The 120,112-nt window shown below is 42.2% G+C and overlaps 2 protein-coding genes across 10 annotated transcripts; one reads left to right on the top strand and one right to left on the bottom strand.

Annotated features, from left to right (window-relative positions):
• Positions 1 to 11,141: 11,141 nt before the first annotated feature.
• Rbm18 (RNA binding motif protein 18) lies at positions 11,142 to 32,268 on the bottom strand. 3 transcript variants are annotated; one of them, XM_047523970.1, is made up of 6 exons: positions 32,113 to 32,268; positions 29,159 to 29,287; positions 21,483 to 21,609; positions 18,356 to 18,442; positions 16,577 to 16,662; positions 11,142 to 13,117 (listed from the first exon to the last, which is right to left on the bottom strand). In XM_047523970.1, exons 2-6 carry the CDS (start codon positions 29,269 to 29,271, stop codon positions 12,958 to 12,960), a joined length of 573 nt encoding a protein of 190 aa, XP_047379926.1. In that variant the 5' UTR covers positions 29,272 to 29,287; positions 32,113 to 32,268; the 3' UTR covers positions 11,142 to 12,957. The 3 variants fall into 3 exon arrangements, with proteins under 3 accessions (XP_047379926.1, XP_047379928.1, XP_047379927.1); XM_047523972.1 differs by having other exon boundaries at positions 29,159 to 29,277; positions 32,113 to 32,249; XM_047523971.1 differs by having other exon boundaries at positions 29,159 to 29,327; positions 32,113 to 32,204.
• On the top strand, positions 32,232 to 103,844 carry Mrrf (mitochondrial ribosome recycling factor). 7 transcript variants are annotated; one of them, XR_007104887.1, is made up of 9 exons: positions 32,232 to 32,335; positions 37,002 to 37,213; positions 43,551 to 43,706; positions 48,638 to 48,756; positions 54,735 to 54,826; positions 75,632 to 75,791; positions 82,262 to 82,458; positions 89,629 to 89,786; positions 102,646 to 103,844. XR_007104887.1 is itself a non-coding variant. In XM_047523966.1 (7 exons), exons 2-7 carry the CDS (start codon positions 37,030 to 37,032, stop codon positions 82,337 to 82,339), a joined length of 789 nt encoding a protein of 262 aa, XP_047379922.1. In that variant the 5' UTR covers positions 32,232 to 32,335; positions 37,002 to 37,029; the 3' UTR covers positions 82,340 to 89,565. The 7 variants fall into 7 exon arrangements, 4 of the variants coding, with proteins under 4 accessions (XP_047379922.1, XP_047379924.1, XP_047379923.1 ...); XR_007104885.1 differs by having other exon boundaries at positions 82,262 to 82,688; XR_007104886.1 differs by lacking the exon at positions 89,629 to 89,786 and having other exon boundaries at positions 82,262 to 82,688.
• Positions 103,845 to 120,112: the final 16,268 nt, after the last annotated feature.

The raw sequence follows: 120,112 nt of genomic DNA, 5'->3' as shown, positions 1-120,112 counted from the left end.
GGCAGTGGTGGGCACACATCTACACAGCTCTCACTACCGCCCTCAGGCATAGCCCCATTCACAGGTACCCGAGGGTCATGCCATCTGCGGAGATGGACTCCATATGAAGCCACGTTATACTCTGTTGATGCAATGCTGTGCTTGGTACATTTGTGTACATAGTGATGCAAATTATTACCTGCACGCATCATTTAAACGGGCACTAGTCATCCACCCATACCTCACATGCCTGCACAGATACCTCTACCCGGTGACAACCAGGGAGCACGCCAGCTGGAAGGCACAGAGTGGGACTGCGAAGGGGCTTTAGTAGCAAGGGAGAGTAGTTCCCTTGAATTCTTTTGAGAGGAATTGCTTCCCTTTAGGATTTATTTAGCTTCACAGTCCAATGCCCATCTCACCTTCTCTAGGGTTCTACTGGTAATGAGAGAAGTGGGGAAGGCAGAGAAGCATAAGCTAGGAGACAGCCCCCAACTGCACAGACAAAACTCTCAAACTCAAAGACAGCCTTAACTGCACAAACATCCTATAGCATACAGATACACATGGTCATTTACAGTCTCATCCCCCTTCTCCACACACCACTGAGCCTACAGACACACATGCAAACATATGTCCTCTTCTAAAAACAAACACTAACACACTCAGGCTTAGACCCAGCACTATGGACATCATGACAGCCCACCGGCACCCTACCGCACATACCATTACCTCAGTAATTGCCCTCATTTACAGATGTAAACACCTCACACACACAATTGTCCTTACACTTGTACACACATCCATTCTCAAGAGAGCAAAGGCTCTCACAGAGCTCCAACTTCTGTATCATCTTATATCTTCTACTCAGACATCCCTAAATACACACACATCCTCACAGATGGCGAGATAACCATTTATAGGCAGAAATGGCACACGCACACCTCTCCAGGCATGGGGTTCCCAATAGACAGTCTGCACATGCAGAGGCACTTCCAAACAGATGCAGGCAGACAAGGATGTCTACACCAACACAACACTGAAGACCCATGCCCATATCCCCCAAAGATTAAATACCTGTTTCTACGCACAGAAACCACCCAGCCCCTGCATTCCAGTTCTTTACTGCTCTCATACGTAGAATTTCAGAGAGCAAATATTCTCTCTGAAGCATTATCTTTTATACTATGAGAACAGATCACAATGTGGAAGTGGGTGAGGTGTTTGCATATACAGGTGTGTACACATGTACACATGCACCCTCCAATATGACTACAGAGGAGCAATTATCTCCCCCCCCCAAATAAACCTTTTACACACAATAATCTTAGCTACCATTCCTGGGTACTTTCATCTCTTCCAATACTAAGCATTTTACAATTGTGATCTTATTTCTTTTCTCAATAACCATGTGAGGCAGCTACTCTTATGGTGCCCATTTTATTGATGAAGAAACAGGTTCAGAGAGAGCATGTGGTATGTCCAAACTAGAGCCACAGTGGTTGATACCTGTGAGAGTCAAGAAATCAAGACCAGACTTGTCTGATATCAGAGCTCATACTCTTGATTTTTAGGTTACACACATGACCCTGTCCACTCTGCATGTGTGTATATGCATACAAACACAAGTACACACATTAGCTTTCTGTATTCTATCAAAGAGCCTGGGTATGACTCCAGGTCTTATCACTCACGAGCTAAGCCTCTTTTACCATCTGCAAAATGGGAATAATAACAGGACCTCTGAGCGGCTAGGGGAATCGGGAAGACAATGAACATTATACAGTGCTGTACCCATGCGAGTACAGAAGGGTTCCGGGAAAGAAGATAGCTACGAAGGTTGCACTGGATTTGCAGAACTTCATAGGGGCAAAAGAGGCTTGAGATGAAGCTAAAGGGCAGGTGAAATTTGGATAGATTCAGAGGACAGAAGAAAATATTCCAGGTAGAGAGATGAGTGCAAAGGTTGAGGCTGAACGAACAAGCTGTTGCGCTCCTATGAAGAGGAAGGGGGAGCTTGTATTCCCTGGGTGATAATAATTCTTAATAATAATAAAACACCATTTATTAAGTCTTTAGATGTCAATCACCATTTTATGTGCATTATTCACTTTAATTCTCACAGTTAACCTTTGCAGAGGTTATACTGATAGTTGAGGAAGCAAGCTTACAGGAGCCCCCATTCCAAGCTTTGGCACTCAGACTCTAAGCCCAAACTCTTAGCCATTATGCAGTTCTTCACCTGAATCCTGATGAAGTGCTCAGAAACTCAAAATAGGAGTAAGAGGTGCTAAACTCATTAGTGAAGCACAAAGATTCTGGGAGCAGACTGGGTACCAGTCCTGTCACTTCCCTTTATTTCTCTGGACAAGTTAGTTATTCAGTCACTTGCTCAGTCTCAGTTTCCTCACCTGTGGGAGTGAGGCTGATGAAGAGTCCAGCTCCTATCTGTCACTGTGAAACATGTACGAACGATCCATGTACAAGGTCTCAGGACTATATCTGGAACACAGTAAGCAAACAAAAAATATTAGCCATCATCATAGCATGGCTATTTTCTAGTTGTCATTCTACTGAATGCCACCTCAAATTCTTTATGGAGAAAGACATAAAGTCAGGACATAAGTCAACCAAATAATAAAACATTCTCCTAAATAACTTACCTAATGAAGTTGCATATCCACTATTCCAGCCCAGGGCCTTCCTGACTTCAAAAAGTGCAGAAATGAAATCACTTTGAGAACAAGAAATCTCTCTTCCAAGAACGCCTACAGAAGAAAGAATCCAGACAGGAGTGACCTTGGCAAAATTAGGATTGGTAACTTTGGTATGTTCCAGTAGGATACTCAATTTTTTCCTGCAGGTGACTGGGGGCTTTTCTGAGTCTTGGTTTTCCTTCCTTGCATTTTTGGGGATAACAATGCATCTCAGGGTTGGGGTGACAGCTAACTATACATTAAAACTAATATATTGTTAAAGTGTTGACTCCATATCTGGAGCTGTATTTAGCATTCAATATATACAATGTCATTTAGTTCTCACTTCAATTCTTCTCTTGGTCACTTGACAGGATGTGGTCATCTGGTCCTTTGGGATGGATTTTACCATCCTCCCCCACCTGAGTCTCCATTAGGGTTGGGGTTGGAAAAAAAGGCTTCATTAGTAACTGGATAATTCTGTGGGAGGCCCCCAGCAGTGGTTCCACCCGCCGGGGAGTAATTCTAGGAAGGTAATGTGAGCTGGGAGAGGCTGGAGACCTGGCTTCACATTTATTTACTCTGACAGCTAAATTGGTGAGCAAGGGGGAAATCAGATGAAAGCCATTTCAGAGTAAATACTAAATACAAAATTTAAACATTTGGGTTGTGACAAATAGGGAGGGAGCAAATGGGAAGAGACAAAGGCTGCTCCTTCCTCCCCAGTCTAAGACCCTATTCTCACCTTCTCACCTTCCTGGGCATTTCTTGTGTGAGGAAAGAGCACAGAATGGGGTATGAACTGCATGAGCCTAGGCCAGAAATTCACCTCTCCTGGCCACAATGTCCTTGGTAGTAAAATGGGTGTGTCGTTTGAATTAGATGATCTGGGAAGTGATAGACCTGAGAAAGACCTAAGGTCAAATCCCAACCCAGTCACTTCCTGGCTGGATGAACTTGAAAAAGTCACTTAACTTATTGAACCTCAGTTTCCTCCACTTTGGGAACACTATCAACCTTGGAGGAGTAAATAAGATAATCAGTGTGAAAGGGCTTTTTAGACCTCAAAGCACATGACGGATGTATACAATTATAGTCATCCCAAATCCCCTTCCAGTTTGGATGTCCACTGAAGTACTTATTCCATCCCAGCTTCCATGCTAGATAGAGGAAGCCGTCCGGGTCCCTGCCGATGAGAAGCCCACAGTCTATTGAGAGGAAAGAGCCAGCAACACAGTGTGACATGATAGGGTCTCTGAGGGGTGCTGTGGAAGCACGGAGAAGCAGCATTTCACCTGGCTCACAGGTGGGTGCCAGGAAAGGCATCCTAGAGGAGGTGACCCCTCAGAGAAGTCCTGGAGGATAGTTAGGTAAGGCAGGCAAAGAGTGAGGGGAGTTGGAGCAGGATGGAGTAGTGCCTAGTTAGTGTTTGCTAGGGCAATGCTGGGCTGGGACGGTAGAGGGGAGTCAGTGTTGAGGAGTTTGGGTTTATACTGAGAGCTTGGCAGTCCACAGAAGGTGGTACCCTGCCTCTACAATTAGAAGCATGGTGTTAAGGATCCTAGCAGCCTGAATTGAGAGGACTCTGTTACACGCTGGTCGTGGGCTCTAAGGCAAGTGACTAACTCTAGGAGCCTTAGTTTCCCACCATAAAGTGGGCATTAACACGGAACTCATTTACAGGGGCCGGGAGGATTCTGGGCGGCCAACATATGCACCTTCCAGTTAAGAGACTGGCACTGGCCCAGTAACCAGTAGGTACTTAGTCACCCAGAGTCATCATCCTCACTTAAGAAGAGGATGTAATGGGACACAGAAGGCACTAGCTAAGCAGGGAAACCAGAGGGATTAGAAGTCCCCTCTTCAGAAAATACTGTGTTGACTACACTATTCAAAGTAAATCTCGCTTATTGACCTTTTTCCAGCCTAGGGAAGATTTAAAAATAACTCAACTGGGGTAAGCCTTGAATAGCATGCTAAGGAATTTCGCCTTCAAAATATAAACTGTGAGGGGTCATCAAAGGCCTTTAACATGATGAAATGGGTTTTGGAAACATGACTTAGGCAATTTGCTTTAGGACAGATTTGAAGATGGTGAGTCCTTCATTGATTCCTGAAGGTATTGTAGCAATCTAAGGGAGATGCAATAAAGCAATTGTGGGGACTAGGAGGATGGGGAGAAGAAAAGGAATTATGTTAATTATGTCAATTTATTAAGTTATATATAATCGTGTACAGTGTATAATTGTGATTATATATACCAGATATCACATCTGGTCTCCTATAGAATTGACTTTCCATATTAAAGTTATATACCATGCTATACAGAATCACATACTATACTTATATTTATATATGTTATGTATACTTTGATCCTACAGAATCTTATACTTATATACATTAATATCTTTTTAATATATCTTTTATATGACATCATACATAACTTAAATATGTAAAGTTGATTATTTAAGAGACTAGGTGTGGGGAGTGGGGGACTAGAAAAAGTCACACATAACTCCATTTTTTTTTTTTTTTTTTTTTTTTTTTTGGTACTGGGGATTGAACACAGGGGTGCTTGACCACTGAGTCACATCCCCAGTCCTTTTTAGATTTTTAAAATTTGAGACAGGGTCTCATTAAGTTGTTAAGACTGGCCACAAACTTGCGATCCTCCTGCCTCAGTCTCAGCCTCCAGACTCGCTGGGATCATAGGAGTGCCCACCACACCTAGCTAATATAACTCTCAATTAAAACAAATATTTTTCTTCACTTTAAAACACAAGGAGCAATTGGGAAAGGCAGGGGTGGGGATTAATGGGCTCAGTTTTGGTTCAACATACTAGGAAGTATTCAGGTGGGGGTGCCCAGGAGTGAATTGGGTGTATGGGTCTGTAGCTCACAAGAGGGGCTGGAACTGGGAGAGGGAATCCAGAGGTGTCAGCATAGGGTGGCAGTGGAAGCCAAAGGGCTTGATGAGATTTCACAGCACCAGGATTTACCTGAACCTACGAGAAGTTGACTTGTCTCCTTTCTGAGAGGCAACTTGCCCCTGAGGCTTGTCTCATTTTTAGTGAGAATTATTTTTTAAATGATAAAGCACATTATATGTAGTGACAAGTGCTGAAACAGAACGAGGTATCTAAGGATCAGAAAGATAATTAAATGCCTCGGGTTAACCCTTGAGTATGGGCAGGAAAGTATCTGTTAGACAGATGGTGGGACAGGGTGGGCAAAAGAGACTTCTAGGTAGAAGCAGCATCTTGACAAGCACAGGGGAACTGGAGAGTGTTTGGAAGGTCTGAGCAGCTTACTCTGCTTAAGGGAATGCGAAACCGGGCAGGTTGCAGAAGGGCTCTCAGATTTGGCTTATCCTGTGGGTACAGGTATTTGAAAGTGTTTTAACTCCTCAAGCTCTTCCACTTTGGGGCTTTGTCTTGCTCCAGTGCTCTTCTTAACCCCCTGGCCTGGCTTATGTTTGGACATCCATCAGTGCCCAGCTTAGGTGGTACTCCTCCAGGAGATCATCTCTCCCTCATCTCCTGTCCCAAGCAGGCTTAGGTGCCTCTGATCTCCTATGGCTTCTGAGTCTTCCCTTTATCATGGCATGTGACACTGCACAGGGACCATGCTTTACTGTCTTTGTACCCTCCCTGCCTGGCATGTGGCAGATGCCTCATGTATGTCTGAGGAGGGAGAAAGTTTCCTTCTGATGAGGTCACCCACCAAACCACTGTCAAATGGGAGAGACCTGTTTTCAGGAGAGGAAGGCTGAATTTTAAATTATATTTCTAGCTTAGGAAGGTTTCAGAGCATTTCAAAATAAGCCATTCTGTGTGATCCTTACTTCTAGCCAAGCAAGACTGAATGTGGAGGAAAGAAGGTACCGACTGGTTCCAGGGATAGATTCTGACAGCTCTGTTTTTTTTAACCTGGGATTCAAATCTCTCTCCAGAGACGACAGAGACAGCCTGACTGAGAATAAAACCAACCCAGAGGAAAACACAATCAAGACAAGACTCCTGACCGTATCATTTGAACACCTGGACTTTTCAGTTACATGAGCCAATAAGAGTTCTACCATAAGGTAGTTGGAATAGGCTTTTTGTCACTGCTCACTACTGGGGCTAGGCTAGGGCACATGTGAGGCCAAAGCTCTTAGAGCTTCAGCTTCCTCACGTGGACAAAGGGGATTTACAATTTTCTGCTTTAGTGATCCTATTGGGGTTGGGGTAGCCAATTTCCTATCCCAAAAGATGTTTAAGGGATCAGAGGTGTGAATACAGAACCAATAATACTCAGTGCACAGCATTCTGTCACCTCTCTGCTGCTTTTTATTTTCTGTAGTACCACCAGAATTTTGACACCACAAAGATATTTCCAGAAATGTTCTGTAAAGGAACAGATAGTATATATTTTAGACTTTATGGGCCACACAGTTTTTAATTACTCAAATATACTATTATGGTAGGAAAGCAGCCATAGACAATATATAAATGCATAGACATGATTGTGTTCTAATAAAATTCCTTTATGGACACTGAAATTTGAATTTCACATTTTCTTGTGTCAAAAAATTGTATTCTTCTGACTTTTTTTTCAACCACTTAAAAATGTAAAAACCATTCTTAGCTTGTGGGCTGTATAAAGAGGTGACACAGACCAGTTTGACAAAGCAATGTACACTGGGATGGGCATTTGTAGGCCTGGGTTCTATTAAAGCTGTCCCATTGTGTTAGTTCATTTTGTATTACTATAATGGAATGGCTGTGGTAGTTTATAAAGAAAAGAGGTTTACTTTGGCTCATGGTTCTGGAGGTCCATCCAAGGTTGAGTGTCACATAGCCTTCTTGCTGGCTGAGTTTCAAGAAAATAGAGGGCATCACATGGCAAGATGGGGAATATATATGTGTGTGTCCTCTGGTCTTTCTTCCTTTCACTGGGTCACCAGTATTTAGAGTGCACCACCTTGATGATCCATGTAATCCTAATCACCTCCCAAAGTCCCCACTGTTAAACATGATGGTGTTTACTTAAATTTCCATTCTCTTAATACTTCATAATGGGGATTAAATTTCAACACATGAACCTTTGAGGGACACACTCAAACCACATCCAAATACTGCACCCATTAACTATGTGATCTTAGTCAAATCACTTTGTCTTTCTGGGTTTCCATTTTTTCCACCTGGACACTGAAGGGGCAACATGGGATGGTCTCACAAGACCTTTCAATTCTCAAATACGAAGATTCTGATATTTCATTCGATATATATTTATTGAGCACGTATTACAGGCTGGGACTTAGTTTAAATTCTGGCGATATAGCAGAGATGAGAGTTCTTGCTTACATTCAACTGACAAAAAGACACAAACTGATTTGGATATAATGTTGCGTAGTGATAAGTTCAGTAGAAAATGAAAAATCAAGGATTGAGAAGTGACAGGATTGTAGTTTCAGAGGGAGCCTCTTAATCACTGACATTTGAGCAGAGACATGAGTCAAATGTGACCTTGTGGCAAAAGACTCCAGGTCATCAGGGAACTGCTGATGTCAAAGAACTGAGGTACATGCGCCCTTGTATTCAAAGAACAGCAAGGAGGCCAGTGTGACTGAAGCAGTGAGCAACAGAAGAGGAGGCAGTAGGGTCAGACGTGTAGTCAAGAATAAGTCATTTCTTTCTTAATTGGCCACCTAAAGCTCAGGAAATAATGCCAAGAGTTAATAAATGGGACAGCATCAAATTAAAAAGCTGCACAGCAAAGGAAACAATCAGGAATGTGAAGAGAGAACTCACAGAATGGGAGAAAATCTATGCTAGCTACTCTTCTGACAGGATTAATATCAAGAATATATGGAGCTCAAAAAACTCTACACTAAAAAAATCAAATAATCAATAAATGAGCAAATGAATTAAACACTTCTCAAATATATGAAAAAATGTTCAACATCCTTAGCAATTAGGGAAGTGCAAATCAAACCTACACTGAGGACTGAAGATATAACTCAGTTGGTAGAATGCTTGTCTCACATGCACAAGGACCTGGGTTCAATTGCCAGCACCACCAAAAACCAAAATCAAACAAACAAAAACAACCTACACTGAGATTTCATCTTATATACCAGCCAGAATGGCAGTCATCAGAATAAAAACAATAAAAAATGCTGGAGAGGATATGGAGAAAAAGGACACTGTTGGCAGGGCTGTAAATTAGTACAATCACTATGGAAATCAATGTGGAGTTTTAGGTATGGAACCACCATATGACCCAGCTATACCACTTCTGGGTATTTATCCTGAAGAATTAAGTCCTCTTACTACACTGATACACACTTACCCATGTTTATAACAGCACAATTCACAATAGCCAAACTATGGAACCAGCATAGGTGTCCATCAATGGATGAATGGATAAGGAAAATGTGGTATATATACACACAAGAGTTTTTTATTCAGCCATAAAGAAAAATGAAATTATGTCATTTGCATGAAAATGGATGGAACTAGAGACCATCATGTTAAGAAAAATAAGTCAAACTCAGGTTAAGGGTTGTGCATTTTCTCATATGCAGAAGGTAGAGAGGAAAAAGGAAAACCAAGGCAGGGGAGGATCTCCTAAACATCAAAGGGAGATCAGTACAGGAAAGGGACCAAGGGGTGGGAGGTGGGGAAGTGCCAAATTAATCAAATTATATTGTTATATTATGTATTGTGTACATGTACGTATATTTAACAACAAATTCCATCAATATGTACAACTATAATGCACCTATAAAAAATGTGGGGGAAAAAGTAATTTAAAAACGTATAGGCCTAAAAACAAAAACAAAACAAAAAAAACGTATAGGCCTTTAGATTTTATTCTAGGTATGATGGAAAGTCATTAAGAAGAGAATGCTTGGGACTGGGGTTGTGGCTCAGTGGTGGAGCGCTTGCCTAGCATGTGTGAGGCACTGGGTTCGATTCTCAGCACCACATATAAATAAATGAATAAAATAAAGGTCTATCAACATTTAAAAATTAAAAAAAAAAGAAGAGAATGCTTTTTTAGTTTATATTTTACTTTTAAAGAGATGGGATCTTGCTATTGCCCAGGTTGGTCACGAACTCCTGGAATTAAATCTCTTGCCTCAGTTTCTTGAGTAGTTGAGACTGCAGACATGTACTACCAAGTAACGGCTTGAGAAATTAAAAAAGAATTGCTCTAGGTACTGTGTGGAAAACTGGCAACAGTGAAGGCAGGGAGATAATTAGGCAGGTATTACAATAGTCCAGAAAAGAAATGATAGTGGCTTGAACTAAAATGGTAGTGGACTTGGTGAGACGTAGTTGGACTCAAGATGTATTTTGAAGATAATTGACAGAACTTATTCAACGACTGGACAGAAGCAGGAGAGCAAAAGAGAAATCAAGGACAAATACGATGGGATCAAATTGTATTTTAGGAACATAATATGATTACATGCAGGAAATGGTTAACACTTAAGTTTTGGTACCAGGGATTGAATCCAGGGGCACTGTGCCACTGAGGCACATTCCCAGCTCTTTTTTATATTTTATTTGGAGACAGAGTTATTCAGGGTCTCGCTAAATTTCTAAGGCTGGTTTTGAACTTGGGAGCCTCTTGCCTCACCTTCCTGAGCTGCTGGGATTTCAGGCATGTGCCATCACACCTGGCTAACATTTAACTTATGAGGCAAGAAGAGATCTTGTTCTTTTATACAGTAGTAAAAACACCACAGATATATTGCCTGATTTGGGAATTAACTGCACATCTTAATAAACAAGGGACTGGGTTGCAGAATACCTAGATTCATAAAACTGGGGCTACTGATTCATGACATGCTTTAAAAAAAAAAGTCTCTATTCATTTGATCCTTTCTCCAGATACTGAGATGCCAACTATAGAAAACCAAATGATTAAGGTCACATTTTGCATTTGATAAGATATGAGCTGAAATTAAGGCAGTTCATAACTCTTTCCTGAATATTTTTTTCAGTTCTTCACTCTTGTATAAATAAAATAAGTGATATGATTTTAGCAAAAGAGTAAACCAAAGAATATTTTTACTTAAAGTATAGATTACCTCTTAATTGTGGATCAGATTAACTTTCGTATTTTACAAGTCTTTCATCAGAATTTTTTCTGATGAAAATATTTATAATACACATACTTCTTTCGAAACTTCTGTTTTGAGAGGGAGACTCACCATGGTATGAACCGCAGGTTAAAGAGTCACATTTGCAATGAGACTAGCTAGTCCCTTTTCTTATCTCTAACAATAGAGGAAGGTAGGCAAAAGGGTGAGGAAAACAGCCTCTCAGGTAAACTCTCCAACTGGAGGCCCCTACAGAGAAGACACCTGGAAGCAGAACTCCACCTGGACCCACTGAGTGGAAACCAGCCCACCAGAGAGCTGCACTCTTCATCCCAGTGAATGGACCAGAGAAGATACACACACACAGACACTGTCTAGCATTTATTCACACGCAAGGGTAAGAATCGGTACAAATAATAAACAGTGCTTTAAATACAAATAAATAGTTCTGGTTTCTAAAGAAAACAATTCTATATAATTCTAAGTTAAGTATTTTCTAAATTCCTATTAAAAATAGAAGGCTATTTGCATTAAGTTCTACTCCACCATAACCCTTTGAGGACACAAGAATAAAATGGTGAATTCTATACTCCAAGAAGTCACCAGAAAAATGGGAGATAGTCCACCCACCTCCCTGAACTATATTCCCCAAGTGGAAAAAGAATTACTTGCATCATAGATAACATAGCTAATAAATGCAGAGATTATTTGCTATCTAAAGATATCTAAAAACACTGACCTTGGGAAAAAGTGATAAGAATTTCTGTGAACCAGTTCTGTGGATTCTGAAACTTCGCTGTGCTGAAGTTTTGATTCCAATGTCTTAAGTTCATTTAAACTCATAGGTAGACTTAAGTTCCCATAATGAAAGCTTCCTCTTGCTAGGAGTGATGGTGTAAACAGACTGTAATCACCATGAATGGCACCTGGAGTAAGTAACAAGTGATTCACCTAGTAAAGAAGCAACAGTGCTGCCCAATAAAACAGTGGCCAAGCCTGGTATCAAAATGACCACAACTGTGAAGGAACAAACCCCAGATCTGTCAGTTTATATCTCTCTCTAAGTTGTTATATTTTGCAGGTTCAAAGTGACAAAAATATCTAGGGTAAAGTATGTTCCATGAATGAAGGATTATTTTCAAGTCATGCAGTTTTTAAAAACTACATAAAACATGAGGTGATTGCAATCTTGGTGCCAGAATGGTGCCGGCTCCACTGACATTCTGCCCAAGATCATCTGACCTCTTCTACTCAGACCTCTACATGATTATTAGAAAACAACATATTTGATAATGACCAACATAGCAATGTTTAGGTTTTCCAAAAAAATTTTGCTTTTCTATTTAGATTGATCATGATACAATTCCAAATAGAACAATCTCATGCTATAAAAACAATCTCATGCAGTAAGTGCAATTTTAAAAGTCCTGTGTTAATAACAACATTTGGTATTATAGAAGGCAAGATTATTTGGATTAAAAAAAATGATCACTATAGAATAAGTTAGATTTCCTAACAAAACTTCTGTTGTGGTATAAAATGCTAAATTTGATTCTATAGTCTGTTGATGCAAACAATTTTAAGAACTACATATTTTCCTTATTGTGATTTTGAATAAGCATAATTCTTAAGCAGATACTACAATGTTTGCTCAAAGGACAAGCTCCCTTTTACTAAGAACTCTCTTTTTTAGTTTAGTTGGAGGAATTTCCATTATAAATTCTCAAACAGCAGTTCTAACCATGATTTAAAATGTCTTACTTTCCTCCCTCTTAACTTTTTCTTTATGTTGTAAAGACATGTGCACAGAAAGATGTTCTTTTGATGGAGGTTAATAAATTTTGTTTCCTGATTAAATAATAACATTTTGTATGTTTGACTTTTTTCTCTGGCATACTGTCTAATGTTTTTGTAGTTACGAATCCAAACAAACCAGCCAACTAGAGCATCCCAGTGTTCAAATCAAAATTTTGGACACAATCCTATTTATTCTGGATGATGCTCAATTCTACACATAGTTCAGGGAAGACACATCCATAAGAACATCCAAAAATGTTATGTTACCAAACTCTAACATGTGATTGTGCTCTGTTGGATAGTACCATCCACATCTACAAAGTACCAAGGCAGAGGAGTCAGGTGTGGAGACCAATTTGCTTTTGCTGCCACAGTAATTCACAACCATCATCTTCGAGACTTCCAAGCTGTTCTAGAATAAGGAGTAGTCCTTTTTTTATCTGGTGGTTTAAAGTAAGAATAAACTGGTGCTGCCGGATACTCTGCATCAGGATTTTCTGCCATCATTTTCAGCTTTGCTTCGATGGCTTTAATCTTTGCAGTGACACTGGAAAACAGATAGTGAAAGATCAGAGTGGGCCTATGTTCTTTCGGAACATACTTGTATATTTCATCTCCTTGTACCTCTTTAGAAGCAAAGAGATATTAAATTATAAACACTTAAAACATTTCATATAAGAGAGAAAAAGAGGTAACGAAAGCTGTCATTTTAAGAAAGATCAAGTCTGAAGCAGTATTAAGTTTTTAATATAGGCCTAGGCATTCTGATTTCATATGTTGTTATATTTAACAACAGATGCTGTTCTGCACCTTGGTAATTAGCAGAGTAGGTACTCAAAGAGGATTAAAACATGACATCAGTTTATAGTTCTTATTTTAAAGAAGAAAGTGAAACAGAGAAAGGTTAATTTGGCCAATGTTAAATAGTAAATGATTGAGCTGAGATTTGAATACAAATTAATTTCACAGCCTATGCTATTAACCATCACACTGCACCAACACCTTCTGAATCACTGAATAATAATGGAAAAAAAACACATTCTGGAAATCCTATAAAGCCTCCCTTTATTGACAGATATGTGTTATTTACAATGAGCCAGGCATAGTACCGAGCATTTTACTTATACTGTTTCTAATCCTTATAAGACTGTGAGGTTTATCATCCACAATTTATGGGTGAAGAAGCAACAGCACAAGCAGAAATACGTTCAAGGTTCACACAGCCTACAAACTATAGAGCTACAATTCAACCCAGTTCATCACCAATGTCTTCACTCTTTCCTCTCCAAAGTGGGAACCCAGCAACTCTGTATTACACAAAAAGGGTGAGGAGAGGCTGTGAAGTTGTGAGGAATTTGTTTCTGAACTGAGGTCACTACTATCTCCACACCAGAATGTAAAGCACTCAGATGATGGGAATTTTTTAGCCCATAGATTCCTTTATTTTCCATTCTTGATGCTGACAATATTCTATTGTAGCAAGAGAAATTTGGAAGGAGTGTACATGGTCTTCTAGGGATCTTCAAAAGGTACACATGTGCTATACATATCCACAGATTTTTAGAGGCTAGAAAACTTAAACTAAGTTCCCATACAGAAATGATTAAATGTTTGAAAGATATGTTTACCCTGATTTGAATATTACATACTATATACGTGTTGAACATCACATAGCACCCCATAAACGTGCAATTTTATGTGTCAATTAGAAAATTAAAAAGAAACCCCAAGTTACAATAAAAATAATATTGAGGTATTACCAGGATGCATTTTGGTATGATTTCTCTCAATGTGATAGTCAGCCCTTTATTCTGTTTGAGTCACAAGAAAACAACCCTCTCAAATTAGGCATAGATGTTAGCAGAAAAATGTAAGCTGAGATTCTCTGGATTACAACAGAGAGGGACAACACTAGGTTATCTGCTAAACAAGTGGCGAATACTGGGCATAAGAAGTTAAACGCATGTTCTTTGTAACATGGAGACATTCAAGAATGAATCCAGTCACTCACGCACTTAGATTTATGAAAACCTCCAAGGAGATTGACCTGTAATTGAGGAGGTTCAGATCTTTTGGGGAAAACAGCATAGTGGATATAAGTTCCCAGTGAATCTAGAGAAATTCATTAAGGTTTAAAAAAAAAAAAATTTTTTTTTAATTTCCAGAAGCACAGAACAGTAACAGCAATATGAAATAAAGAAAAATCATGACAATAAACATATAAATAAGTATAAAATTAATTTCAATTTACCAGTTTATCATTCCTGAAAATATTTCAGGATCAACCCTGATTCAGTTTAGTGAGATGTTTTAAAAACTGTTTAGTTTGGTGGATATTATGTATGAAAAAGGCATTTCCCCCTCCGTTTGGTCTTTCACCCAAACAGACATCACTTTCTTAACTTTATGACTACTGACTTAGGATCCTTATGAATCATTGACGTTCCTTCAAACATCTTCTTCCTCTGCCCTGGATTCAGTTTAGTGAGATGTTTTAAAAACTGTTTAGTTTGGTGGATATTATGTATGAAAAAGGCATTTCCCCCTCCGTTTGGTCTTTCACCCAAACAGACATCACTTTCTTAACTTTATGACTACTGACTTAGGATCCTTATGAATCATTGACGTTCCTTCAAACATCTTCTTCCTCTGCCCTGGAAAAAATCTTTAGATCTGTATTCCTACATTTACAGCCTGGAGTGACCTTAAAGTACTAACTAAAGGACTGTTTTTTTTTTTTTTTTTTTTTTTTTTTTTTTTGCTTTTTTGGTACTAGGGATTGAACCCAGGAATGCTTTACCACTGAGTTACATCCTTGGTCCTTTTTATTTTATTTTGAGACAGGGTCTGGTTTAGTTGCTGAGGCTGGTCTTAAACTTGTGATCCTCCTACCTCAGCCTGCCAACTTGCTGGAATTACAGACATGTGCCACCACATCCAGTATAAGAACTAAATTTTGAAGTCTGTTAGACTTCACTTTGAATTCCGACTCTGCTATTTGCTACTTACATAATAGTCAAGATATTTCACATCTCTAAACTTCAGTTTTTTCATATATTAAATGATTTTTATGATAATTAAATGACATATTGCATAAAAATGTTTAGAACAGTGCTTGCTACTAGTAAGATTGATAAATCCCGGGTTTTGTTATTACTGTTAAAAATTTCTCTTAGGCTACAATGCAATAAAAAGAGAGAGAGGAAGAAAGAAAACAACAAAAAGCCCAACTTCTACTTCTGTTCTACCACCCACTTAACTTCCCCTTTCTCTACCCAACCCTTAGTGCCCCTGTTTTGAATTAACTACAAAGAAGTAACTGACAATTCATATACGCAATTAGAGTTGATGCAATGTACATAGACTTAAATATCTGAAAATGAAAATTCATATAAGGGAACTCAGGGGTAGGGAGGAATCAGTGTATAATGGCAAATGCCAAAGGGACCCAAGGATTTATTAAAATGCTTGTTTTTAAGGTGAGCGCTGTGTCTGATGTATCTTTGTATTCCCAGTGCTAAGCACAAGGCTTGGTGTGTGGTAATTTTTTTTGGTACTGGGGATTGAACCCAGGGCGCTTAACTACTGAGCCACATCCCCAGCACTTTACATTTTGAGACAGGGTCTCGCTAAGTTGTTCAGGACTTTGCTAAGTTGCTACAGCTGGCTTTGAAATCTCAATTCCCTTGGCTTAGCCTCTCAAGTCCCTGGGATTAAAAGTGTGTGCCGCACTGTCAGGCTGGTGTGTAGTAACTAAACCTGTCCTTTTTAAGTGAGTGAATTCTATAAATGGGGTTGTATATGATTATGGGGTGTACATGATTTTGGGGGGATGTAAGGAGAGAAAATGTATACATTCTGGAGGTTAACTAAACACAGCAAGTTAGTAGATTCTATTCTAAATTAAGGTCTGAAGATCCACTATGTTACATGTAATGAAGGTGTGGAAGAAAGAACAAGCTTGGGCTCTTGAATAACTGTGTCCTTCAATGGTACACTGTCTTACCTTAGGTTAGACTGAGTAGGTTCAGTGCTTGAGGAAGGTTCAAGACTGATTGGAAGAATCTTGTCATTCTTGTTATGATCGTATCTCTGAAAGAAAAAGGGGGAATTACTTTACCTGGGCAAAAATCAGTCCTTTATTTCAGTGCATGGGTTCAGAAATGCTAATCCCATCTAGTTTATCATCAACATTTTCCAGATAATTTTAGGACTGCTTTACATTTAGAATTAATGCAAAACTCTAAACAGTGTGGTCTAAAAGCTGTAAGCTTAGAAAAAAGTCAAGAAGCTTCCATCTAGTCATTAGTCCTCCTTATTTGGTAGGAAAAGAATTTCAATGTTTGAATTCAGAGATGGTGCAAACACGCAGCAGGGTTGCCCTCTACATTCTTATTTTAACTGTCACATTTCACCTCTTTGTTTTATTTAAAACACTTTAAAATTCTGCTAGATTTTGCAAAGTACCAAGCAAAATATTCAACTCAACAGGACTGAGTGGAGGAAAAAAATATTAACAGCTTTCAGTTACTGATACAGAAAATATATAGTAAAGGAGTTTAATTTGACGTCGGATAATTACATATTTCTTGTAAAAAGTAATAAAATATTAAGAGAGCAATCAGGAGCCTCTGGTCAAAGATTTATAGGAGAAGAGAACCACGAGGTACGGATTTTCAAATGAAAGACAGGAATGAAGGATGATTTCTCTTGCATGCCTTTTCAATAAGCCGCAGAGCAAGAAAACGACAGCCAGTTTGGCAAATGAGACTTGATTTTCGTTTGAGTAAAAAAGCATTTGGTAATTCTCCTTGTTTCTATTTTTAAGGCAACGTGTCCTAGAAATTGAGAAGACTCTGTGATTACCTGAAATGCTCATAAGGATTCAGTGTCTGAGCTTTTGTTTTTCAGTTTGACTCAGTGCTTGAAAGTCTGTTTAGTTTCTGTGATTCTTTACTGGGAAGCTTGTTAGGTAGGGGGTGGTGTCTCTGATTGAAAACCATGCTGATATAGTGAACAGCCGAAGTCCAGCTCTGACTGTCACAAATCTTTTTGCAGGCAGGTCTGTCAAGACCCACTGCAGAAGGAGAACTGACTCTTGGGACTGCTCCAGTCCACACACTTCACCAGCTCTGTGCAGCTGGAACAGAATACCATTCTTCTTTTTCTTTTTTTTAAATGGTCACAGCTTTTCTAGTGCCTTCTCCCAAGAGACCAACTACAGGATGAACAGGGCAGTTTGCCACTTCTCAGGGTTGTAGACAATACAGGCACAGAAAAGTTCCACAAACCCACACTCTAATAATTCTCAAGATCTCTGGAGTAAGGACATGCCAGTGCTATAAGCACTCAGAGAAACTACCCATTTCTCAAGCATTTAGAATAATAAACAAATTCAAACTCTCCATAGAGACAAGAGGCTGGGAAGAGTCTAATAATGCCTAAAGCAACTAATTTTAAAAATAAATACATTTTTTCCTCTGGAGAACAACCCCCACTGAAAAAATGATAGAGGTCTGAGTATACACATCAACCACATGGAAAAATCAATCAAAAACAGGATCTGTGGGCATGTGGAGAGAAACAACGAAGGAACTTAATCCCTCCTGAGATGCTTCTCAAAAGAAAAATCTGGCAACACACACGGTAAATACAAGTAGGAGACCAAAGTATGGCTGTTGCAGATGCAAAGAGGCTGGGATGCAAATGGAGACACGGGCAACTGTCTTTCAGAGACTCACTCAGGATGAAGCACAAAACTGTTTTTCTAGCCTCATAGCCATACCTTTACTTGAGCATGTGCCCATCGTACCACCAGCTTCTTAGATAGTGCCAGCTTGCCATTGAGACACTGGATGGCTTGTTCTGCTTCCTGTCCAGAAGAGAGACGAAAGTTGGTCATAAATTCAAATGCTAATTAGCATTTTGTATTCACATAGGGCCTCACTAGCTTTGACGGCTGAGTTTCTAATCAAATTGCTTTTGGCAAATGCTTGGCCAAGGGTTTATGATTTTAAAAGGCAGAGTTAAAAAAAAAAAAGGTATGAGTTTTTTAAAGTCAGTAAGACAAAATTCAAATTCTGGCCATTACTTGTTGGCAGTATGATGTCTGGTAGGTCCCTTAATGTCTCTAGTTTTGTCACCTGTAAAATATGGTATACTACTACTTGCTTCTCAGTGGTGGCTGTGAGGATTCAGAGTAGATGGAAAGTGTGGAGCATATGGTAAGCAATTAAATGTTAGCCAACAGCGTGGTCCTTATTCAGTGATACCTTTCTATACACCTCCAGAAAATTTACTCCCTGCAGGGACAATAGAACTCTATCTTGGACTAGGACTTACTCCCTGGATCCAAAGTGAAAAACAGCAATGGCTTCAAAAGATATGGGAGTGAAGGAAACTAGGCTGGAAATGAGTCAAAGAGACCGTGAATAAGGTATCTGTGAGTCAAGCTACGCACCTGGTTTTAAGAGCCACAAGTTCCCTGACCCTTTCCCCATCAGATACTTGAGCAACAAGACTGAGAGGAATTCCTGAAGGTGGATATCAGTCACTCTAGGTCACTCCCAGGAAACCTGGCTGTACTTTCCCGTCCTGATAAATCTGTTTTGCCGTATTTGTGTCCAAGAGGCATTGAATCAAGTGTAACCCAAATTTAGTGGAGGCAAAGAAGACCTTAAGGAACAGAAGAGGAATAGGAAGTCCTAGAGGGCAGGGAGAGTCTAAGACTGAGGGTAAGACAAATAAGCACTCTAGTCTGTTTTTACTGGTGATTATTGTGTCCCTCCAGAGTTCATCAGCCTGACATTCAACAAAATTTTTTGGTACCCACTGTGTGTTAGGCATTGGATATTCATTGGCCATCCCTGTTCCTCTATAACATAAAAAGTTAGATTGCTAGATAAGAGACATGTTATTCTTTTAGGTTTCATTTGGTGAACTGGAACTTATATGGTATTCTATTAGTTCTGAGGTCTCAGCAACAGTAAGATGTCAGCAGAGGATAAGTGTTTCAAAAAACAATTTCCTATCTGAAACATTATTTCAAAGTTTACATATTCAATGATATTTATAAAATGTCAACTGTTTTTGTTTATTCGTCTTGTAACATAATCCTCCCCATTATAATGCACGTTCTTTGACAAAAATTAAGGCCAAAAGAAGTTGAGAGATGTGCTCAAAGTCAGTAAAAGAGTTAAAAATACAAGGTATGTTTTGTAATTTTTAATCCAGTGTTTTTAAACCAAAATTTGTCCCCACCATGACCTCTGATTTTAGGAGTCTGTACCTCATCACACTCTTATCATTATGGAAGAATAAAGTATTTAAAAATACTAACCATATGGGTATTCTTTCATTTCTCTCAAAAAACTCGAATAATTAGAACAACATATTACTTATTACTACTGCTACTGACAAAATTAGAGAAAATAAAAAATACCCAGGACTGATAGGAACAAATAACACCTTCAAACAGTCTCAGTACAAACTGATACAACATTCTATAAGACATTTTGACAATTGTGTAAAAAAACACAACAACCCATATGCATGGTCTTGAAGGTGCCATTTCCAGAAATGTAATAAACATATTTATATATGTAATTACATACACGTAATATATAATTACATATATACACACATATATAGTTTTAGCTATATTTATTCATTATTGTGATGTTTACATTAGTCAACATTGGAGATAACTTAAACAGTTAAGAATCTATACATACATATATTCATATGTGAAATATAAAATCATAAATATGTCAATTAGTTTTTAATTGCACAGTCATATGACAAAAATTTTAGTATGTTTTGAGGGATGAACATAATAATATGATCCAATTTGTAAATTATAAACTGTATATATGTTTATGTGTGTGTGAATGTGAAGAAAGAATGAGACTGGAAAGACACATGACTTGACTAAACATTAAATCATTTCTGTGTAGTGGGCTCAGGGATTGAAAAATTTTTTGGTTTCCTATATTCATCCAAAATAAGCACATGTTACTTTTATAATAAGGCAAACATCCATGTAAGTTATTATTATTATTACTTTTCGATACTGGGGATTGAACCCAGGAGTGCTTGACCACTAAGTCACATCCCAAGACCTTTTTTTAATTTTATTTCAGAGACAGGATCTTGCTAAATTGCTTACAGCCTCCCTAAGTTGCTGAGGCTGGCTTTGAACTAACGATACTCCTGCCTCAGCCTCCCAGGTCACTGGGATTACAGGCGTGCAACAACGTACCTGGCTGGAAGTTATTATTAATATAACAGTAACCAAGCAATTTTCTTAACATATAACAAAGTTACAGAGAGTACTAGGCAGCATCTTTATATTTAATAGCACCCCAATTCTACCTTTTATCAATGCATTTCTACTCCAAGAACTAAATTTTAATATAAAAAGATATATGTATGAATAAAGTTGAATGTTTTCTTCTTCTTCTTTGTCTACCTATATTAAAATTTGTATTCATTTGTCCTGAGACATTGAGAAGGGTACATTTATAAGAAATCAAAGTAAAGTGGAGTTTGTGGGTGGCTCACCACAGTTTCTGTACTACAGGGTAAAACTACTGAAAGAAAAGGTGGTTTTGTTGGCCAACCACTAAAGAAGCGAAGCAGGATAGGAAGGGGAACACCCACATGCTCAGTGTGGGCATCCCACATCATTTGGTTAGTAAAGTAGGTTGGTCGCCTTACAGCTTGAGCCTGGGGAGAGGAGATCTTGCAAGTTGTTCTTGTTTACTGCGCATCTTTCTTAGTATTTGGTATAAGGCACACAGAGTACAATCAGAGATGGCTCCTTCCCAAAAGTAACTGCTGGTCTAGTCCTCAAGAGATAATGATTACGGAGTGTGGCAAGTACAAGGAAAGGGGGAGGAAATCAAAATTACCTGCTTAGTTTCAAAGTTAACAAAACAGTATCCTCGAGGCTGTCCCTCCAAAGCACCTGACTTGTGGAAGAGGAAGTCAAATTGCTTCACCTTACCAAACTTCTGGAGGAGCTTGAGGAGGTGGTATCTGTGGAGAAAGAAGAGCCTATAAAGACATTGAGAATTCTGATGGCCTCTCAGCCTCAAGTGTGAGATAAGAGTGGGAAATATTTTGTCTTAGGGATAAATCTCTTGCCCTTGCCCCTGCCTTCCTCCAAACTGCTGTTAGTTTACTTGGCAAACAGAGTTGTTTGCCTCTCTTTGGAATGGGAACTAGGAACTGTCATGCCCATGTGTCTGTCCAACATAAAAATACCAAACAAAAAAAACCACACGTAACAAACAGCTGTCTGGCCCACAAGCACCGTTTGTTTTTAGAGAAAAGCTCAAAAATAGTGTCAATTTATTTATTTTTAACTTCTTGGCAATGAAATTGCATTTGTGAATAAATGTTACTCCATCAGAACTATATGCCCACCCTCCAAAAGTAAAAGCCTATCCTATCTCAAAGATAAACAAAGTAACAAACATATACACATTCATACAAGCAAGCAAGTAAACAATAACAGTCCTGGAAGACTTCCCTATTAGATTTTGTAGTTAATCATTAGACCCAAATTGCACTTGGGAGAAACTGCCAAAATTTAAACCATAGCTAGTGGCACTTATGTTCAGTGCTTGAGAGTTTCAATTCCTGATGTCTTGGACGTTAGAACAATGTGGAACTCTAGGACCAGGACTGATCTCGCACAAGGCAGGGGAATCAGACTAGACCTGCGAATCAACCAGCCATAGGTAATTAACCAACCTCAGTTGCCTTAATGCTGTTTATATTGTGGGTTATGATCAAGTAAAGAATGTAGATTGTCAAGCAAGAAATTTATTCCTGGCAGGATGTTCACTCCAAGCTATTGCTTGTCACTCTGCTCTTCATCCTTTTCTTGGATTCCTTACTCTAAAACTTACTTGGTTTTTCTATAGGGCTTTTAAGTTATTCAAACAGATGTGGCCTTAACAGGTTGCTGTGGCCAATCTCAATCCTGACTTCCTGTCATCTGATGTAAGGGTGAGACAAACCAACAGCTCTCCCGTTTCCTTTTCCTTTGGCCTTCCTCCTGGCATCCTCCGAGCTATTGAAATGGAGTCAAGGCTTTCTCTAAACAATACTGTCCCTGTGATACTAAAAAGGTATCAGCCCACATGCTAAATCTGTTATTACTGGGAATTCTACCCCACAGGGAGTCAGTCAAGATGTTGTTATAACCACATTTATATTTACATTGTTTTCTAGGAGAAACTCAAGATTTTATTCTTGAGCAACAATCTCCTTTGGGAGGCAGAAAGATATGAAGTAGATCATAAGTTATACTAAATTTGATACTAATGCACATCAATAAGCAAGTCCATTATCCAGGATCAAGTATTTGACACTGGAGCAAAGAAGACATAATACAGGACTAGTACTGGGGCAGGATGGAAGGATCCCAAGGCATATTGTGGATAGTAATCCAGTCTTGGGACCTGTTTTGAAGGGAAAACAACCATGATCCCCTACCTTCTTAATTTCCAACTCCCATCAGAAGACCTCAACTGAGAGTGAGAATATAGAAGGTGACTCTTCAGGGGAAAGGGAGACACCTTGAGTGCAAATTTCTGTCTTGACTTGATTATCTAAAAGGCTTACAGCAAGGGCTGAGTCTTTCAGACAACAGACAGGCTAGAAAGAGTCTCCCCAGGGTCTTTCATTTGCAGCTGCACCTTCCATTTATACAGTGCTATGGAATGGTGGGTGAAATCCATTAAAAAAAAAAAAACAAACTAAGGCTACTGTGGGCTGGCCATCTTTTCATTAGCTTCATTCTGCTTAATAGCAGGAAGGTAATGTGATTGGCATTTCCTAGGAAATGAATTTTAATTTACTCAGAAAAAAAAAAAAGAAAACGCCAACAGATTATTCATTGTAAAGCTAACAAACACATTCTGCCTGAGAAGTTTGACCTTAAGATTCCAGGAACATCTGCTTAGGTCTGTGTCTTTCAACTTCTCCAGGATTTCTTTTCTTGTTTGATAATTTCTTGAAATTATCGGAACACCGAAACAAAAGGAATGAAATGTTTACTATTTTGCTTCCTGGAGATGGGGACTGCAAGCTCTGATAGTGAAGAAAGCCTGAAGATCTTGCTCTCACATCTGCAAGCACTTTTATCTGCTGAGGGAGCACGGGAGAGCTGCTACTCAACAGAGGCTTGCTGCACTTAACGACACGTGTGCCCCACTGCCCTCCGGAGTGAGAATAAGCACCCCGGTCCTGTGCACATTTCTGCAGCTTAAATCAATGTTTCCTGTAATGAGGTCCTAAAAGTCTCCCCGCCTGATGGCACAGAATCTACACAAATATTAAAACAGACACCTACAATGTGTCAAGAACCAGTCTGGCACTTGGACTATCCAGATGAATAAAACTGTTTTCAAGGACTTCACATTCTGGCAGTGATTCATAATCAACTGTAAAATGGTGTGATGCTTACATGCACAGATGAAGAAAGTTCAACTGTGTGGGGAAGGTGGTAATTAAGGAAAGCTTTGTGAAAGGGGTGGCATCTGAGTGGGGTGTGTCATTGTGAATGAACCACATGTAAAGATAACAAAGATGAAAAAATAGTCTGATCCACTGGAGGAGAGTAGAGGTAGACCACAAGAAATGAGGTTGAACAACAGGCAGGGGATAGGGAATGAAGGATGTTGTGTGCTTAGGGAATTTAAATTTGATGTTGTATGCATTAGGAAGTCAATAAAATGACATTTATGATTATCTGTAAGAGCTGGGGATGTAGTTCACTGATAGAGTGTTTGCCTAGCAGGCACAAGGTCCTGGGTTCAACCCCCAGCACAACAAACACACCTGTACAACCCCCAACTCCCCTCAAAATAGATTTTTTTTTTTTTTTGAGATGGGGTCTCACTGTATTGCCCAGGCTAACCTTGATATCTTGCAATCCTCCTGCCTCAGCCTCTGAAATAGCTAGGATTACATATATGCACCACTGTGCATGGCAAAAAAAAAAAAAAAAAAAAAAAAAAAAAAAAAAAAATTTGTGAATGATCTCTTAGAGAACTTCTTTAAAAGCATACAGAAGTTACTGAGGTCTTTATATTCTATGCTACATACCTTATTAAACTGTTTTATTGTGGTTCAGATTTAAGTAATCCAACAGTAAAGGTTATTTCACACAAACCAGGACATGAAAAGAAGCATGGACAGAAGGAAAAATAAGGAATGGGTTGAGAAAGAAACAGGTTTCTCAGGGGTAAAGACAATGCTCTCACATGCTCGTGTATTTAGTTTCTCTTGCATTCTAGTTTTTCTAGTGCATCCCTGAAAGTTTCCATCAGAAGGACACTTTCCCTTAGCTGGTTCTCCACTGATTTTTAGTTTACTAAATGTACTCCAAATTGACCTCCTCCCCACTACAAACTGAAGGTCCTTTTCAGTCATCCCATGGTCAGTGAGGACATGAGTTATTTATATTCCTCAGGCAAGACCCCTCAGGTGCTTGAGGCCCTGAATTCTACCCTCAGTCCCATAAAACAAAAACGAAAATTAAAAAACCTCTCAGGAACTTCTCCAATACTCTTCTTCAATCACCTCTCAGGAACTTCTCCAATACTCTTCTTCAATCATGTTCTTCACGTCTCAGACTTACTCACTGTCTGGAAGTTCACTGTCTCTACCTAGGTGACAGTGATGGCTGGCCTGGTTTATGGTAGCCTCTCCGAACTAACCTTGAGCTTCAGTCTTTAACCTTCTAATTCTTCTTACATAGTTGAGGTCTAACTTCTCAATTAAAACATCACTTTCATGAGGTCAGTCTCCTGCCAAATATCCCCCCCCACACAAAAAAGCCCCACAGTAAGTCTCTTCTATATGAAATTCAAATGCATCTACACAAATTTTAAAGACCTTATCTTAAACTAATGGTATTCTATTCAACCAACTATTCTCTACATTACTATTTACTACTCAACCTCTCCTTCAACCAGAACATTCTGATATTCTGCTCACACATAACCATCTTATTTCTACTTATATACTTTTATTTATGATTTTACCTTCTCTTAGAATGCTTTTTCTATTAAATTACTACTGGCTTTGTTCTCTCTCACACTTCGCCTTCTTATGTATAATGTAGTGGCTATTAATTTGGCTTTCTACACAGCACATTCAATATTGGAAAAAGCCAGTATTAATCCTTTTAGAGAAAAACCACAGTGTAAAAAATAGCTGTCTAAGGATACTAGAGTTTTTGGCTTCTCTGTTAAAGGTACTGGTAGTGATATGTAAAGATAATGTCTAACCTTACTGTTCAATTGGGTCCCACAACAACTTAAAAGAAATCCTTAGGTTTCATTTTAAAACAGAATACTTGAGGTCATGACTGTTTAATTACTCAGACTATTACAGTATTTGTATAAAGTGCACTAAATTAGGCAGTGGTAAATTAGTTCTATCATTAATTACTTCAGTAAATTAAGCCAACTCATTTATCTCTCTTTTCCTATAAAACAAGGAAAATAATATCTGTTCCACTTACCTCTCAAATTTGTTGTGAGTTTAAATAAGAGGACATCATAAAATATTAGAGTTAGAAGAAGAAATGTTCCTATCATTTAGGTGAACATTCTCATTTTACAGGTAAAAAATATGAGGTAAAATATAATTGAGGAATTATAGTTGAAAGAACATGGGTTTGGACTCTGCCACCTCCATAAATAAGTGTTCATTATTACTCCCTCAAATCCAGGTCTCTTAAGATCTACTTAGTCATACCTATATTTCTGGTGTGCAGCACAGGCTAAATAGGTCAATACTGCAATCACAAAGTGAACATAAATAACAAGAAGCCTAATTAATTAGGCAGGTGGTAAGGAATGCACATTCTGTTGAGACCGAGGACATTCTAGTATAACTAGAGCAGAACTCAGATTAATAAGCAAGAGGCAGGCATGTACACACACATATAGAATGACTAGAACTAATCACAAAATAAACTCAGAAAAACTGAATGGGAAAGTGCTGTTTTTTTTTTTTTTAATTTTTAACTTATTTATTTATCTATTTTTTTTGAGGTGCTGGGGACTGAACCCAGGGCCTTGTGCTTGACGGGCAAGCACTCTATGAACTAAGCTATATTCCTAGCCCAAAATGCTGTTTTTAAAAATTGTCTGTTTTCCATATCCTTGTAAATATTAATGATAGTAATTATATACCATAATTTGTTTTCTAAAAGAGGGAAGAAACCATTTTTATAGGAGGGACTTTCAGATCAGTTTATGAAAGTAATCAAGAAGAGAGGTGGTAAAGAGTAGGAATACATCCATAGGAAAGAGAGATAAGAAGGGTCTACTGAAGGAGAAACAGCAGAAACTGGCAGCAATTTGTGGGTGGGAAATAAATTTAATTGGGAAAACTGGAGGATGCTCTGCAAACCTCTGTCAAGAGTCATTACAAGTTTAGAGATTTAGATTCAACTAATACTGTCTGAGAATGGACTATAAATATCAGAGATTCACATAGGTTATATCTTGTAAATCCTTCAGTGTTGGGAATGACGGTTAATTATACATCTAGGCTCCCTATTATTTACCTTGAGAGGAGAGGGATCCAAAAGTTTATATATTTCAACAACCTTGGAAGGAAATCATATGTCTCCACAAGTTAAGACTTACTTTACTGAAATGTTAGGATTTTTTGTTTATAATTAAATAAATTAAACAAGGAAATACTAAACACTTCACATTAACCATAGGTATGGTTGATAATTATGTCTTTAAAAATAAATAAATTACTATTAATAAATCAGTTTAATAGTTGAAATGTTTTAAGGTAAGGAACCCCTAGAAGAAAAACAGCAAAAATGGTCCTTGGTGATACAGAAACGGGAATACCATAGGTAGAATGCAAGCACTTCTGGCCAGAGAGGCTGTGATCTACAGTTTGGTACTTGATGTCTACCTTTGGCCTGATGTAAAAAGGACAAAGGTATCAGTGGGAAAGTTTTCACTCAATGTTCTTGTTAAAGCTCTAACTGAAAAAAAAAATTCTTAATACTACAACTTATGATACAGATGGAGGTGTCCAATGCCCGTCTGCACCTTCCTGACAAGCAGCAGGACACAATTAGCACAAGAATATCATTAAATGGAATTGTAGCCAACACAACCAACACTGTTTCCAGGCTTTAGATTTCCATTCAGACAAGCAGAGGTGGGAATAGAAACCATCTTGGAAGCAGCATCCCCTCAGCTTGGGTTTTAGATGATGGAAAAAATTTCTCTGATCAACAGACATTGAAGGTTGAGCAGATTCATACATTCATCCTAAAAGTCAGGGACCATAAAAGAGAATTGAAATAAATGCTACATCCCAGAGTCCCTGTGACCAACCTAACAAAATATGGGGGCAATATATCTTAAATACCATCAAAATTTCTAAAGGGACCCACACTTACCTACATTTAGCTGATTTGAGCTTCACCAGGCTTAAGGAGCTAAACTTTCTATCATGACCCAGACCTACAAATTTACATACCTTTTCTTCTCTCCTCAGCTCAATCCTGAAATATACCTCCTCTCATGCTGAGCAGCTCCCTCCTCTCCTCTTCCCTTTGACACTATTCCAAAGAGAGTAACTTTCTAGGGCCAATGAAATACTCCACACCTGCTTTATTCATTGACTCAGCTCAGTTCCCTCACTCATTACTACTCTGCTACCAACTCCCAAACAACTGGGAGAAGAGGAAAAACCTCTTAATTCTCTGTGACCTTGTGACTTTTAGGACCCACATTCCTCTATTTTTGAGAGCTGAATTGTAGCAGAGGTTTTCAAGTGTGCTCCATGGAGCCCTGCAAGTTCCACAGAGTTTCATCTGGGATTGCCAAAGAAAGAATGGCAGTTGACAAAAGGCTTTGGGTATATATCTTCTCTTTTGACATCAGAGCAGCTGTGAGCTCTGCTTTATATATATATATATATATATATATATATATATATATATCTTCTGATTACTTTCACTTTATAACAGCATCCCTCAGATTTAAAAAGCCTGCAAACTGTTTAGCATGGCATACAACTGGCATTGAAATCATTTGATGAACAACAACAAAAAAAAAACCAAAGGGTCTGGGATGATCTCTAAGATCCCTTCCCATTTTCACCTTCTATGATTCTGCAGCTGCTTACAGTAACTAGAGTTAAGTGGTACCCCTCTGTCTATCTGCAAAGGTACTGAGACTTTCATACTGGGAGACAAAATATGCCCAAGGCTGATTCTTAAAAACAATTTCCTGTAGTCACTGGATACAAGAATTCAAATAGTTGGAAATGGGAGGATATCTTTGGCAAGGAAAAAGAGGTCTATGTTTTCAAGAATTCCCAAGTCTGTGTCCTTACAGAGTGTAAATATAAGAAAAGTGACAAAATAACAGGCAAATGACATCATCGTTTTCCATTCAAAGACAAATTAAAACATAAATAACAAGGTCCAAATATATTCTATATCCTTTTGCAATTCTTCTGAGCACCATCACCATGAACATACCAACTTTGTAGGTAATAAATTAAAGTGACTTAGACTTACTCTGTGATTTTGGGGTCCAGGTTGCCAATCCATAATCTGTGCCCTTCCTGTAGAGAGCCCTCTGAGAGGATGGATGCGTTCTCCAAGGGAAGAGTTTTGGTTTCTGCTTCCATCAATCTCTATGAAATACTAAAGGCAATGTGAACATTCAGGCAGGACAGGAGCAATCCTGTGTGAACATGAGTTTTCAAATTTAACCCAGCAAACATTTACCCAAGGAGGGCACGTCCTCTGGGCAGACTTTCAGAGGCCTCAGTTATTTCACAACCAGGGCCTCAGAACCAGTTCCTTTGAGACAGCTCCTCCAGTAGCCAGAGTACAGAGGCTGCCATTTAAGGTGAAAGAGTGGCTTTGTGGAGAAATTCAAGCTTTCCTCCTCTGGAGGCAGAGGCTGATAGGGCAGGGGCCAAAGTCTCTATTACTACGTGAAACTTGAGTTTAATGACTATCACCGAAATAAGACTTGGAAACTACTAGGAAGAGCATTAACACCACTAAAGGGGATGGGGAGAGGAGACCAATGTTATATCCCTTTTCCTCATGGAAGCTGTACTGCCAAACAAAGGGGAAAATCTAGAGATTTTGGAGTTAGGACTGGTCTGAAAGATTCTGTGACTGGTGAATTATCTGAACTTCCTAAATTTTCTCAAATATACAAATAGAGATAATAATCCTTATATTATAGAATTGTGAAGATTAAAGACAGTACATGAAAAAAGCCACTAAATGCTGAATCTACCAATACTAAGGTATCAACATAAATCAGTTATTATGTTCAATACCTGGGGAGAAACTGAGTTGAAGAGACTAATTTACCCCTTGTTATGCCAGATCCACTATTTGCTAGTTGAGTAACTGGGCAAGTTACTTAACCACCTTTTTGCCTTGGTTTCCTCATCTGTAAAATGGAGACAATAACTCATTGGGTTGTGCAGATTCACTAAGTTAATAGGCCTAAAGCATTCAGAACAGTGCATGGCACCTAGGAAGCATTCAAGACTGGTAAATCATCCCTAGTCTTAGTTCCTCATCTTACTGCCAAGGAGAACGAGGGTTACGATGGGGACAGTAATGCAAAGAGCAGAAAGCTTGGTGTCAGAACATCTAGTTTTGAACTGTGCCATTTCCACTGGAAGATGCTTTTCTCTAAGCTTGTCTCCTCATCTTTAAATAATAAACTTTGCCTGGCTTGTAAGTTAAGGTTGTTGAGAGAACCAAAAATGAAATGATAAAAGAGAAAAAAATTTTAAATGTATAATGTGGTAGAGAAAAAAGAGATAAGGGGGTTAGGAATATGGCAGACTGTGCCAGACTTCAGAACTCCCTGCTAGAAAAAACATGTCCTATATATCCAAAAGTGCCTCACAGCTCAGCACTGTAGAAACTGTCTTAACAACAGCTGACATATACTGACACTGCCATTACCTTTTATTCTTCTCAGTACACCCACAAAATCTAGCACACAGCAGTCCCTGGTTTAGCTCTTTGTTGAGCATGCTTATCTATTCCCTGCACATGAGGGTATTTTTCTTGCTTTCCCACTCACCATCTTTAATCTGTTTAGTAACATGTGACAAGCAATTCAGAGATACTAAGCCCTGGGCCATGCATTGAAAACAGAGAAATGAATAAGCCACAGCTCTTGCCCTTACCTCCTGAGAGGTGAAACAGACATGTACAAAATCCCAGGATTGGAAATGGGAGAAACATTTGTCTAATTTTTGCTTTCTTTCCCCCATTTTCTTGCAGTTCATTCTTTCAGGGGGAAAAAAAATACTGACTTTCTATTTTCTAGGTAATGTCTAGATAATTACTGGGAAGTGAAGAACCAAGGTCCCTGGGCCCTCAGGATTCTTGTATTTGGAAGGGAATAAGATATAATTAGTGATAAATGCTGCAAACACAATCTGGGTGATCTGACATGGGGTTGGACTACCTTAGATTGAGTGGAGAGGGAGGTCTCTCTGAAGATGATGACATTTGAAGTTGAGCTGACATTTGAATGATAGGAACTTCTAAATTTTTTCATGTCTAAAAATACCAACAAAATCGAAAGCTACTTAATACTGCAAAAAGGTATCACATTTTGATGGGAAGAATGCAAAATACAGGGCTAGAGAGACATGCATTCAAATTCTGATATTTGCACCTAGTTACCCTGTGACTGTAACAAGTTACATCATCTCTCCCTAATAGAGTAAGTCCCCATTATTCTCTATCAGTCACTTTTTGTATTCCCAAATAAGAATTCAACGAGTAGGTTAGGGCTTATTTTTTGTTTCCCTCCCTAGTAGTTAGGCTTGGAGAGAACAGGGCCTTGCCAATCTTGACTATGCTCTATTCCTGCACTTACACCGTCTGGCATTATGGCTGGTGCTCAATATTTAGTAAGTGAATGAATGAAACAAGGCACTTCTCCACTTGGATTACTCTGTTTCTTCTTCCTTCCTAGAATGGATACAAATGTTACTATCTCGTGAGGTCGTTTTGGGTCTTAAGTAAGCCTATACTGGCGACAGCTCAGCACAGGGTTTTTCGAGGAACGATAAAGTGTGATAAAAGATCAAGACGGCACAGAATTATCAAAAATTCTTTGGATCTGCAATGGCGATAAACCCTTAGATTAACAGAGTTCACCGTCTACACCTGCCTACCCAGCTGAGCAGCAACAATCCTGGTAAGCCAATAACAGTCATTAGGGGAAACTGAAGTCCAAAGAAGCAAAAGGACTCGCTACCCCAAACTAACCACGGCGTCAAGCCTGGAACCCCGGCTTCCCAATTCTTGGCTGCGAATTCCCAGAGGCGAGGGGTTATTACTCGGATTGTTATTTCCGGGCCAGCAGCAGGACAATCCGGGGCGGGGCCTGCGAGCCGTCCTGCCAGGCGGCCTCTTCTAAGACCTCCTTGCGGGGCCGCCTCTGAGGTGCAGGGACACGTCGCGGCCGGACTCACCTGGTGGCCTCGGCGTTGTGCCCTCAGCTCATGCCCCGAAAGCAGATCCTAACTCCGGGTCCGACAGACGTACAGCTGCGTCCGCTTCAACACCGCCCGCTGCCAGGCCGCCAGTGACGCGCTACGCCTGCGCCGCCGCGCCGCCCCGTGACGTCACGACGCCCGCGCCGCCGCCGTCGCCGCCGTCGCACGAGGCTTACCCTAGTAACCTGGGCGATAGCTGGTGAGTGGCCTCGGTGGGTCTCGAGGCTCGCGCGGGGTCCAGGTGCCAGAGACCCATCTTCAAGGAGCTTTAGAGGCCCTTATGGGACTAGACTGCCGCTCCCGCAGGGTTCGAGTCCCGCCTGACCTTAAGGCTGGGGGCGGGACTTGTGGCTTCAGAGCGAATCTCACGGGTGGGGGTGGGGCTCGTCTCACCAGCTAGGAATTTCAGGGATGTCGAGGGACTTAGGAAATAAGTAGTACACAACCTGACGGGCATTTTATTTTTAGAACAGCCCCATGGGAGAAGGTATTATTACTCTCCGTGATGAAGAAATGGAATCTCGATAACTTTACCAGGGTCAGGCGGTGGTTAAGTGATGGAGCATAAATTCAAACCTAGGTCTGACTCTAAACCTGAACTTTTAACCACTACTTTCTGCAGTTCAGTGGGAAAAGCAGTTGTCATTTACATAACCCTGACACATTTTACAGATGCGCTTGAGGTGCAGAGAGTTTGACCAATCCAAGGTCACGTATTTAGGAAGTGCTGGAAATGACTCTATTAGGTGTTGTCCAAATTTGGTGGCTTTTTCTTTAACCACACTCCATTGTATTTTCTAGAATTTAGGAGAGCTTTATAGTTGAGAAGGATGAAAACCTGACCTGACCCCCTTCATTTTGTAGTCGAGGAAATAAAACCTAGATAGAAGAAATAATTTGGTTCAAGTCACAAATCAGTGATAGAGCTGCCACAGATACAGGTTTTTGAATACAGGTTGTTGTGGATCTAAAGGAGATGGATGGCAGGGAGTGATGAGGTAGGAATATTGGAATCCACATCTCATAGTTCTTAGGCAAAAGTTCTCCACTTCTTAAAATTTCTTAATGCCTTTTCTGGCTGTGCCAAGGACATAATGATTCTATATAAAGTCAGATATTACAAATACCTTTCTTTACATGACACCAAATTTAAAGAAGAGCATGCTCTACTCTCTCTAAGCAAAAACCTGGCAAACTAAAGCATAATGTATGGAGTTCTTGGAAGTAGAGCCCAGGACCTACAATCAGAGGTAATTCCAACTCTGGTGCCCGTGTTTTGACCCTGAATAAAGATTTACTCTTTCTGGACTTTAATTCATATTTACATTACATAGTGTCTTCTGTGTTCAGACACTGCTAGGCATGGAGAAGGATACAGAGGCAAACAAGATTGCCATAAGTTAGTCTTTGTAGTACATATGGCCATCTGGAGAGATTTAGACAATAATCAGGTAATTGCACAAATATTAACTTGTATCATTAAAAGTTATGTGCTTTGGTGAAGTATAGGGTGTCACGAAATTCAGATACAGGACGTGTGACCTAGTTGGGTTGGTGGCCAAGGAAGATTTTTTTTTTTTTTTTTTTTGAGAATTTAACCCAGGGCTGCTTTACCATTGAGTCACATCCCCATCCCTTTTTATTTTTTATTTTATTTTTAAAATTATCTCACTAAGTTGCTTCAGGCCTAAGTTGCTGAGATTGATTTTGAACTTGTGATCTTCCTGCCTTTGCCTCCCAAGCCACTGGGATAACAGGCATGTACCATCACACCCAGCAGGAACATATACTTTGAGGAACTGACAGTGAAACTGAAATCTGAAAGAAAAATGGAAGGTAAAAAGTTGAAGGAAGATCATTCCAAATAGATTCACTGGCGTATTTGAAGATGCTGGAGCATGAGGAACCCTTAAAGAAAGGAAAGATCAGTCTATTTGGTAAAATGTGATTTGTAATTAAATATTATAACATGAAAGTATTTTATATACAAGGGTCTGTTTGTACACATATTTATAAAAATGTGCATACTGTAAGTTAAGACACAGATAGATTAGAAGGGATTGCTGGGACAGTGAATAAGCCAGGACTTGAGTTCATTATCTAGTTCTTTCTGAAATTAAAATGTGACTTCTCCAGAGAACAGGGAAATCCAAGTTTTGAAACCCCCTCCCAACTTTGGGGAAAGAACATATTTTTCAAGTAATTTAAAAAATATGTCAGCAGTTGAAGTAATGTAATACCTACTCCTTATTGTACTCTCACTGGAAACCAGTTATTATACTGAGTTTTTTATGTATACAATATAGTATAATTGTTAAGAGCACAGTCTGCAGTTATATTGCCTGAGTTCAAAGATGGGGCAATTTATTTGTGCTTCTTTTCTCATCTGTAAAATGGTAATAATCACTGATTACATCTTGAGGTACTATATTTTGAGATTCAAAAGAATTTATGTCAGCTACTTAGAATGATATCTGGTCATTATAATAAATGGTTATTTGTTGTTATTAATATTATAATTATGTTAAAAGGTCATTAATATCTTAATGATGTGGTAGACTCTGTAACTGAAAAAAGTTAAATATCTAATAAGAGGAAAAAAACCAGAGATTCCAGTTCCAGACTATGTCTGAAGCTTAGACACTTTAGTCACATTCCTTCTGTGTATGAGTTAATTTTGTTGAATAATATTTGGACTCTAATAAAAAGCTTCTTTCTTAACTTTAATTCTACATTTATGCTGAACTGAATGTTAATGTGCATGTCCATAAGATGGCAGATCCAAGGGACTGCCTTTTTTGAATCCACTTCCAAATTTCCTGACTTCTGTGCAATTAAGGTCTACGCCTTAAGCATTTCAGCAATGTGGTTTATTTATAGAATTGTCTTCCGGTTCACGTGTACTGGGTCTGCTTTTGGGTGCTGCATTTTCTGTCAAAGGTTGTTTATTTCTAACCCATTTTGATTTCCTGTTGCTTTGTGGATTGGTATTATGACCTGCAACAGGAACACCAGGAAACCAGTCATAAATGGAGCAGCCAGATTGAGACCCTGTAGATTTAAAAAAACTTGACAAGTTATTATACAGCCATATTTGGATGTAAGTATGAGTTAGGCATTGGCTATATTAGGCAAAAACCTAGATATAGAAACCTTACTCCTAGCCAGATTTTTGTGAACAGTTCTTCAATAGAACTGGGCTAATAGCTCCCTGTTCTTAGATAGCAACAATCTCTCTGAGCCTCGGTTTCAACATCTGTAAAATGGGGATTGTTATACTTCATTTGTAGCATTATTGTCAGGTTGAATGAAATGATATGGATAAAATAAACAACCTAGGTCCAGCCACAATGAATAGAAGCTATTGATTACAAGAGGAAAAATGCTCCTTCATTTTTCATCGTGATCTGTTTGTACAGACTTCATACACTGATTGCTGATGTCTGTAACTTGCTATTAAAAATTCCACCAGGAGAAATTTTTTGCTTTTGAACTAATTTGCTTTTTCTAAAAAATGATAGTAATGACAGCCACATTTATTAAGCAGCTACCATATTCTAAGCATTACCTAGGTGTTTTATATGCATTCATTATTTCATGTTAAGATCATAGTTATTTTTCTCATTGATGAGGAAAGTGATGTTCTCCCCACCAAAGAAAAAAGAATGAGTTACCCAAAGTAGAAATTTTCATCCAAGTCTGACTCAAGACCTCCTTACATATAGTAATGACTTGTATAAAATTTCTTTACTGTGTCTGACCTTGGAATAAATGTCTTTGAAAGGAAAGGTGATATCTATTAATAGATACCATTTCTGGGCTCCTTTATCTACTAGGTCCCTGTCCAGTATTCTACCTGACTAACCTCATTATTCTCAATTCTAAGAAATAAGTATGATTATCCCTATTTTACAGTAGAGGAAGTCAAGGTGCAGAGATACTTAGGAGCATTTAGTCATTGGTGGAGCTAGGATTGGATTTTGGGTCTTCCTCACTACAAAGTCCTTGCTTTTATTCACTCTCATTATTATATTGCATCAAAATTTGAGCATATGTGGAACTGATTTTCAAAGATAGCAGCTTCCAGATATTTGATGGTAATTTTTTAGCCAAGTGATAGCCAGATTCCTGGCAGAAGCTATTAGTGCTACATTTGTTGACTAGGACTGTGTTGTATTTCAGAGGTAGTTGAGGGAATAGCATCTTTCCAAGGTCAAAAACCTCAGCAGTACATTGTATAACTTTTTGTAACCCAGTGGAGGATGGCATTTTCCAGAGCTTTAGTTCTATACCATGGAAGATCTCAAACCTCAATCATGCTTCAGACTCACATTAAAGTAAAGTGCATTCTAATTGGTAATCAGTGCATAAGGAACCAAAGAAAATTTTAATTAGATGCTGTTGTGTAAATTTTCCAGTCATTTTATGCCTGTTGAAATGGTTTTCTTATTTAAAGTCCTCTTCTAGTACTCTTCCTCCCCTTCAACTTTATCAAGATTTTGTGCTTTTTCTCATATAAGGATTTAATTAGTAGCTTCATTAAAGATTCAGTCTGCTGCACATTTGCTTAATAGAGGCATTTGGGTCAAAAGAATCTGGGGTTCAGAGTCCTACAAACTTACTTACTTAACAAGTAACTTAAGCCTCAGGACAAGTTATTTAAGCCTCAGTTTCTTAATCCTGTAAAAGGAAGCTAATATTTCCTTGTATGGCTGTTGGAAGGAAGGTTAGAAATAATGTGTTTAATTTGCCTAATCTGTAGCTGAATTTTATAGCTTGATAATTGTTATGAATTATTTTCTGAAGTTGCAGTAGGATCATTTTTACTTAGATCTTCTTTATGTCTTTATTTATTTATTTTTTAGTTGATATTCACAAGAATTGTCTTCAGTCATGGCTTTGGGATTAAAGTACTTCCGCTTCATCCATCCTGCCTTTTGCAATTACCTTGCAGCCTTGACCAGACCTGTTTCAGATATTACACTGAAGACAGTGAGTGGAAGACAACACGATCATAGGCGATACATGGCCTATTCAACTACAGCAGTTCGCCACTTTGCAACCAAGAAAGCCAAAGGTAGAGATATACGACTTCCTCTCTCTCCTGGTCCTTTTCTTATATTTGACCCTTGCCTTATCATGACTGGCAAGGATCTCAGACATGTACTGAATTTCTCCCCTTATCCACATGAAGCAATGGTATCTCAGACAGTTCAGATGATTAGCTTAAAAGGTCACAGTGAGAGAGTGTGTTAGAACCCAGGGTCTGTTTTCTTATTATTCTGCTTCATTTATTTTCTTGGTGACTCAAAAAATGCCCAATTTATTTCTTTCAGATTTAGAATTAGAGGTGTAAGTGCCCAGCAAACTAGAATGCTTGTGACAGGGATCAATGAATTTTCTCTCCTTATGGGAAGATGCATGTTGGAAGTATAATTAAAACCAGAAGGTTTTTGGTCAAGAGGGTATTAGAGCCATGGATTTAGATGGATGATCTTAATGGCTTGTGTCATCTAAGAATGAGATTTTGATGTACCGCAGGTCTCAGCTTAAATGCCACTTCCTCAGGGAAGCCTTCCCTGACCTCTTAGATTAGGTCAGGTCCCATTACATGTACTTGGGCACACAGTTATTTTACCTCTGATGCACTTAGAACAGCAGTGATTAATTAATTGCTCAATCATAAGATTGATTTTTGTTTGTTACCTGCCTTCCACATTGGATCCAATGAAGATAGTCTCTTTCTTTGTTATTTAACACCTAACAAGGCCTGACACATAGTATATATTAAAAAATTTTGTTGAATGAGTGAAATGAGTGACAGAAAATTGTCAAGCAGACCAGCTGTTTGCAGTGGTGGTGGTGGTGGCGGGGGGATCAGGCAATCCACTCCCTAGGATGGTGCTAGAAATATGCCCAGTGTTTTCCCACTGACTTTCGTCTTCTGGTTTCATGTAGACCTTCTCTTTTTTTTTTAAATAGGAACGTTAACAAATGCTGAAAGAGCTTTGATTCTTAAAAGACTTACATTCTGTTAAGAGTGATAATAGTCACAATATTTGATTTATATTTATTATATTGTATATTTTTTAAAGTTATCATACATTTACTCATTCAATCCTTATCCAGTAAAGGAATTTTAATTTTCTAGTGAATTGAGAGTACACCATTTTACAAATGAGAAGACCAAGGTACATTTGCCTGTGGTCATATCTAGCTAGTGGGTGAACTGCAAACCTGGGCCTCCTGATACCTATAGCATTGCAGCTTTGAGACACTACCACAGTCTGTCAGCAGCATCTTTTTATAGCTGCTCAGTTTCATCTCCTTTGATTGCCTTCTTATGAAGTTGGTTGTTTGACTTTTTCTTTTAGATTTATTGGAGTTTTTCTATATTAGGGATACTAATCCTTTGTTGATTGAATGTGTTACAAGTATCTTCTTTGCTTTTTACTTTGTTTCTAGTGTCTTTTTTGAACATACATTTCAGTGTCATAATTTTCAATCCTTTCCTTTATTATTTGTGCCTTTTGTGTCTTCCTCAAGAAATTTGTCCTATCCTAAGGTGATTTGTTTCTGAATATGGAGTGCATCAAGAAATCTAACTTTAAGTTTCTTTTCCATAGGGGTCACAGATTGTGTCACCATCGCTTGTTGTAGCCCATTCTTTTCTCCAGATTTGTATTGTCTCCTCTATTGTATGTGATTTTTTTTTTTTTTTTTCCCTGAGCTGTTGTATTGTTGAACTGCCTTTCTCTCCCTGCTCTAAATTCCTTACTGCCTGAATCACTGTCAGAAAGTTTTGTTCTAGTGGTACAGATCTTTCCATCAAACATGTACTTTTTCTTCTTGGCCTTTTGCCCTTCTATATGAAATTTATAATCATATTGTCAACTTTTCACCAGAAATATTTGCACAATTTTTATATCAGATTTATTTCTGTGGTAGCATATCATTTTTGTTACTTTTATGTATGAAACCTTTAAAAATTTTTTTGAGTGACAACATATATCCAGAAAAGTACATGCCTAAATTGTGAATTGTATAGTTCAGTGAATTTATATAAAGTGCACACAACCATGTAACCATCACCTAGATTAAGAAATAGAATGCATCGGGTGCGGTGGTGCATGCCTGTAATCCCAGTGGCCCAGGAAGCTGAGGTAGGAGGATCTCAAGTTTAAAGCCAGCCTCTGCAAAAGTGAGACACTAAGCAACTCAGTGAGACCCTGTCTCTAAATAAAATACAAAATAGGGCTGGGGTTGTGGCTCAGTGGCTCAGTGCCTCTGAGAGCAATTCCTGGTACCAAAAAAAAAAAAAAAAAAAAAAGGTAGAAATAGAATGCCACTTGTATTCTGGAAGCTTCCCTCATGTCCCTTTCAGTTGTTACCCTCTGAAAGATAGCCTACTATATTAATTTTAACAGTATAGATAGTTTCATCCTTTTCAGACTCCATGGATTCTTTTTTGTTTGGCTTCTGATAATAGTCTATTTGTGGAATTTCTGTAACAGTTGTTTGTGCATTTTCCTTTCTTTATTGTCTTCTACTGAATGCATATACCACAAATTATGATGGGCATTTGGGTTGCTTTTAGTTTTTTTTTTTTTTTTTGCAGTGCTGGATATTGAACTCAGGGCCTGTTTTCAAGGCAAACACTCTACCGACTGAGCTATAGCCCCAGCCTTGCTTTTAGTTTTGAGCTAAAATAAATAAGGCTGTTGGGGAACATTCTTGTACATGAGATACATATGGTCCCTTCCTCCTTTCCCTTTCCTCTTTGTCCTCTTGCCTTCACTAGATTGGTTGGGAACAGAGGAGGCTTTACAAATCTGGAGGAAAGAATAGGCTGTAACAGGATATGATGGCACAACTTGTAACCCAGTGGAAAAGAAACAATTAGATTTGTTAATATGCATCATATGATCAATGTGATTAGTGATAATAGGCATTGTTATTTTATTCCTGACTTTAGAGGGAACTCTTGTTATATGTTCACGTGTAAGAACATATATGATGGACCTTTATTTTATTGATTTATTTATATGTGGTGCTGAGAATCCAACACAGTGCCTCACACATGCTAGGCAAGCTCTCTACCACTGAGCCACATCCCAGCCCCTTAGTAGTCTCTTTTAATCAAACATTTTTGTCCCTATTTTGCCAAAATTTTTCATTTTGAGTAGGTATTTAATTTAATCAAATGGTGTTACCATTTTTATTATGGTGTTACCACATTTATTAGTTTGATTTCCCCACTTCCTCCATCATTTTGTTTTTGGTGGTGCTGAGGATTGAATTTAGGACCTCATACATGCTACACAAGCACTCTGCCACTGTGCTGCATCTCCAACCCTTCCCCTCTTTTTTTTTTTTTTTTTTTTTTTTGGTACCAGGATTGAGCCCAGGGGTGCTTAACCACTGAACTACATCCCAGCCCTATTAATTAATTAATTTATTATTGAGACAGAGTCTCACTGAGTTGCTTAGGGCCTCACTAAGTTGTTGAGGCTGGCTTTGAACTTAGGATCCTCCTACCTCAGTCTCCTGAGCTGCTGGGATTACAGGTGTGCGCCACCGTGCCTGGCCTTTCTCCTCTTTTAATCTATTAATGTGATAATTGAATGTCAGTAGCTTTTCTGATGTTAAGCCACTATTACATTCTTGGTATGAACCTTACTTGCTTTTGATATATAATTCGCAAATGTATTCCTTGAAACATAATTGAGTCTGTATTTAGGGTTAAGTATTAGGATATTTTAGTTTATATTTGAATGTGAGATTAACCTTAATGTAACTTTTCTAATACTGATGTGCATAAATTTCCACTATTACTGTTGTCTATTTCTGATGTTAAGAGTATATTAGCCTCGTGACGTGAATTGGGGAGTACATCTCTCTTTTATTTATTTATTTTTTATTTATTTATTTTGCTACTGGGGATTTAGCTCAGGAATGCTTTACCACTGAATCACATCCCCAGTCCTTTTTATTTTTAATTTTGAGACAGGATCTTGCTAATTTGCTTAAAGTCTTGCTTAGTTGCCCAGATTGGCCTCAAACTTGTGCTCTTCCTGCCTTAGCCTCCCAAATCACTGGGATTAAAGGCTGGGCTGTTCTTACACGAACTCAGTCCTGTAAATTTCTGTTTAAATACAGCTTTGAGTACTTCCAACAAGTGTTTGATAGACTATTTTTCTTATGGTCATTTCTGTGCATTTAAAAATTTTCATTATACATTTCTCGTTTGATAATTTTCATACAATGAAATCACATGTATAACCAGCACCCAGATTAAAGAACAGATCATTCCTAGCACACCAAAGACCCCTCTGTGTTCCCATCTAGTAAGTACCACCTTTACCCCTTGCAGATAATTATTTATTTATTTATTTTTTTGCAGTGCTGGGGATCGAACCCAGGGCCTGTGCTTATAAGGCAAGCACTTTACCAACTGAGCTATCTCCCCAGCCCGCAAATAATAATTATTTTGACTTCTGATGGCATCGGTTTGTTTTGTACTGTTCAGCATATATTTCGTATATGACTTTTGTACTGTCGGTCTGTATTTTTTTTAATCTGGTCTCTTTGTTCAACATTGTTTGTGAGATTCAATTAAATTCTCTGAAGTTGTAGAGCATTCTTTCTCATGGTTGCATAGCATTTCATTCCTAAATACCACTCTTTATCCATTTTAATATTGATGGACATATCTTTAAATTTTTAACTGGATACTTGGTTTAAAAAGGCTTACGTTGTGATTAGAGGGTGTGGCTCAGCCGTAGAGTACTTGCCTGGAATGTGTGAGACCTTGAGTTTGATTGCCAGCACCATAAAAAAAAAACACAGAAGTTGTGCACAGGACCGTAGGCTTGAACCCAAGCACCAAAAAAAAAAAAGTCTAAAATTGAAGATATTATTTCTATTGTATCTGACTTCTGCTATTATTCTTAGAAAGTATTCTAAATTTTGATCTCTTATGGATTATTTGTCTTTTCTCTTGCTTTTTTCAATATTTCTGTCCTTGGTTTTCTTCATTCCCAAGATGTCTAGATACAAATTTACTTTTATTATCCTTTTTGGAACTTTCATTTCTGAATTGAGAGATCAACATCTTTCAGCAGTTGTGAAAAATCTTAGCCATTAGCCTATTAACTCAAGAGTGATAGTGTTACAAGCACAATGGTGACTTACTAGTAAATGTTTTCGAAAAATCACTTTGCTGCTTAATGATTACTTTGGGAAAGAGATTTAAATGACTTTTGCCTCAGATTTCTCATCTGTACACTGGGCACAATAATCATCTGTGTTCTTCCTATCTCAGAGAGCTATTTTGAATATCAAATAGAAGAAGTACTTAAAATTGCATTGCAAATTAGAATATACAAGTAGCACAGGATTGAGCACACTGTAGTATTCAATAAAATTTGTTGAGTGAATCTATTAAGTTTATCAGATATTTAATGATAGTGTAATATTCATGACACAAAGGTATTATTTAAATATTTTTGCTGTTTCTCCTTTCTTAGGCCCATAAAAAATAGAAGAATATTTGTATTACATAACAGTATAAAATATATATGAAAAAATCACTATGATGATTTAGACACGAAATAAAATTTGCTCAGCTTCCAGAGCAGTTGATTTCTAAAATATTAGCCATTGTCACTCTCATCGGTAATTTTTAATGTCTCTAAACTATTGTTCTTTGTATCAGCCAGCCAATATTCTGTATAACCTTGTCTTAGTATTCATTTTTAAGTGAGTTAACATATTTCCTCTCTCTCCAAATAGATTTTGTAGAGATGGTCTAATGGAAAGTTGATGGATTTAAAATTAGGCAGATTTGGGACCAAATCTTGACTTTTATCATTTCCTGACCTGTGACATTAGGCAAGTCATTTTACCTTTCTCATCTTCTTTTATTTTTCTGAGAAATAAGGAATGGGTTACTTATGGATTTCATGCACTGTGGGTAGTACTCTTTTAGGTATTTGAATGACTTAATTTATATTCTTGTAGCAATTTGACAACACAGGTATTATTTATCTTTTTTACAAGTAGGGAACCTGATACTGAGAAAGATTGAATAACTTGCCCAAGGTCCAAAAGCTAGTACTAGAATTTTTTGACAAGGTCGAGCACATTCAGGTTGGTATGGCCATGGATTATAGCCAGGGTTTTAACCTGGACTTTCTATAAAGCCTGTGCCCTACGTCTGCAAAAATGTTTAGCATAATGCTGGGTACCTAGTGATACTTGGTAAATAGAGGCTCTTTTTTAGGGCCAAGGTAATATTTTATGATTTTCTAGCACTTGGCATTTTGCCTTCACACAGTAGGCACTTTTTAAATCAATTGCTTATTGTTTGTTTATGCTGCTGTTCTGTTTTTCACTGAATGTTGACTTTCTAGCTAAAGGAAAAGGACAGTCTCAAACCAGAGTGAATATTAACATTGCCTTGGTTGAGGATATAATCAACTTGGAAGAGGTGGATGAAGAAATGAAGTCTGTGATAGAAGCACTGAAGGATAATTTCAATAAGACTCTCAATATAAGGACCTCACCAGGTTGGTATCTCAGCCATTGCTTTGTGTATGTGAGGGGTGGGGGTGGGGGAGGTGTAGTGGAAAGAGCATGACTTCAGCAGAGCTGAGTTTTAGTCCTAGCTTTGGCACTTACTACTCACCATGGGCGATTACTTTACTCATTAGACCCTCAGTTTCCTTGTCTGATTCCTACCTTTTAGTGCTGAGATGGGTATTAAAATAAATACAGTGCTGACACATAGTTAACACTGCATTTATTTATCCATTGGGCAAATACTTTTCTCCTGTAAACTAGGCTTTGTGCTCATGCACAGTAGTGAACAAATAGTCATAGTCATTGCTCTGATGGAATTATACTCTCAAAAAAAAAAAAAAAAGTGTTTCATCATGACTACACTATGAACACATCTAGGTATTTAGACTCACTGTTCTGATACCTGTGGACTGATTTTTCCACTTTATCCTATTTGGCAGTTCTTGTCCCTTACTGGGAACTAAATGACTGCAAACCTGCCCATCTGAGTGAGGCTTTTCTTTACCCCTGAGCTTGACCAGGAAGAGTCCGTTTGGGTTAATAACTTCCTGAAAATGGCTTTTCTAAGTGGGAAATGTCAGAACTGTCTAGGGGAACTGTTTGCAGATGTGATGGAGAGGTGCGTTGTCAGCTAATGGTACAAGCAGGCAGGAAAAATTCAATTGCTATTAAATTGGGCTTTTGCAAATTGTCATCATCCTATAGTTAGCCTGGGACCCCCTCTAAAGGTATCTGTTGAGCTGGGGTTGCTCCCACTCACATCTCAATTGGAGAAGTTCATAAGGAAGCTAGGAAGTATTTCATGAACTCATTCTTAAGAAAGCCAAGTGAAAAATACACAGCTCCATTTATAAACACTATCAGAAACATACAGAGTTCAGAGATGAGATCCATTGTGAAAGTAGAAAGCCATTCCCGTCATTTGTCAACCTTTGGAATGGAGCATTTCTGCCTCTGCTGACAGTAGAGCGTGCCGTTCACTCTCTCCCAACTGTTTATTTTAAACTTGCTTATTATTTTAGGTATGAAGCTGATAAAGTGCTGTGTCTCCCCTGTGCTTTCTGGCCTGTTAACATTCTGCAGCCGAAACCAGAGAGCAGTTTGAGAGGAGCTCAGGGAGAAATGTGATACTTAAAATTAGCCAGCAAGCTCCACTCTTGTTGAACTTAAAAAGATGATGGGCCTGGAAAGAGGTTGGAAGTGTAATTTGTTAAATGTTAACCTCTGAGAAAATGAGGGGCAGGAATGAGGCTAAGGGAGATGCTCACTGGGGACGGATTGAGGGAAAAGGATTTGATGCATTATGTCGATACAGATTTAGGGAATGGGAACCACCACAATTGCATGCCTAAATACCCATGTTGGGACTTCTGTGGCAGAGGATCTTATGGCAAATCAGGAAGACTGAGTTAAGATCCATTTTCAAAAGGCCTCCCATTGGTATTTCCTCTTTGCTTCTTTTCTTTAGGGTTATGTTTGTGTAATAGTCTGGGTAAACTTGGAGCCGAAAAGAGACTGAGTGAAACAGGTTAAAACCTAGCCAGTCTTTTTGCCAGATTCTTGTGTGTCATCTTTCATTACTATCTGGACCAGCAGGCTCTTTTCTTCTTATACTTTCATATGTCTAAATTTCTATCTTCCATATAGTTGACACCTTTTAACAGTTGTCTGAGATATGGTTGTTTTGTTTGTCCTTTTCCTTTTTTCTTTTTGTCTGCCCATCCATCCATTCATGGTAACATTATTGACTACTTATTCTCTGCTGCTAATTTAAAAAAAAAATTGGGGGGGGGAAGGGTACTAGGGATTGAATCACAGAGGCACTTTGACACTTAGCCACATCCCTAGCTGTTTTTATTTTTTGTTTTGAGACAGGGTCTCACTGAATTGCGGAGGACCTTGCTAAGTTGCTGAGGCTGACCTTGAACTTGTGATCCTTCTGCATTAACCTGAGTCACTGGGCTCAGTCACTGGGTGCATGGGTGAGGCATGCACCACCACACCTGCCTCTTTGCTGATTATTTTAATAGGTGCTTTCGATACAAAGATAAAAAAAATACTGTTCCCACCTTTCAGAAACCTAATGTGAAGGGACAGATAAGTTAAGCAAAATGTTTAAAACCATACAGCAGATATATACAGAGCAGCGAGGATTATGACCTTGGAGATGGTCCTACTTGAGTTGAATTTAGGCTCCATTACTAAGAGCTGTCACGACCTTGAGAGAGTTGCTTTCTATGTCTTATGTTTCTTCATCTGCAAAATGGTGGAAGTAATAGTACCTACATTACAGCGTTATTGTTAAAATGAAAGCAGATAAATTATACAAGCATTTAGCATGATATGTTTGCTCATGGGAGTGTTCAGTAAGTTCAGGTTGTTGTTATTATTTATAGAAATGTATGCAGGATTCTTCGGGTCTCTTTAGAGGGGTTTGTAACCTAGCCAAGGAATTCAGAAAAGATTTGTTATTAGCTGCTACTGTAGCTTACTGTTGAAGAATGATTAGGAGTTATCTGATCAGAGAGGAAAGAAAGGTGTTTGAACAGTAGAAGAAAAATATGCAAGGGTCCTGAGTCAATAAGTGTTTTAGAGAAATTGTAAGTAGGTAAGCTTGTTTAAAATATAGAAAAATGTCAGTAGGAATAATAGATAACATTATTGGGACACAGTTATAAAGGCTTTCATATACTCTTGAATCCTCATTAAAAAGCCTATAAATAGCAGCCAGGCATGGTGGTATATGCTTGTAACCCCAGTGAGTGGGAGGCTGAGTAAGGAGGATTGCAAGTTGGAGGCCAGCCTCAGCAGCTTAGCTAGGTCCCAAGCAACTTAGTGAGACCCTGTCTCAAAATAAAACATAAAAAAACAGGGCTAGGGATGTAGCTCAATGGTAAAGTGCCCCTAGATTCCATCCCTAGTGCCCCTAGATTCCATCCCTAGTACCAAAAAAATCCAACCAACCAACCAAATGAACAAAACCCCCAAAACCCTATAAATACAATTTTCAGTTTTGATTTTTTTTTTTTTTTTTTTTTTTTTTTTTTGTGGTGCTGGGGAATTGAACCCAGGGCCTTGTGCATGTGAAGCAATCAGTCTACTAACCGAGCTATATCCCCAGCCCATAAATAAAAATTTCATGTCCCCTTTAGAGATCAGGAAACACAAGCCCATAAGGTTGAAGGGATCTGCCCAGGGTCTCACCATCTTGAAGTGAAAGAGTTGGTATTTGAATTTAGGTCTTTGGTCTTAATAGGATCATGGCAACTTTACCATTTGTGCCTTCTGGATTTTCCTGATTGAGGCTGGTGAGGTCAGCAACCTTCCACCTTGTGATGACATTGAATCTTATTGAGTACTTCAGATCACATCTTTGGGCCATAGTATGGTACTGCATTCTAACAACATATTACCAGGACAACTCCATCTTATTTAAAAGACTTGGTTTTCCCGAATCCCCTTTCTCTGTCAAATGAGCCACCCATCAGTGGTTCCTGCTGTGAATGGTAAGGGTTTTCTTCTCATTCTCATTTGCATGGGAAACCAGGAAGTGTGAATAATGTCCTCTCTGTACCTGACTATTGCTTGCCTTCTTGGGATTCTGGAAGTTTTGCCCAGGGTTTTCTAGATCTTAGATGGTGATTTAGATCAGATCTAGGATAATAATAAGGTGTTAATAGGGTTTTTGTTTATTCTCAGATGGGCTTACTTCTAAAGGGAATATGTGCACTGATATCAAGAGTGGTATAAGGGAATGGTTGTAAACCTGGCTGTGTGTCAGAATCATGTGGTGAAGTTAAAAAATTCAGACTCCCCCCAAATCAGACTCCCAAATCTCTACAGAATCAGGATCTCTGGGCTGGGGTCAAGGAATCTAAATTAAAAGACTGGTGGTTCTTATGCACACCCAGATTTGAATTCTACTCTTAAAAGAACCTTGATTAAAATCAAAATTAAGCACACCTGAGTGTGAGTCTTGACTCTTGATTGTTTTTCCTTCTGTTAGCCCATTTGTCCTTCTCAAGGCTTTTTCTCATCTATAAAGGGGAGGTAGCAATACAATGTTACAGGGTATTTGTAAGAACTAAGGGTAACTTGTGTAATGCTACCTTTTGGGTATTTGTTAGATACTTGGTTGTGTATATTTAGCTATAATCTGTTAACTATAGTCCTCACTTTAATTCTGTAAGGTGTTCATTGTTTGTTTTAACTGAGTTGCAAACCAAGGTGCAGATAAAATCAGTGACTTGCAGAGGGTTTTTAAAATTTTTTTAATTGGTGCATTATAGTTGTACATATTGATGGGGTTTGTAGTTACATATTCATATCTAGATACAATGTAATGATATAATTTGATCAATATTACTTCTAGCACTTTCCCCCTTTTTCCCCCGACAACTCCTTGGCCTCTTTCCTCTGCTGATCTCAGTGATTTTTAGATCACCTCCATTTTTGTTTTCCTTTTTCTTCTCTAGCTTCTACATGTGAGAGAAAACATATGACCCTTGACCTTTTGAATTTGACTTATTTTGCTTGACATGGTGGTTTCTAGTTCTATCCATTTTCTTGCAAATGCCATAATTTCATTTTTTCTTTATTTGCTAGAGGTTTTATAGCTATTTAATGGTACAGTTGCTGGAAGGGGAAACAGTTCTTTGCGGTTTTATTTCTGAAAGTTCTGTATTGTAAGAAACCTCAGGGTTTAGGTGAAACAGAATGGTTGTCCACCCTAGTTGCCAATAAGGAGTTTCGACCTAGTTCTATCATTTCAAGCTTTATATCACATGACACCGCTACTCCTATGAGTCATGCTGATAAGGGATCCCTAAATGTTTATTGAATCTGAATTAGATAGGGAATTATATGTGGAGTTTCTGAGATTCTGCAGAATTCTAAAACCCTATAATTTTTCTTTTAGGATCCCTTGATCACATTACTGTGGTAACTGCTGATGGGAAGCTTACTTTAAACCAGATTAGCCAGATCTCCATGAAGTCACCACAGTTGATTTTGGTGAATATGGCCAGCTTCCCAGAGGTAAGGTAGTCTTGCTGAAAGGGTCCATCTCTAGTCTCTTTTAGAATGGAGGAGGTTGGGTCCGGTCAGGAGGAAGTGATTTCTTCAGGCTTGGGATGAAACAGAAGAGAAGACTAACTGAAGGGAACTTAAGGATAGGAAACACTTGTCCTGTTTTTTAATTCCTTTTCTGTTAAACTGAAATGTGATAAAGCCCAGGCAAGTAATCTCAATACTGACACTGGCCCTGTCTAAGAAAAACAGTAATGGAGATGCAGTAATGGTGCCTGGCTAATGTGGGGAGCTCTGGTAAACTGGAGAGCCTGATGGGGATACCTCTGCCCTGCTCCTTTGAGATCTTTGTTCACAAAAAGTTGATGATTTGCTCACTTTTCTTTTTTGAAACTGAGGCAAATAAAACATTAATGGGGCCAGATAAGGCCTGGGGCCACCAATTTGTGACCTCCTCTGCATTTGTATTAGGAGCAGATCCTTCAAACATTTCCTTCAAACTACACTAACTATTGCAGAATATTGCATGGAGCACAGTACTTCTAAGATTAGAAGATGGATTACATTAAATCACTGGAAACTTGATGTTGTATGACTTTTTAAGTCCAGTTGAAGAAGACATTTGTGCCATTCCTTATTGGTCTACTAGGAATTGGCCTGGATTGAGTGTTCTAAAGAGCCTAGAATCTGATCTCATCTCTTCCACCAGCTGGCTGCTATTAGACCATGGGCAGGTTGCCTCACTCACTGAAGTTGGCTATACTAGATTTGACAACTTAGGTTAGAGATAGTAAAGGAAAAGTTCTTGATATGAATAGAGTGTTTCAAATAGGAGGGTTCTTGTTGCTAATGTGTCAGGTACACTTGTGGGACATTCACCACTGCCCCACTCCATTCTTCATACTGAAACCTGAATGAACTTATAAAAATATAGGATTGTGTTGTCCTATCAGTGGCTTCAAGTAGTAGTCTTTAGGAAAAAGTTGAAAATCCTTACTGTGGCCTATAAGACTGTGTGTGATTTGGCCTCTGCCTGTCTTTCCAGTCTTGTACTACAGTTATCATTGCACATTGCTTTTGGCCATACTGGTCTTTTAGTTCCTTTGCATCCTCAGAGCATTTTCATGTACTGTTTCCATTGCTTGGTGTACTCTTGACTGGCTAATTTCTACTCATATTTTGGATTACAACACTAATGTCACTTTTGTAGGAAAGACTTTCCTAATCTGTGCAATCTAAATTTTCTTCCACATTTAACTTTCTTATACAGCACAGTTTTTTTCATTGTAAATATCCCTATTAACAGTTATACATAGCTGGGTGCAGTGGCACATGCCTGTAATCCCAGCAGCTTGGGAGCCTGAGGCCGGAGGATTGCAAGTTCAAAGCCAGTCTCAGCAACTTTGTGAGGCCCTAAGCAACTTAATAAGACCCCGTCTCAAAATAAAACGTTAAAATCAAATGACTGGAGATGTGGCTCAGTGGTTATATACCCCTGGGTTCAGTCCCAGGTACAAAAAAAAAAAAAAGTTATGCATATATTTACATGTTTATTCTCCTATTCCCCATTGTAAGCTAGGAATGTAGGGATCATATCTAACATAGTCACTGCATCCAGCACCACGCACAGTGCCTGGCACATTTAAGTACTTAGTAAACATTCCTTGAGTGGATGATTATTTGTCATTAGGTTGATGGGAGGAAAACACTCACTTCTGGTGTTTCTGAGGAGCAGAGAAGTGGGCATAAAGGGAATTGTCATCTCTTTGCCCTTACTGGTTCCCTCTGAACCACTGCACCTCTCTGCCTTATTCATCTAATCCCATAGGCACTGCAGACCAATTTAGGGAATAGCCTCCTAATTACGCAGCTTGAAGACCTCATCAAGCAGATTGCTTTACAGAGCCAGTCACTTCTGTTTTTAAATAGCAAATGGCATTGACAGAAGAAGCACCCGATTGGCCACCAGAGCATCTTATGAGGCAGGAAGGAGGTAGTAACAGCTTAATTTTTTCTTAGGAAGTTGGAGTATATTTTCATTTTTCAACCACAGCATCTTTGCATTTCCAAGTTGAAATTCCCTGGGTTTTGAAAAAAAAGCTTAACAAACAGCTCAGTAGAAAGGTTCATTTATAGGGACAGAGTGAGGAAGTGTGAGTTGCATTGTCTTTTGAATTCCTTTATCTCATCTGGTGTATATATTAAACAAATAGCTTTAACTAAACATTTCCTTCCTCCAGCTTAGAAGATGTCCATAAAGTACTCAGGTTTGTAGCTTCAAAATGCTGTTAATCCTCTCCGTGTTTATATAATTTCTTTCTACTTCACATGTAGTTGGCTTTCTTTCCAAACTTGAGTGTTTCTGTGTCATCCTGTGGTGACATGGTGCAGATTTACATGCACAATCCTTTCAAATGCATTGAAGACAGAAAACTGTTGCTTTTTAAACATGTGTCCTGCTTGATAAATGATATATGTGACTCTTGCCTTCCATAAACTTGCTTGAAACTGGAGTTAATGATGGGAAAGAAAAGAAGGGAATAACAACTACAACATCATTTGAACAAAACAACAGAAAAATAATGCAGAATATCAGGGAAGTAAGAGTCATTTTCCCAATTTGATGTTTGAACTAATTGAAATAATAGAAAAAAATCTGCAGGCTCCATTATTACTCCTGTGGAGGAAAGAGAGCTAGTGTGCATTGTGTCTCCTGTGTTGCCAGCCACATTCTCAGGTTTTGTTTCACACAAGCAACAGAAAAATTAGTATTATGCCACTTTATAGATGAGGAAATACAGGCTCAGAGAAGTAAAATATCTCCCCTAGTTTTACATCGTTGTGTTAAAACCAATATTTGAACATAGCTGTATTTGACATGAAAGTCTGTGCTCCTTTCAAGCTTCACTCATTCCCTCAATTCAACACATTTTTTGAGTCCCTACGTGTGATTAGATTCTGTTTGAGGTGCTAGGAATTCATTGATAATTAAGGCAGACTGGGTTTTTGTTTTCATATACCTGTCATTCTAGGGACCAGTTGGATATAAAGATGGAAGGCAATAATTGCTATGGCACTAACAGAGTTGACTTAGTCCAGCTTCTCAAGGACTTGTTCACCTGTCTACAAAAGTTTTGTCATCTTTTGTCCTATAGTATAGATTAGTTTAAGATTAGCAATGACAGACATTGCTAACTGATCACGGTACTCTTCCTGATGTTTTTTGACACAATGCTGCACACAGCCATAACCAGTTGATTAGTGTTGCCACTTGAGAGCAGCCAGTTTGCCTTGGAGTACTGCATCCTCCTTCAGTTAAGGGATGAAAGATAAGCAGTGGAAACTCTATACGAACAAATGCCTTTTTACTTTGAACCATGAGTTCTTCAAACATCACGCTGGGAAAATGACTCTTAATTCCCTGAGATTCTGCATTCTGTGTCAATGCAAAATAGACGTAAAATGTGCAATCTAGAATATACTTGAAGAATTCCTCTTTCAGTAGGTTTCTTTGCAAAATGTCCTCAATTGAGTAACATTTTTTTTCTCATATGAAAAGACAATGAAAAATTAAAATATAAAATGAGGTTTTGATGGACTGGGGCTGTAGCTCAGTGGTGGAGCACTTGTCTAGCATGTGCGAAGCACTGTGTTTAATCCTTAGCACCACATAAAATAAATAAATTAAAGGTATTGCGTTCATCTACAACTAAAAAAAATTTTAAGGTTTTGAGGCATCATATACATGAAATAAAGTAAGGAAATGAATTTTTAAAATAGATTTAACCATATCATTCAGCAACTTTAACTGGGCACAGGTACCTGGCACAGGTGCTGAAAAGATGTAAATATCAAAGCATAGTTCCCACCCAGCTTGGTGTTAGTAGCAGGTGATTTTCACTACAGGGGAAGGTTGTATGGAGTTACCTGGGTCAGACTCTGAAAAGGAGTTGGTGCTGGGATGTTACAATGGTAGATTATGTCAGGCACTGAGAAGTTGAAGAAGAATGGGAGAATTGAGATCAGGATATCCCCCTTTCAATGTGGAGATTCTTTTTTGTTAACTTTAGAAGTGTGTTTAATTTTATTAAGGGAGATATCTATTCTCTTACAAAGGAAAATTAATTTTATTTCTTTGCCCAGTTAACTTATATTTATTTTCTGTGTCATATTATTGAATACATGGAGCTTGGGGATCTGGAAAAAAATATAGACAACATAATATCATTGGAAGAATCTGTATTTAGTCTCTTAACTCTGCCAGTAACTGGAAGTATGATAGGTTGGGTCTTCCATCTTTCTTAGACTCTCAGGGAAGACCATGTCTTTGTTTAGGGATTTGACCTTACCTTACAGGTCTCTGGATACATAATGAACAGGTTGTGCTTGGTTACATCAGAGATCACTTCCAACTTTTATTATCTGTGGTCAGAGAAACCATTTTAGGTATTTATTTGAATCAGTGGCCACACTAAGATTCTTTGTACACTTACATTATACACACTTAGAGTTCATGTACAGCCTCTCCAGGGGATTATTCATCCATATGTGGACATTCTGGTTTACTTCTTGATCTTATGGTAATAGCTATATAGGTGTCGAATTAAGGTCATTTAAAAATTAAATGAAGGACTGGGGATGTAACTGTTAGAGTGCTTGCCTAGTTTACACAAAATTCTGAGTTTAGTTCCTGTTACTGCAGAATGGACATACATACATACATAAAATAAAAATGAAATGAAACCAGGCATATGCCTGTAGTCCCTGCTACTTGGGATACTGAGGCAGGAGGATCACTTGAATTTGAGAATAACCTGGGCAGGAGGATCACTTGAATTTGAGAATAGCCTGGGCAGCATAGCAAGACTTATTCTCAGTAACAACAAAAATGAAATGGGTAAGCTTTTTAAAAGGCATATCTTCCAAAACACCTAAAAAAGTAAGGTAAGTATGTATCAATCCCCATTCATTTAAACGACAAAGTCTAGAAAGGGACTCAAAGTCAAGAATTAGCCAGTGAACCCAAGTAAGGTGGATTGGCTCTGGTCAAACATAAAATTCTTTTGAAAGTGTCAGACACTTTGTGTTTTTGAATTCCACATTGACCTGCCAAGGGAAGAATCTCTCTCCTATACTGTTTTCTTGTTATCCCTTAGAATTGAATACTAGGTGTAGTTAAAATATTTGACTGTGAGGTGGGGCACTTCAGGACATCAGTATCTAGTATGCCAGCTGGCACTTCAGTGAGCAAACCTGTCAGAAAAGCCCCTAAAGGATGTTAGAAGGACAGGAGTGTGTTAGATAGATGATGGCATTAACTCAGCCTTGTTTGGGGGTTTTATGCATTTTTTTCCCTCAGAACTGGGAATGGAACCCAGGATTGCTTTGCAGATGAACTACATCCTCAGCCCTTTTTATTTTTTATTTTTAGATGGGTTCTTGCCAAGTTGCCTACACTGGCTTCAAACTTGGCATCACACTGACTGAGATTCATTGCTCATTCAAAACATGAGTAAGTTTGGTGTTAGTGTAGAGGTGAACGAGTTAAATTTATTTACTCATTCCAAATCAGCACTGGTATATTTTGAGTGTAAAATGTCAACTGGAATTTTTAACGTATGAAATCTTTCATCTGTCTTTACACCAATCTTTGCACAAACCAGCCCTCCTCCCTTGAGGATTTATTGTGGTTTTGATCTGTGTTGCCTCAAACCATTGAAATCTTTTCAAAGAACAGAGCTGTTTTCCTTTTATTTTTTTCTTCTCTTTCTTTTTTTCCTTCCACAGTACACTAGTACCAGGAGTGGACATAGTTTGCTATTCAGCTTGATCAAAGCACTCTACACCAATGTAACTTCCTGATCTTACTGGTAACAGAACTAAATGTTTCCATGTTCTGCCAAGATGGGTTGCCAGTTATCGGCAGAGGGCTCGCATCTGGTAATAATTATTTACTAATTCTGTTTACCTTTTGATCTGGTTTTCAGTGTACAGCTGCAGCTATCAAGGCTATAAGAGAAAGTGGAATGAATCTGAACCCAGAAGTGGAAGGGACACTAATTCGGGTACCCATTCCCATGTAAGTTTGGCTGAAATTCAGTGAAATTCAGTGAAATGGGGGTGATCATCCCTTAGAAGGAAACCAGTGCCCTACTATGCTGTTAGGCCAGTTGCATACCTTACCTGCACCTTTTATCCTAGCAAACTTTCTTTTCAAATCCAGTTTACTGATTTAGAATTATTTGTTGAGTGCTTATTGATGTGCTAGATACTTGAGTGTACAGCAGTCAGTAAGCTTGAGAAATATCTGTCCCAATGTAGTTTACATTGTGGTTAGAAACTTAGGACAAATAAATAGGTGAAGTCATTCCAGGTGGTGAAATGCTGTTGGTATCCATCAGAGAGTGACTTGGTGAGGGTGATGGTGGCAGGGACGATTTTCACCTGGGAAGACTCTTGAAGGAGGTAACCTACCTTTCTTTCTTTTTTTGTTGGAGGGATGGGGTGGCTAACTGGGGGTTGAACCCAGGGGCACATCCCAGCCTTTTTTATTTTTCGAGACAGAATTTCACTAAGTTGCTTAGGGCCTTGCTAAGTTGCCAAGGTTAGCCTTGACCTTATAGCCCTTGACTTACAGTCCTCCTGCCTTAGCCTTCTGAGTTGCTGGGTTTATAGACATGTGCCACCATGGCAGACTGGGAGGTAACATTTCTGCTGAGAGCTAAGTGATGAAGAACTTCGTCAGCCTAAGGGAAGAGCCTGCCAGGCAGAATGAATAGCAAGCACAAAGACCTTAGAGGCCTTTGGTCAGAAAAAAAAACTTGACACTTGTAATCTCTAATTCATATTCCTTGAAGAGCTATTTTTTTTTTTTGAAGAGCTATTTTTACATCAGTCTTTGCTTATTGAAGAATTTTAGATAAAAGAACAGAATATTGTTAATTATATATGGCACATAAAGTTTTGAATTAATAAAAATATGTTTATTTTTAAATTTAAAAAGAAAAGAAAAGATCTTGGCATGTTCAAGAAAGAGAAAGACAGTGTATCTGATACTCCAGGAGAGTGTTTAGAGGTTGAACTAGTCAGGAGAGTCTGATGGTCTAGGCCTGATAGGCCATAGAAAGGAGCTTGGACTTTATTCCAGTTGTGATGGGAAGCCACTGGAGGGATTGAAGCAAAGGATTGATCTGATGTGGACTTGTGAGGGTCTGGCTGGCTGCTGATTAACAAATGGAATGTAGGGGACAGTAGACAGAACAGTCAGAATGCAGCTGCAGCAGTCCAGGTGACACATGGTGTCAGATTCCATACCAGATTCAAGTTCCCATTCTACATGGTGCCTCACATACTTATTAAATTAATTTGTTCAGTAATTCAGCAAGTAATTTTTTAAGCTCTAACTTTCATGCCAGGAACTTTCCTAGTTGTTGGAGCAAAAGATCCCTGCTTTTCTGATAGTCGAATAGGCACAATGCACAGAAAAATAAATATATAATATAATGTCAAGTGATTGTTAGGACTATGAAGAAAATCAAGCAAGGTAAGACTGATTTGGGGGCTTTGTTATAGGTGGAGAGGGTTGGGAAGAAGTGACATTTGAATGAATGTAAAGCAGATGAGTGAATGAAGCTTCCAGAGAACTAAAGGGGAAGTGAAGTGTAACTCTAGTCAGATTTCCTTCTATGCCACATGTCATCCTGTGTTCTTTTACTTATTTCACTGCATAATTATTGTCACAGTGTTAACATATATTCACAAGTTTTTTGTGCTTCTTAATCTGTCATCAAAGACAGTTTAAATGATTTTTAAGTAATACCAGCACAATTTTTTTAAAAAAGCTTCACATAATGGTCACATCCCACTTTTTTATAAAAAAAATTGGCATAAAACCTGTGACAGTTATGCAGTGAAATATGGTATTTTGCCTCATTTATCATATAATCCCCATAAAGTAGGTTTTTTCCCCCCAGCTATAGAAATTTATGCTCAGAAAGGTAAAGTAATAATCTCTGAAGCCACGTAGTTTATATTATAACTGAGACCTAAGCCTAGGTTTAGTTGATTTCAAAGCCTCATCATAACAAGAATTAATCCCAATGCTGAGAGATTAGGAACTTTCCTGCTGAACTTTTTCATGTGTCATGGCCAGAAAATGGCTGTTTTGTTTTCTTGTATTCTCAGTACTCTATAAGGCTGAATCAACACTCTACTTTGAAATCATGCAAATTGAAAACACTATAACCTGGCATTTAAAAGCCATATATTGACCTGTTTCAAGTTCAACCTGTTTCAAGTTTCCTTGGTGATTTGTTCAGTGAGTCTTCATAGATTGAGTGTGTACCTAACTCTGCTGGGAATATACAAACTTGATAACCAGCTTACTTGTGGAACTTACTGTGACCCACAGTGCATAGATAAAACTAAAGTTCAGAGAAGTTAAGGGACTGTCCAAGAGCACATGGCCGATCAGTGGCAGTCAGAATTTGAATCCTGAGTTTTTTTCTTACTCTCTGTGTAGACAAGTAATTCTGGAAAGTTCTGATGGTATTCTTGAATTAGAAGCAAGATTTATAAGTGATATACCTTGTAGTCACCAGGTTTATATTTTAGTCTTATTTCTACTGCCTGTGAAATCTTGGACAAGCCACTTTTCTTCCCTGAGCCTCAGTTTCTTCATATACCAGATGAAAGGGTCTTTCTCAGGTCTGCCAATTTCCTTCTGAAACTCCAAAATTCTGTGATGCTATGAATTTGTTCTGCCAAATATTCATTGCTGACTTAAATTCTTTTTAGGGTAGCTTAATTACAGGTCGTATTTTTCTTTCAAAGACTGGGATGACATAATGTGTACCTTTGTAGCCCCAAAGGAGTTAACAGTTGCCCTTTGTGCGTTGTACATGAGTTTGAAGGATCAGCGAATTTAATGTGAATTTCTAAAGGCATGAGGATCTGTTACATTATTTTATCTTGGTTAATGGGTGTAATCCAAGATAAAGTTGATGGACCAAAACCGTCTGCTCCTGCAAATCTCATTTTTTATGTACTTTGTTCCCTTTGACAAGGTGGTAGGGTCATGAGGCCCCATACTGAATTATGCGTTTGGTACTTTTCCAAATAAAAAATGAATGATCTGTTCTTTATTATGGAGACTGTGTCATGTGAGGAGAAAAAAGGTTGATTTTAGAAGTAAGAGGACCGAGGGTTTTATTAGGTTTTGGCAGTGACTTTCATATGTCTCTGGGCACATCACCTAGCAGCTTATTGCCTTTTGGTTCCATTTGTAAAGTAGTTGAAATAGTGCATAATGATAGGTGGAGATCAATAGAGAAAATAAAATAGTGTGATTTCTTTAAACTACCTAAATATAAGATGCTAATATTATTTTAGTAAACTTAATTTCTATTTGTATGTAATTTTAGGAGAAAAGAAAGGAATGAGGAAGGGAACTAACATGCTGAACACCTACTCAGTGCCAAGACCTTTTAGGTGCCTGATGTATACAATGTAGGAAGCTGAACGTACACTGGTTAAATTTATGTCTTGGTGTCACATAAACTTGAAATTGAATTTTAGCTCCTCTGGTTTTTACCTGAATGAAAGTGGCAACTGTCTTTGCTTCTCAGAATTTCACTGAGCTAATCTGTAAAATGAAAATTTGAATTTGCTTTATATAGTTTTGGGAGCTTTCAGTGTGATAATGTACATGAAGCTTTTGATACTTGGTAAGCACACAGTTAATGTTAGCAAATGTTCCTGTGTCCTTCATTCGCTTTCTCAGATAGGTTAGATATAGATTTCTTGAAGGGTTGAGGAAATTGAGATTTAGAGAGGTGAAATATTGGCTCTGGGTCACGCATTTAGTAATTGGCAAAGTTGTGAGGAGGAAAATCACTAAAACTTAACTTAGGAGTGTGGCAGGGATAGGGAATAAGAAGATAAATCCTCAGGATCAGATTCTGACCATATGATTTCAAGTTTAGTTCTAAGAAATTTGTTTTTCGTGGTTGATCACGAGTCTCCCTCTGCCTAACGTTAGTCTGCAAGTTTGCTTTTTTGCCTTAAAGCTGGTTGCCCAGAACTGAGTTTTATTTTCGGTTGCAGCAGATCCCAGCTACTGCCTCATCTTCATTATACTCCTCTGATTCTCATATTCTTATTTAAATGAGTCTACTGAGTATCTGCCTCTGATCTTTTGGGAAGTAGGTGGAAGCTAAATCCTTAATCAATAACAGGTCAGACTTGGAACCTGAGTGGTCCTGATCACCAAGTCCTCTTTTTCCAGCCTCTGAGGATCACCTCTGTGTGACTATAAGTTTTTATTGAGGCCCTGTCTGTAAGTAAAATATTGATGAACCTCAGAGACTTGGGCTGTTTATCTCCTTCCCCATGGACAGTGTGTATTGCTTTGTTTTTCCTCTCTGGCACATGTTCTTTTATTTAGATAAGTCAGTCAACTGGATAAATCTTTGAACATTTCCATTAATTGAGACTCACTGAAAGAGTTTCTTCTGTTTCGTATTTTAGTAATCACATTTTGGGTACTGTTTATTAACCATCCACACTAGAGATGCAGCACCTGAAGATGCTGAGCTGAGCACTTTTTAAAGTTTCTCCCCAGATTTCTCAATACTATAGGGTGAAGAGTCTATTTTGAAGCTCCTTTGATAAGAGACCTATAGCTCACAGGTGTTAATGCCTCAGGTCAGATAGCTGTAATTGGCAGAAGCAAGATTAGAACTAGAGTCTTTGTTACTGTCTTTCTTCCTATTCTTCTGATAGAAGATTTTTTTTGGGTCCTGACAAGTTTTGAGCAATAGTTGGTTTTGATAAGAGCAGATTTCTGCCTCTACTTATTCATGTCTTCATTATGTCTCCCCACCAAAAAATAGACAAATAAACACATTCCCTTACTTATTGCTTTACCAAATTGCTTTGGTTTGAGATCACTGAATTCATGTTTGGCTTTAAATAAATGCTGTAAGGGAATCATGAATTTGACCCAAGAGAAAAAACTGTATGTATGATTGGCTCATTGCCCCCTGAGGTTGCAGCCTTCCTTGATTGTCCTCTTTCTTAAGGTCTATGTTCATTTTATTTTAAGTAGAATTAAATAACAAAACAAAAAAAACCCTCCATGCTATTCTTCTTAGGGAATTACTTTTGCCACCTTGATTTTCTAGACTTTTTTCTATTTGTAGTCAACCACGTGTCTGTCTCCTCAGTTTTTCTCGTAATGATATGGGAATATACTAACCATACTGTTCTGTACTATATGTATATTTTTTTTGAAGAACTTAACATATCATTGTTCTCTCCAGTGAGAATTCTTCCTCACTCCTTTTAAAGGCTGTGTAGTGTTTGCAATGTATACATAGTCAAATACCTTGGTTAATTTTTTTTCTTTGAGTAGCTGTTTTCGTGATCTTCTGAGGCTTGGCTCCCTCTTCTGCTGGGAGTGGGAAGTGGTGGTGGGGAGACTGCAGTTGGGAAAGAAGTGAATGCAGGTTGTGGGGGACCTTGGTATTGCTTGGGTGCTTTTTGGCAACAGCACCATGCATAATAGTACTGAGCTGCTTAGAGACATGGACATTTCAGGGCCAGATGACCATCTGTAGTATACCAAGTGATCCCTCTGTTGATCCTCAGACCCAAACTTTACATCCCTGTCTTAGAAACCCTGTTGGAACTTGAGTGCCTCAGGTTTACTGCATGGCATTACTTGTAGTAAGCAAACTTACTATGTATATGTACTCAGTGCAGACTGTGTGCTGTTATTTAACTTACTTCATTCTGTTACTCCCTGTTTTATATATGAACAATGGAAGCTTAAGAGAAGTTAAATAAATATGCTTAAGTTCATTTAGTTAGTAAAGGTAAAGTTGAACAGGATTCAAATTTGAGTCTGTTTACTTCAAAGTCTATATTTGTGGGAAGGGGCAGGGGAAGAAAAGATGGAGGAATGAGGTAAACATCATTACCCTGTGTGTATGTATGATTACATGAATGGTGTGACTCTACATCATGTACAACCAGAGAAATGAAAAGTTGTACTCCATTTGCATACAATGAATTAAAATGCATTCTGCTGTCATGTGTAACTGAGTAGAACAAAAAAATTTTAAAAAAATCTGTATTTGTGCATTTATGGACTTCTAAAAATGATTTCTGTTTTTGTTTTGTTTGCTTGTTTTTGTAATAAAGGACAATAGTTGAAGTTTTAAATTTTAATTATATAATAATCCATACTCTGTGAAACATAATTTCCTAAGCTCAAATCAGGACAGTGAATTTGTATGTCACTTTTTGGTTTGAGAGGTATTGTGGGGATACAGGATACTTATTAAAATCTAAGTATATTGAGGTATAATTTACGTATGACAAAATAAACCCATTTCAAGTGTACATAATGATGAGTGTTGATGAATGTATATGTCCTTGTACCTACCACCTCAATCGAGATGTAGAAACAATTCAGTTACTCCAAGAATTTCTTCTCTTTCTATTGGTCATTCTCCAAGTCTCCTCCTTGTCTGCTTTTTTATAAGAGTAGCATATATTAAAATATATAAATGTGTTTATGCTGAAATGTAAAACTTTTAGGACATTCATAAATTTATTCAGCAGGTAGTTATTGAGTACCTACTTCATACCCAGCATAGTTCTAGACACTGAGGATAAAGCAGTGAACAAGCCAGACAGAGTCTTTGTCTTATGTAACTTCTACTGGGGAGATGGTCAGTAGCTCACAAACATGGTGTGTGTGTGTTCATATTTTTCTCTCAGTGGAGATAGATAAAGCAGTGAAAGGAAATAAAGGATGGCATGGGTGGGCCGGTGGGGGGTTCACTGTTAAGAGGGTGTTCATGAAGCCTCTATAGGAAGGTGATATTTGAGCAGAGAACTGAAGGTGCTGGGGAGTAAAGCATGCCTACATTTGGCACTGAAGCACAAAAGCAGAAAGTGCAAAGGTCCAGAGGTGGGAGTCTGCCTAGGATGTTCAGGTTACAACAGTAACATGTGGCTGTAGCAGGTGAGTGAGGAAAGACACAGAGGAGAGGAAGTCAGGAGTGGAATGAGACGGCCAAGTCATTTAGGTCTTAATAGATCATGATAAGGAGATTGGCTTCTATTTGTAATGAAATGGGAAACTGCTGGAGGGTTTTGAACAGGGGTATAATGACTTAGATTTTGAAAGGGCCGTTCTGGTTACTCTTTTGAGGATTATACTGTCGGAAAGCAAGGTTGAAAGCAGGGGCCACTTAGGAGCTGTGGCAGTGATGCAGAGAAGAGATGATGGTGACCTGAATTAGTATTGTAATGGGCAATTGGTGAGAGTGGTTGAATTCTTGATGAGTTTTAAAGGAAAAGCTGCCAGGATCTGATGATGGATCAAACGTGAATTTAGAGAGGACTCAAGGATGACTCCAAGACTTTTGGCCTGAGCAACTGGAAGGATGAAGATATTGAGCTAGAGCAGGTTATGGGAGGAAGAGTTGTGGGAGAGAAGAACAGGTTTTGTCCATATTTGTCTTGAGTTGCTCCTCAGCCAGATCTCCTGGAGAGCCATCTGAAACCTCTCACTACAGTGACCCAGGGAAAATTGCTTTATTTTTTGAAACATGAGTCTCTTTATCTGTAAAATGGGAGTAATTAGTTAATGGTTGTGGAAACTGATGGGATATTTTATATGAGGCTGCAAGTGTGAGGCATATCATAGGTACTTAGTAAATTTTAACCCCTTTGTCTTATAGTGCTCATTATCTATTCTCCTGGTTAAGGAACTCTTGGAAACTATCTTTTTTTCTGGTTGTTTGGCAGTAAAACCAAAGATACTTTAATTGCGTTTGCTGATTTCGCCTTTCATCCTTAATGCTGTCTTTGCTTTCTCACTCGTTAACTGTGCTTCCAACCCCAGGTTCATTTTTAAAAAAAATTTTTTTAGTTGTAGGCGGACACAATACCTTTATTTTATTTTTATGTGGTGCTGAGGATGGAACCCAGGGCCTCACATGAGCTAGGCGAGCGCTCTACCACCGAGCCACAACCCAACCCCCATGTTCATTTTTTCCCCCTATTTTTTTCCTCCACTTTTAGGGATGGGAGGAGTTGAGTCATTATGTTGTAATTATCTTGGAATTTAAGTTGCTCAGGAACACTGTAGTTTGATTGTTAATAAGCACTTGGTTTTGTTCTTTGAATATGAATTATGGTGATCAAGACCTCCTGGAAGGTATATCCCAAATAAGAAAATCTAGTGCTGAGTCCTGCCTGTGGTGTGAGGTTTACTGTGCTTGTGGTGAGGTGGAGGAGCTTTGGCCCTCCTCAGCTCTCTCCACCCACTGAACTGCTCCCTGAGGCCTCGCAATCATTGACTGTTTGCCAACATCAGCTCCCAGTTTTGGGGGGACACTGTTGGGGATGGTAGACCTGATACCTAGACTGATTTCTTCTGAAGCCAGACTTTGTTCCAAGGTGGTAGGAAGGAGAATTCTACTTAGAAGCACAGCAAAGTTTCCCAGATAACAGTAGAGAGCCTTGAGTTATAGTTCTTTCAGGTTAAATTCTGTTTGTTTTTCTTTTTCAGGTTAAATTCAGTTTTTTTTTTCCTCCATTTAAGTTCTTTGATGCTAATAGGCAGTTTCTCATGGATGATGTCCTGAGTTTTCCAGGGAGAGCGAACTGGGTAGGCATGTTAGGATGGTCCCCAGAGTGAGTCCAGTGGGGAGAGGAAGCCAGGGAAAGCTGGGACTGATGACCAGAGGATCCACGGTTATACTCAGAAAAATTCTAAGAAGAAAACCAATACAGGAGTTACTAGTTACAGGCTAGTTATTTCAACTCTCTCAGCCTTAATTTCTTGTCTATAAGAGGGGATAATAATTGCATTTGTTTTCATGAAGACTTACTGAGGGAAACTCCTATGAAAGATGAAGAGGAGGAGGAGCAGGAGTAGACAGGGAGAGCCATTAGGCTGCAGTCTCACATCAGCGAAGAAAGGACAGAGGTCAAGAAAGGAGCGTTCATGTGGTTTTTAACATTGTCATCATCGTGTTTGCTGCTGTTAGTGACATTACTGTGGCCTTTTCTGCATGGGGATTATTATTTCCGGGAGATTTCCTTCACTCCCTGAGGCAGGCGGCCCCTTGATTGTATTCACCGAGGAGTGCTAGAGGCCTTTAGATTTTCAGCAACTTTTTTGGGCTCTAATTCACCCACTGCAAGTGGACAGCTTTGGATTTACTGTGTCCACAGAGGTGTGCAACCATCACCGCAATGAATTTTAGGATATTTTCATATTTATTCATTCTTTGTGTTTTATTTATTCATTCCTCAGTTGATAGACATTTGGGTTATTTCTGCTTTTGGGCTTTTGTGAATAATACTGCTGTGAATATTATTGTACAAGTTTTTATGTGAATATAGTTTTAATTTTCTTAGGTATATACCTGAGAGTGGAATTGCTGGGTTATATGGTAAATCTAAACTTCTTGAGGAACTGCCAAACTTTCTCATAGTGATTGCATGCTTTACATTCCTACCAGCAGTATATGGGGGTTCCAGTTTCTCCATCTCCTCATCAACACTTGTCATTTTTATTATGAGTACTACCTTAATCTATGTGAGTGGTGTCTCATGGTTTCCCTAATGACTAATGATGTTGAGCATCTTTTACATGCTTGTCGGTCATTTGTATTTTCTTTAGAAAAATGTGTGTTCAGGTCCTTTGCCTATTTTTAAATTTTGTTGCTCTTCCTTTTATTGTTGAGTTGCAAGAGTTTTTAATGTATAGTCTGGCTACTGGACACATTAGGTATATGATTTTCATCTCTTTTTAATTGCAAAAGTTATACACATTTATCACAAAAATTCATTATACTACAGAAATCTAAAAAGAAAAGTTCATTTACTATTCCCCAAGTATTCTTTTCAGAAATAAACACTGTTAAATTCGGTATGTATCTTCCAGATTTTACAAGATGCACATATATTCCCATATATATGTATAGGTAGTTGTTGGCTTATTATGGTTCAACTTAAAATTTTTTGACTTTATGATGATATGAAAGCAATATGCAGTCAGTAGAAACTGCACTTTGAACTTTGATGTTTTCCTGGGTGGGCAGTATGCAGTACAGCACTTTGTTGTGATCCTGGCAGTGAGTTACAGCTCCCAGTTAGTCATGTAATCACCAGGGATGCAACCAAGTTCTATAGCTGCTAGGTTATGTTGTTCAGTAGTTTAGGTATATGAAATGAATTTTTGACTTAGGACATTTTCAGTTTACAGTGAGTGTATTAGAACATAACACCCATTATAAATCAAAGAGCATTTGTAGTTAGTTTACATAAATGGGATTAAATGTCTGTAGTAACACAACTATCTTTCTTTTTCTTTTGTTTTCTTTTGCTTTTTGTTCTTTGATTAACAATATTGTGCACATTTTATAGCAATCTCATTGTTTTTTGGCTTTCTAGAAATACCCTTTTGAGATGAGTATAATATGATGTGGAAACTGGTATCAGAAAGTTTAAGTAACTTTTCCAAGGTTAGAGATTAGTAAGTGGAGGAACCATTATTCAGACTGGAACCTGTCTGCTTCCAGAGTCCATGTTCTTGCCATGTTATCACATTGTTACTTGGGCAGATGACCTAGCACCTATTTCCTTCTAGTTCTGGCCTCCTTGTGCTAGCTGCTTATTGCCTTGTAGATCTAGTTACAGGGTCGTGTGTATAATTTGCACATTCCAGGAAGTATCAGTAATACCATTTTCTTACACTAGCCACACACATACAGACTGTTAGTGATCTTGAGAGGAAAAATAAAAATCAGAAAAGAATGCCTGATGACCTGACTTGGGCTGGGGCAGCCACAGACTGCATTTGAGGAACTGCAGCTGCGTTTTCTGCTCTCTAAGTCCCACTGCCTGTTTGCCATCTCTGCTTTACAGGGCCATTCACTTCAGGATGAGTTCAGTACACTTACTTTCTACCTTCCAGACCCAGTGAGCTTCCATGCAGGTTCAGGATGCCTGTCCTGTGCTTGTTCTGTTCAGTGTTGCTTCTCATCCTGCCTGTGGTGTTTTAGAAGTGTCTCCTGCTATTACAGGTTGCAAGTGTGTGGGATGAGGACTCCCTCCCAGCACACATGTGCTGATTGAAACACATAAGGAAGTGTAATCAGGAAACAAGAGTGGAACCTTGGCTGAGGAGGAAGTTGCCACCAACATTTATGCAAAAGCTGCACACAAAGGACATGCTCCCCTTTTCCCTGCCTCTTCTGTGTTCTCTACCCTTTATATTGTGTAAGTATCTAGCATTTGACTGCTGTAGGTCCCTTGCATTCCTCTGTAGATTCCCTCTCCTTTGCCCCACGCTGCTCTTCTATATATTGGGACCTCCAGAGTAGCAGTGAATTATCTGTCTAAACAGTTCTTAATGTAAGAGCAGTGCTGTTCTCACTGCTACCACTAGTAAGAATAGGTGCTGTTTGTCCACTACCAACAAGGAGAAAATATAGCAGAGGGCCTGGAATTTAGGAGCCAGAACACACTGGACTCAACTCCAAGGGCTGCTTGTTGTGTGATCCTGGGCAGTTTATTTGATCTGTAAATAACTTTTTTCTAATCTTTGAAATCCAGGTAATAATACCACTAATGTCATAAGAGTATTATGAAGATTTCACTGAGCTAATGTATGGAGACTGCCTCAGTTCAGAGCCTGGCATATTGACAGAGCTTTACAAATATTAGATTTTATTATTATCACTGAAGGGGTGCAATGCTGAGGCAAAGATAAGTAGACCTGTATTGTAACAATAGATCCCTCCTTACTGCCTTCTCTTGCTTTATTTTCTTCGTATCACTTATCTGTCATTTTTATATATTTATTTGTTTATCTGTCCTTCACTGGAATGTGAATGCTTTGAGAGGAGCGAGGAGTATTGTCAGTTTTATTCACTCATGTATCCCTAGCCCCTGGAATAGGGCCTAGCATATACTGGGTATGAGTCATGGAATGTTCATGGAGTACATGAATGTGAACACTCATTGTGTGCTCATGGCTGTTCTAGGCACTATTTGTGTATTAGCTAGTATATTTATAGCAATCTTTTTTAAGGTCAGTGTGTTATTATTCCTTTATTGCAGATGAAGAAACTGAGTCACAGAGGAAGGAGGTTCATTGCACCCAGTATCACATAGTTAAGTGGAAGAACAGATGGTTTTCCTCCGTAGCCTGGGCATATAACCATTATGTCAAGCTTTTCTCTCAGTAGGCCTTCCTTCCTTCCTTCCTTCCTTCCTTCCTTTCCTTCATTTCCTTCCTTTCCTTCTTTTCCTTCTTTTCCTTCCTTTTCGTCCTTTCCTTTCTTTTCTTTCTTTTTCTTTGTGTTTGCCTATCTTATCTATCTATCTGGAGTTTTTTTTTTTTTTTTTTTTTTTTTTTTTTTTTTTGGGGTGCTGGGGATCGAACCCAGGGCCTTGTGCTTACAAGGCAAGCACTCTACTGACTGAGCTATCTCCCCAGCCCCCCTCTATCTGGAGTATTGAGGATCCAACCCAGGACTTTGTACCTCAGAGCTACATCCCCAGCCCACCATTCATTTTATTACTAATATATTATTATTAGTTTAGAATAGTTCTCTACATTCATATTCAAAATTCTTTAAGCGTCATCTCTCATTTGCTCACAACACTGGAAGAAAGGTAGCATCTTAAATCTCCCCACCACACTTTGTATTTGACAGTTGAGGAAATAATAACCTAATGTTTATTGAGCACATCACTATGTGCCAGCACATTTATTAACATGTTTAATCCTCACAACGATCTGACTAAGTAAATGGTATTATACATATTTGACAGACTAGGACTTGAGTTCCCCTCCTTCTTGGAGACAGGGAAGGAGAAGGTAAGTGATTTAATCAAGGGCACTCAGCTGCAAATGTAGAGCTGGGACCCTTGACCTTAGCTCTTTCTCTTTCTGTCATGCTGGACTGTTTCAGAATGGTTCAGCCAGACTTCAGTCACAGAGCAGTCTTTTGAAAACTGGTGGCCAGTTTTGTCCCTTGAGAGAACTAAAATTATTGCTTGTGGAGAAGTCCTTTCCAAGTGTATAATTTCCTTAGATCTGATATCTTTATGAGACATGAATGTATGTGAGACAGGCTAGTGGGAGGGGTGGGGATGGTGCACCTAGAAACTTTGGAAATCTGGCTGGGCTACTCAAACAAAAACATTTCCTGGGGGCTAGGGAGATAGCTCAGTCAGTAGAGTGCTTGCCTTGTAAGCACAAGGCCCTGGGTTTGATCCCCAGCACCCAAAAAAACCAAAAAAAAAACCCAAAAAAACCCATTTCCTTCAGGGCCAATAGCCCCAGGACAGTGGGCAGCGGGCAGCGGGCAGCTCCCACCAGCAAACAGTGAAGCAAGGCTTTTGTCCGCTGCTGATTGCAGGCCAATGCTTCTATTGGGGGAAAGTCTCCCAGCTACCAGTGAGGAGGTAGCAAGGTTTCTCTCGGTGGAACTGTCAGAAATGTGTTTTTATATGCTGTTCCCTAGAGTGCTGCCTCCTTCTCCTTAGCCTGCTCTGCTTAGCCACTGGAGCAGAACTCATGGCCCCCAAGGCCCCCAACTACTTGCTGCTGTCATCTGTTTCTGTTCTGTTCCTCTCTGCTCACTGTCTATTCCACAGCCCCAGCCCAAGTGACTAAATCCTTTTGAGTTTTTTCTTCCTCACCAGTCACATCCTGTTGTCCCCAAGTCCTGGAGATACTATAATATGAATAATAGTACATCCACCTGTGTTGAGCTCTTACAGTGCATATGCACTGGAAGTATGCCGGGCTCTTGCCACCCATCATGTCATTTAATCCTCATGTCCACTCTGCTGGTAACATACATACTCTTGTTTCATACACAACAAAACTGAGTTTGGAGACGTTGGATAGCATATTCAGAATTCTGAAGCTATTAAGTGGCAGAACTGGGATTTCAGTTTAGGTCTTCTTGTCTTTAAGGGCCCCTTTAAAGTGGCCAGAGATCCTTCTGAAGTGGAGTATCTGTCATACTATAACCGGTTTTTTACCTGTTTACACATGGCTTTGTGCATGTGTCCCATTCTCCTTGAAACAATGGGAAATATCATTTTGGTCAGTGGGAGTCTCTGTTGTGCACTCACCAGTGGGGCATGCCCTCTGCTTATTGTTCATGGGAACTGCTCAAGGAATTTTGCAGGAAGGCCTCCATCCAGGATGTTCCTGAGAGAGCTGCCTGGTGAAGTGTGTACAAACACTGCCAGCTCAGTCCAAACCCCTGCCTTACGCTGGGAGGCTCTCGGACCCCAGGGAAAAGGCTGCTATCTTCATCATGGCCAAAAAGCTGCTGCAGGGTGGAACCTGGGCTCTCCGTCTACCTGCCTGGGGCTTCTGTGTTGTTTCAACACGTGCTTAGCTCTGGTTTATGCATTGCTGTTCTACAGAATACAAGTTTGATCACGTTTTCTTTGTCCCTTGAAACACTTCTTTTGTGTTCCTAGGAACAATCTACTTGGACTCTTTCTTTTATTTTCTTTTTTCATTTTAAAAAATCATCAAGTATACATTAAAAACTTATCATTTTGTTTATCTCTGAAGTATACAGTTCAGAGGCATTAAATACATTCACTTTGCAGTACAACCAGTCTCAAGATTGCTTTTCTTCCTGCCATATTGAAACTCTGTACCCATTAAATAACTCTACATTTCCCTTTCTCCCCTACCCACAGGCCTGGTAGCCACTATTTTTTCTGCCTCTATGAATTTGACAATTCTAGGAACCTCATATGAGTGGAATCATACAATATTTATCCTTTTGCGTCTTTCTTATTTCACTTATCATAGTCTTCAAGGTTCATTCATGTGTAGCATTAGGATCTCATTACTTTTTTTAAGACTGAATAATACTCTATCATATGTGTATATACCTTAGACTCAGTGTGACATCGAAGGCCCATGTAGCTTTGCCCTTGCCAGCCTTTCCAGCCTTGCCGTTTGGGATAGTCTTTACCCTCTGCTTTCTATACTCTAGCCACACTGCTTTTTCCTTTCCCTCAAGAGCAGTATCCTTCTTTCTTCTTATTCTTTACCTGGGAATAAAAGCCTTTCCATGTGCATTCCCTCTGGTGAGAATGATCTTCCACCACTATCCCCTCCACTCTTTCTCATCTCAATTGATATATCATTTGACTTAAATATTTCTACATTTACTTCCTGGGGTCCCAGGAAAGTTTGATGGGACACCTTTCCTCTGCTAATCATTTCATAGAACTCTAAGTCTTTATAGTACATATACTAACTGTAACATAGTAATTAGTCATGCATGCATTTGGTTTGAATGCCTTCCTTCGAGACTGTAAACTCATGTGTTCACTGTTATATCCCTTGTTTCTGCCAGTGACTAAAATAGGTGCCCAGTTAATAGGCATTAAATGAAGCTAAAAGTTGAATGAATGAATATTGAAAATAAAAAATTTCAAGGCTACATTTTGGAGGATTTGGATTCTAAAACTTGTAAGATGTGCAGTTACACATCAGGTTGCAAAAAGTCATCTTGCTGAAGCGTAGATCTTTGCTCTGTTATTTCTGTGTTGATAAAAATGTCTCATGAATAAACTCTTCATTATTTGAAGATGCCTGAGGGGTTGCCAAAACCTGAGCAGTAGCAACAGCAAATGACAGTTACATTTTCTGAGTGCTTATTCTTTACCAAGTTTGATGCTGCTTTCCAGGTATTATTTCATCTTAGTCTCATGATTACTCTGAAATGGAGGTGCTGTTTTGTTTGTTTTTAATTTCTACTTCTAGATGAAATGACCAGGGCTTACTGAGTTTAAATAACTTGCTTAAGGTAACTTAGACTATAAGTGACAGATCCAGCAGTGGGGGTGGACCCTGAGATAGAGTACACCCTTCTGCTCATCAACTGGAGTAGTCTCTTTTTATTGTTTTTTTATTGACAGGGCCACTGCCTTGCTTTTCTTTGAAACCAGGATTTTGTGGCTAAAGAATTTGAAAACTCCAGGCCTGCAGAACAAATTAACCCTGGTGTGCCCTTTCCAGTCTCATACTTGCCCTCCCACCATTGCATCTTCCTCTGTACTTTTCCCCAAAAGGCCCTTTCCTTTCTTCCGCAGGCATCAATTTACTGTGCATCTCAAAGGCATTTTCCAGACTCAGAACAGAAGAATAGTTTTTTTCTGCATGATCCCCCCCATAAAAGGTTCGTCTTCCTGTCCTAGCGGTGGTCAAATCTTTCTAAATAGTGACTGACAAGTCTATTTCTACCACTTGACTTGAGTCTAGAAAAGTTGGAACAGGCCTGTCTCCTCTCTGGAGCACCTCAGCCTGGTTCGGGATCTGGTGTTGAACACAGGGGGCCCAATCAGCTGAGTGGGTGCTCAGAACCAGCCAGCTGAGGTCAGAAGTCTGGAACAACCCCCCCCCCCCCCGCCACCCACCCACCATGCACATTCACAGAACCCCATGAATGTGAGGTGCAGTTGATGAGATGTATTAATCACTGCTTTGGAAAGGAATTAAAATATTTCCATAATATAATATGTTTCTTTTCTAAAACAGATGCATCCTTATTGTTTCATGAGGGAGTAATTAAATGTGTTTGATTAAAACATTATAAACGCTATCATTTATTCAAGGCTAGTATATGCTGCTGTGTTTGTTGGTATTTTTAATCTGTCATATCTGCTTTTCCCAATCATCCTTTAAAGTGTCTTTTCAAACTTCATTTTAGAGATAAGGAAACTGAGGCTCAGAAAGATTAAGCAACTTGCCCAGCGGTAGTCAACTTTTGAGTAGTGAGTAGTAGAGGAATGAGATTGGTCTGCCTGACTTCAAAACCAGTGTGTTGTCATCACCCTAAGTGCCTCATCTTGTACTTTCAATTCAGCTCCCTGGCTGGCATGCATTTGTCCTTCTTCCTCTCAGCCTTTCCTGTGTCCAGCATCCCCTGCTCTTTCCCCCTTTCCCCACTCCTCATTGTGCTTCCTTCTCCATTTCCTTGTAGTATCTTTTAGACGATTGAGTCTGTATTTGCATCCTGAAGCAGAAATATTTTTGACAATGTCAATACTAATTGTATACTATCACATTTAGAAACTTGTGTTAATTGTATGGTAATGTCACATTTGTATTAACAGATACAAAATAATACATTTTATTAAGGTCAAATCACATACAATGATTTTGTTTTCTTTATGTAGTGTTTTACTTGTAAGATTTTTGGGTCCCCATTTATATTTTTAAAATATGTTTTTATGTATAATAACAACGCTCTAATAAAAATATTTTTTCTTCCATTTAAAATATAGTGATGTAGTATAAAGTTGGTTAGATAATTTTTTGTTAAGGTTTTCTAAACAGTGAAATATCTATTTCAGGTTATATCTGAAAAACAAGATTGAAATGCTTCAATGAAGTCTTTTTAGGGAAGTTTAAGAGGTTTCTTACGGTCCTAGATGCATTTATTTTCTGTCCCTCCTAGGATTTCAGCAGGATTAAGTTTTTTGAATCAGTGGATCAAGTTTTAATTTTCCTGTTCCTTCCTTATACTGACATATGCTTTGGCAGAACAAAAAAGAGACCTAAACATGTCAGCATGATTTTTGTTCAATGAATTAAAAACCATAAGAGTAACAAGATCTAATCCAAATCCCTAAACTCCTGACATGGTGGTTTTGTCCTTTTCAGTCCCAAGATTCATGTTACTGACTTTGAAAAGCTTTCTGCCTAGAAGCAGAAGTGCATGATTCATTTGAAATAGATTGTAAGGGGTAAGCAGCATGGAGTAGTGGAAAGAATACAGGCCAGAAAGATTTGAATTTGAATCCCGGTTCTGTCACTCAAGCCCCTTGGCAAGTCCCTTGACATCTGTGAGCCTCAATTTCCTCATTGGAAAAGGGGCGTGTTAGACTCAATTTGAAGAGTTGTTGTGAGAATCAGTGAGGTCACATATTCAGAAGTACTCACCTGGCACAGAGGGGTTTAATAATGGTAGAATCATTTTTATTTTGGGAATACCTTCAAGTAGGTCAATCCAGAAAGATTTATTTATGATACAATTGCCCACTTCATTTCCAGAGCTTTTTCTTTCTTAGAATTCTTTAATTTCTTTTCTCATCAGAGAAAATATCAGATAGATGTCACTAAATGTCTAGTAGCTACTCATCACTTTTCCACACTGAACATGTACCCAGAATGTGGGATTATCCTTACTCAGCAAGAACCACATTGTTTTGAGGGTCAGGGAACAAATACCAGTGATGCTCATATTGGGACAGAGAAATCCTATTACACTAAGACCATCATTGACTTTTGAGATAGGCCAGCCTGAGTTTGACTTTGAATAAGATACTAAACTTCATTGGGTCTCATTTTCTTCATTAGTAAAATGAGATTCATGAGCTTATAAAAGACCCTCCATGAAATGGCTTCCCAGCCTCTTCTCTTTTCACTCCTTACTTTGTTATCTGTGCTCCAGCCAGTTCCTCTGATGAAACTTGGTCTCTTCACAGCTTAAAGCCTTTTTGTATACTCATTCCTCCTCCTGCATGTCTTCCCTTACTCTGCCAGTACTGGCAATTTGAACTTTTTTCAGATTCTAGTGAGGTATATTAGTCAGAATGAGCTATGCTGCATTAACAAACACTCCCAACATCTCCATGGCTTATAGCAATAGAAGTTTATTTCATGCTCATGCTGCATTCATTCTAGAGGCTGTTCATCATAGTCATTCTGGGACCTGAGCTGATGGAAATTCTTATCTCAACTTGTACGGTGGCCAAGGAAAACAAATGTGATAGAACATGCATTGCTTCCGGAAGCTTCTGCCCTGAGGTGATATCCATCATTTCTGCTCACATTTCACTGGCCAGTGAAAGCTGTGTAGCTGAGCTTTGGAAGAGGTCAAGACATGCATTTCTATTATGTGCCTAGGAGGACAGGAACCATAACACTGGTAAACGGACCTGATGACTAACATGTTTAGATACCATTTCTCCAGGAAACTCTTCCCTTACCGCCCCTCCCTAAACTTGGACAGTCCTTGGGGATTTAGCCAGTGGCTTCTCTCTTGTGGCACCTTGGCCTTCCCGTACCCCTATCACAGCACTTCTCACACTCCACTGTAATTGTCTCTTTACTTGCTTTGCTCCCTAGTGAAGCTTCTTAAGAGCAGAACAGTGGTCTGTCACCTTCATGGTGACACCCTCAGTGCCTAACACTCAGTTTATACCAATGGAAAGAAGTTTGATAGGTGGCAGGCACTGTGTTTATACGAATGGAGGAAGGAAGGCAGGGCAAACATGCTAGGCTACTTTGCTAGGTGGTTGTGAATATTAAACGTAAACTAATAACAACCATCTCATGTAGTGGTTGTAAGGATCAGTATATAAAATGCCTGTGTCAGTGACTTATTGTCAGCCTTCAGTATACTCTTTGTTGTTATGGTGAGGATGTTAAGTAAAAACTGACATTTATTAAACATTTATAATGTGCTGGACACTCTTCATGAGTACTTTTTGGAAGTTAACTGGCATAGTGGTTTGCATGTTATGTTGTGACTCATGTTATAAATTGGTTGGTTTTGAGATTATTTTTAAGTCATTTGTTGTAATAAGATCATGAAGGCCAGGTGTGGAGGTGCACGTCTATAATCCCAGGGCCTTGGGACGCTGAGGCAGGAGGATCTCCAGTTCAAAGCCAGCCTCAGCCAAAGCGAGGCACTAAGCAACTCAGTGAGATCCTGTCTCTAAATAAAATACAAAATAGGGCTGAGGATGTGGCTCAGTGGTTGACTACCCTCAGTTTAATCCCCAGTACCAAAAAAAAAAAAAAAAAAAAATGATTATGAAGGTTACTACTTTTGGATGATTTAGAGATTTCTGTTTCTATAACATCGTCACTTTTTGCATTGCTTTCATTAGCAGGAAAAAAGTGGAGTTATGGTTCATATGAGCACTTAAAATGTGCCAGGGTCAATGGTAACCAGTTCACATGCATCATCTCATTAATTTTTTACATCACCCCCTTGATGGGAACTCTGAGGAAAGGAAATCATGTATGTGTCTCATTAGTGACTTGGTCAGGATTTGACCCCAGGTCTGTCTAGACTTCCTGCCTTGTGCTTGTAAGCAGTATTCTTTTTTAAATTTTTTTATTTGTTCTTTTTAGTTATACATGACAGTAGACAGTATCTTAACATATCATACATACATGGAATATAACTTCCCATTTTTTGTGGTTGTACATGATGTGGAGTTATAATGGTCATGTTCATATAAGAACATGAAAAAGCTATGTCCAGTTCATTCTACTGTCTTTCCTGTTTCCATCCCCTTCCCTTCCTTTCATTCCCCTTTATCTAATCCAGTGAATCTGCATCCCCCACCCTGCCCTTATTGTGAGTTAGCATCTGCATATCAGAGAGAGCATTTGACTTTTGGTTTTTTGGGATTGGCTTATTTCACTTAGCAAGATAGTCTCCAGTTCCATCCATTTACTGGCAAATGCCATAATTTCATTCTTCTTTATGGCCAAATAATATTCCATTGTGTATATGTACCATATTTTCTTTATCCATTCATCTGTTGAAGGGAACCTAGGTTGGTTCCATAGCTTAGCTATTGTGAATTGAGCTGTTAAGTAGTATTCTTATGGGCTGTCCCTAGCTAACTCATCAAGAAATATACTTGACCTTGAGCATATCCATAGGCATGTGTCAAGAATGTTCAGAGTAAAAGTTATAGACTGTGAGCTAATAGTGGTATTAAATTCTTAACTGGAGACTAATGTTTATATGATTTTGTTGATTTTTTTTTCTTTTATCAGAGTAACCAGGGAGCACAGGGAAATGCTGGTGAAACTAGCCAAACAGAATACCAACAAGGCAAAGGACTCTTTACGGAGGGTTCGCACCAATGCGATGAATAAGCTGAAGAAATCAAAGGACAAGACCTCGGAAGATACCATTAGGCTCATAGAGAAGCAGGTACTATTGCCAACAGATGTGGGGTTTATATGTCCAACCCAAGTACTCATTCATTCATGTCTGAAGTGAAGACAGTTTAAACAAATGTCTGTGGTCCTTTCATTCAAATGACAATATTGACCAAGTCTCTATCCTGGGTCTTGCCTCATGCTGGACCCTGAGGGGATTCACAGAAGAGGATAAGATGCTGTTTACTTTTTACTTGTGCTAGGCTCTGTGCTAAACACTTTGCATTACTTCATTTATCCTCATGACTGCAGAACTGTAAGGAAAAGTTCAGTAACTTGCCCAAGTCATATTGCTGGTACATGGAAGAAAGGGCATCCAGAGACAGGCAGACTGCTCTCAGAGTCTGCTCGCTAATGCTCTCTTAGCTGGTTTTCTGATTGGTGAGAAGTAAGTACTTATTTGTCAGTGTGCTGAGTAAGTAGTAGCACTCGAACAGTCTTAAAGGAGCTCCTGGATAAAAGAGCGAAAGACAAGAAGAGACAAGAACAGCATGTGCAGAGGTGTGGTGGTGTAAAAGAACCTTGTCACATAGATCAGTGGGGCTTGCACCTAGACTGTGACTAGAGAATGAGTAGAGAAGCTAGAAGGTCTTGAGGAGTTTGAATTTTAACATGTCCATAGTTTTCCACATTGGCTGTGCATCCATATCAGTCACCTGTGACCACAGTAATGCTATATGACCAGCTACTCCAAAACTCAGTGATTTATAGTTTCAAAGCATTATTTCTTACTCTTGTTTCCATGGGTGTGCTAGGTTGTAACTCTTCTAGGCTGGGCTCTCCAGGGACTTGGCTCCAGATTTTTAAGTTTGCTTTATAAAAATATTCCAGAGTCAGTAAGTTTCCCAGGGTATCTTTACTTGGCAAGAGCAGATGCCACTGTGCTTGGCCTTCCATTTCTTCTTAATTTATTAGTTTCCTAATACTTAACTAATACATTTATTATAAAAAGGAATGAAGTACCAGGTGTGGAGGTACACGCCTGTAATCCCAGGGACTTGGAAGGCTGAGTCAGGATAATTGCAAGCTTAAGGAAACTTCATGAGGCCCTGAGTGACTTTGTGAGACCCTGTCTTAAAATAAAAAAATAAAAAGGGCTAGGAATGTGACTCAGTGATTAAGCACTCCTGGGTTTAATCCCCAGTGCCAAAAAATAAATAAATAAATAAATGAAGACAGTCATTGGAATCTTATTACTAAGAGATGACCATTGTTAACATATTAGTGCTATCCTTCAGACTATCTCTGTAAGCATGTATGTGATCTGTAAAACACCAGTGATCTATAAAATCTACCACTTTTTCATTGTAAAAATCTTTATTAAAAGATACTATCTTTTTTTTTTTTGTGGTATTGGGGATTGAACTCAGGGATGCTCTGTCACTGAGCTATATCCCCACCCCTTTTTTCACTTTGAGGCAGGGCTTAGGTAAGTTACTGAGACTGGCCTCAAATTTGTGATCCTCTTGCCTCAGTCTCCCAAGTCACTGAGATTACAGCTGTGCACTACCACACTCAGCTTAAAGATACTGTCATCTGAGTGTTTGTTCTTACCTTATTGGTAGTAACTTCATTTGCTATTACATAATTAAAGTTTGGATAGGAAAATATTCAGGAGACAACCTCATGTATGCTTCATTTTATTCTTTTTCCCTGTCAGAAGTCACCAAAATGAAGTTTTTTGGTGTGGGTTTTTTGTTTTATTTCATATAAACAAGGCTGCAGTGGATTGTTGCTTCATCAACAGTTTTAAAAAATTTGTTTACTTTTTTATTCCTGATTATCAAAGTAATGTCTGCTCATTATAGAAAATGTAGAGTACAAAAGACTATTTTCAGAAATGGGGAAAAATGCATCCCATAAGCCCACATTGCACAAGCAGCTACTCTTAACATTTTGTAATAATTCTTCTGTCATTTATTTTTTTTTAATACTATGTAATTTTAAACATGATTCATTGTATATAGTATATATACAATTTTGCATCAAGCTTTTAATTTTCCATTTGGCATTAAAGACATTAGCATTTCCTTGTGTCTTGAAAAACTTTTATAAATGACCATTTCTAATGGCTGCTAAATAGTTTGTCTTGTGGTTTTACTCTTGATTCAAGTTTTGAAGCCCTCTTTTTGGACATTTTAGTCTGTTTTAATTTCTTTTTAATTTTAAGGTTGCAGTGCATATCATTATTATAAGTCTTTGTGGTTCCTTAGGATAGAATGTCCTAAGCCTGGAATTACTATGTAGAGGAAATACATATTTTTAAGGTTCTTGATATATACTGTCCAAATCACTTAGGGTTTTTAAAACATGTGTATTGAAATTTTGCTTTTTATAACTTCTGAAACTTGAACCTAGAAGTTTTAATGTGAGCTTAAAATATTGATGTCTTGAAAGTATTGCTTTTACTTCTATACTGTCAGAGAAGATTGTTTTTTAATATAAATCTATATAGCCTTTCTAGAGGATAATATGGCACTATGTGCCAAAACACATATATTTCTAATTCAGTTAGTAACTTAGGAATGTATCCAAATTAAATTGTTAAGAGTTTTTTTACCTACAGGAATGTTCATTGATGTATTATATATAATACCTGTCTAAATTTCTGACAGTGGGAAACAATTGTTTTATATCTACTTGTTGAAACCTGTATAGAAAAACAGTAAAAATATTTTTACAGAAATGGAAACCTTTTTAGAATATACTTTCTTAAAATGGTAGGTTATATAACATATCATTTTTATAAAGAGAAGTCACATATAGAACAGTTGGCAGTTTATACATACCAGGTGATAGAATTATGAACAATTTTTATTTCATTTTTTGTGAGATTTTCTTTTAAAAAAATTTTCCAAAATTCTTTTGAGGTCATGTTTTTTTGAACTCTATAATACGTGTTTCTTTCGTCTTTGGTATGTTAGAGTGAAATGATTCAGTTGTAGTTTCTGTCTCAACCGTTGCATCTGACCCCAAACTCCCTCAGCCCCTCCGTACTTCCCCGGCCCTGGCCAGCTCTGCTGAAGGACTGAGGTCTTTCTGCTCAGGACGCTGACATCTGCCTGCCTGCTGTTTCACCTTCCCTTCAGTTTGCTGTAAATGGGTCTGTTGAACATTAAAGCACTTGGCAGAAACCACCAGTGATTCTGGCCAATATCCTTTCACTGCTGCCTTTCTCTGAGAAACAGGCTGCTCTGAGATGAGTGAAGCCGGTGCTGGTGAGGATGAAGGAGGGGAGGGCTTTTGGCAGACTGGGCCACAGGCAGGGAGGCTGGACTGGTGAGCGGTGGGGATCCCAAGCCAGTCTCAGGAAGGACGACTTGTGTGCAAGCCTGTCCAGAGCTGTGTACTATGCTCTTGTCATATCTCTGTTCCTGCCTTTCATTTCCCTGAACTTGTTAAGCACAAATGTAATGCTCAAGACAATAATATTGATGATAACATCATAATTTTCACAAGTCATATGATAATGAAAGGACTCTTGCTTTAGAATTAAGATGGACCTGGATTCAAATCCTAGCTCCTTTACTTCTCAGCTATGAATTGGACTTCTGAGCAGTAGCACCTTCCCACAGGGTTAATGTGAAGATCAAGTGACACAGCATACTTAGAAGTGACTAATGTGGTTGCTGGTCCTTGGTAATTTTTATTCTACTTGTCCATTCCATTCCTCTCCCCAACCTTGTCACTTTAAAGGTACCAGGATTGACACATTTAATGACCCTAATATAACCTGACTGGAATGAGGAAGGACTAGGCCAGGTGCTAGACCCCTCAGAGGAAGCAGGAGCATCATACTGACCCTCATGGGTGGGTGAGTTCCTAGCTTGACCACACTACTGACTTTTTATGTGATCTTGGGCAGAGCAGTTAATGTTCTCTGCCTTGGTTAATCCTCTGTAAAATGGGGATGCCTGTCTGGTCTACAGAGGTTATGTGAGGTGGTTGGATTTGATTGAAGTAACAGAGGACAAAAGACTTTAGCACAATAGAAACAATTATGCAACAGACTGGTGAAAAAAGCGTTCATAATATGTTAGAAAGACCTAATTGTATCCCTTATGTTGTGAGGATTCTATGCAACATGTGTGAAAATGTAGCCCAGTGAACATGTAGTACCTGGCATGAAGTGAACATTGAGCAAGTGGGAGCTGTATGTGGTGTGTTGCTGTTGATCATCAGTACTTTTAAGAAGCTAGATAAAGATGGAAAAGATGAACCTGCAGGTAGACTCTTCCCAAAGGCACTTTGTATTTATAATATGGTAAAAAGTTCGTAAATATTTCAATTGATTGATTAATTTGAAAGAGAACTCAGGAAGTGATAGTAAAAATCATAGTAACACAAATATTTGCATAGCAAATACCCAGTTTAAAATGTGCTTGTATATTCATGATTTTAACTTTCACAACCACTCTGAGGAAGGGACTGGCATCCTCATTTGATAGATGAGGAAGCTGAGACTCAAGAGTGGGAAAGTGACTTGTGCTTTGCCTCTCTGATTGTCAGATTGTTACCCTGAGTGCTGTCTCTCTCCTTTTCTTCACCATTCCTGTGCCCAGACTGTCCTCAGTGCCATTTCTCTAGAGGAGGCTTGTGGCTGGAGTGCTTCTGGGCAGTGCACTTCACCCCATGCAGAGCAGCTGCAGGGGCCAGAAGCATTTCCAGGGGTTGTGACTGGCTTAGTGAGGAGGGACCAAACTGCCATTCTAAATCCAGTCTAGAGAAGTATCTGGCAATCCCAGGAGCTTTGCTTTTCCAGCTGAAAAATGTACAGCTGTTGCTATGGTGAGAGCTGGCTGGCTGCTTCCCTGCATGGGACCAATTGCTGAAAGTCTTTTTTAGTTTCTACTCTTTCCAGTGTATTTAGTTCCCAATTCCTGACCAGAGCTTGTGGTTGGAAAATAAAGATGTCAGACAGCTGCTGTAGCGCTGAGCACACAGATCCTGGGCACCATGCTGTCACCCTCAAAGCTTTGTACCTAAGCTTCCTCCCATATAGACATATAGACATAGGGGGAGGCTTTAGTACCTAGTAAATCGTGCCAGCTTTTGTTTTTCATTGTTAGAGGTATACATGCTTATTGCAGAAAACTTGGAAAACGTAGAAAAAGCACAGGAAACTTCAATAATTATTCACTTACTAAATGCTTTCTGAGAACTTGAGATGTGCTAGGTCCTAGGTGGGGTGTGACTGATAAAAGACATGAATAATACATTACCTATCTTCCTATCACTAAACGATAACCACTGTTAATATTTTGGTAAGTTTCCTTCTGGTTTTAAAAAATAGGTCTTTTTTTTGTTTACATATTTTATAGATCATTTGTACTATGTATATATGTACATGCACACACACACACACACACACACACACACACATATACACATACACAGAATTTTGAATCTTGCTTTTGCTTTAAGCGAAGGATAGCATGATCATGTTTCCATGATATATATCATAAGTATTTTGAATTGTTGAAATAAACTTTTTTGTTTTGATTATAAATGTATCCATGCTTGTTATAAAGCATTCAAACATTTCAGGAATAAATACTGAAATGTTACCCAGGTATACAGCTCTTCATGCGAAATAGACCATCTTACCCATTTTTAATGACTGTATATATTCAGCTACTTCCCCATTCCATAACTTTGGGTTTTCTAATTTGTTATTATTGAAAATAAGATCAGGATAAATATCTATGTGCATAGAGCTTAAGAAAAAATTTTTAGATTCTGTTCATTTGATAGTTTCCCAGTTGAAAATTTGGGGATTAAATGATATGAAATTGTATCATTGAAATTCCTATCAGTGATCTATGAGCTTATCCATTTTACTATAGCTTGCCGGGATTGAATATTGTAATTAAAAACCACATCAAATTTTGCTAACTATGATAGCTAAACTGTATCTTGTTTTAATTTGCATTTTTCAGTCAGTGTCTATTGAATTTTCCATGTTTGTTAACCAGATGTACTCTATCTTTTTTGGAGGCAATTTTTCTTTCTGTTTAACTCTTGGGAACTTAATATTCTTTTTATCCCTTCATCTGAAAACATTCTAAACTGGCCAAGTAGCCAAGGTGTAAAAATTCTTGAGGCCCATTAAGAGACAGTCTGGCTTCTTTGTTTCATATAATAGTTAAGAACATTGGCTGTGGAATCAGACTACCATGGATTAGATTTTGGCATTGCAACTTTCTAGCTCTGTACCCTGTATAAATAGTGATCCAGCTATTTCAATTTCCTTTTCTGCAAAATGGGGATAATAGTAGTTACTGTTGGGAATTGACAAGAATGTATATATAAAGTTCTTAGTATAGCTTGCTGGCACTCAGTTAATGTGAACTTTTATCACTGTAATTATTTCCCAGATAACCTTTTCATATTTATGAAATGTTTGTCCCCTATCTTTCTGTAGCTATGGTTATCAGGCTATCTCTTTTTGTGTTCTTACAGATCAGCCAAATGGCCGATGACACAGTTGCAGAGATAGACAGGCATCTGGCAGTGAAGACCAAAGAACTCCTTGGATGAAAGTCCATCAGAGCCCAGCCACACTCCAACCTGTTTCTGATGGATCCCATAGGTGGAAAGTTGGCACCTCCTACCCCATCCCCACCCACTTGAAGTTTGTTGCTGTGGTGTCAGTTCAGGCAAGGCTCTGCCGTCCATTGGGACACTCAGATTTGCTCATTCTCTTCCTCCTTCCACCTGCTTATTCTACTCTGAGTCTTCTGGCATGGTTACCCTCAGAGAACATCTGCTGCTGGAAGAGGGTCTTTACTGGGGCATTTGCCTTGACCATGATGTCGCCAAGACATGGGGATCATTGGCAGGCTTTGCACTACCTGCTCCTCATCTCAGGAGCCTCCTTTTTTAAACAGTAAGTCAGGCCCTATTTCTAATTTTAAACTCTGTTCAGACAGATGTGGGCCTTCCACTGTGACTGAACCCCTTTGCTAGAGGCCCATTTCCACAAAATGATAAAATCTAAATAAGTTGGAAAGAATAATAGCTACAGAGGACAGAGTCAATTGGGGTGGATGATCTCTAAGTACCTGTATTTAGAGCAACAAGAAAGTGCTTTAGCTCTGTATCAACTTCATGCATGCTCCATCTCTGCCTGGACCACTTCTCTACTCCTTACCAACAGGCCAGGCCTTTTCACCTTTCTTATCAGGTCCTCTGGGAACCCTTCCTTTACCCTCTATCCTAAAACCTCCAGTATTGACCCTCAGTTCAATCTAACGCTTTTATTTTAAGCCTAAGTATTGTTATTATTTTGCCAATTAGATTGTGACTGGCATAATACCTGGAACATAGAAGACATTCTTATTTTTGCATTGTGAATAAATTGCACATAGTAGCTACCTAACAAATGCTGGTTTCTTCTCTTTCTGATCTTAACAGTCTTTCTGTCATTTTCCACTCTTATCCTTATTATCGATATTCACTGTAATCAGATGCCCAGGGCCTACTGCCTGTTGTTGATAGACATGTGGTTTATTTTGGCCCATCCTTGGGTGCTGGGTTAACTCCCACCCCCAATTATTTTTTCATTCATTCATTCATGCATTCAAAATATAGCCATTGTGAGCTAGACTCAGCTTTATAGTGCATAGTAAACTTGACAGATATATATTACCTCCATTTAAATAAGAAAATTGGAGCTGGCCTCTGTGGCACATGCCTGCAGTCCTAGCTACTGGGGAGGCTGAGGCAGGAGGACAGCAAGTTTGAGGCCAGCCTCTGCAACTAAGCAAGTCCTGTTTTAAAATAAAAATTTAAAAGGTCTGAGGATATCGCTCAGTGGTAAAGTGTCCCTGGGTTCAGTCCTTAGTATCCTGCCCCCACAGAATAGCAAACAAAGATGTTATGTTAGGCAACTGATCCTCCCAAAGTAACAAGGCTGGAAGGTGGTAGAGGGTTTTTATTATTTATAGTCAGTCTCATTTTACAAAGGTAAAGTTTCTTGCCCAGATTAACACAGCTAGCAAGTGACAAAGCTGGGATTCATATTGAGTCCTGATTCTAAAGTCTTTTCTGCTCACTAATGGCAGAGTAAAAAAAAACACTGCTTTTTCCTACTCTCTCACACTCTAAATGTGGATCACTTCTGTGACAAGACATGTGAGGCCTCCCCCACATGCCAGGCAGTTCTCCAGTGGCCACCAACTGGATATCTTATGCTGTAATTCAGTTCTGACCCTACCTACCTGGAGACAGTGTCAGATCCCATAGGTTAAGGGACCGACCCCACAAAACTGCCCCCAATTCAATGCCAATCACAAGTCTGGGGCTACAAACTGATTTCCCAACCCTCTCCTTTGATTCAGTTAATTGGCTAGGATGGCATACAGAACTAAGGGAAACATATTTACTGGTTTATAATTAAGGATGTAGGTGAGCAGCCAAATGCAAGAGGTGCATGGGGCAGGTATGGGAATAGGGGTGTTACACTGAGCTTCCATGGCCTCTGGACAAGCCATCTTCTCACACCTCCTGGTGTTCAACCTCCCAGAAGATGCCACAACCTCCTACTGCCCGTGCAAATATTTAGTGAGCATCAATTGTATATCAGGTACTGTCCTTTGTGCCAGGAATTTAAAAATGTGCAAGATGTGACCCACGTTCAAGTGGTAGCTAGTAGATTAAGCTAAATTGCTGTTCAGCCAGGTATCTGCCTTCAGATTGGAGCTACTTGGGCGGCATCAGGCCCTGGCTGAGTTTCTCTGATGCAATATCTCTTTACTTGACTCCTCCAGGCTGGGTCCTCTGCTATAGGTAAGAAGGTTATGCTGTTTCCTCTGCGAATCCTGGTGGAAACTGCTTTGAAATAGCCCGTGAGGATTCAAGGTCAGGCTTAGGTCAAGGGTGAAAGGAACTAACATAATCTGCCAGATTTACCTGTCCTCGCATCTCCTTCACCACTCCTTGGTGGCCATCACAGGATTGATTGAAGAACAGGACTAGAGCAAAGGAGCCCCTTTGGGGGCAAGCCACATTTTGCAGGGGCTTTGCAGCAGTCTTTCATGAGTGGCCGAAATCCCCCACTCACTGCAAATGTGCTTCTCAAAGATGCAGGATTTTTTAATAAACAGAGGAAATGATAAATTATGTTGTAACTCCACTCCAAAGGCATTTGGTTCTTAACAGCCAAATCCTCTGTAGTCTTTAAATAAACAAAAACTTATTTGGTGAACAGACCAGGGAGGAAAGAATGAAAGATTTTCTGTGCTTGGGTTCCACATGTCAACAATTTCTCTCCTGTGTGTATGTTGGCCAAAGCCGTATATCATGATAAATGAATAAAGGAAAGTCTCAAGCCCAGGGCAGTCAGACAGCTCAGCAAATGGCTTTCAGCTGATTGCTCCATTTCAATTGACATTTATCAAAGAGTTTCTCTGTTGCTCTGGGTGTCAGGGCTGCAGTGGTGGCAGGGATGAGAGGGAAACTACCTGCTTGGATGTGCTGAGTAATGAGGATACTTTAGTGGTCTATCCCCCTTGCCTCCTGCAGGTTCCATCTCTAAGGTAAAAGCTGGGTATGGAAATTCGCACACTTGCCAGAAGAATTAACCACCTCCTCTGTTCATTTCATCAACTTTCAAAGTCCCATTAAAAAAAAAAAAAAAATAGGCCAAAGAGCTTTTTTTTCCACTTTTTTCTTCACATGTGTGTGAGATTTCAAAAGAAACAAATATAAAAAATTAAAAACAAAATTTCTCACAACTTTTTCAGGTTTACCCCCCCTTTAAAATCAGGTATGTATCCTTCCAGACCTTTCTTTGTACATATATAATTTTTTTAAAGGAGGGAGAGGAACTCTTCTGTTCATATTCTGAACAGAATAATAGTAATCATGTCCATCTATCCATGTTTGCACATACGGAATCCATTCTTTACTTGCAAGGCAGCATTTTATAATAGGGACCTACTATCATTCTTGTCTATAATATTATTTAATAATCAAGTACACTGGAGAATGTTTCTATTTACAGATTTTTTTTTTAATGAAAAAAACTCCTCAAATAATTTGATAGGTTCTGCTCTTCCTTCAGACTAACATTGAATACCCTCTTTGGACTACATGTAGACCCTTTACATGTGTTACTATCTTTAAACTTACCCTAGTTGATGGAGATACTACAATTTTCTCTGTTACATATGAGAAAACTGAAGTTCAGAAAGGGAATACTTGCCTACGGTCACATAGCTAGGAAGGACTAGAATAAAATCTCAAACCCAAGTCTAACTTGGATGCGAGTCCTTAATTGAAGTGCTTCACTGATTGCTTGCTCAAATATGGGTAGTACTGTTTGGGGCCTGGAAGGTGATGTAAGAGAAGCAGACGTCTGTCTTTATAAAACAATTAGAAAGCTATTGCTGATAATAGCATGATAAAATAGGAGAGTATCTGGCACATAGTAAGCACTGAAGAAGTGGCATCTGTATTCTTAACCCTCTCCTGGCCGGTCATCAGAGTTCTCTAAAGTGCCAGAGAACCAGGGAGTGAGCAAATGATCATGAAGTAGTGAATAATGATAGTATTGACAGAATGGATAACTAATACTTGGTTGATGCTTTTTAGTTTTCAATGTGCTTTTCTATAACCTTTATTCCATTGAAACTATTGAGAGTGCAGTTAGGAAAAGATTATGATCAATAAAAGCTCATACCCTGAAAAGCCCCTTATTGAGGCTTTCTTTGTCCTAATAGGTGGTTACTTTTCATGTTAGTCTCTTGAAAAGGAATATTTTCTGTTTGGGAGGTACGCATTTTTCTATACATACAGGAAATATGGTTTATGTTGCTCAGTTTTTCTGTATCTATATTTTTTAACCCTTTGATGAGTCTGGACTGGAAGTCATGTATTTCAGTCTTCTGTTACTAACATTTCTGTTTCTTCTTGCTTTTCTAGTAATTTCTGCTTGATGAAAGTGAGAAAGTGTTGTTTTCATGCATAGCTAGACTCCAAACTCTCACATCTTTATTTTGTGCACAGAGTATGAATTCTCTCTCATTATATACCAAGATCACAGCTCTTGCTTGCTTTCTGTTTCATTTGCATGGTGTATCTTTCCCCATTTCTTTATTTTTAGCCTTTGAGATGCACTATGTTTTGGGTATGTTTCTTTTTTAGAGTTGGTTTCTGTTCTAGGAACCATTCTGAAACTCTCTTTATTCTTATTATTGTTATTCATGGTAAAATACATATAATTTTCACCATCTTTTAGCCATTTTAAAGCACACAGTTCAGTAGTATTAGGTGAATTCACATTGTAAGTCAACCTCCAGAGCACTTGTCCCTTGCAGAACTCAGACTCTTCCCCCATTGAATGCTAATCAACCACTTCCTCCTCTTCCAGGGCCTGGCACCACCATTCTGCCTTCTGTCTGTGATTTGACTACTCTAAGAACTTTCTTTTTTGATTGGCTTATTTCACTTAGCATAATTATGTCCTCAAGATACATCCATGTTGTAGCATGTGTCAGAATTTCTTTTTCTTTAAGGCTGAGTAATATTCTAGTGTCTGTATACAGGAAGCTCCTTTTAGTGGTGACTTAAACTCATGTACATTTATTGATAATACTGATTTTAGAGAAGCCATTTACTCTTCTCTTTATAATTCACTGTTAACACTAAGTGATTTGGAGTCTTGACCTTCTGCAGATTAGGTTAATTCTGCATAGGAGTTGAGTTTTCATTGAATGAACAAATAAGTGAAAATCCCTATATTGTATTCCATTTTTCTAGACTCTCCTTTAATCTATCATATGCTGTTAATTACAGCAACTTGAAACTTACCTCTTATCCTGTTATTCCTCTGCTCCAAAACCTTTGATAGCTCCACGTTGCCTACAAATTGTGTAACTTCACCCTGGCATTCAGTGACTTCTGTAACCTGGCCCTGATGTACCTCTCACGCCACCTTGATAACAACCAGTGCTTAAGCTAAATCAAATTATTAGCTTTTCTGAAACTATGTACTCCTCTCTCCCACCTCCTAGCCTTTCCTTGGACTTTTTTCTTTGTCTAGTATGTGTCCCTTAAATCCCTGCCCCATCCCATGGCAAAACTTACCTAGATTTGAAAGCCCTCTTAGTTCCTGTCCTTCCTTGCACCAACTCATTCCTTCATTCGCTATATTTCTCCTGCTCCCTTGACCCGCACTTGCCTCAGAAGTGTGACACTCGGCCCCAGCTAGCCCTGCTTGGAATACAGCCTGGCCTGCTTGCCCTTGCTTCCTTCTCAGGGTCAGAGCCACCACCCACTCAGGTCTCGGACCAGGATGTTGGGAACCACTTTTGCCTCCCTCTCCCTCACCCCCTGACACCACATCCAGTAAGTCACCTGTCCTGTTATTCTTCTTTGAGGTACTTCTACTTTCCTTTCCAGTGTTGCTTAGCAGGGCACAGATGTGGCACATGTCCCAGGCAGGCTTTGCCTGGGCTCTGAGCTCAGGGGCCCGCCCCGCTCAGAGGCAGATTTCTCTAGATGAGCCCTGTGTAAGTTTCTAGCAAGGAAGTTTCCTGCTCCTCTAGTCTTTACATCCCTGACCAGCCCAGTGCTTAGTTCTGAGCAGGTATGGAGGAAATATTGGTCTGATTCTAATGAGCCTGCCAGAGCTTGAGGACAAATGGGTCACATTTATATCAGTTACCCAGTTTCTCTAGTTCTCTGACCTGCTTGCTCAGACCTTCTACCTTATCTGCTAAGTCTACCTTGGGAGTTTCCAGACAGCTGCTGAAGGTACCACCTGGAGACCACAGTTGCTGGCACCTACCCAGGCTCCTGGTGCTGGATCTGCAGCCAGGATTGCCACTTGAGGGAGTGTCACTTTGGCTGCTGCTCAGTGCGTCGGTGGCTATGGCACGGTGCTACCTGCTGGGCTTAGAGTGCCTGAGCCTGCTGGGTGGGATCCCTGCAGAGGCAGGGACACGGTCTTTGCCCTCATCCCATTCCTGCCTTGGACTCTGGGGTTCCCAGGCAGCCTTGCTGGGCTTCAGAACTCCTCAGATCTCCCAGTACAGCAGCTCCTCCCCGGGCTGACCACTACTCCGGATGTGAACTTCCAGCTGGCCCGGGTCCCAGGCAGAGCACCAGTCCCTCCCGCTCTTCTTTCCAGGCTCTGGCTTCAACCAAAATAGCTCCCTTTTCTGAGATACTGCTCCACAGTCCCCTCCTTCCAGATACAAATAGCATCTAACAAGCACTAGACTTGACTGTTGGTAACTCTAGAAACTAGTAGTTATTTTGCTTATTTTGCAAATGAGGACAAAGACACAGAGAAGTTACTTGGTCAAAGGCATACAGGGAGTCTGGTCTAGGCGGTTTCATAAATTAAGAGACCAGTGGGGCTGAAAAGGGTCGTGTGAGATGCTGAGTGGGTACCAAGAGTTTCCAGGTACTTTCCCAGTTTTGTTCTTTCTACCACCAGTAAAGGTCACATCATTTTTCTGTGGGAATGTACCAGGGAGGGGATTGAACAGGATCAGTGGTTTCCAACTGAGCCAGAGAAACTACTGGTTTCTGACGACAACTCACCTTTATGGGATAAAATCAGTAAAATAAAAACAATGTGGTAAATGTTTTAATGAAATTAAATTTATGAACTTTGTCTAAATTTAATTTAAAATTAATATTAAGGACTATTGTGTATACCTAGACCTTGTTCTTCCTGCTTTTATTTTTGGTGTTAAAATGCTCTTTCCATTATGAAATGATAAGAAGTTGGTGATCTTAAAAAAAAGAAAACTTAGAAAAAGGAAGAGTTGGTCAATTTCTGATGGTTATTTATTTATTTATTTATAACTTTATAGATGCTTGAATTCCAAAGTCTGGGAACTATGGAACCTCACGCCTACTCCTGGTGCTGATGTCCCCGAGGCTGTCATCCACGGGAAGCTGGTGCTGTAGCTAGGGAGAGAAGCAACCCAGGGAGGCGGTTTGACCTGTGTGGGTGTCAGGAACCTCGTGGGTGAGTGAGTGGTGGTGAGGCAGAGGTTGGAAACAGGACAATAGTCAATCAGGAGGGTTCAGAGACCCGCAAGGGAGGAGGGATGGGTAGTGGGAGGTGAGTCAGAGAAGAGAGGGAGACAGAGACAGAGAGACACGGGCGGAGGGAGGGAGACAGGCAGAATCAGACAAAAGTGTGCAGTGCAAGCACAGAGCTCCCCAGCCAGAGATGGAGACCTAGCAAGAGAGGCAGGGACGATCCAAAGACAGAAACAGATGATGCCTGTAGCTGGGCCTGGTAGTACATGCCTGTAGCCCCAGGATTCAGGAAACTGAGGCAGGAGGATCACAAGTTTGAGGCCAGCCTCAGAAATTAGCAAGACCCTGTCTCAAAATAAAAAATAAAAATAAAAAGGGCTGGGGATATAGGTTGGTAGGAAAACACCCCTGGGTTAAACCTCAGTACCAAAAACCAAAATAAAATCCTGAGAGCAAGACAATGTCATCTGTAGACAGACACTTATAAAGACACCACTGAGATACGGGGAGACAGAGACAGGGACCTCAAGCACATGTAGAGAGAAGTCCAGGGAGAAAACCAGAGAGAAAGAAAAAGGCAAGACTAATGAGGCACATACAGACTGAGGCAAGCAGAGCCCTGAGAGGCGGGGATAGAGCTGTGGGGCTCTGCCCAACCCCAGCTCCTGGTGCAGGGTGTGGGCAGAGGAAGTGCAGCATCAGCCCAGGCTGCTGCAGGGACTAGATAAGGATGCCTGCCAAAGGAAAGCAGGGGAAGGAAAGACGTTTACAAATCCCCAGGGGAAAAGCCAGGGAGGCTGCCCCAGGCCCAGAGAACAATGGGTACTTGCCTTGGTGGGTCATTAAGGAGACAATTAATGGAAAGAGCAACAGAGGCCTCCCCAGGGAGGACTCCAGAGTGGATGAGTGGAATTATTGAGGGCCTGCAGTTAACTGAGTGGGGAGCCTTTCCCCACACTCTCAGATGTCCAGTGTCCCAGTTGCAGAGTCTTGACCTGGCCGTGGGCCTCCCCCATCTCCCCTGCACATGTCCTGGGCCCTCCACAGACACCTCCTAGCTTTCCTATCCCCTGGCCTTGGCCTGTGCCACTCCCTCTCCCAAGAATGTTGGCCCCTGATTACATCTATCCATGGAAACCCCACCCTTTGGAGGTCAGCAAACCCTGTACATCCATTCAGATGCGCTGGCAAGCCTGGGCCATATATATCAATGATGAGCCCCCAAAGCATAATATAGGCAGTGCAGAAGGCAAGTGCAGCTGTATGGATGGGTGATTCCATTTATATAAGTAATAATGACAAATGCAAAGCGATTCTTTATAAAATTGTTTCTGACTCAATTTTGCATTAGAACACTTTTAAAAGGGGGCTTTGGGAGGGATACGCACTCAATTCGTAATGGTGATTGCCACCGGGGAGCAGATGGAAGACCTGAAGTGCGGCCTGAAGCCATCTGTAGACGTGTGTGCATACGTTTGTACATGTGTGTATGTGAAAACTTGACATAACTGGGCTCGGTGACACACACCTGTGATCCCAGTGACTCAAGTGACTGAGGGAGGGGCAGGTTGAAGGTAAACCTGGGAAACAAGGGACCCTATCTCAAAATAAAAAATAAAAAGGGCTGGAGATGTAACTCAGTGGTACAGTGTCCCTGGGTTCAATGCCCAGTATAAAACAAAAGCAAAACACCACATACACACACACCTTGACATAATGTTAATTTCAGGCTGTGAAAACAGGAATGGTCGTTACCTTAAATTCTGTTCTTTCCCCTGAAAGTTAAAATTTTTTTCCAGAGAGAGAAAGACAGATAGATATCCTAGCTCTCTTTCAGACCAGCCCAAGTGCCACCTCCTGAAGGAAGTCTTCTGGAGCCATTCTGATGTGGTCTTTTTTACAGGCTTCTAAGCACTTTCCCCTGTGTGTTCCTCTTGTGATGTGGGACTGACTTGCCTCACTGGATGGCAGCCCCTCGAGGGCGGGGCCGCCAGCACGGGGAGGATGCACAGAGGTTTCTGAGACTGAGCCTGATTCTCCCATCCTACCACCATGGCAGCAAACCAGAAAGACTCTGATCCCATCTCAGATCCGACACACCCAATCCAATCCACTAGGATAGGGAGGTGGGGCTCCTGAAATTCAAACCATGGCCACTAGAATGCAAGTAGAAGGGCAGCTGCTGTTCAGAGATGTGCAGCGAGAGAGGAGGAGCCATGCTCGCTGTGGCCTGGGAATCACCCCATTGCTGGTTTGCTGGTGGTTTGTGGCAGCATTGCTATAGGCCACCAGCTGGAGCCCCGCAGTGTTCCCTAAGCCCACCCCACTGGGGCAGGTACAGGTTAAAAGGACCCCCAAATTCCAGCAGGGAATCCAAGTTGTTTATAAAATGGAGCCATTGTAGAGAGGAAATAAGGACCATCAATCATGAGCAGAGACTGCAGAGCATTTACTCCATGCCCTGCCCCTGAGCTGTTACCTGATTTAGTTCTAACAGCACTCCAGCTTAGATCTCCTTATCCCCATGTTACAGATGTGGAAGGCCAGGCAGAAGGACTGGCTGGCTTGCTCAAGGTCACTGTGGGCAGTAAGTGTTGGATCTGGAGCTCTGGTCTGACCTGTTGGGTCCAGGTGGGTCTCAGCTCTCCCGTCTTGCAGATAACTCCCCCGGTGTACCAAAGGGGATAGTGAGGCACAGAGGGGAAGAACATGTCCATAGACAACAAAAGTGAGTGGCAGAGACAGCACCTGAACCCAAGTGTCCAGGCTGCTTTCTGCTCTCCCTCGCTGCCCAGTGGGGTCTCACATAGCAAGTCAGACCTCACGGTGAGATTTTTAAGTCACTGAATTAAAATGTCTTTATGCCATCATGGGACATAAAGTTGTAGGGTTTGGGGAGCAGGGAAGGGCCTTATAGGTCATCCAGTCTGCCTTTGACATTGGAAAGTCTTTGCTGAAAAAAGCAGCCTTGTGATCCACAGCCTCTGGGCTTCTCAGAACCAACTGATTCCAACTTAGAACCCATGTTAATAATAGGTGACCTGGTGTCCAAACCCAGAGCAGATTGGGACTATCAGTCTGTGCCAAGAGAACGCCTCCCCACGGGATGACTGGAATGCTGAATATAGTGTGAGCCAAGTGGCCGGCAGGCTGATTTCTGGTTCCTACCTGGCTTCCCGTCGTCTGCTCCATCTCTCTCTGTCAGATTAGCCATTTTAAAATGTAGCTGTTGCCAAGAGTGGCCCTGCTCAAAAATACGCAGAGGCTCCCCCTTGCCTCCTGGAGGACTGAATCGCCTCCAAACCAGCCTCCTCCATTCCCTACTAGCTAACCCTCTGACTGTTCTCCATTTGGTGAGCTCTTCTAAATGAACCATGCCACTCCTGTTGGAAACTCTATCACCCCCAGGAAAAAGTGCACCCTTTTTTTTTTTTTTTTGGTACTTGGGATTGTACCCAGGGGCACTTTACCACTGATATATCACTAGCCCTTTTTAATTTTTACTTTGAGAGTGGCTACATTGCTTACCTCACTAAGACACTGAGGCTGATCTCAAACTTGCAATCCTCCTGCCTCAGCCTCCAAAGCCACTGGGATTACAGGTGTGCAACCCCACACCTGATCGAAGTCCAGAGTTCTTAGGATCTCAAAGGTCTCAGTGCGAGGTTTGGCTCCCCTCTCATTCCAGCCTCTCCCTTGCTCTGGCGCCCACCACTCTGGTTGCTCTCAGCTCCCTACATACATCTGTCACTTTGGGGACTTTGCACATTCCCTTCCCTCTGCCTGGGACACCCCCAACCATATTGCTGACTCCTTTAGCTCCCAACAGCCTGTCACTGCCTCCTGGCAGCCTTCCTGGTTGGGTTAGTACCCTCTGACAGCTGTTCACACAGTCTCTGGACAGTTCCCAGCACCACACTGTCCTTTCTGATTATTTGTAACATTTTTAACAACTGTTCTCTGCCCAGACTGTGAGCTCCAAGAGCACAGGGACTGTCCTATTCACCACGGCACACTCAGTGCCCAGAATGAAGCCTTGTACGCCCGGTACACTCACCCAGTATATGCAGAATGCACAAATAAATACATCTGGCGGCTCGTTGAAACTTCTGTATCATTTAACAAACATGGCAGCGTAGCCCCCGCTTGCCAGCATCCTTAGGGCCGTGCCAGATTCTGCATCATCTGAAGAGATGAGCCAGGCACCACAAGGTCTTGGCCCTCACGGTACACAGGACATTACACAGATAAATCCCTGCGAGGATGCCAGGCAGAGCTGAGCTTTGTGAAGGGAGAGCCTGGGGAAGGAGTTGGAGAACTGGTGTGTGTGAGAATTTAGATGGTGTCATCAGGGAAGGCCTCTGAGAGGAGGTGACATTTAATGGGTGGACCAGTGCTCCCTTGAGACACTGACTCTCCCTGCCTGGGGCTGGCTGGGCCCCAGATGTGTCCAGGTGTGTCAGCCCCACATCTTCAAACCCTCCCTGCTTCCTAGTGGTAGCGAGGAACCCAGGAGAGGCCTCAGGAGGTTTTTAAGGCGGGTGTGAGAGCCTCAAGCTGCTCTTCACAGCTGCTGTGATTGGGTTCCTTCTGCGTGGCGAGAGGCGGCGATTGCTTTGTGCACTGACGACTCGGCTGATTGTGGCCGGGCGATTGGCACCCACAGACCGCGGCCGCCAGGGTTTACCACGCACCCCCAGCGCCGCGGCGGGCCGTGCGCAGCGCGCCAGCCCAATCTCGCCTCCTGTATTCAGAGTTGATTAGACGCTATTTCTGCCTGGATTTTCAGAAGGCTCAAGAGCTTTTTTAATCACTACAGTGGCTCATTACGGTTTTGCAGTGACACTCATGTCCTTCAGTTCTCTTCTCAGATTAGATTCTATAGTCAGATGAATATTGGATGATTTCATTACATACAAATGCAATCAACAGTTTTGCATAAATTTCTTCTCTTTTCTTGAGTTTCAATTGACCCCAGCACCCATGGTGGCAGGCACGATCCACATGCAAATGAGCTGGGTTTGCAGCGAGGAGAGGGGCCGGGAGGAGGCGGGCACTCGCACCGGCCCAGGGAGGCAGCTAGCCTTGATTGCTCAGGCTTTGGAAGACGGGCCTGGGGAGGGGGCGCCCCACAGTGGGCAGCCTCTATGGCTGAGGCTGGCCTCCCTGTTAAGGGTATTCTCCAGGTGAACTGAGGCACAGGGATGCCCAGAGTAGGGTTACCTCTCTTTCTGTCAGAGAAAGGAAGGTGGAGTTTGGGGCTAGCAGCTGGGCTCACAGAGGTGTACTCAAGATGCTTGGGGCGGTGGCTTTTTAACAAGTGGTAGGGACAGTTTGATAGTCTGATCACTGGCCAGGTGGTACAGTGCATTCCTGCTGCATGCTAGCTCTGACCCCACGGATGCTGCTGGTGGTGTTGGTGTTCATTTTAAGCGGCACCATTACTCTCCCTGGAGAGTTGAGCCATGGCTGGAAGGGCAGTCAGCCAAAGTCCAAAGCCAGCCCAAGGCATTGGGCCTCAAGAGCCTCCTAACTCATCCACTGTGGGCAAATGCTTATTCTCCCTTGGGAGTGAGGCACTCCCTCCCTGCAGGTGAGGCTCTCTCCTCTAGTTTACACAGCTCCTTGGTGAGGTGTTTTCTGTGACTTCTGGAGCAAATGTCCCTGGCCCCAAACTGGGTCTCATAGCCGACATCTGCTCCCTTATCTCTGAGATGATCCCTGAGGTCAGCAGGTGGTGACTGTGCTCTGCTGAGTCACCTTTCCCAGGGTCGCAGCTTCTCTGAAGACAGGCTTCCATTCCCACCCAGATCTGCCCTCTAGATGCTCCTGGTGGCTGTCACAGGAATAGCCCAAGCCTGGATTCCAGGCTGAAAGGGACTGGAGGAGGGAGGGAACTTGGCTGGGCACCTCAAACCTCCTCATGGGCACCCCTCATGGGATAGGGATCTGCACATCCCCAACCTCACTTTCTTCAGGCTTCTCCTAAAAGCTCCAAATGAGAACACAGACATGGCACAGATGGTGGAGGGTCTGGGACTCAGGGAGGGAGGAAAAGAGAGAGAGAGAGAGAGAGAGAGAGAGAGAGAGAGAGAGAGAGACCTGTGGATGCACAAGTGGTCAAGGGGACCCATCTGGGATGTGACCAGATCTACTGTCATTAAGGACATGGTGGAACTCTGATGTAGGCAGCCACAGGCATGACTGTGACACATCTATGCACAGTCCCAGGCTCAGGCTCTTTTCTGGCCCACCCTTGGCTCCCCAGATGGGATTGTAGAGACCTAGGAATTTGAACTGAAGCACGGGGCTTCTGTGTTACAGGTGGGACTACTGAGGGCCAGAGAGGGGAATGTCTAGCAAAGAGTCACACAGCATTGAAGCCAGAGTCTCCTAATATGGTCTGGGGACTGCTTCCCTCTTCCTCTGACTGACCATTCCTTTGTCATTCTGTGTGTAGTCACGAAGTCCCTTCTTCCCTCCCTAAATGGACCCACCCCTCGCTGTCCATGAGTCTGCCTTCAGCTCCTCCTCAGCCTTCCCAGGCTCCTATTTCTGTGTGCATTTCTTTCCCATCTCTCCATGTCTCTGTCTTCCTTGTGGCTCCGTGTCCCTTCCTCTCCTCTCTCCCTGCTTCCCTGGTCCTTTGTCCATCTCTGTGTCTGATGAATCATCTGGTCCCTTTGCCAGGCTACATCTGCTTCTTTGCTCTCAGCAGTGTGTATTGCCAGAACTGGCCTCTGCCTAGAATTGGGAGACCCGAGACCTAGTCCTACCCCCAGGAGAACTCTGGTTCCGGTATAGAGAAGGTTGGGCTGCTTTGGTTTCTGAACTCTTCTGAGCCTTCCTGCATGGGCCTCACTAGGCCCTCCATGTTTCCCTCCAGTCCAGAATAGGAGCGAAGCAGCCATCTCTCGTTCATCTCAGATTTGTTCTCACACAGGCCTGGAAGAAGACCTGGAGTTGGTGGGGAGGATTTAGAGGCTCCACAGTGACTCCTCAAGCAGACTAGGGTCATCCTATCCAGGCTTCTGCTTTAGCTGGGTTCACATATGCTGTGGTCTGTGGCCAGCTCCTGTGGGGGTTCCTTGCCTGCCTCCCCCACCTCTAAGACCACCTAGTAGAATGAATGTGTACCCTAACCCAGTCAAAATCTGGTCCTGACCCACCTGGCCAATCTCCTTTCCTTTTCTACTCACCTTTCCAACCCAGGAAGAGGGCTGCTGCTCCTAAGGTGCCTGCTTTCTGATCCTGAGCCAGGTTACTTGCAGGGTGGAGAGGAAAGAACTGGGTTCTGGAGGCTAATAGATCAGGGCCAAGTCCCAGCTCTGCCACTTGCTACCTGGATCATCACAGATAAGCGACAACCTCTCTGAGTCCAGTTTTTTCCTCTGTAAAATGCAGACAATGCTCCTTCCCTTGAAAGGCCATCATGAGGGTTAACTTACATGAAAGTACCTGTTACAGAACTGGGCACAAACTAGTCACTCAATAAACAGTTATTAGGAATAAATGAATAATATTGAATGAATTATAGAAGCTGGATCTGCCTAAATGGTGTGTAGAGAGGGAGTACCAGGCATCAAGAATGGTACAAGCAGGGGCTGGGGAGATAGCTCAGTTGGTAGAGTGCTTGCCTTGCAAGCACAAGGCCCTGGGTTCGATCCCCAGCACTGCAAAAAAAAAAAAAAAAAAAAAAAAAAAAAAAAAAAAAAAGAATGGTACAAGCAAAGACTTGGAGATAAGAATCCTGGAGGAGGAACAGGAAACTATGAGTGCTCAGTACAGATGCAGCAAGGATTCAAGTTTCAGTCAGGAAATGCAGCAGGGGCCACACCCTGACAAGACTGGAGACCAGGCTCAAGGGCTTTAAATTAAAAAAAAAATACATACACAAACACATCAAGCATCCCTTATTTCAGGGAAAAGAATGATCAGAGGACCTTACTGAGTGTCAGCAATGCTCCAGGTAGCTAACAGTGAGCTAACAGTGACTACAGCAGCCGCTGCTAGGTACTGTATAGAGGTCTTCAGCTATGACATTTGAAAAGCATCACCTCATCTGGTCTTAAGGACAGCCCTGTGAGGAAGATGCCATTGTTAATCTCACGTTACAGATGAGCAAATTGAGACCAGAGGAGGAGAGTGATTGTCTCGGATCACACGGTTGTAACTGGTGCGGCCAGGATTCCAGCCTTGGTCTAGCCTGGCTCCAGGGCTAGTACTATCTTTTAGTGCCACTCAGCCTTCCAAAGGGAGGACCCCACATCTGGACAGGGGGCGCTGTGTGCATCAAATACTCAAAAATGCTTTAGCAAGTGCAGGGGCGTGAAGAAGGCAGCATGGGAGGGTCAGTCAACAAGCTGGAAGCTTGCTGCAGATGAACCGGGAAGGCTTTCTGAAGGGAGCTGACAAGGGCAGAGAGACAGCCCCAGTGGCAGTGGAAGTGGGTGTGGCTGCAGGCCCTGGAGACAGTGGCTGTGCTGATGGCCTAGCCGAGGTTCTTGATTCTGATAAGCTTTTGGCTGAGGTCCATTTCCTTGGCCCCACCTGACACAGCTGTGCTTCCATCTTGCTGGCCCTGGAAAAGTAGCATGTGAGGGTTCTTCCACTTTTGTTACCTTCTTGCTGTACAACTTTGCCCAAGCCAGTGCCTCTCTCTGATCCCTGCTTACCCTGTCTATGAAGTGGGGCTAGTAATGTCCACAAACTGCCTGCACGGTCAGTGCAGAGGCACACAGGCTCAGGTGCAGAGGCCGTGCAGGGTCATGCTGACTTCTTCTCCCATCCGCCCCTTGCCCCTGGGTCAGTCACCAATCTCATTTCAGTGCATCAGGTCAAGATCAGCGGGCACGGTGGCACACACCTGTAATTCCTGCAGCTCAGTGGGGGAACTGAGGCAAGAGGATCCCAAGTTCAAAGCCAGCCTCAGCAATTTAGGGAAGCCCTAAGCAACTCAGTGAGACCCTGTCTCTAAATATAATCTTTTTTTTTTTTGGTGCTGGTGATCAAACCCACGGCCTTGTGCTTACAAGGCAAGCACTCTACCGACTGAGCTATCTCCCCAGCCCCAATATAATCTTATTTTTAAAAAAGGGCTGGAGGCGTGGCTCAGTGGTTAAGTGCCCCTGAGTTCAATCCCTGGTACCAAAAAAGAAAAAAAAAAAATGTGTGTGATGGGGTCAGACTCTTGAAGCTATCTGACTGGCTCTGTCTTGCTGTGTCACTCTGTGACAGCTCCTCTTCTGTATAATAGATTCTAAAGTCCAGAGTCCCTTCTCTAAAACTTGTGAAGTCAGAATTTTGTGCTCCCAAAATCTAATTCAGAGCCCATCCCATATACTGCATAACCTCCCACTGGGGTCTAGGACACCTACGAGGGAGCGCTTTCAACTGGGTGCTTCACGCCTGTAATCCAGAGACTCAGGAGGCTGAGGCAGGAAGATCATAAGTTTGAGGCTGGTCTGGTCAACTTAGCAAGACTCTGTCTCAAATAAAAAATAAAAGGGCTGGGGATGAAACTCAGTGGCACAGCACCCTGGGTTCCATCCCCAACTCCACGCACACACAGCCAAACCAGCCTACACCCCCACCTCATTCACACTTGTTTTCAACAAAACATATGAATATGCACACCAGGTAGTAACATGAAGACCCCCAAACAGCCTCTCCTTAGTTCAGGTCAGTTTCAGCATCAGACCTAGAAAAGACCATTTGAGTCAAGGGAGTTCTTGAATGTCAGCAGTGTGGAGAAGAGGATTGTGGGTCTGGGGGAATTGCCACATGGGGCTGATGTTGGGGTAAGCCACTACATACAGGGCACTCGGATCCAGGCCTATGTGAGTCCCTCCCTTACTTAAGATCTTCTCATGGTGCCGGGCGTGGTGGCGAACCTGTAGTCCGCGCTCCTTCAGGGCAGAGGCAGGAGGATCGCTTGAGCCCATGAGTTCTAGGCCAGCCCGAGCAACATAGTGAGACCCTGGCTCCCCAGCAGGCCTGGGGATGTGACTCAGTGGTTAAGTGTCCCTGGGTTTAATCTTCAGTAAAACAAAACAGAACCCTTTCAATGGCTCCCATGTCCACAGGAGAACATGCAGACAACTTAGTCTGGTACTGAGGCCTTTATGATCTGAACCCTGCTTAGCGCCCGTCTTGGATCTCACCCCTGGCTGTCACACCTCAAGCTTCAGCATCATTGATTTCTTCTTCTTCTTTTTTTAGTTCCTCGCGTCTCCCAGCCCTCCTTCTGCAGGTTGCACTTGCTGTGTCTCCTACCGGAAGTAACCCCTTCCCCATCTCCCCTTTTTGATTCCATATCATCCTGCTGGGTCTCATGGCCCTAGTCCAAGTGCCCCAATCCAAGCACACATGCTATGAAAATAGAGGTCTCGCCTCCAGACTGACCTCCAGGAAGGCAGTGGCCATGTGTGTATTCTCTGGCAAACAGTTGGTGTGGAATGAATGATTACCCTTGCTCAGGGACTGAATACATGTTTGTTGAATGAATAAATGAGACACAGGTTTGGAAAGAAGATTCCCTAGGGGTCCCTATATGCACCCCAGGAGAAGATTCTTGGAATGCTTTTCCTTTCCTCCCCAGATTCCTTAAGTGGTTTAAAAAAGGGGACCCAGTCCATGCAGGGGGCCTCTAGGATCTCAGGGCCTGGGGGAAGTGGCAATAGAACATTAGGCAGAAACCACTTGTCCGGGGTTGGAAGAGGCCTCTGGGGCCTGGGGAGCAGAAGCAGGACAAAGGAGGCCTCCAGGGCTCTGGAGCAATTGCTATAAAATAAACTCCATAATCAGGTAAATGCGTTCGTGTAGGGGATGGTTCCCATGCAGCTGCGGGCGTCCTCTAGCCAGCCGGAGGGGACCTGTCTAATCTCAGGGTAATGGAAACGTGGGTCTAATTACGACAGCGGGCCGGGGCCCGGGCTGAGACTGGAGCAGGGAAGCCGGGCCCTGGCAGCGGAATTAGAACATTTAAACTGTCAGGCTGAATCTGGGAGAGGGCTGATTACCTGGGCCATGAAGAGGCCGCCTTGGTTTGGTGTTGAATATAATTTCCTGGGGACCGGCTGTGAAGCCAGGGGCCACCTTCTCTCTCCAGCCATGGGGGTTCAGATCCTGCCTCTCTGACCTCCCTAGTACCATGCCAGAGTCAGCCAGAGGAGCTGCTCTGTGCCTCTCTAGCAGCCCATGTGGCACAATCAGGGAAACAGGCACGTGAGTCACACAGGCTGGGAATGGGTAAGGTGTGTCCACAGGTGATAGGTAAATGACGTTAGGGAAGTAAGTGCTGGTGGCGTGGGAATTGCCCAAGTGTGGGAGGTGTATGTGGTGCACGGACATTTATGTGTGCACGCTGCATGTGGAGTGTGTGTGTGTGTGGATGCAGGTACAAGTAATATGAGCATATGTGTAAATGATACATGGGATGTTCTACGTGGATTGTGTGCAGCTGTTCTACCAATGAGGCACATGGGAGATACATGTATGTGGGCTGCATGTTGATGGTACCTACACATGGGATCTGGGCACATAGAGGGGCTGTGTGCACAGGTTCTCTGTGGTGTGTTCACAGGGGTGTGTGCTGGTCTATTAGCTCGGGGACTGAATACCTGTTTGTCAAATAAATGAAACGGTTTTGGAAGGATGTATGCTTTGCCTACTGACCGCTGTGCCCCAGGACCAGCTGTGTGCCTGGCATGTGGTGGGCAGGTGATGGTTACATAGGTGTTGAATGAGTTTATGTTTATCCAGTAGGTACAAGGAAGGCGCGCGATGCCTGTTTTATATCTCTGCTGACAGGTGGCTGCAGGTGTCTTTTAACCTCTAGGAGACTGACTTTTGTCATCTGTAAAATAATAATCCTAGCTAACATTTTACTGAGCACTTACTATATGCCTGCTCCTGTGCTTAGCTTATCTCACTGATGTCACCATAACCCTACAAATACTACTGTCATCCCCATTTTACAGATGGGGAAGCAGAAACTCTCAGCAGGCTAGATAATAGTGAAGCGGATTCAAACCCCTTGCAGTCAGACTGTGGTGTGAGCTTTCACCTGCCAGACTGAATGGCAGTACCCATTGCCTGGGCATGTCTGAAGGACTGAATGACAATCTACCTTGCATGCTGTCTAGCACATAGCAAGAACCCAGGAAATGCTGTTGCTGTTATTGGCATATGATACAAGCATATGGGACATACAAAACAGCTTCAAGACAAGGTGCAGGAGCCAGGCGTAGCGGGGCATGCCTGTAATCCCAGTGATCTGGGAGACTGAGGCAGGAGGATCGCAAGTTTGAGGCTAGCCTCAGCAACTTATTGAGACCCTTTCTCAAAATAAAAAGGACTGGGGGGATGGCTCAGTGGTAGAGTGCCCCTGGGTTCAATCCCCAGTAAACCCCAACCCACAGAAGAGGTGTGGGCAATAAGCAGGAAGCTTACATGTGTGTGTATGAGCAGATGCCATGGATACAGACAGACATGCATGCTGTATACCATGCATGTATGTGGTCTAGTATGTGCAGATAGATGTGGAGTGTTTCTGCACGGGATATATAGGTAGGCATATTGGGGTAAACGAGGTATGCGTTGTGTAATACCTATACTCGAGGGTATATTGAATATACTTTTGAGATGTTATCTATTTGTGGTTCATGTTCTGTACATCCTTATTCAAATGTCACTTTCTAAAGTTAAAATACCAATAGCTCCCCTATTTAAAACAGCCTCCCCCTGCCAGTCCCTTCCTTCTCTTTCTGCATAAAAGTATCACTTACTGTAACGAATAGTTCAGTTCTTTAAAATGATGTCCATTGTTTTCTCTTCACTAGGACATAAGCCTCAGGAGGCCAAGGGTTTTCCAGTTTTGTTCACTGCTGGGTTCCCAGTGTCTAACCCAGGGCCTGACACGTTGCAGATGCCCAACCACCACTGCCTGAATCAACAAATGCTTGTCTACATAGGCGAGGCAGCACTGTGGGGGCATGTGCACTATGTAGATGAGACTGAGGTGCACAGCACAGACACGTGCCCGTCACGAGGGGAGTGTGACCTACATTAACTGTAAGTGCACAGTGGTTGCAGGTACACCGAGCTTAGACGGGTGCTCCGAGCACGCTTAAATGATGAGCACACCCAGCTGCCGCCTAGTCATCCCTGGGTCTCCTTGTGCCCTGCAAGCTGGACCTCCGGAGGGCAGCCGAAGCCCCTCCCGGAGGCCTCCTGGGGCGCGACCCGGTGTGCGGGCGGTAGACCCGGCTCGGGCGCATTTCCCGGCGGCCGCAGGGCGGAGCAAGCGGGCCGCGACTGGGCCGGCCGGCAGGAAGCGCCGCATTGTTCGCGGGCCACGGCCCGGCAGGGAGTTCCCGGCCCTGCGCGGACATAAAAGGAGAAAGCAGAGCCCGCAGAGCGGCCGGCGGACCGCAGCCTGGGCGCCCGGAGGAAGCGCAGCCCGGCGCTCCGCTGACCCCGCATCCGCTCCCGGCCCGCCGGGAAGGTGGAGCGGCCCCGCCCTACACCCCGCAAGGCCCGGGTTCGAATCCCGGCTCGCCGCCTCCCGGAGCCTGAAAAAGTGCCCGGAGCCGTGGGAGGCCCTTCACAGCGAGGCAGCGGGCTTCCCCGTCCCTGCCGCCGGCCGGCTTGCCTGCCTGTGCAGAAGCCACCGAGCCGCTGTCCCGCGGCGTCCTCCAGAAGACGCAGGCGGCGAAACCCAGGGTTTGGGGAACATTTTACCTGCCAAAGGCGCTGCTCTCTGGGACCTGAAAGACCTTCTTCTGGGCGACACTTTGCAAGCACTGTGATGGGTGGAGAAACTGAAGTCTGGAAAGAGACTGATTTGCTCAAGATCATCATTAATAAAAAAACACGATCATGTAGAAATTTTACAAACCCAGGGGCTTCCTTCCTGTGCTTAGAAGGATGGCCGTTTTTCTTTCTTTTTTTTTTAAATTTAACTTTTAAATTTGTTCTAATTAGTTGTACATGACAGTAGAACGCGTTTATGCATTTTAATAAATCATACATAAATGGAGTGCAGTTTCTCATTTCTCTGATTGTACCTATTGTAGGATCACATTGGTCATGCAGTCATACATGTACATGAGGTAATCATGTCTGCTTCACTCTACTATCCTTCCTACCCCAGACCCCTTCCCTTCCCTTCACTCCCCTCTACCTGATCTAAAGTACCTCTGTACTTCCCTAGTGCCCCCCACCCCTACTGTAAATTAGCATGGGCATATGAGAGTATCAGGTTTTTTGTTGTGGATTGTATACAGCACGGAGGGATGAACACCTACTGGGCGAACCCGATTATGCATGTTACATGTTGCGTCCTCACTTGCCTCAGGAAGTGGGCAGGAGTCAGTAGGGACCCAGAGAGGTGAAGTGTCTCTCCCAAGAAGGCTGAGGAACCAGGGCTTGTTCCTGGTCTCTTTGGGAGGTGTTAATCCCTGTAAGGCTGGCACGATAATTTTGTGCAGGGATGTATTTAAGATCTAAACAAGGCAGGAAAAAGTAAGGGGTTAGCAACGCCATTCCAACCCTGAGCTCTGCCCTCCAGGACAACTTTGCCTCATTGTGGGTAAAAAGTAGGAAAAGAAAAGGTTGAGTTTCCACAGGGACCTAGAGAGAGGTCAGGTGAGTTGCGCTAGGTCACATAGCAAAGCGGCTGTGAAGCAGACCCCTGTCTCCACCGCAGTCTAACCTGTCCTTCTGCGGATAACCTTCCTGTGTCCTGAAATATTGGGGACCTGTCTGGAGGTGCCTTCATGGAGTGCGCCAGGAGATTCTGATTATGGAGAAATGGCCTCCCCTCCACCCCTGCCCCCCGCCCAGCCCAGGAACCCTACACCGGGGGTGGGTGGGGGGTAATTGAGATCAGATGCGGCAGTGACCCACGGAATGCTCCCCAGGAACCTGGAAGCATTTATTGTCTGGAAGAGAATCCAGGGCCCTCTTGCAGCCGCAGCCCCAGCCCCGTTCCCTCCCTCAGGGTCCCCTCCCCAAGCGACTGAAGGTGGATGGGCCCTGAGGAGGCTCTGGCCGTGCCCGGGGGCTGGGGCAGCGGCCTTGATGAATATGACTGCTGAAAGCGCCTTCCTGGCTTCCTCCTTCCTGGGGATACGGTTACAGGGGCCAGACTTCCTGCCAGCCGCCAGCCTCCTCCTCCATAGTGTGGATCTGCAGCCTCTCAGGCGGCCGACGCTGTCCCTAGCCTTGCAGCTGGCCCCATCTCATTCAGAGCTCAGCTCAAATGTCACCTCCTCAGGGAGGCCCTCCCTGACCACCCTATATGAACTAGCCCACCTACAGACAGTCCATTTCATTTTCTTCATTTCACTTATCTCTAGCTGGTTGGCTCATTTATTTTCTTATATGTATTTCCTTGCATCAAGAATCCGAGCCCCGAGAGGGCAGGGTCTTGCTCCCTGCTGATCACAGGGCCTGGAACTCTGCCTGGCATATAATAGGTGCTCAGTAAATACTGACTGAATGACTATAACCATGAATGAACCCCACTTTTGATCTCTGAACATAGAACTTGACCTTGAATCTCTTTGCTGCAACCTGAGATTTGCTATCCCTGATCTCTAGTTTGTCCTGTTTTCACATTTTTGGTGCAAAACTCTAGTTTCTAATACTCTCCTGCCTTGTTTTATTGCCTCTGGCTCTCATCTGGTCTCTCCAGGCTGACCTTTGACCTCATGTCTCCTATCCCTCTTCTTTCTAGTCTGCTGGGTGAACTCTGGGCAAGTCTCTTGCCCTTCCTGAGCTAGCAGCATTCTTCAAACGAAAAGCTTAAATGGGAAGCCCAGTATATAAGACAGGTAAAGTGTGGGAGGTGGGATTCCTGGGTGCCTGGTGTTCCCCATGGCTCCTAGTGTTGTCCCAAGATTCCTTTGCAGGCCCCTAAGCTTTGAAGAATATAGTTTGAAAACTCTGTTAGATGATTTCTCCATCCTTTTCAGTGCTGTAATTCCACAAGCTCTTACTTAGATGTCTGGTCTTAATTGTCCTTGTGTTCATTCATTGACTCATTTATCAAACACTAACGGACCAACATGTGTGCTAGGCTTTCTGCTCAGCCCTGCTCTGCAATTTCTTGTGTCCGATGTCTGTTCCCTCTCTTCATCCAACAAGCGGTCTGGAAGCACAGTTTGCATGGCAGGGCCATGAGGTCTCAGCGGCCTTGGGCAGGGTGCCTGCTGACCAAACACCTTTGTGTGACTTGGGGTGTGTTCCATTGTTTGGGGAGGATGCAGCCCTGCTGGGACCCAGCTTGATCAGCAGAAAGTGACCTTGAGTGGAGAAGAGGGTGACCATCTTCTTGGCTGACAAAGCCTCAGCCTGGACACAGGTCGCCTGGATTTCTGTCCTCCTGTGTGGTGCAGACTTCCAGGGTGGCTTCCTTGGGGTGACTGGTGTTTGTCTTAATGTTCCACTGTCACTGTCTTAACACTTACTGATATTTAACAAGGGAGGTCATGTTTTCATTTGCACTGGGCCCCGTGTGTACTCAGGGAGCCTGGCCAGGCAGAGTCTGGTCCATCAGCTCCCCGCTGGGTGAGCTGGACACACCCTGCTGCGTTGGGGCATCTGCCACGGTTCCCACCCTGGAGGCACGCGGGATCAGGGAGGAGGAGGTGCTCTCACCTTGTTTGAAGTGCCTGGCCACAGCGGGAGCTGGGGCTGCTGGGGAACTGAAGTGCCATGGCAGTGGGGCGGGGGGAGTGGTTCTTTCCATCGGAAGCATGGAAGACTCGTCCTGGAGGAGGTCACAAAAGACCTGACATAGAGGGACCAATCAAGAGGGAAGGGAGAGGGCATTCCAGGATGGGCACAGTTGACAAGGTCTAGGCAGAGTGGGATGAACAGCATGGTGGGAGAGGGCACTGGAGAGGCAGAAGTAAAGACCGCAATGACAGGGTGAGGGCTCTGGATTTTATTCTCTGTGTGAGCTTCGAAGGGTCCCCAGCCCCCCTCCAACCAGAGCAAAACAGCATATACCTGTTCTCTGTTTTATACATAGGGTAGTGTTTGGGTGTGGCTCTTAGGATTTTGTTTGCTAAAGAAAGGTTTTACCTCTAAAAATGTGCTTAAAATTCACAGCTGCCAGGGGTGGAACACCAGGGAAGAAATAAAAACTCCCAAACTGGAAGGGCAGTGGGGTACGCTCCTGCTACTGCTAGGTCTCAGGCAGCATTTAGAACCCAGGACTCCTGCCTCCTCAGTCGGGCCCTGTGGACTCTGTACTTGCAGGAACTTGCCTTTGTAGGTGCTGGCTGAGATCCCTTCCCAGTTTCTGTGTTCTCCTGGTGGATCTGCATCCCTAGCAGAGAAACTCCCTTTTCCCTCCTCCATCCAGCCTGCCAGGTCTGCCTAAGAAAAAGGCGGCCTATGCTGCCACCTGGTGGTCACTCAGCAGCATTGTCCTGGTAACTGAGATCCAGAGAAGGGATAGCCCCCTGCCGGGTGGGAAAAGCCCAGTTCTGGGGCATTGACCCTTTTGGAACTCTGGGACCATTAATGTCCCACCCCTAATCCGTTTTTCCGTCTGTCTTTCCTGGAAATAGGGCCTTAGCACCCTAATTGTCTAATTCATAACCTGGGTTTAACTCTTGGTTCCTCATACTCCCCGGTGTCCTGAATCTGGTCTGTCCCAAGTCTTGTCATATCAACTTTTCAGGTAGATCTACTCTCCATCCCTAAGACCAGCTTGGCTCTAGCCACTTCTTTACCTTGACTTGGTGTGCTACAGTAATCTCACATTTGTCTTCTTCCCCTTGGGCCTGTCTGCAATCCACTCTCCACGTTGCATCCGGAGGAACCTCGCTAAAATGCACAGATACCCAATAGCCCTTTGCTTAAAACCAGCAAGGGCTCCCCCTGCCCCCCAGGACAAAGCTCAGCCTCTTTGCCAGGAAATTATCTGGGAGCAGTCTCTGTAAGCCCCTAGCTCCACCTCTCACTGGCCGCCCGCTGCCTGCCCCAGCCAGGCAGGACTAGACGCAGTGGTTAGGGCCTGATTGCCAACTCTCAGATCTCACCTTTGTCATTTGAAAACTATGTGATTCCAGTGTGGTTATGTAACTCACTTTCTCAATCTATAAAAGCGTTAACGACAACAATACCTACTTAGGGCATTATTATGAGAAGTCAGTGAAACAGCACACGAGAAGGTATACTAAGTTAGGACAACTATAAGGGTCTGACATCCAACTGTAAATCTGGGGAGTTCCCCCAAACCACCCTCAGTTTACATAACTTGCTAGACACACAACTTCCCGAAGGCCGTTGTATTTGGGTTACTGCTTACTACAGGGAGGACACACATTCAGACAGAGTCCCAGAGGCTCCTTCCAGATGTGACACTTCCGTTGTCCTCTGCCCATGGAGCCCGGGCTCATTATTCTGCTAGTGTTGACAATAAGCCCGGGGTGTTGCCAGGCGGGGAAGCTCGCCTGAGTCTCAGTGTTCCGTTCCCACCACGCAGGCAGGGCTGATGGGTTGGTGGGTTGATTGCTCATGAGGTCGGTCTCTCTCCAGGTTGACGGACATGGCATGACCCCAAGCCCCCATGCCTTAAGTCACAGTTTTGGTCTTCTGGGCATGGCCAGCCCTGCCCCAAGACTTTACAGGTGTGGTCAGTCCATTCTAATCACATTTGTTAATCTATCCAGTATAACCCAAGGGCCCCAGGAAAACAAAGTGTTATCAGGCATAACATTCAAAATGCCCAAGCATTCCTTCCAGGAAGCCCAGAGAAAAAGTCAGACAGTGTTTTGGAGCAAGGCCAAGTTCATAATGACACAGAAGGTTTTAGAAGGCTGCCCGGCTTCTAGGGAGTATTGTCAAAGCACTTGCACCTGCTTCCCAGAGTCCCCCGCTGCCTCTGGGCCTTTGCACTTGGCATTCTCTCTGGGAAGAGTACTTTTTCTCTGGGGAGACCCTGGGAACTGAGTTAGGTGCATTGCGTGTGCTTCTACCTTCTTGCCCTTTGACCCCGGGACTTATCCTAAAGTCATAGCCTGCTCAGTGATCAATGTCTGTCTTCTCATTAGAGTATCGGGTACTCTGGGGCCTGGGGAGGACCCATCTTATTTTCTGCCCTCCCCAGTACAAGTTAAGCATTAAGGATCTGGTTATGAAGTTTTGAATTGTTCACTATAGGACAGAATTTAACTAGTAGATTAGACTCAGAGAAAGGATCTGAAAGTAAACAGTACAAATCCAGCGAAGAACTGTGGCCAGAACTGGGGCGCTGCCTCAACGTATAATAACATGAGCCACTTAGTACCATTAACTAAGTGCCAAGTTCCATGCCAAGGCTTGCCCATGCTGTCTCTTTTCTTGGGCAGGTGACTTGCCCACGGTCACACAGCTAGTAAGGGCCGAGGTGGGACTCAGGCCTCTTGGAGGAACTCGCACCCACAGCCTCTTGAAATGATGCTGCCAGGGACTGAATCCTGGCCTGCCTGTCACTGAGGTGCCGTCGGGCAGAGACCATGACCTGAGCCATGGCTTCCTGAGGCAGCAGCAGGGCCAGCGAGAGGCCAGGATAGTAGATTTCAGTTTCTGTTGTCCTGAGACCTTTTAAGAACGGGGACTGTCTGCTGGGGAGGGAGTAAATGAGCCCTGGCCTTTCGGGTCCCCTCAGGGACTGGGACCTGGTGAGCCTTGAAGTCCAGACACAGCCGAGCACAGGGAAGCGGGGCAGAGACCCCTCCCTGCCTGCCCCATCTCAGCTGGGCCCAGGCTGAGGATAGGAAGGGGGTACTGGGGAAAGGGGAAGGAAGAGCCGCCCAGGCAGCGGTCATGGGAGGGGCGGGAGGAGCGCAGGAGGGCCTGGCCTTCCCAAGCTCTGGGAGGGAGCTGGGATGCAGGTTCCCTCGGCTGAGCAATGAGATCTGAGAAACAGGGCCTAGGGGGCAGGGTGGCGGCATCTGAGTTGCTCGCCTTGGGGCTGATGGGGCAGAGTCAGGGCTCCAAACAAGCTCTGTCTTAAGAGTCTTCTGGGGAAGAGCCCAGGTCTGAAGGCCAGGAGTCCTAGATTCCAGCTCCTCTGCTGTGTGTCCTTGGGCAAGCTCCTTCGGTCTCTGGGCATCAGTCTCCTGGTCTGTTGAATGGAGGTTTGGGTTCAATGACTGAAGACCCCTTCTAGAGTCAGGAAGCAAAGGGCTCAGGGCAGCTTGGAGAGGGAAATGGACGCCAGATCAGGATGGGTCCTGGCGGTGTCTGCCCAAGGGCTTTCAGCCTAGTTCCTCCTCAGCCCACTGCCCGCTTCTCCTCTGCTGCCGTGCAGCCACAGCCTTCTCTTCTCCTTTTCTATTTTCAGATGTCCCAGAGTTCAGAGGAAGGCCCAGTGGCGCCTGCCCAGGAGCTCTGAGCTGCTGGCAGAGGGGTCTCCAGAGCGGGAGGGGGTGCGCTCAGCTGTGCGGCACACAGGGCTCAGGAGAAGATAGCGGGAGCCCCACTCTGCCTGGGGAGGGGGCCGGGTGGACGCCACAGGAGCTGGCCCAGCCCCCAGGGGACACTGCTTCCTGCTGGAGCCTGGACTGCCCAGGAGGCTGGCAGCGGGTGGGGCGGGAGGAATGCAGGCCTGGCCCTCAGCCTGCGACTCACCCTGACCAGGGCCGTCTTGGGGGCTGTTTGGCGGGGTGGGGAGCCTGTGGCCAAGGGCTCCGTGACTGGCTTGTGGATCCAGTCTGTTAAACCTCTAGCCCTGTCCCTCCCAGGGAGCTGGTGTGGGTGCCTTGCTGGCGGCCGAACACCTGTTGCCTCCGCTCCCCTGGCCCAGGAGGGCGTCTCTCTGCGCTCTCAGAACTGCGCCTGGGTCTGACCAGTAGTGGGCCCCGGATGCTTCCCGTCCAGAGAACATATTTTATGGGGAAGAGAGAGGGAGAGAGAGAGAGAGAGAGAGAGAGAGAGAGAGAGAGAGCAAGTGAGCAAGCTAGAGATAAGGCTGATGTTCCATTCAGACGTGGCTTTTGTGGTAGACACTACAGTTCTGCCACTTCATGTTCAGTTAGGCTGGTCCCCAAATTTCCCTCTAGGTTCAGAGTCTGAGGGCTCCAAAGTCAGGGTCTCAATTTCATTCCGCTAACCCCAAAATGGTCATGGGTAACCCCTTTCAGTCTGTGGTTCTCTTTCCTCACCCATAAAGCCAGCAGATTGGCTTAAGTTCCCTTCCAGCTCTGGTGTGCGTGATGCTGATTTCCTGGCTGGGGCAGAGCGTCAGCTCCTGGGTTCAGGGGGTCTCAGGCCTAGTTCAGCAGTCTCTGAGTGGTCCTCAGGCAGCCTGGGGTGACCTGCCGTTCCCCTGGCGAGGAAGCGTGGAGGGAATGGAGGGATGGAGGCATCTTTGTTCAGGAGAAACAACTCCTCAGCCAAAGCTTGGAATATGAAGCAGATTGTGCCAGACATAAGGACGGGGACAGAGGGAAGAGAAGAGTCAGCTTGAAAGAGATGGCAGTACAAAGATACTGAAAGAGGAAGAGAGGGCCCAGGACAGAGATGAAGACACAGGGACACACAGAGACAGAAGCAGAGATAATGAGGGGGAGAGGGAAGAGAGGCCAAAACTGAGTTAAAGGCAGGAAAAGAAAAGGAGAATAGAGAGGGTAGAACAAGGCGGATGGGGCAGATCAGGGGCAGAGGTTCTGTTCTCTGTGGGTGAAGCTTGACTCTACTTTCCCCTGCAAGGCGCTCAGGTCAGGTTGTCCCTCTTCTGTCCATCAAACCTCCTTTGGGATTGGATCTCTCCTTGCCCCCTAATCTCATCTCCTGCAACTCTTACCTCCCTGGAGGTAGCGTTTGCAGAGGTGAGAGTCTTCCAGGCCTGAGGTTTCATGACCTTGGGTTTCATTAAAGGGTACTGGTAAATAGTAAAGCCAAGGACGAACTGTATGGGGACATGGTGAGGGTTGAGAGAACTTCACAAGGATGTGGAAAGTCCAAAGAAAAAAATTTTCATTTTTCTTTGGATCAGTCATTGACTCTGTGTCTCCCTATTTAGGGGCAGATATGTAAGTGAGTGGGGGACAGTGTTTAGGTTGGAATGAAGACAGATTCGAAGGGAGAACTGAGTTGGCCAAGGATGGGTTTACATGCATTGAATCGCATGGAGTTGGGTTCAGTGTAGTCGGTATGGTTAGAGCAGAGTTGTGTTGTGCCATGTCGAGGTGGGCTGGACTGAATTAAGTTGGGTTTGGTTGAATGAACGGAGCTGGATTGAATTTGGCTGAGTGGGGATGAGCTAAGTTGGTTTGACCTGCATTGAGTTAAACTGCATTGGGCTGTGTTGGGATGAGTTGGTTTGGGTTGGGTTGAATGGAGTTGAGTGATTGACTTGGGTTAGGTTGGGCTTGAGTTGGTCAAGTGGAATATGTTGAGCTGAGTTGACTTGAGTTGAATTTCAGAGAGTTGAAAGGGGTTGAATTGAGTTGAATTAGGTTGAACTGGCCTGGATAGGAAAGTTAAAAGGCTCCAAGCAGAAAAGAGTAAAGAGGAGTGCACACCAGGAGAATCACGTCACAGGAAGTTGGAGAGACCAGGTGAGAGAGATGTCTATGACTGGGATCCAAGCAGATTTGTGAACAACCTATCTCAGCGTTACTCTCCCTTAGTAATGGAGGCTCACAACTGTACCTTGAATCTTGAGATGGAAAGAAGGGAATCTGAGACACATTGCATGTGTGTGTGCTCACATGTGTGTTTTTGTGTGTTATGTGTGTAATTTGAACAAATATTCATAGGTAATTCCTCAATGCCTCCTAGGCTAGGTCCTGTCCTACTTGAGAATCAAAATTCCCATGGAATTTTCACGCCTGCAGAAAAGGAGTTCTGTTTGGGTAAATTCCTGGTAAAGAAGATTTTTGAAGGAGAGTGAAATGGGAGTATCAGATCTCCCCTCCCAGTCTCTTAACTGAATTCTTGGATGGGAGCCTTTGGGGAAAAGGAATGCCAGGTGTTTTCATATGCATTGTTGTATTGAGTCCTTATAAAACTACTTCCTCTTTACAGTACAGTATCTATGGCCCAGGGGATTTAAACAACAGTGCCAGTGTCAACAGCTGGTGTAAGTAAACCCAGGTGGGTATGTCCTTTTATGCCAAGACAATAGAAGAAGCCCAAAAGGACACCAATGGGCAAAAGAGGTGAGAGGGAGTGAGGGGAAGGATGGATTGGGGCAGGGGAGAGGGAGAGAGAGAAAGGAGACTGACCAGAGGAGACTGGAGTGAAGGCAAGGCGGACTGAAGGGCTGGAGAGAGGCGAAAAGAGGGAGCGGGAGCCTAGGGACACCATGCTAATGTGAGCCTACAGTGGACCCTTAGCGAGGTAGCAGCAAGGCCAGGCTCTGGTTAGTGGAGCTCTAGCATTTGGAAATTGGGATCCTTCTGGAGATCTGGGAAGCGAGTCCTTGTAAGGTTTCCAAGGCTCCTCCCTTATCCTTTGTCTTCTGTTCCTGAGGCTCACCCCATTGTCTGAGAGCTCTTGAGAGAAGAGGTCTCCAGTGGCCTATCTGGAGTTGGCCAAGGCGCCATCTTGAGTGTAGGATGGGTGGAGTAGAACAAAAAGGAATCACAGAGTGGTGAGGTCATTCATGAGTGCTGGTGTTGGGTGCCCACAGGAGATATCCAGTTCCTGTCCAGAAGGTGGCCTGAGGGAGGGGTAAAGTTTTAGGGTTCTGGAATGCCCACAGAGCCAGTGCTCTTCTCCTCAAAGAGTGGGTAGCTGTGGCAGGCAGCTGACCAGTCCTTGCTCACCACCCAGTTCTTTCTTGTGGTCCTGTGGTCCTGGCTACATGACTGGGCTTCCTTCCCCCAGGCCTCAGTGACACACACACCCCACATCCCACTGGGCTGCCCCATATTGGATGGAGGGGAGACTGGCTCCTCACAGCTTGGGGTCAGGATGGCCCCCTCTTGTCCAGGGGATCTGAGAGGTTGGTCTCCTTGAAGCTCTTGCACACACTTGTTCATTCGTGGCTTTAAAAAAATGTATACTTGCAAAGAATAGAAAATGCAGAGAAGTCAGTCTAGGATTCTGAAGCTACAGTTCAGTAACCAGAAGACCCTTGCTGTGTCAACTCACCTCTCTTTGCCTGCGTTTGGTCATCTGTACAATGGGCACAACATTCCCTTACAGGGCAATGAAGAAGATCAAGTGAAATAACAAGAAGAAAAGTGTGTGTACACTATGATGAGGATCCAAGGGTTTACAAACACACACACACACACACACAACAGTCTTTCATTTGCTCACTTATTTCAGCACGGTGCTTATTAAGCATCAGGCAGTGTCCTAAGCATTCCATGGGAACCGATGCATTCAATGCTCATAACAATGCTACTGGAATGATACTAGCCTTGCTTCCATTTTGCAGACATGGAAATGGAGGAAAAAAAGAAGGGTCAAATGATTTGCTTAATGCCATACAGCTAGTAAGTGGTAGAGCTGGCCTTTGTACGAGTCCTGTTTGACCCCAGGGTTTTTCATCCATTTTCTCAGCAAACAATTATTAAATGCTTTCTCTATATCAGGACTTGGGCCCACAAAACGGAACCAGACTTGCTCTGGGTGTTTGTGGTTCTTATCTGGGGATAGCAGTATCTTCCTGGGGTGGAGGTTGGATATGTAATTTTTGGTCGTTGCCATGACTGAGCTCTCTATGGGCCAGCTAGACTTTCTGTCCTGTGCAGGACAGTCCTTCACAAAATGTCAGTAGCACCCTATTGAGAAGACATTCGAGAAAAGGCTACAGGCTTTGGACTCATTCCAGACCTGACTTGAGTCCCAGCCCTTCCATTCCAAGACTGTGTGACTTGGGCAAATTGCTTCACCTCTCTGATCTGAGCCTCAGCTCCCTCCTCTGAAAAGCATGGTTAGAGACATTATGTTATGAATGGGGCCCAGCAGTACCCAGCATGCCTTGGTTGCTCAGCAAACCCAAACATCCTTTCCTGCTCAAGCAAATGGCAGGAAGTACAGAGAAGTTCAAGCATGGCTCCCAGCATCCCTGCAGAGGAAGATGCTCCAGGAGACTGAAGCAGGCTGTACTCTGGACGTGCAGGAGAGCTCTCCCGACGTGGACCTCCTCCATTATCTCCATCTAGACCTAAGGTGGAAAGCCAGTAGACTTCCCCTACCCACCAGCTCTGAGGCTGCAGGCAAAACCCACTTCTTTCTGAGCTCCGACCTTCTTGTCTGTCCAGTGGAGAAACAGTGCGGTGGACATTGGTTGTCCCTGCACACTTCCCCTCCTCTTTGGATAACTGTACCCAGCTTTTTGGGGGGAGCATCCTGCTCCCGTTCTCAGTCCTGTGGGCACATATTCCAGGACTAGTAGAATCAGGACATTCCATCTTCCTGGCCACAGCAATTGGTTCAAGGACGGCACTCAGGCAATCAGAAGTGTCCCAGGAACTTTTCTTGAGGCTGCCAGAGAAAGATATTCTATTCTCATAGGGCGCTGGGGCCAGAGAACAGTGTAGATGGGACAGTGTAGACGGGAGATGTCTGAGTCCTCAGCAATGCCACCTTGGGAGCACTTGCCTGAGAGTGAAGCCAACGAAGGGAAGGGAGGGATGAGAAGAGAGAGAGGGGACCTGGTACCTGGATTAGCCATGCCTGTCCCCAGACTGTCAGCTTGAGAGAGTTCATTTCCTCTTCTTTTGTCAAAATCAGAATCTGGTGTTTGTCACTTGTATTGAAAAATGCCTGACTTATTCAGGGGCTACCCATTCATAGGTGAAAAAGCACAGTAAGATAGCTGTGTAGATCAAAGGAGAAAATGAGGAAAGTCGGATGTTTTTCCAAGCTGTAAATGGCTAAATGGCAGTAAGTTATTAACAAGGCGCTAAACAGGGACATGCATTCAATGTGTGTGGTGAGTCAGGCCGTTTCTATCTGAAATGCTCCAGACAACAGAGTATTACAGCTCTTGCCTGAGAACTGAAGAGCTGTTTGGAAGTGTGAATTCCTGCCCTCTAAATTTTCGATTTGCAGAGTGCAGGTTTCAAAGAGTAAAGTGCTTTTTGCACCAGGCACAACTGTTTCCTATACAATTTGTTCCAAGGTAGCTCATTTTACAAAAGGCTATGGGACACAGGGGAAAGATATCCTGTTTTGCTCTGAGTCTGATTCTGTCACCTATGTGGGACTGGATCAGACTTTCTCTTGGGAGCACTTGGCTGAGATTCACTAAGGTCCTGCAGTCCTACAGTGAGGTCTGGCACAGCAAAAGGCTGCTCATCTCGAAGTCTGCAGCATCTACTTGTTCCTGAATTTTCCAGAGAAGTCACACATTAGAAACCACAGCCCACACCAGAAAGCGACTCTTGCTGGAGTCTGGTGGACACAGATGGCTGGCTGTCTCCATCTCCATCTCCAACTCCTTGTCCCTTGCCTGCTGATGCCCCAAGTTCCATTTCCCAATCTCCCTTGCAGCCGAACAAGGCCATGTGACACTGTTCTGGTGAAAGAGATGTACCTGGTCACCGGTAGGGCTGCCTGTTCCCTGCCCACCCCTCCCTGCTGGGAACATGGGTCTGAGGATGCAGCATATTCTGGGTTGATGGAGCAGAGAGACGGAAGGAGCCTGGGCTCCTGAAGGAATGATGGAGCACAGCTGGCTGCTTATCTGCACCTGTCACTCGAGAGAAAGAGCCCTGCCCTTTTTAGGTTTAAACCTCTATGTTTGGGAGTCTTTGTTATATGCAACCAAACACATTCCTTTTTCTTTCCTTTCTTCTTGGCAGTGCCTGGAATTGAATCAATGGCCTCAGGCATGTTAGGCGAGCACTCGACCACTGCGCCAAACCTCCAGCTCCCAGGCACATCCCTGACAGAGAAAGCTAGCCCTCGCCTGCAACCACCCTCTTTTAAATTCTTTCTAGGGGTCTAGAACATTTCCCGCCCTCACACCTAGAACCATAGTGACAGAATTAATTATATAGTTATTAATTACAATTATTCCAACAGTAATGATCATTTCCCAGTTGCCTCCTGGCAGCGAGGAACTTCAATCTTATCTTCACAGTGTCTCAGGAAATAGATACTATTATTAATCCTCATTTTTGGGTGAGGAAACAGAGGCTCAGAAATGACAAATAACTTGCTTCAAGCCACACAGCTCGAATACCGAAGTTGAGCTCTGAACCCAGATCGGCCTGACTCCAAAACCGGCTGCCCACCTTCAGCATGTCTAGATCCTGACTGAGTTAAGCGGGGAAACTGAGGTGAGAGAGAGAGAGAGAGAAAAAGAGAGAGAGAGAGAGAGAGAGAGAGAAAGAAACCTGACAAAGGCCACACTGTGACTTCAGGGGTCCTGTGACAAGAAGTTAGATCTTCTGGGTCTTTGTTCCAGGTCTCTTCTGTGACAACCTGCTGCTTAGCAAGTGATGGGGTTTGAAGTCCAGGCGAACGTCTGGGGGCAGCTGGAAGCTTCTGAAGGTTCTAAGCAGAGTTAGAAGAGTGTTTCACATGCGGCGAGAGGGCTGTGGAAACGGCTGCTCTGCGTTTAACTAGGGAGGAAGGGACTGACGTTTTACAAGCCCAGTAACCTCTTGAGCAACTGCCATCCCTTAGCCTGACAGTTGCTCTTTCCTGGGCTCCTCCGTCACAGACAGCTGGGCCTCCTGATTCCAGGAGCTGAGGTCTGATGCTCTGCAGATTACTCTGATGGTGGGAGAGGGAGATAACCAGTGGCACCAGTCCTCGGCCACCTCGTGCCAATCCGATGGTGACGGCTGCCTAGTGTCGAGGTCTGTAGGACAGGGGACACGGCAGTGGAAACTCCCCAGATGAGCTGGGGAATCTCCACTTTCCAACCTCTTCCTTGTCTATCTTTCTTCTTGGCCTGCTGTCTCCCGGATTCGCGTGTTTGTTTTGAAGATGCAGGGTTGAAGATCCAAGAGAACCCGCGACGGGGGTAGCAGGTAGTTGATTAACATTGCGATGTTGAAATCAAACAGACCAGGGCTCAAATCCCAGCTCTACCTCCTATAGCCTGTGGCCTTTAGCAAGTCAGTTGGTTTTCCTGTTTATACAAATAGGAACCAGAAGAAAGTCGACCTCATGGGACTGTTTTATGAGTTATAAAGGAGACGATGTGCCCGAAGGCCAGTATCCTGTAATGCTGCCAATCCCTCCTCACTGCATGGTCGAGGGAAACCTTTGAGGCCTTAGTTTCCCCTTTCACATAAACTAGACTGAGGCCAAACAGATAAAGAGACTTTCCATGGAATGTTCCTGCTCAGGAAGGGAATGGATGGGAGGGGCAGTAAAGAAGCCACGCTGAGCTCCCACAGAAGGCTGGGGATGCTCACACAGACCATCGCATGTCATCCTCGCAATCACCCTTACGGAGACAGAATTATTAACCCCACTTTACAGATGTAAACTGGGGAAACCGAGGCCCACAAAGGGCATTTGGCTGCTGAACGTCATAATGAGAACTGGAGAGAGGGGCCTGGCGCTGGGATTTAGAGTTGTTGGGTTGATTCCAGAGCTTCACTGCCTGACTGTGAACCTGCCTGCAGAGGTGGGGCTGGGTGGAGCTGAGTGATTCAGGTAGGAGTCAGCTCTGGGTTTCCAAGCAGTGGGAGGGGCCAGCACGGGGAGACTCCTCTGAGTCCTAGCTGGGGTGGGCAGGAGGCATGTGGTGGGTGTAGGGGGCAGGCAGGGGGTTTGCAGGGAGAGAAGCCTCACCTTTAGTTTCCAGCGGGATGTGGGGGAGGGGTCCTGCTGACTCAGCGCTGACCCTTGGGACTGTCGGAAGTGCCGACCAAGGCACGCGGCGGGGGAAGGCAGGGAAACTGAGGCAGGCACTGACACTTTCAGGGGTTGTCACAGCAGGCGGATGGGTTGGCAGTCACCTTGATGAACCTGGTGCTGGACCCTCTCTCACTGGTAGAAGGTCTACATTTTTTCCTGCATTCAGTGATTTGCCAGAGCAACTGACATGGCTGGAGGTCTCCTATCTGCCAGATATCGTGCTTGGCCTTGGGACACTCCAATGACCGTACACTCAGCGTCCAATAAGGAGGAGACAAAGGAGCTGCCTAGGGGAGGGAGGTGGGGGGACGTCAGAGGAAGCTTTCTGGGGGACAGTGGAGCAGACAGTGTCCATCTTGCCATCCTAGGATCAAGGCTGTAGGGTTTGGAGTAGAGGGGCTGGGAAAGGCCACCTTGTGTAATGGCCCCTCTCCCAGGGCTGGGACAAGGACAAGTTCAGACCTCTCCCTTGTGAATCCAGCCATATGCTGGACCCCTCCCATGAGGTGCACCAAATCCAGACTCCATCCAGCCCAGCTGGCTCCCCTCCCTCTCCAGCATTAAGTCAGAAACCTAGGTTCCCTCGCCATCCCTCTCCCCTAAGCTCCAGTGCCGGCTGGTCAGTGAGCCCTGGAACTCTGGCCACCACTTCACCTCTTCTCCTATGCCAGGCTTCTGGCTGGTCCATCACTGGAAGACTGCACTGCACCGTGTCTGCTCTCTTGGCCTTCCAGTCGTTGCCTCTATCTTGAGATCTGCAGTGTTGGTCACAAAGCCTGGTCATGGTGAGGGCTCATTCACTTCCTGCTGGAACTGGACACGTCCTCAGAGACAATCTGACCTGGTCATCCTGTTGTTCAAATGGGAAACAGAGCCCCGGAGAGACCCCGAGGCTTGTCTAAGGTTGCTGGATGGAAAAAGTGAGACTTGAACTCAGTCCTCCTGATTTTAGGCTCCTCCCCCTTTCCAGGGTCACATAAGTGTCTGTTGTTCTGGGTACAGATGGTGAGGCTTCAGCATAAGGTGCTGGCAGGAGACACAAGCATGGTACCTCGCTGGGTGCAGGGCACACAGGGAGGGAGGGCCTGGGAGTGGAGGATGGAACCTCACTCCAGCCTCTCTCTCCTTTTCCTTAGCAGAAAATCCACTTTTCTCTGCTCAGTTGGACCCCAAATCTCCACCTTGACCCCAGCCCTCTTGCTAATAATCCATGACTCGTGTCTTCTGTGCCCTGTCTAGGTAGTTACCAGGGGGCCTGGGCCTGGTGTGGTGGGGAAGGCTAGAGCTGGCCCAGCACCCTCAGGGTCCAGTCCCTCCCCAGGTCTGCCCTGGCTTGCTCTGTCCCCCAGGGCAGCTGGCGTGTGTCCCAGCAGAGCCTGGGAACAGCTGGCAAGGGAGGAGGAGCACCCAGCAGGTCTCACCTTTCCTACCTGGCATGGTTCCCACCTGGCACCCAGAGATGTCTGGGAGCTGGCACAAGGATCTCTGGGCCCTTTTGCCAGGCCTCACTGTGATGCCCGT

Source organism: Sciurus carolinensis, chromosome 14, assembly GCF_902686445.1.
Source record: "Sciurus carolinensis chromosome 14, mSciCar1.2, whole genome shotgun sequence".
Lineage (NCBI taxonomy): Eukaryota > Metazoa > Chordata > Mammalia > Rodentia > Sciuridae > Sciurus > Sciurus carolinensis.
This window is presented reverse-complemented; position numbering and strand designations above follow the sequence as displayed.

What these genes read in the sequence shown, in the direction of transcription:
- Rbm18 (XM_047523970.1), bottom strand. Translation starts at nt 29,271, where the DNA reads ATGGAAGCAGAAACCAAAACTCTTCCCTTGGAGAACGCATCCATCCTC. An exon ending in TTAACTTTGAAACTAAGCAG is followed by an intron (nt 18,443 to 21,482) that starts GTAATTTTGATT and finishes TCTTCTGGACAG; the next exon opens with GAAGCAGAACAAGCCATCCA. An exon ending in CCTACTCAGTCTAACCTAAG is followed by an intron (nt 13,118 to 16,576) that starts GTAAGACAGTGT and finishes TCTGTTTTCCAG; the next exon opens with TGTCACTGCAAAGATTAAAG.
- Mrrf (XM_047523966.1), top strand. Translation starts at nt 37,030, where the DNA reads ATGGCTTTGGGATTAAAGTACTTCCGCTTCATCCATCCTGCCTTTTGC. An exon ending in CAATATAAGGACCTCACCAG is followed by an intron (nt 43,707 to 48,637) that starts GTTGGTATCTCA and finishes TTTTTCTTTTAG; the next exon opens with GATCCCTTGATCACATTACT. An exon ending in ATTCGGGTACCCATTCCCAT is followed by an intron (nt 54,827 to 75,631) that starts GTAAGTTTGGCT and finishes TTCTTTTATCAG; the next exon opens with AGTAACCAGGGAGCACAGGG.